This window comes from Haliotis rubra, unplaced genomic scaffold, assembly GCF_003918875.1.
Source record: "Haliotis rubra isolate DU_JTF1 unplaced genomic scaffold, ASM391887v1 Scf56, whole genome shotgun sequence".
Lineage (NCBI taxonomy): Eukaryota > Metazoa > Mollusca > Gastropoda > Lepetellida > Haliotidae > Haliotis > Haliotis rubra.
In genome coordinates, this window is record NW_025767257.1 from 1,217,655 (window position 1) to 1,361,833 (window position 144,179).

The window sequence follows — 144,179 nt, forward strand, 5'->3', positions numbered from 1 at the left end:
GATGTTCAAATCTAGGGTCACAGGAAACACTACTAAGACGCCCATAGCTGTGGCGTTTGTACACCATGTTGTACTGCGTTTGATGTTCAAATCTAGGGTCACAGGAAACACTACTAAGACGCCCATAGCTGTGGCGTTTGTACACCATGTTGTACTGCGTTTGATGTTCAAATCTAGGGTCACAGGAAACACTACTAAGACGCCCATAGCTGTGGCGTTTGTACACCATGTTGTACTGCGTTTGATGTTCAAATCTAGGGTCACAGGAAACACTACTAAGACGCCCATAGCTGTGGCGTTTGTACACCATGTTGTACTGCGTTTGATGTTCAAATCTAGGGTCACAGGAAACACTACTAAGACGCCCATAGCTGTGGCGTTTGTACACCATGTTGTACTGCGTTTGATGTTCAAATCTAGGGTCACAGGAAACACTACTAAGACGCCCATAGCTGTGGCGTTTGTACACCATGTTGTACTGCGTTTGATGTTCAAATCTAGGGTCACAGGAAACACTACTAAGACGCCCATAGCTGTGGCGTTTGTACACCATGTTGTACTGCGTTTGATGTTCAAATGCGCCCACATTTAAAGTGCATATTGTAAAGGCGCCAACTTTGCACAAGTTGTAACTGACTACCTCGAGCAAAACCAGAGAGTGTCCTCACCTTTTATAATACATCACCATGATTTGGAGACGTGTACACTGACGTTGACGTCAACCTTCCACGTCACCCAAATAGACCAAGTGCTGCAGGAAAAGTGGAATTTGTTCCTTTGTAGACATCGTATACCATGCTACACCATATAAAAAAAGGTATAATCGAATGTTTGCCCGGTCGTTGAAATATGACCCAATATTGACGAAGTCATCTCAAATGTTCATTTGTACTATACACGCGTGTCGTCTTACTTGGTATTTGTAACCTCCCAATGCAACGCCAGCATGCCCTGTTCGTTGTCAAGTTGGTCCTTCCTTTTTCACCTCAATCCGTAACCATCACTCAATATCACTTAGTATTTCTGCATACACCTGTTATATCCGAACACGACATACATGGTTGAGAGTATTGATTGAGCATACAATTCAGAGCCTCTGTGTTTGTTTTCGTGACCCTCACGACATTAAATACCTGTTCTAGTCCGTAAAAGGAGTAAGTTCAGTAATTTGGTACTTCCCATCCACCGAGTTCAAAATTTGTACGTTTTCAACAACGGAGCCTTTGAGATTCGTTTGATGCAAATACTGTAATCACAGAAACCTCGTTAGCTTTAAAAAGGACCTTTGCACAAATGAGAATATGTCCCGGAGACAATTTCAACACAATTTCAACAACCGTTACTATGGTGACGTCTTCTTGAACAACAAGCTTTACGGTACCGTTTGTCGATATTTTAACACGGTAAACCAAGGTGTCCCGACTGAGTTTTATTTTAGTATTTATCTAACATTACAAATATTAATCACAGCTTTAATCTTGAGCCGTACATCTGATATGAAAGTGACAAAATATGTTTTAAATTTTAAGAATCTATTTTCGGAAAATACACAGCATACAAGCTTTGCACTAATACCAGATATAGTTGTACAGATCAGATACAGACACAAAATAGTTGTACAGATTCTAATTAGATTTCAGCACTATGTTTTGCTGAATCCGCACAAAATATCTTTGGCATGGCCATGGTCTCCGCTCGAGAAGGAAATTAGTATCAGGGATGTTCTTCAAGCTGCTAACATCGTTAACAGGATCAATTCAGGAATTGGGCCTTCGCGGATTCCAGTCGATGAGGATGTTTGATGGAAGGAAGATTAATACTTCTTTAAGTTAAGTGTTTGCCTTTTGTTACATAAATATGAAAGGTCGGGTCATGATCGAGGACATGAATGCATACATTAGTACAACTCCCAACTCTTAAACTCCTGTTCAGGTGACAATGGTTAACGAACCAACAGTCAATTCTTTTCCATCTTATTTGCACAACTGAACAAGAAATTCAAGTCACCCCTCATACCACAGTCTTTTTAGTGTTTTATCACTATTATTTAAATGATAAACTGACGTATAAACGAAAGGTAGTTTGGAGATTATTTTCTGAAAACAATGTTATTATTTAAAATGTGGCTTGCAAATCACAAACATTGTGTACATGATGCCATAACACCACATATATTCTTAAAGGAAATATCATGAATACGATATCGGTGGTGCAATAGCAGCATGGAAACAACTTACGGCCACTTATATGGCGCTGATCACAACGCCACACGGACATGCTCAAAGAGCATACACCATAATGGACATTATTACCCCGTTAATCCAAACTGCTTGTGAGGCACTAGGAGGTTAATAGTCATGTGACCTATCCCACCAGGTACCCATTCGCTGCTGGGTGAGTCAATTTTGAACATTTTAACTCACTTGCCTAAGGTGAGACCACCACAACCACATGGACGCAATGTTTGTGACTTGTAAGTCACGATCAAAGCACTTGTAGAAAAATAACTAGTCCCAAAACACAATTTCCCTTTTTTTTTGGACGTCAGTTTACATTCCTGATGGTATGGTGACTGTAATGTTTCTTTGAAGTATGATCAAGACATGTCGTATTGTGAGGCGCCATAAGACTGTTGGTAAAAAATTGTTAGATCGGTGCTATTACAGGCGTCAGAAAAAGCTCTACCGTAAAGCATTATAAGCTAGACAGATGTGGGATATTGCATGACAAAAGTTTTGAACTAAGCAATTCACTTGTTCTAATTGTCAGGTGTACATTTCATATACCTAGCATAAACTAAGCCGCTGATCATCTTACCCGAACATCACTATGGACTGATGATGCTAAAACAAACTCACAAAGCCATCTCTTGAAGAAGCCATGAACAATGCAGGTTTGCAGCCACACACGTGACAAGGATCAGGAACTGTGACGTCATTCTACATACAACTTTAGTGTCACAATATGGCTGACGTAATGTCAGGAGTACTGTGCACACATGACGTCATACAATACCAGGTAGGGTATATTCCCATTTGTCAGACATCCCAATAGTCAGACAAGTACAAGAAGATTGGTTTGAATCAATAAACCATTGAATCAAAGAGATATAGTTGACATTGTATTGATAAGTTTAACATTCGACTTCTGCGTAAAACAAAGTACATGGCTTTAGTAGCTTGCTGACAGATTTCATATAGATAATTTGAAAGACCGTTTTATATAAAAAGTAACTCCAAGATACACAATGACAGTTTTCCTTAGGATCAACTGTTTGAAGTATCCAGTTGGGACATTCCCATGTCTATATGGGTGTTGCCCTAATTAATCCCTAGTCCAGTGTCTGATAATTGGGATGTCTAACCAATGGGAGTAAATCCCAGATAGTGCCTGAAGTGATAATTGTGTTTACCCGGTAAATCATATTAGATAATTACATCGGGAAGTGTATTTATATACACCTATTCAGGTCCGGTGATCAGTATATGACTTCAAACTAAGAATGCCAGATTAGGCAGCCTTCCTTACGATAAAAGTTTTAAAAATTTGTCACATCCAGATACCAGCTACTTCTTTCAACATTAAGTGCGTTTCTACAAAGACGTGAGTATGAAAGCCATACGCGCGGATCGAAGATCATCGATTATTTCTTACGTCAAGCCAGGCCACCTCTCCAAGTCAACTGTCCTTCATCTACTGCAAAGTGAAAAAGTAATTACTTTCACAATGACGTTACTTCAGTAAGTATGACAGCAAAACCACCTAGCATTAACTGTTGAAGCGGATGGTGTTGACAGTGAGTGACTGAATATGGTTTGACGGCGCTTTCAGCAACATTAGATCAATATCACGCCACGAACACCAGATATTGGCTCCACACATTGTGCCCATGTAGGGAGTCGATCCCATACCTTTGGCGACATAAGCGGACTCTTCATCCAAAGGCTTTACTACAACCCTGATCGTGTCTGACAAAGTATTTTGTGAAACGTGCTTGTGATTTATGTGTACCTAGGTTTGGAAAGTTAATGCGTAATATTAGCAAGTTCTGTTCCTGATCATTAAGACCTCACTGTGGATAGATATGTTAATGTTCAGCATGAGTATCATTACCTGTCAGGAGATAGTTATGTTAATGTTCAGCATGAGTATCATTACCTGTCAGGAGATAGTTATGTTAATGTTGAGCATGAGTATCATTATCTGTCAGGAGATAGTTATGTTAATGTTCAACATGAGTATCATTATCTGTCAGGAGATAGTTATGTTAATGTTCAACATGAGTATCATTATCTGTCAGGAGATAGTTATGTTAATGTTCAGCATGAGTATCATTACCTGTCAGGAGATAGTTATGTTAATGTTCAACATGAGTATCATTACCTGTCAGGAGATAGTTATGTTAATGTTCAGCATGAGTATCATTATCTGTCAGGAGATAGTTATGTTAATGTTCAACATGAGTATCATTATCTGTCAGGAGATAGTTATGTTAATGTTCAGCATGAGTATCATTATCTGTCAGGAGATAGTTATGTTAATGTTCAACATGAATATCATTACCTGTCAGGAGATAGTTATGTTAATGTTCAGCATGAGTATCATTATCTGTCAGGAGATAGTTATGTTAATGTTCAACATGAGTATCATTACCTGTCAGGAGATAGTTATGTTAATGTTCAGCATGAGTATCATTACCTGTCAGAGATAGTTAGATGTTAATGTTCAACATGAGTATCATTACCTGTCAGGAGATAGATATGTTAATGTTAGTTCAGTTATGTTAAGTTCAACATGAGTATTAACATGAGCTAATATCATTATCTGTCAGGAGATAGTTATGTTCAACATGAGTATCATTACCTGTCAGGAGATAGTTATGTTAATGTCAGAGATAGTTATGTTAATGTCACCAACATGAGTATCATCAGGAGATAGAGTATGTTAATGTTCAACATGAGTATCATTATCTGTCAGGGAGAGATATGTTATGTTACATGTTCATTATCTGTCAGGAGATAGAAGATATGTTAATGTTCAGCATGAGTATCATTATCTGTCAGGAGATAGTTATGTTAATGTTCAGCATGAGTATCATTATCTGTCAGGAGATAGTTATGTTAATGTTCAACATGAGTATCATTATCAGTACTGTCAGGAGATAGTTCAACACCATATGTTAATGTTCAACATGAGTATCATTATCTGTCAGGAGATAGTTATGTTACTTGATGTTCAACATGTACGTGTACATCATTACTTGTCAGGAGGACTAGATATGTTCAACACCACTAAATCATGAGACAGTGGGAACCAATTACCAACTGTCAAGAAAAGATGAGCCTCGGGGTGACATTCGCGACACGGGCTGAGTATGGACAACCATGGATGCTGTCTTACGTCCAATGCTGCTATAATCATTTACGCCAAACTACAGCCAGTTATAAAGTAACACGCCATGAGACAGTCCTGTTGTTCCGTACAGGAGACGAGGAGCCGCAGATCCAATGATCTGATAGTGAGTGAGTTTAGTTTTACGCCGAGTTTAGTTTGAAACAATTCGGAAACCATACTTAACTAATACGATTACTTGCAAGAGTTGATGATAATGAGTTTGAGTGTCGATCATCTCAACATTGTAAAAGGGCGGCCTCTAAAGCCCATGATGAGTGAGTGGTTAGTGAGTTTGGTTTTACGCCGCTTTTAGCAGTATTCCAGTAATATCACGGCGGGGGACACCAGAAATGGGCTTCACACATTATACCCATATGGGGAATTGAACCCTGGTCTTCGGCGTGACGAGCGAACGCTTTAATCACTAGACTACCCCACCGCCCCCAATGATCGGATAATGTCTTGTGACTCTTACTAAATCTTTTGGCTCAAGATTACTTATGCCTAGTGTGTTTGCTAATATATAATACGAAGATATTACAGATGTCGGTCTTGAATAGTAATTTTTTGATAATTTGACAGGTTGTTTTCACATAGTAACTGCTGGTTTGTGAATGGTCTGTCCGGCAGCCATACTTCTTTTTAATCTGTTTTCTAAAGTCGATCTTTCTCGTTACAGGTAGGCACTCCTTATATATTCACTCTACATCTATCTCTAATTGCTAGTATAATAATTATATCTAACATGTTAATTAATTACCAATCAGATAATAGAATCGCCGAGTTAGTTAATCCTCGGTTATTGATCATGTATTATGTAAATATCCCGCTTATCGCTATTACCAACTTAAACATTGCACTGGCATAGCGCAGTGTGTGAATGCATTAAAGATCGCATATAGGGGTACAAATACATAAATCATTTATTGGCATCGTTAAAAATGAAACCCTGTCATTAATACTACTCATTTCGACATTTAATTAACTTAAATCGACCTTTTTGACAACAGTGCACAGTTCTCTCCCGCGAACGAAATTTCAACCAATCAGAGGGGCGCGTCTCCGTGACGTAACGTGAGGTGTGCCCATGAGGGGCGCTGTAGAATTCATGTACATTTCCGGGGGGAAATCATCTTGTTTACAGGTTTGTCTAAACCCGAAATCGTGACAATTGTTTTCACAATCTACTGTCATTTAATTTTGCCACCTGCTTTGCCTAGCTTCCGAGTTACAACTTGTTTTCATAGACGATTCTGTCAAAGTCGCTTGTTGTCATAAGGGTAGCCTGATGGCTAGGTCTGGCTTTTGTTCCCCAATTTACTCAGGTGTTAAACCATTTATGTCAAGTGATTTAAATATGGTTATGTATATATTTCCTATAATAAAGTCACACTACACCAAGATGACTATTTCACAGATCATTTACCTCGTGCCATATGTGGGACGTCAGTAACTTACTATTTCATAATAATATTTCTGTAACTTAAAACGCATCTACATTATCTCAAACTAAATACACCCATATTATCTGACCTATACAAAATTTCTTTTGTTGAAAATAAACAAGAAAGTTTTGAAGACTGTATGTATACAGTGTAAATCACATGCACGTGGAGTGTGTTGTTATGAACACGCACCAGGCTCCATCGGAATATTCGTTACTACGTATTGTTTTCGAGACTTGACATTTATCCCCGAGAGGATAAGTCCAGAAAAGGTTCCCACCACCAAACAGTGCTTGCCGTGGGAGCGGACTGAAATAAAGAACGAGAGGTTAAATTGTGTCTCCTGTCCAATAAACCTGTTTTTGTTTTGTTTCCATCCCGAAGGCCTTGGTCGTTGCTCGCGCTATCATCCCCTGGTTTGTCGTGCCTAGACTGTAGAGGAAGATAGGGAAAGGGATTTACATTAAAACGATGATGCATAAAAAGGTAAAACTGCAGGGGAGCTGGAAACAAATTACACACATAAGAACAATCCTAGATGGCCCGCTCCCAACCACTACCTTATTCCAGGAGGCAGCTTGTAGGAACATTTGACATAGCACCCTAACCTGTGTAAAACCTTATTAACACCAGAGCCGTCAGGTATACTATATGCGTGGGCATATGTGTAGAAATAGTTATTAAGCCTACTCTGTACAACGACACAGCCGGGGGATACCACTCCTTAATCTAAGATGCTTTGCTGAAAGATCAAAGTACCGAGAGTACTCCATTTAGCGACAGAAGACACTGAAGTTCATGACGTCATGACACTGTCAACACTTGATCTCACGTGTCCTTGGAACAACATTCCTCTCATCAAGATGGCACATCCACATAGGTTATCCATCGGTGAAATTGTTTTTTCGCCGAATATTTTAAGGTTACTTGAAACATTGAACACGTTTGGGAGATGATGTCCACCAGAGTTATCATACTGACGTAAAAAACTAACTGTGCTTCAGATTAAGTGGTGCAAATGTTACAATAACCATGTGATATTTGCTTCTTCCTCGGGTCAATATCAGTGACAAAACCCACATCCCAAGTCCAGTGAGTGAGTGAGTTTAATTTTACACCGTACTCATCAATATTCCAGCTATATGGCGGCGGTCTGTAAACAATCGAGTCTAGACCAGACAATCCGGTGACCAACAGCATGAGCATCGATCTGCGCAAATGGGAACCGATGACATGTGTCATCCAAGCCAGCAAAGAGTCGCCTCTAACGACAAGCATGGGTTACTGAAGATCAATTCTAACCCGGATAAAACACACTTAGTAAATGTAAGATTTGTAAATGTAAAATTGTAAACGAAACCAAGAGTATCAATATTACCAGCATGTACCTTAACTCCTGTAAACCCTTGTCAACCGAAAACGAACATTACGCCACTCCCAACATCAGAATACTGATTCGTCATAATAGGATGGTCGGAGCTTCTATACACAATGCCTTTAGAAAGAGGTGAAATGTAACATATGTTAATGATGTTTGGGATTACAATTTCTCAGTAAAGTACAGGTTCTAGTACACTTGTTAGGTTGAGTCCCATCCGGGATTTGAACCCCCACTCCCAGAATCAGGCTCCTAACCGCCAGCACACAAAGTGATCTTGTTTTGCACTATTCTGCTGAACGATGTTTCTGATTTTGGACTGTTTGTATATCTGAAACGATATGGAAGTCGGTTCTAAAATAAAGTACATGTTTGCCCTGATTTGTTAGTATATAGATGAAAACAGAGTCAATATTGTGTGTCGCATTGTATTCTGACTTGGTGCCTTCTGGCGTTTCTATCTCTGTAGTTGGCTGTAGCAACTTCTGGTATTGAATAGTAATGAACGCTAACCGAGCTGGCTCGATACCGTAACGGGTAACTGCAGCTGACGTGAATCGGCCGTATGGAGCGTAACATCATCATCATCATCATAACACATTGTAATGCGCTGGTATCCATGCAGTCCATGCTCAAAGCGCAGATAGAATGTAACAAATTACACAATGATATTTGAAAAGGCTGTCCTGAAAAAATGTGTTTTGAACTGGGATTTGAATGTGACAAAGTCAGTACAGTCCCTGAGATTCTGTGGAAGTTTGTTCCAGGCCACTGGTGCTGCATAGGCAAAGGATCTGTTTCCATACTGCACTGTTCTTGTTTTAGGGACAAGCAGATTTTTATCTTGCGAACGGAGCGAACGAGAAGGCTTGTACAGAGAAAGAAGACTGGATACATATGTAGGGGCAGTTCCAGACAGACAGCGGAAGACAAGGCAGAGAAGTTTAAACTGAATTCTGAAATCAACAGGCAACCATTGTAGAAAGTATAGAATAGGTGTGATATGATCATTCTTCCTGGATCTTGTGACAATGTGGGCTGCTACATTCTGTACTCTTTGTAGCTTTTGTATCTGAGACTTGGTTGCACTCATACACATGGGTACTGTTTTGCTGCTCACAAAGGTTTGAACGTGAAAAACACCGTGTGCAGTGTCACGATTACTGCAAATCTAGGTCTATGGGTCGTGGGTACGCTGAAAACAGGAGCAGCATGAATGTTTAATGTTCAATGAAACAAATTATGATATCAACTTGTGACACCACAACAAAATACATGGTTGTGACATCTACATGCAGAAGAATTCGGCGTTCACGTAGTAGCTCTGATGTTCGTAGTTAGGGCGCCTACAGGGCGTTTCAGCGACGCTTGCGTTACTCATCGTGGTCAGTTTAGGGGTGGGTGTGTAATGGTATGGGTGGCATTGAAACTCATTGGGCTTATAGCTTATCTTTGTTAGTGGCAGTTTGACGGTATTCTCTACGGGGACGACGTCGTTCGGGGTCATGTTCTTAAATTTGTGCAAATGCAGGGACATAACGTTACATTACAGCAGGATAATTGCCCACGGACGCGTTGCATGTGATGCGACACACTTTCAGGTGCAGTCTAACATGTCTTTACTGTCATGGCGGCCATATCTCTTCAACTCTACAGCAGAACGGGTCTAGGATGTGATGGAAGGACGCCTACTAATGGATGAGAATCGGAAACGTTAGTTCACCTTGTCCAAATATCCCAAAGTCTGTTTTCCGTCATCAGGTTTCTTACTTCCTCAGGTCTTCGGGTTTCTTCAATCCAGGTCTCGTTGTGGCCAGAGCCTGTACGGAGCTTCCTAAAGAGCAAGGGTAGGCGATGGCAATATACCATTGCCTCAGTCGTTACATGTGCCGAGGACTTTGCAAGCTATTTACCGACAGAAACAGATCTGTGTAGTTGCCAATGTGCCACCGCTGCCTCACCTATATCAAATGGTGGTCTAATTGACGTTCGCAGCCACAGATGCTTTGTCGCCATTCTACCGTGACACAATGACAATGAGTTAGGTGGTTACAGAGTAAATGATTACTGACGTGGCGTAGGTTTAAACTAATATTTTCAGTAGAGTGAAAGTGGAATTTCTGAGATCATTGTATACTGATTTTAATTATGTATGCTTTTCAGTGATTGTAGTTATAATAATGAACCACTTCACTAAGATATTAAAATCACGCATTCAGATATCCTGTACGTATTAATAAAACTTGGTATCCCCCAGATTAAACCTTTGTCATGTCTTTTTATAAAGTACAAGTAATCACTGACGTAACGACGTCATAAAGTTTACGGAAGTGCAATTTCTGTGACGCTTCAGGGTTACCTCAAAGCCGAAATTCAGGCCGTTTCTTACTTTTACAATACACTTGTGTTTGATCGCGTGTTTCAATCGAAATATATTGGTGTAAATTTAGTACGATTAGTCTAACATGAAGGTGGCAAATTCCGATGTGGATTCTTGCCTGAGTCGTTCATGACATGCGAGCTTCCGACCACTATATCCACGCCTTTAGGCAGACACGTAAATAATCGGATCACGCCTGAGGCAAGTAAGTATATATAAACCATTGACAACAACCTAATTACGATCGCAAAGTGATTCTAAACCTGTAACTGACATTTAAGGTGAAATGAGATCAATTACTTGCTTCAGATCGGCGTATTGTCATTGTCAGTTAGCTATGTCCAGTCTGAATAGTCTGTGCTTGTTGAGATCTCGATAAATGGCATCAATCAGCAGATCAGCTAGATTCCCATCTCGAGTGGTCTGGGCCTTTTCAACAAAGCTACCCTTGTGGTACATCACTTCATCACAGTAGCGTGAAACTCGATAATGGACCTGGATCAAACACAAATAAGGGTTTTGAAATGAAGGGAAGTATCTGGGCCTTATGTATTCAAGCGTCAAGGGTACAAAGTTGGCAGGCTGTTTCTAAATCAACATTGAGCGAAAAAACTGTAAATGATATTTCCCTCATATACAACATATACCCATAGGAACGAATAAGTGAACACATGAAAGTCCAAGTGTTCCTTTCTTTATGTCCAGAATTTCACCTCGGTGCAATGCATACCTTGTGAAGAAATCTGAAAAAGAATAAAGGAACACTTGTACTTTCACGTGTTCCCTTATTCGTTTCCATGAGTATAAATGTCAAAACGACAATTGTGTCTGCAGCATAGTTTTAGTAGTCATACTTCTTTTAATGAAGCAGTAGTTTGATAATGTTCCAAGTGAATGGATGAGATGAAAGCATGTGATGTGTCTTGTATCTTCTATGTATTAGTCATTGAAATGTAAGTGCTGATTTATTCACATGAGCTTCTTTTAACCAGTGTACAAGAGATACAGAAGCTTAACGTAAGTCAGAGATGTCAAAATTGTGAGGTATGAGCTGAGGGTGCTGCTTTGTCGTAAAATAATACACATGGATTGGTTTCAAGAGTTCTTTGATATTTGCCAAGTTCTCTCAGAACTCTCTTGGATACCTTCAAATCAGAGATGACTTACGGATTTCAACTTTTGTATAATTCAAATATATATACATGTAGTAGTATCATGAGGCAAGTGATCTACAAGTGAGGGAGGTAGTGCTCTCTAGCGAACAGTCTATACACAGTTTAACACATAAAGACAATAGACAGGGATGGCAGAGTGATTGTGTAATCATTTAGAAACAATAGGTGAGGTGAGGTGAAATTGGGTTTTACGTCGTGCTTGAGAATATTTGGCTCATATGACGACGTGCATGCGTGTGTATGTGTATGTGTGGCTGCATTTAGAAACAATAGACAGGTATGATACAGTGATAGTGTAATCATTTAGAAACAATAAGCAACAAAGGCATGTGCTTTGTGAAACTGTCCCTCGAAAATGCATGACACTGACTCCTTCCAACTCGATGTCGACCATGGTGGTTATTTCACCGTGCAATATTGAGCCTGACAAGAAACCCGGAAAAAGAGTATGGGAACACTTGCACTTTCGTGTGTTCATTTATTCGTTTCCATGAGTATATGTGTGTATACTTTTCCTGTAATTAGTGACCTTCAGTTCATGTGCTATAAATACCATTTACATACTATACAGGGATGATTAATGAGGCATCAAAACAGGTATCCAAAGGAGTCACACACAGGTTCAGACAACTGACAGTCATTCGTGTAAACATGAGCATTAATCAAGCACCACCTACTTCTTTATAAACGATAAGTAGGAAAACACTACATGTTGTATATGTTTTAAAAACAAATTTCTGTGTGATGTCTTTCAGTGGCATTTAGAAGTTGTACATTGATGTCCAAGATGTCCATGTGTTATCATAGTAACTGCAACATATTTTACTCAAAGCTGAAATTGAAACTTGGTAACACAAAAAACATCAACATCAACAATGCCGGAAAGTATGGTCATCGTGGCTGATTGTCACACAGTTCTCAAATGATTATTGTCGTCATTGAACCACCACTGACAACCACATCAGTGATCCTCGCGTTCATCGAAATCCTCTGTTATTCCACGTGGAGTGCCTGCGTCAATTCCTGCAAATTCTGAACAGTGGGATTTCTAGGAAGAATGTGGCGTCCAAAATAATCCCGAAAATGGGCTCACATCGGGATTCCCTATTACTGGTCAAGGTAATATTTCGATGGCGTTGTTTTGCAATGGACGGTGACGGCCCCAGAACAGTGAGTGTCTAATGTTTTCATCCATGACTAATATATTGACTATCGCACAAGTGGCAAAGGGATGGCTATGGAATGTGGTACGACGACGGTGTCCAGTAATTCCTGTTGATAACTTCCATCATTGATTGTACCAGGAAGTGTAATGAGATCCAAAATGCAGTCAACCAACACCACCACTGAGCCACCAGCAAGAGGTTCAACTGCATGGACCATATTGTCGATATTCCTCGCTACGATGTCTCCGTTCGCGACAACAACCGTCTGAACGCGAAGAAGACAGCAACTTTCATCCGACCAGTGACCTCCACGTATATACGTCATGTCCTCAGGTTGCGGTTTTCTCGGGCCTGCACGTTCCTGTCTGTGCCGATCTGTGAGGAATAGACCACGATCATCACAGTCATTGATCTTCCAGGTTTTAGACGATCCTTCATTTCAAGGTGGTTATGTGGTCCAACGCAAGTGGACTAATCACCGAGTGGTTCATGTTCGAGTTACCACCGATGTTGAGACCGGGAATCCCTGCGTCATGGCAGTAACTCGCTATCGTGTATTTTCTGACATTTTATGTCTTGCCATGACAAGAATAGTCGGTTTAAATCAGTTCTGAAAACTGTAGTGCACATACTTTTGAAAGTATTGTTCCAATGTGCTTGGCGTCTTTGCAACACGAGAATATAGATTTTGAGAAATTGTGTAAAGCACGTGCATCACATGTGCATTACAGTATGCTGATGTATGATCGCCTGTTGGAACAAACACATCAAATATGCCCAAATTAATGCTCATGTGTATGTCTTTGCTTTCTACATACACGTGAACCCAACATGTCATTTGTTGCTTGGGAGAGGGTGAGGATGGAGCGAAGGTGGTCTCCAGTCACTAAAATGCAGATCCTGGATTCCTTTAGTGAAACCCTTTGACAAACCAAGATAAGCTGGTAGAACCTTCGATTTGAAACCCCGATCATCGGATTCTGTTGAACGTTCGAGGTACTCATGGAATTGTTTTCTTTATTCATTATGCAAAGATTTATCAAAAAATAGTATTAAATTAACATATTCTCACTTGAATCAATTTGCAATGATAATATTAAAGATAGGAAATAAGTTAATAACACTGATGAATTAAAAAAAATTCAAGAATGTTTTGCATGATTGCCAGTTGGAACTCATTCCAGTTGACTGAAGCAAGATTTTATGGGTGCTTACAGTGTTTATACTGGTTCCTGTTGACATCAGCAGTAACTTCCTAATGGGTGAGGTGAGGTGAAATTGGGTTCAACGTCGTGCTTGAGAATATTTAGCTCATATGACGACGTGCATGCGTGTGTATGTGTATGTGCGGCTGCTTGTACCAGCCCAGACTTAAGCTGGTTTTATAGTGCTAGCCCACTGAGATACCATGCCGCAGTGAAGCATGAATACCCCACTCAGACACATTATACTGACTCCGAGCCGACCAGTCCTTGTTGTACCCATTAATGCCGAGCGCCAGGCAGGGACCAACAAGTACCATATTATAACGTCTTTTGGTATGAAGCGGTTGGGGATCGAACCCGCAACCTTCCGCTCTCCAGGCGGACACTCTAACCACTACATCACGGAGGCGGTCAACTTCCTAATAACTGACAGTGTCAATGTAAGCATGATTATACAAATTTCATATGGTCGGGAATGGCAACGAATCGAACAACAAAACTTAAAGATAAGTGAATATGCAAAATAAACCAAAATACATAAGACTAATAATCTTAACCAACTTTTTTCCAATTCTAACCAATGAGACACAGAAATATAATTGAGGACTGTTCACTTTAGATCAAAGACAGTTTTAAAATTATGACACATGCAAGACATCATTCAAACAATTTATCATGAGTATAAACAGTTCGGATTAAATAGTAAATTCATGTGCTTACAATCAGGAAATATCAGTACAGGTTGGTATCAGTTCAGCCTCCTGAGTACTCGACCTGGACACCAAAACAGGTGTTGATACTAAATGATAGCATTAGCACATCATCATAATACTCGAACATGTCAAATGTCGTGAAAACTCTGAATACCCTGTACATGGGATGTTTTTCATATAGGAAAACTACAAAGACTCGACTGAAAACAATATAGCAACATTTTCAAGTACCATCTATGTGCACATTTATATTGTTCTTGGTCATGAAAATAGGAAAAGGCTACCCCTAACTACAAATGAATTTAGGACAAAATAGGTACATACCATTAGAAAGATGAGGCTCTTTAAACCCCATCGAAGGTCACTGAAGTTGCCATATTCTACTCTGGGGATCAATTGCATGCCTGAAGCCAGGTTCCAGAATGTTCGAAACAGTTTCCAACAAATTCAAACCTGGACTCAAGGCAAAATTTAATGCTGCGTTAAAGAGTTCTCTTACAGAATATCTGAAACGAATCTAAAAAACCCATGGGATGTGAACTTATCCTAAAGAATTATTTGAGTGATGCTTGTAAACAAAATAGAAAAGCTGGCTATCCAGAGTTGCATCCCTTGTATTCCATAAATATGAACAGCAATATTTTTATCAGATTGCCACTACTGTTTCTTCAAAGTGGTAAATAGTAAGGCCTGCATCACTTTGGACTTCCATCACAATTTCAGCTGACAAACCTGCGATTAATTGAAATATTGTTCAAAAAGTCTTTGAGCTAAACTAACTCATACATCCTTCAAACACAATTCATTGCATGGTTGAGTTAAATCATGGAACGAATAATCTTTTTATGGAGATTTTGTCATGATTTTCTTCTGGAATATGGAAGTGTCTGAAGTAAAAGCATACAGAAAAGAATGTAAGAAAACAAATTTAATCACACAAAGACTTTTCATTTCCACTCTTTACTCTCCAGTGACTCCTGTTTTGATGGAGGTTCAAGACTTTGCCAGAACTCCTCCTCAGGGTCAATTGTGTAAGGGTCCTCTTCCAGGTGAACTTGACCTGGTTTACCCCAGTTGGTCCACAGACTCTCGAGGTCATAATGTTCCCTGGTCTCTGGCATGAATATGTGGACAATGATGTTCCCTAAAACAAGAAGCATATTCAAAACATACATGACATAAGTATGTTGCAGTAACTGGATATGTTGTCAACAGTCTAAAATGTTAACTTACGGAGGTAACAGAGATAGACATGCAAGAAACGTTAACTGACACTCCAAAATGTTCTGTACATACACTGCAGACTAATGTTTTAAGTATTAAGAAAAGAAATCAACACTCATTAATGTTTCAAAATCTTCAAGATGAACATACTATTGTGAGAAATTGTTATAATACAGAACTGAAAACTTTACTTTTTTCAGCCTCAAGAACCCATGCAGACCTATTGGTTTTCACCATAACATCACAAACTGTTTTCCCCATTGTTTCATGAAAACAGAAACTTAATATCATCTCTGACAAAGTTCAGGTTATTCCATACGGATGTCAAATACACAATACCATTTAGAAGGAGGTCAAATGTAACCTCTGTTATATTCGTGATTGTAAATGTAAGATATGGAGTCAAGCCAGTTTACACTTGTCAGAGGGGCACACAAAGTCTGTGATGTGGACTACCAAATGTCAGACTTCACTTTTGTGGAAGCCATGTTGGCTAAGTGGGTTAGATGGCCGACGTTGTGTGCTGGCGATAAAGGCCGACTCTGAGAGTGTGCTGGCAGATAGAAGTGCCGGACTCTGAGAGTGAGAGTTCAAAAGAATCCTGGATGGGACTAAACCTAACAACAGTACTAGAATCTGTACTTTTATGAATCCTTGAGCTGTGCTGAGAAAGTGTAATTCCAAATATAACATGATACTGATGTTACTGAAGCAAAGAACTATGGCATCTGAACAAATGCATTGCTTTATTTCAAATTGGTTTAATTGTTTCAGCAAATGATGCTTATATTTTAGGGAAATCCCTTTGACTGACTGAGTTTAGTTTTACACCGCTTTTAGCAGCATTTCCGGCGTGGGGACACCAGAAATGGGCTTCACACATTGTGCCAAAGAGGCCAACACTTTTAGGCTACCCCACCACCCCAAAATCCCTTTGGAGAGCATACCATATACAATCTTTCATACATCTGAACAAACTCATTGCTTTCAATTCATTCACACTGGGGATTCCCACAACAAAGAGGAATTAGTCTGTCAGCGTTATGTCATTTCAGGAACATAACCTCATGAAAAAAATACAAATATCAAAATGTGTCATTCATACACTTGTGAACATCTGTTGTACGTTTGTGGTCTGAAGGCCATGTATACTGACCTAGGTCCATGGCATGCCAGTCGGATGATGTCTCGTACCCCTCAACTTTCAAGGGCAGATCCTTGTCCCCATCCTCTGTTTGTGCTGGAGAGAAGCACAGGGGACATCTTACAATCTTTGAAGTACATGCATAATGATCTAACGACAAATGAAACATGATTCACTTTCTAACTTAATTGCCTTCAAATTACAGTAGTTATCGTTTAAGCAGTGCATCAAAATATTATCCTAAAAAGTTGTAAACTGATAGTCCAAATAAGCTTTGAAAATCTTTATAACTCATCCTATCTCATTGCAACGGTCTTGCGATGCGGCACTGTAGATTTTCAACGCTCTAACATTGCAGAGTGACAAATCTTCCTCATAATGGGGCGCGGAAATGGTGGCCAAGGTGGAATAGTGAAGAGTCTATCCCACTGTCCGGAACTGGTTCTTTGATATAACGTGTAGATGAAGAGCCTGGGACAACCAGTGCAGATGATTGGAGTGAAGTGGATCCACACATCATCTCATATACATGATATAGGTAGAGTGAGAAGGTTCGAATCAGCAGGACTTGACTCTTCGACAATACCAACTCCAAGCCAGCCAGAAGGGCTTGACCAAAAGGAGTAGAATTTAATTTTTTTATCATTCTTAAGTCATTTTACAAAAATTACACAGTTCAGACAAGGGAGGTAATTTGGTAAGCTTTATCAAATTAACACAGATAATGGCATATTTTGAAAAACATTGGGTGATATTAAATAATCAGTTGAAAATTTTGATAAATATGTAATTAATTTTTATCCACCACACATGCATTCTCTTCCCACAGAGGTTACTTGTCATATCTTCCTACGAACCTCTGTTCTAATACGGCCATATTTTCCGGTTCTCGTAAAATCCCCTAGCGGCAAAAGATCGCAACACGAATTATCTCCCTTCTTTCTATCCAATCAGAACACGTGTTACATCGACTTAGATTCAACTTGACTAACACAAGCAAATGTGGGGCCACAAATATCCTCCATCTGCCGGGGATTTGTGTTGATGTTACACACAAGACGTTTAATGGCTAGCTTGTCCGTTGTCAACGAGGGCGATGGAGACGCCACTGATCCGCAATAACATGACTGAGTTCTGTCTAGAAGAAACGTTTGCGCATCGCCCAGGGGAAGAAGTTTAGTTTTCTCGAAGCATACGGAAATTACCAAGGCCTTGCGAATGATCACTTTTGAAACAACGTCGCTGATTGCACAACTAAATCTGATTGCCTCCAATCACGAGTCTTGAACGCTCACACCATGAAAGGGCCGTATTAGAACAGAGGTTATGTAGGAAGATATGACAGGAGTAACCTCTGTGGGAAGAGAATGCCACACATGATGAATGTATATTTTACTTACCACCCACTTGATGCGATTTGACATGCTTCGGAGGTGGCGATACGATGCCGCACTGACAATAACCATATTGTCTCCAAACCGTGCCTCAGGTGGAATATTGATAACAACAATGTCACGAGCATTCTCTTTTTCCAGAAGTGTCACAAGGTCATCAAGTTCAAACACACCACTAACACCTCCTGTAACATGGATGACAATGAGGAATTAAACAATGATAACATTATGAAACTTATACATAAGCACTGATAACATACAGATTTATTACTCCTTTGTGTTCATCATGTCCAAGGCTACCCTACCACCCAGAAACATTGTTTTCATATAGATACAAACATTATTCAAATGTGGTTAAAACATTTAAAATTCTTAACTACAATTAACTTCACTTTTATGCAAAACTATCAAAAAGGCTAACAATTTCACTGAAGGGGTTGTTGTTGGCATGGGTACTACAAATGTGTACTCCAGTAGCCAAATACAGCATGCAGAAACGTATCCTAGGACGAGTCCATTCTACATTGTGCCGTTTTCTTGATTGGAACTGCCATAAAGTATTAGATGCATTTGACTGCATTATACAAGAAATGAGCTTGTACAGTAACGAATATTTCGTGATACACAGTACCACTCACAATCATTTTAATGTGAACAACTACATACAATTTCGATTTTGGGTTGAAGAATAGGGACTTGTTCCCTGTTTAGGGTACCAGGTAAGTTTCTGTATTTGAACTTTGTTTTGGGTACATTTCTGTATACAGAAACGTACCTTGGGTACATATATCTGTAGTACCTGTGCCGACGACCTTTTCAGCAACAATTTCCGTGTGTGACAAAATAGTAAAGTGTGAAATCAGTGCAGTAACTTACAAAAGTGTCTGACAAAATAAAATCTGTAATATTTGATAACAAATGATTTAAGAATGGAAAATATATAATATGAACTGACGTTTTAACCCAATCGGTGAGACCCATGCTGGTTCTATTTCTTGTCGCTCAAATTGCTCTACATCTTCGATTTCTGGATCCATAGCTACAACTTTCAAGTCACCAGCAACTGAAGGTGTGTCTTTCTTATGAGCTTCATTTTGTGAAATAGTTTCGGTGTTCTTGTCTGGTTTGTCGATGTCAGTGCAAGACTTCTCACTTTTAAAGTCATGTTGTATTTCATCTAAAAGTGATTTCATTTCTGGATCATTTTTAAAATCGAAGTCTTTGCTACAGTATGACTTTGTCTGACAACTGATTGGTTGAGACAGCACAGACCGATAGCAACTGTGGACGCTCTGGTAACAGGGAATCCGTGATACTAAGGACAGTGAAGCACAGGTCACACCAATATGACATTGAGAACAATTCACTGCTCTCATTGTATTTGTCCTAATCACACCCGAGAGCACCGCGCAGGTTCTGTGCATCATTTTGTGCTACTGCCAATACGGTGTACACATAAAAATATCCAAGTAATTACAAACTAGCCTATCGAATAATTTAGCATCCTCTGCTCTACTCATCACCACAACATGTTTGCCGGATATTACAAGGTTACAGTTGTCGTAAAAGTGTAGATTTTTTTCACATCTGGTATGATAGATACATACCGATGTATTTTCACAATATTTACGGGAAATCATTCAAATGTGGTTAATGTAACCTTATAATCAGTAGTACATTGTTCAAATTGATGTCCGATATGCCACAATCGGGTCTTCAACGGACTATATGTACCTCCCTTTACGCAAGAATCTGAGAAACTGTGATCACGTTTCAGCGCAGTACAGACGACGATCCAATTTCCATTTGTGGGTTTATGTTGAATTGTTCAAGTCTAAGTCTTTTGTTCAGAACGAGTACTAACAACAGTCGCTATGTTAAAACATACGAACAGTGATGACGATGATTGACAGTGATGACACAAGTGCTGTTTCAGTCCCGTGAGCAACACGGCCACGTTGGTCTCGTCAATGACAACAGCTAATCAACACATCTCGTGTTAATCCGTCACAATAGAATTTCAGAAACATATCGCTGCGTTGATCTAATAATTCGTTATTTCAATTCAAGGAAAAAAGAGACTATGGGTGCATCCGTGTTGTTCATACCTGTGTTTTTCGCACTGGGGAGTTTGGGCGTGTATACATTGTCAGTGAATTTTCCAGAACACACCGGCGTACACTCAAACAGGTACCTATTTTAAGAAAGTCTGCATTTTAGCTTAATTTCACTCATTCAGAAGCATTGTACGATCTTACACACGTCTGTCTATTCTTTTGTACTTGGTAATAGAATTGTGAGGTGCATGCTTGAAAATGGGGATGTTAAGCTGAAGACACTGACCAATTTGTTACTGTAATGATGTCATTTTGCAACCATCATATTGATCAGTACCATATGCCCAGAGGACTAACGTTGGCAAGAGCTTGAGCATCAAGGGACTATTGGCATGCTGGAAACTGTTTGAAGGACAGTAACTGTTGCGAAATGTTGATTTTGTAATGATAGGCTGTACCACATGATGAGTTGGGAGTTATCTCCCTTGACTGTACTTTTAAAATGGTTCTATTAAAACATGGAGTCTTTGGAATTCAACATGTCTGTTTTTTGGCCTAAGAACCCAAACCAGAACATGTAACAGTAACCAGTACATTAAATGTTTCACAGTTTAGAACCATGCTGTACAAATCAAACTGCTTCAAACTTTGATCTGGCTCCTGGTGACTGTGAGACATCAACTACAGGCAGCTCATCTCCATGTTCAACAGCCATGTGCTAACCTTTCTAAATTGCCCACAGACATCAGTAGTGTCCACAATGTCTGAAGTGCGAGAGTAGAAATTGACCAGCGTGTTTGGTTAAGATCAGCAGGTGCCATTGTACCAAACAACCTCAGTGCTATGACTGTTGTAAGTGTTTATTAAGGTGTGGGAGTTCTAACCTTAGTGCCTAGATCATTTTGTACAATAGCAGCCAGTATCGACATGATGTTTTTAGGATAACTAATCAAGACTTTAGCATGGTCCTAGTCAAAATGGTCCTAGTCAAAATGGCCACACGTCAAAATGGCCACAACTGGGACCTTTCTTTTTCATAGTTACTATCACAGGCAGTATACACCATGCACATAGTTGTGGAGTCAAGACAATGGCATTATCAATGTTGTATATGAACAAAGCATCATTGATCAGACTGATATGATCTGTGTGAAACAAGATGTTATCTACAGGGAAAATGAGTGAAAGCGTATCAGCCCCTGTGATTTTCTCCTATTTGCAGCTACAGACCATGTAATGTTACAACATCAGCATCAGTGAAATGACCATGTGACACACTTCTATCATCAAATTGTTGGAAGTTACAATCTGACACACAATAGCTTGAGACAGTTACAAACAATAACCCAGGATATCATGGGTTGGGTGTCATCATCAAGCATGTACTTATACATGGACAGTGTGGATGTAACACAAATTCCTGAAATGGCAATAAAGTATTATTCTATTCTATTTATCTTGCTATCAACTATTCTATTCTATTGTATCACTGAATTCTATTCTATTATTTAAAGGCTATTCTATTGTATCCTATTTATCTTGAATCATCTGCTGGTTTGTATGACACTCAGCAGCCCATGGCTATCTTGTACCTATGAAGGGTTCAGCAGCCCATGCTTTCGTAAGAGGATCGGGTGGTCAGGCTCGCTGGTTGACACATCATTGTATACCAATTGCGTAAAGCGATGCTCATACTGTTGATCACTGAATTGTATGGTCCAGACTTGATTATTTATAGACCGACGCCATATAGCTGGAATATTTCCGACTGTGGCATTAATTACAAACACAAACCAAACCAAAACAAACAAGCTATGTTGAAAATGAAATACTTGTTAATGTACTGATCATCCTGACTGTGACATGACAATCATTATCCATGCTCACATAGTCCCATCAAACGTCTATTTAGACGTGATGCTTTCTTCCTGAAATTCTAGTCTGACATTTACTCTGGTAGTATGTGGGATTATCCTGTAAGACACATGTAGGAGTTTGACACTGTTTGTTTCACCTGATCCACTTTTCTTTCCCTGACTTTGCTGACTGGCCAGCCATCCTGAAACAAATACATGTGACTTTGTGTTAACAGCTCAGACCTCAAGTTTCCAACTAACTTGGATGAGTTACAAAGTGTTGCCAACTTCCTCCATGAGTACAAGAACGATCACTCCAGCTATGTCCTCGTCCTCCTCTCCTGTGCATACCTGTACAAGCAAACCTTCGCAATTCCAGGATCAGTGTTCATGGTAAGCCAAGAATTATATACTGGTATTCATGAGTTATATACATGTTAGTTGAGTACGAATCAGTAACGTTTACATAAAGACATCACTGTTAACTAAGGATTTATGTTTGCCGCAGTTACGACATAGATATATGATACAGACAGGATAAAGGCAGCTGATTCCAGTAACCTCGTAAATCAATGAGCAGGTACTTTGTTCTTCTTGTTTTTCAAAATATGTTTATGGTTTATTGCTGTTGGTTGTTTTTCTGAAGAACCTACTTACTGGTGTTATTTACGTAACCAACACGATTTGGGTTCATCCAGTGCAGAACCTACCTGCTGGTGCAACACTTAGAACATTGGTGGGGTTAACTATGAGTTAAACCTGTGTGCTGTTGTGTTCGCAGAACCTACTGGCTGGTGCAACACTTAGAACATTGGTGGGGTTAATTATGAGTGCTGTTGTGTTTGCAGAACCTACTGGCTGGTGCTCTGTATGGACCATGGGTTGGGTTCATCCTATGCTGTTTCCTGTCTTCCTTTGGAACCTCATTCTGCTACCTCCTGTCTGATACTTGTGGCAAAGAATATATCGTTCGATATTTTCCACAAAAAGTGAAATATTTTCAGACTTTGGTAGGTACAAGATTTATCCACTTTCATCTATAGTAATGTCTGATGTTTCCTGTTTCTTTTATCTGTTGATGTCTCTTAGGGACAATTCATTGATGTGTCAACACGGTACATGAAGCAATATTTAGCCCTGCATGTTTTTAATTTTCTTCATGTCTTACTGTTAATCGTACATGTATGGTCAGTGGGATCTGAAATATTTTTATCTCTTGCTATGATTACCCTTGGATATGTTTCATGTAATCTGGAGCCTAAAAGAGCTGTTGTTTGCCAGTTGAGTTTGGAACTATTTTTGGTACCTACTGGAAACAATGTCTGTAATTCCAGCATAATTTCGACCCATGAAGATCCGGGTTAGAATTAATCTTAGTAACCCATGCTTGTCGTAAGAGGCGACTATAGGGATCAAGTGGTCAGGCTTGCTGACTTGGTTGACACATGTCCTAGTACACCCCATCCTGGTAAGAGATTCTAGGCTTCTACTAGTACACCCCATCCCATGTAAGGCTTCTAGATTCTAGGATTCTAGGCTTCTAGTACACCCCATCCCATGTAAGAGATTCTAGGCTTCTACTAGTACACCCCATCCCGGTAAGAGATTCTAGGTTTCTGCTAGTACACCCCATCCCGGTAAGAGATTCTAGGCTTCTGCTAGTACACCCCATCCCATGTAAGAGATTCTAGGCTTCTACTAGTACACCCCATCCCGGTAAGAGATTCTAGGCTTCTACTAGTACACCCCATCCCGATAAGAGATTCTAGGCTTCTTCTAGTACACCCCATCCCATTAAGAGATTCTAGGCTTCTACTAGTACACCCCATCCCATGAAGAGATTCTAGGCTTCTACTAGTACAGTTGAAATCCAGAATGGGTACAATTTCTAGGCTTCTACTAGTTCAGTGTTTCTTCACCAAACTTGGCACATACATACATTTGGTGGTGTACTGGTGCCTTTTGGTAGTTTTGGAATTCTGAATAAAATATTTTTGGCATTTCCATGGCAACAAGTTTGACTTAGATTGAAATTGGTGGTTGTGCTCCTTTCTGAACTTTTAAAACCTTTCAATACTCTCCTTCCACATTTCTTTATACACATCAAAACATTTGACATAATCATAACTCATAGACATATTCATGAAGAGTATTTTGCCATTGCGGGGGATGTTGATGACTTTGTCTTCTTGTTAGAAAAAATTCTGAATTTTGTTTTACAGTATACAATTTCGTAAGTCACCAGTTTATTGGAGTAAACACTGATAAAGGCATTCAGAAGCTTAGCGTGGGATCCTTTGGATCGTGTATATTGTGTGTTATTGACAATGAAGTTTCACAAAGTTTTTCTGAATGCATGTCATAGTCTGTGTAAAAGTGAAACAAAATGGAAGAGCCGACCTCGTGCTCACCCCCAACTTGGACTTAGGTGCTCAGGCCAGGCTTTCCAGCTTTCCTTACATTCAGGGTTGGCATCTCTGTTTATATCCATATCTGTATCGCACCCAGTTCTGACTGTAATACTGAATCCCTGCCTAACATGAAGGATGACCCTCCCTATCTATATGTACCCTGTATTGAAAATATTCCATGGATGGCACAATTGTGCCATGAAGTGGTTCAGTTTGTCTCATGCTAAAAAATGGATCAGTGTTCTAATTAAAGGTTAGCTCCTTCAGCTATTTAATCTGAGATCGCTCTAGATTTTCAGATATTCATGGGTCATGAATACATAATTTCAAACTTTGCTGATGTTTCAGGTCAGATGCCATACATATTCATCTGTGTGCAGACTGGCTGTATTCTGTCAGAGATCAAATCTCTAGATGATATCTTCACATTATGGACGATGGCCAAGCTGTGTGGAATAGCCGTTGTGTCCCTCTTGCCAGGATTTCTCATAAAGAAGCATCGTGCCAAGCAAAAAGGAGTAGCAAATCTTGTGATAATTATGATATTATGAGCTGGCAGGTGTATCGCAAAATTAACACATTTCTACAGTGCATTCAACTCTCTGTAGTAATATATGTCAACATTTGATTGGGAACTTCTAAATGTCCAGGAGATGGGTAAGTTTGACTGGATGTTTAGAGATGTTGGTATATGAATAGGATGTGATTTGGGCTTCGTTTTATAATAATAAACAAAAGTAACTCATCTTCCTGCATGATACTCACAATCTTAAGTCACACTGCCTCAGTATTTCAAGATGTGTAAGAATATGTTGGACACAGTTTCCACCTAAAATCCATTGTATTGAAACATATGCAAAGATTTAAATTGAAATGAGCTTGATCTGTCTGTGATAAACATTAAGTCATTGTTAATAATTTCACAGAGGTGTGTATGTGTTTCCATTTATTTATTCATGATCATCAGTAGGTCTCCTGCAAAGTTGTTAGAATGTAAGTTACTGTGAAATTCTGAACACTTCACACAAAAGAATGACACGTACAAACACATCTTTATGCAAGGTATCATTTGACATTTGAAGAATACATTCAGTGTTTGATGTTACTCTTTACAATACAGGATATTGTTCCCTCCAAACATTCACTGGCTCTTTGGAAACATCCTTTGACATGTGTGAATGCTACCACTGATTTAAAAACATTTGCAATCGTATCAAAGGGAGATAATCTGATGAAATTGTCTGCCCTTTGACTGTTGCTAACTGCCCAGGGTGCCGATGCACAAAGCAACCTATACCAGGTGTAAGTCTATGTTGTGATATGGGAGTTACGATCACCTTAGCGCTAAGATCACTTTGTACAACGGCACCCAGATTTGTTCTGACTGTGGCTACAGATTTCAGTAAACACGTTTGTATAACCAATATTTTGTTGCCTTTACTCAGTAAGAAATATCTTGCCCATGATATTTTCATGATTTCATCAAATTCATGGTGGTTGCTGTTTTATAACCACAAAGTATGTCTGATTGAATGCTATATGCATATATGTACTTACACCTTCATTCATTGATGAGTGCCAATAGTTGACGTATTGTCCGCTCTCCTTGTGATAGGAGTATTAACTACATGATCTACTGGGAGACAGTTTGTACAATGATGGGATGTAATTTCAATGTTTATGTGAAATGGTAAATATTGTTACTTTTGACATATAGAAATGATGTACAAATTTGTACAAATAAATCCTTTTTATATACATAGCATATTTATGTTATTTACGTCTCTAGGACTCCTGATACTGTAGTGCCGCTGGTTTAAGCCCATTGGCCAATGTGATTATCAACCATTTCCAAGATAGTTGTACAGCTAGCTGAAGGTATTGGACATACCAGAATGAAGGTAATCCTCTGGACCGGTATCCCGTTGGCGACGAGTTTTGGGTGTCCTTGGGTTTTGTGCCATCTAGTGGATGAAGGGCCCAGAAATAGAGGTGAGTCTGTTTTGAGGTGGTAAGGCAGTCCTTATGGGTTGTGGAGGTGGGAAGGGATGGACAAAGGGAGTTTGATGAGAGTGTCCACGTCAGATGACAAAGACAAGGGTGGTGACTCTTCATGTGTTACATACCTTATGTCAAACAAAAAAAATGTTGTGGTTCCGATTACACCTCTTTAAAATTTAGGATAGGTAGGTAGGATTTATTTTTTTTTAGAAGTAAAGTACAAACTAATAACACATTTATCAATGTGTAATTGTTTATTCAAACAAGCTTGCAGCCATCATGTCGACTTTCTTTATCAGAATGACCAATGTCCGTTGGTGCCAGGATAAAACAATGGTATCTGAAAGCTTATTTTCTTCATACCCCTAAAAAAAACTAGGGTCGGCACCAGAATTCAAGGGTCGGTTGGGTAATCGGAACCACAACAAATTTATTTTTTTAGGCCTTATGTCAAATATACAACAGAAACAACACAGATCCAGTTTGACCTCTTGTTATTTATTTACTTCACAACAGATTGCATATTAATATCATATTTACATATGCACAAATAATCTCTACATGACTCTGGAATGTACAATAGTCTATGCAACAGAGAGCAGAAAAATCTTCAAAATTAACAAGACAAGCACAATCGTGAACCAATTTGAATGGGGTAATACAGATCTAGATTACTATTTTATTACTCAAAAGGTAATACAAAATATCACCCAGGAAAACAACCCTGTGAATAAAATTATTTCAGGAATGGACCATTTGAGGTAATATTTGGTAAAATTAACAAATTCAGTAACATTTCTGTTGTTAATTTCACTGTACAACAAATTCTTAGTACAAGCGCTTGTTTGGATTTAATAATATTTTACTCTTGTGTCAAAAATGGTAAGTGTACAATGACTTGTGTAGCATTTTGCAGATCAAAAGGCATCACACCAACCAAAAAAATAGTAGTTTGGCATTTTACATATGTTTATTTCATTCAGTTTCAACATGTTCATTTCATTCACAAATAAATAACTGATGATGATGGTGAAAAATTGTGATCCTAAAACAATAACGGCATTACTAAATCCACTGATGAAACAATATATTTTCATTTCCTGATTGAGTTCTGTCAAAAAACGTACACAATGATTTTGAAACTCACATTTTTTAAGGAAACATAAATTGAGCTAGACAATGTATTTTCATGGCTTATAGATATGTTTGAGTATTTGAATTTGTATTTCTTGTTTGTGTTTGTTGATATATAAGGACAGATATTTTAGCCTATTTTTGTGCCTAAAATACCACAAACCAACCCCAACATTTTTTCATTTTCCTTGATGTCATGTTCACCAAATCCATCAATCATGAAAAGAATCTGTCCGGCTGTGCCTAAACAGTTACTTCCTAACAAAATATTCTTTTGAAAGTGGGCTTTGAAAACTGAAACAAACATAGGAAATTACTCCAAACAAATTATAACTGAATAATTCTAAATCTATTCTAAACAATTTTGTTTTCCTGAACAACGAAACTTCTGTTAAGCAACCGTCATGTTCAGGCATCATAGTCCTTCAATGGTTCATTTTGTAATGAATATTTTAATCCTGATTGCAGTTGGTATTTATTGTGGTTTAGTGATTTTCATTGGGAATTATCAAATGTGGATTCCAAGTGTCCACAGATCACAGCTCACGAGTAGCCATGACCCTAAACCATTCTACAGGAGATAAACGAGGATGTTTATATAAATACTGTAAATAATCCTGGAGTTGTGATATGCTATGGAAACTACAAAATACCATGGGACCAGCCCTGATCATGTATATTAAACAAGTACAAAATGATAACTTTGATTATAACCGACTGATAATCCTGTATGTGACGATGGAGTATGGCTAATCCTTTGAAACTGGATTATGATTGGACCTTTGTTACGTGAAATGTATGTGAATAAGATAATCATTTGAAAATAAATAGGATATGTTAAAAAATAAGGAACAAAAACAAATTAAATATGGATATGGTCTGAATAAGAAACTCATACAAAAATATCTGAAATTGGAGACAAAACAAGTGTAACAGTGGTTGGGTTACAGATGATCTAAATGACTAATATGGTTCCTTTTAAATTAAATCTGTGAATTAAATATTAATTCTGATGAAACAATGCTTTGCAAACTCAACTCAAATTTTCAACACTTGTCAGTGCCTTTAACTGAGTCAAAAACCCTGCTCCTAAGAATGGCCATGTTATGCACATTCCTGCATTTCCTTCAACAATCTTCATAAGATGTCAACAATGAGATCATGGGAAAAGTAAAATCATAGTCAACGATACCGTCATGGTAAAACAAAACATAATGAAGAGATTTAATACTTCAAACCAAAATAAATCTTTGGTGTTAGTAAGACTATATTCAGAAAGATTTACCAGTAATGTTCACTCACATTACTGCAATCTATTCTTGAAATTATTCCTAAAAATCTAACTTCTTTTTAGTAATGTCCTAATATCCTAATGCGAGTATTTTTCCAGTAAACTTCCTTCTAATCTACTGGTGTAGTTTCTGTATACAACTTAATGCCATCTGTTCAAGAAGGCTACAAAATGCCCAACTTGGATATGGATGGAAAGGGAGAAAACAATTGAGAAATGAACACGCAGCGTATGATGAAATACTGATATGTGACTGAATTAGAAACACATATTGTAATACATACTTGAAAAGTAAAAATATATCTGATGCACTCTGAAAACAGAGTAGTGAATAGCATCAAAAGCACTTTTCCATAAGAAAAATAAAGGTATGATATTCGATGGATGATGAACCAAACAAAACTTAAACAAATCTTAAAAACCAAAACACTCTGTACATCCCTCACAAATCCTGCTTCACTTTGAAAGGTCCACTATGAAATGTATCGGTATATATTTCACTATGTAGGAACACTAATTAATGACTTTAATTAACAACAGGCTGAGGCAAGGGGAAGGAATGTATCAACATATTATTGCACAAAGTGTGTTATTGAAATCACAGACTGAAACTATTGCATTGTACACAACAGCCAATTTACCATGCCTACCTTGACAGTTATGTCCCTTAGTAAGTCCTTAAAAGAGTTATTTCCCTTGTACTTTCAAACAAAAAAATTTAATCAGAATCTAGCTTTTCTTGAACTACGTTATGTATAGATAACCTGGACCTCTCAAAGCAAACAAATCAGGTCCTTCTCAAACCATCTCCAAAGAAATATTGCTGTGTCTAGTTTAGCAAAAAACATTTCTCAAAGATGCAAGGATGGGAGACCGTGATATTCTAACCTAATGAATATGCCCTTTTTTCAATGTGAACGAAACCTCACTCTTGTTTCAAACACATGCTGGCCCTTTTCTTCCATATGAAAGACAGTGTATATGCCTTTTCATATGTTTTGAGACTCAAAAATCTGGGGACATCCAATTACAGGTCAGGTCAAAATAACCTTTCGCAAACTTGTCCTATGAAATGACAAGCAGGAAGTTAACAGAGACTTTAAGATTACAGTTTTCACTAGCTTTAAAATGCTTGTCTCAAATAGGAATTTTCATTCCAGACTTTACTTTGAAAATTATTTAGACAAAGTTCTCTATGTTGAATTTGAAAACTCTACGATCAGGAATAGATCTCTAAGACTGTATGGCAGCAATTTCCACATGCCATGAAAGTCTCCTCATTCAAACGATTATTAACTGAGGTGAGACAGATGATTTTGATTGAATCAGGCATACATCCCGTTATTATCGTTCAATGTTGTATGTTCCAGCTGTCACTGTTATTAGTTTGATGAAAGGCTGTTCTGATATTTCACTGTCATGGGAAAGTAGCAGGCAGTACGGCCTGATTTATTTATAAGAGTTAGTGAGCGAGTGAGTTTGGTGTTACACCGCTTTTAGCAATATTCCAGCAATATCACGGCGGGGGACACCAGAAATGGGCTTCACACATTGTACCCATGTGGGGAATCGAACCCAGGGCTTTGGCGTGACGAGCAGACGCCTTAACCACAAGGCTACCCCACCGCCCCTATTTATAAGAGACTGGTTGAGACATACTAACCCAAATACCCAGTTTGTTGATAAGATGGGCAGGTAGTTGCACATTTGAGATTACAATGAGGAGCTAAAAGACCATTTGGAGTTGGTTTGAGACAGCCTGTCCTACTACTACCGCAGCTATCCATTAATAAACAACACGCACACTCTGGAAGCGGAGTACAGTCAACATGGTCAGCTGCCTTCACTTGTGGCACATGATGGAGTCTGTGTACACTACATGGCAGACACCTGGGACCACCAGCATCCGGACCCACTGTAGAAACCTTTCCAACCGGGGAAAGAATGACTTCAAATCACTTCTAGAACACTGACTTTTTTCCTCACATATCTGTTTGTCTGATGTGGAACTGCTTGTCAACTAACATGTTTCCAGCTGTAGTTAATCAAGGCTGGATTCTTCCAGCCTGAGTTCTGCTTCTCCCATCTGTTTAGAACATACTTTTCTTCTCATCTTATTTAGAATATACTTTAAACATATCTGCTGTCTTAAGCTAGGCTTTACAGACAAAAGTGTTTTTTTCTAGATTCTTGCTTCTGACTAGCCAGAAAGTCTCCCACAACAAATGCTGTTTCTGTTGGAAAAGAAGATATTCTTTGATAAACTTGGTGTAAGTGTCTACTTCTACAAAACACTCCACCATTTAAAACCCACCTGTAGTGTACACAAACCCACAAAACTGATGTTGAGTAAAACGGGAGGATATTGATAAAGCTTTGACACACAAAAAACATCAACAAAACAAGAAAATGCACCAAATGCATGGACTCTCATCCAATCAGAAATGCTGACACAGCAAAAAAAAATGACAACACTATCTGATTGGATGAGAGTTTGGTGGCAATAACAATGTCAATCATCACTGAAAATGACATGGTAACTTGCTTTGATATGAACATGATATGCAGAATGTTATGAAAAACAACTGCAGCTTTAGCCTGGCAGAAAAATACAAAGGGGTTCTTATATTCAAATGGTCACTGGTTGCTTTTGGTCATTTTTGTGTTTTTTTAAACGTTTTACCCCTTTGAACTTTGCTGCAAAATCTACAAATGATGGCGTATTGTAGCGATCATATCTGCAACCAATTCACAGTAACACCGACAGCCATTTGTTACCTATATCATTGGATCAACAACAAGGTGGATATTTGTGTGAAGAATTCTTTGTCTTTCTACTCCCATTGTCTTTGTGTTAATCTAACACTGCACTTACTCAATTAGGTCACGATAATTCAGCCAAGATCTTATATACTTGCCGTGGAATTTACCTTTTGAAAGTTTCACAGCTACCTTCAGTAAAATTTCACAGCTAACTTCAGAAAATTTGATGCTTAACACAGATGAATAATTGAAAATTGACGATCGCAAAACATCTGCAACGGCAAACCCTGGGAATCCTTGTGTGAACACTCATAACATCTCACTCAACCACATCTGTCACGTCCGACTGTAAAATATATCATCAATTAATCCTTCAGTAATCCACAATTATCACCTACTCGTGTCAATGTGTTAAAATCCCTGTGAAAGCATGATCACTCCATGTGATATATGTTCCATAATCAATAAAACAATCCAACAATAGTTCCAGCAAAGTCCTTGGAGCCAGAAACTTCAGTAGGTCCCTCATCACACATGTCTGTGCATCCTGAAACGATGCCCACAAGCCCGCAAATTGACAAGCAGGACCAAGCATGCACTTGTATAGCGTCAGTACGTTGGCACTGTTTCAACAAGCTCACAGGCAAAAGTTAAGCAGTAAAATGAAAATATCACTGAGTTCAAATGATCCTGAGGCAGAAAACACTGGTCCCATACCTTGACACTCCTCTACACAGAGGTTCCTTTGTCACTCTCTTACAAACACTGGTCCCATACCTTGACACTCCTCTACACAGAGGTTCCTTTGTCACTCTCTTACAAACACTGGTCCCATACCTTGACACTCCTCTACACAGAGGTTCCTTTGTCACTCTCTTACAAACATTATGACAAGGAAATCAAAACAATATGGGACTGGAACATCCACAATTTGATTCCACCGACAAAAAACTTTAACATGCCAGACAGCAAAACTAGATTCAAGTCTACAAGATAAGAAATTGCTTCCTCTCTTTCTTGTTTTTCAACAAGATGATGCAAGCAGATATCAAAACGTGTGACACAACTTGAAGGTCCTATTCTTCTAACTGGCGAAAGTCTTGTGACTATCGTCAATGCTGCCTCTCTCAAAACAAAGTCTTTTCCAAAGTGAAGACCCTTGGCTACCACTGTTTCTTTTCAAAGGATCGTTTTCTCTGAACTGTTGATACAGTTGAATTGGAGCACTCGTCGGAGTCCGAACTGGAATCTGAGCGAGGGTTCTAGAAAGAAACAACAGAAATATCTCATTTTCATGGAATTAACCAGTGTACCATTTGCATTTTCATGGAATTAACTTCAGTACCGGATTCGATTTCATTTTCAAGGAGTTAACTTGTGTACCGATTCATTTTCAAGGCATTAACTTGTGTACTGGATTCATTTTCAAGGAATTAAAGAGTATATCTCAAGTAATTAACCTGTGTACCACATGCATTTTCTTGACAACAAAATCTTGTTATTAGGTATAATAACTGACTTAATTTGTGGTTTTTAAAAGGACTTGCCAAAGCATGCAAAATGGAGCTATGTTACAGAACAATGAAGAAAGGTTCATACAAGGCTTAGGTCACCACTATCAAATAGAAGTTGGGTCACTGCTTTTTTTAAAATGATGAAACATTTACTTTACTTCTGTTGCCCAAATACCTTGCTTGTGGATTCAACTACCAGGTGGAACTAATGATAGGTAAACATCTACAATCGAAGTCACCAGAAGTTCAGTATTGTAAACCTGAATCATAGCAACAAAAGAGCCGTTAAGTACAGCACGGAGGCAAGAACCATGCACTCATATGTTTTGTAGGATTTGTTGTGTATGACATACCTCGTATATCCTCTCTGGAGGAGATGAAACTTGGCTCTTCATCTTCCTGACGGTCATCTCGCGCGGTCCGACAGTCCATCAGAGGCATATGTACACTTGGCTAGTTCCATCTGGAGGTTTTCGGCGCTGTTGGTGGACATAAGCCCCATGTTATGTGACACCTCACTTGTGTTCTCCTCCTCTTCGGAGAACACACCTCCCTCGGAGCTGAGCGTGGATATAGACTGACGACACAGGTTCCGTCGCCGGGCTTCATCCTCGCTTACCTCCCCTTCCTCTTCTGACGTAGTGTCTGCTGAATGCTGCACACAAAAGAAAACAATTTATGCATGGCATTTTGGAAAGTTATCATGAAATTACAAGAAAACTGTTTCCATATTAATGTTTGTTGATAATAGACACAAACAGACCTAGAGATTGTTTAAGTGTGTATGAAAACAATTTGACCCAACATAAATGTATATGCACGGTATCTTCAGTATCTTCAGTGTCCCCCCATAAGTCAAAGTTGCAGGATGATGAAAACAGAGGTATTATATCAACAACAAAACAAGACTGTTATCTTGAATAACCCTCTCATACGCACAGCACGATTCCCCAAACATTATATATATATATATATATTTATCTACAGATGAGAGTCTTATAATGCTTGAAACATACCTTGACGTTTCTGAATTTAACCGCAACTTTCTTATCAGACTTGTCTCGCAGCCTCGGCAGATTTGGTGACAAACATTTTGGCAAAATTTCCGGATCACTTCTTGTCCTCTTCATTGATACAGACACAGTTTGGGCATTTTCTAACACTGAGTTGTCTGCCCTTAGTCCTACTGTATTATCTGCTGTGATGATAATAGTATCCTCACTTGTAATTTCCTTAATGTCTTTGATATCTATATCTGCTGTGTCGATGGGACAATTCAGATTTTCATTCGAGTCTTTTTCTAGAATTGTTGTTTTTGATTGAAAGTCAGGTTGATTGGTGTTTTCAACCTCAACAATATTATACACTTGGTGAACTTGATGCCGCGGGCTATTACATGGCGAGTCACACGTATTGCTTTCAACATCCGAGCTGACCTGACTTGACCTCTTGCTGCTGCATGTGATATCACTACATCCTCCATCACACCCGAAACAGACATCGTTCAAATTACGCTCGTCTAAGTTCTGATTCTTGTTCTTATCTGGACAGTCAGATTCGTTTTTCTTTTCTCTTCTCACAGCCAAACCTGGGCCTGGATGCAAGGTCACCCGTTTAGTTTTTGATTCATCTTGACTGGAGTCCTTCGATGGGCTTCGTATAGGCGAGGTAATATCCTTCAGTGATCCACGGCTGTTGCTGCGACGATGACGGTTCTTGCGGTAGCGCATTTTGGTGGGTGATGGAAGAACTTGTTCAGAACTGGTGGTCATGCTACCTTCTGTCTTCTGGGAGTCCGGACTAAAGAATATGGGATAAAAACTAATTGAAAACCCATTCAACTAAAGGTACACAGCATCACATAGCATAACCTCATGATGCAGAGTCACTGCATACCAAAACACGAACAGTGAGACGACACATGTCTTGCACTTGATCTGTGGTCTGTCATTCCAATTACCAGTAATATATTTAATTATTACCCACGTGGTCAACGTATGGGTAGTTGCATACTAATCTCGAATGTCACATGAGTGTCGTATCACATTTACCTGTGCCGTAATGACTTGACCTGAATTTCTAATAATTTGATTGGAGAACCGATGACCTCTCTTACAATGCGATTGGATGACAAAATTCTTGCACAACCTCTTTATGAAACTGGCTTTGGTTTCAAAGCATAAAAATAACAAATTAATACACTATTTTGTCAATTTTATGCAGGTAAGACGTGGGTAATAAATAAAATACCACACTTAATTAATTAATATGTAATGAGACCTCGTGTAGTATTCTCTATATATTGAATTACTATAAATGCCCTCAATACTAATCACAACACTCCTCAAGGAAAGCATGAGTAATGATGCAGCGATCTGGTGCATCGAGACACTTCATGGACTGTTTAGTGCTCCGAATGAAGCTTTCAGCAAGTTCTTACTGAACCAGTGAGTGAGTGAGTGAGTTTAGTTTTACGCCTCGGTCAGCAATTTTCCAGCTATATGGCGGTGGTCTGTATATAATCGAGTCTGGACCAAACAATCCAGTGATCAACATCATGAGCAACTGGGATACGAGGACATGTGTCAACCAAGTCAGCGAGCCTGACCACCCAATCCCATTAGTCGCCTCTTACGACAAGCAAGGGTTACTGAAGATCAATTCTAACCCGGATCTTCAAAGATCTCTGACCGAACCAAATTCAGAAAAAAAAATTCATAGCCCATAAACATGGTATGATGTAAGATTACTCTGATCCCATATGACAGTACACATTGGCAGATGTACCTTGCAGGATCAGACGATCTGTAGCATCTCTTCTTCCCAATTCTATCCAGCTTCTCCTGGGCCTTGATGATTGGACGGACAATACTTTTCCGTCGCTTTGAGTACAATGCCAGCATCTGTTCTCTCCTACAAGAAACAATTATGCACATTTGATAAACCAATCAAACACACTGCGCTATCATGTGCTGACATAAACCTACTGATAAGTATCTGGTTACATTCTCAAAAGCAACACCGAGAAATACAGAAGTGACAATGTATTATTGCAGGTTGTTGTGATGAGATAACATTGTTATGGAAATCATTTTAAAACCAAAACAATTTGTTCATGTTGTTGATAATAAAAACTTCACCCTCCAACTATCTCTGTCTAGAATTTGCATGAGATGAGTCATACCAAAGGATGAAGTACTTACTTGATCAGCTCTCGTTCCCTCTTCTCCAGCTGCAACATGCACGCCGTCAGCTCCATGTAGAGGTTGTTTGCTCGTTCCAACTTCCGCTCATAGTGCTCCCTTACATCCTGGGCATGCCTGCAACAGCACATTCATTCCTTCACATACTGACTGAAGATAAGGTTAATTAACAAGCTTCAGCCTGAATGAGATTGTGGATGAGCCATATTACATTTCTAGATGGGGACATGGCTATTCAATAGCATCTGACATTTTACTGATACATGTGTACTTGACACCAGCTGTTACAAGCCCCTGAAGTTCAAGCATATTGACAACACTGTTGGTTAAAGAACTTGTGATGTACATTCATCCTGTTACCTGAGTTCTTCCTTCCTGCGTCGGATCAGTTCCTCCTCCAGCTGCGGAAAGTGAGATCCCTCGGACCGCATCTTCATGAACAGCTCACGGATCTCCTCCTGCCACTTCACCTGGGGACAGAAGTCACACATGTTGTATAGACAGTCAGACACACACTTTACTGACAGACACACACTTCACAGACAGTCACATACTTCAGAGATACACACTTCACAGTCAGAGACACTTCACAGACAGTCAGACACTTCACACTAATACACAGACTTCACAGACAGTCATTCAGTCTTTCTGCTGCTGTTTTGCTGTGTGTTCCATTTCCATCAGAAATTCAACAGTGAAGAAATCATAAGAAACTGAACATCAACAAAAAGTCACTGTAACCTCCGTCCCAACTGAGTACAACAGACATATCCTAAACCTGAGCCCTTGATTAACAGAACATGCTAAGACACTCATGGTGAGACACATGGTCAGACAAGAGTTACCTGCTCTTCCATGAAGTCCTCTCGGCTGTAGTTGAGCAGCTCTGGGGAGGCTATCTCCAGATGCATCAACACCTGCCGGAATGATGGCCGATTGCGGGGCTTGGCACTCCTGGAAATACAGGCGGAATATGATGATTGATATCATGACATACCTCTGAAGTAGTTTGTGACTATATGGCCGCCCCTTCATACAAGTATCAATATATTACTATCAATGTTCCGGACTGTGCCAGACTGTAATTGTTTAGACCAGTGAGATGAAGACATGTGAAGACAGCTGTGAGATCAGTCTTACCAACAGAGTCTCATGAGCAACTGAAAACCGTCTGGGCAGGTTGACGGCACCGGGAGGTGAAGGCTGTTGCTGCCCACGCCCCAGATAATGGCTGATGAGTCCACATCCCGATATGGAATCTCTCCTGTCAGCAGCTCCCAAACCACCACACCAAACGACCTGGAAACAGACACACAAGTTATTGTACCACAGATGTTTCAAAAACATTTCCTTCATTCAAATCATTAAATTCAACTGCAATCAGCAATCTTCACAGGAGCATCAGTAAATATAATCTGTATCTTGACCTACCAGATGTCCACTTTCTCAGAGCAGGGTTCATTCCTGATGACCTCGGGCGCCATCCAGGCCACTGTCCCGGCAAACGACATTTTGGTGCTCTTCTCATTCCACTCTCGACTCGTGCCAAAGTCGGAGATCTTCACCACATTATTACTGGCCACTAACACACTGAAAAACACAATGCCACACTCTATACCACAGCAATATTGGGTTTGACATAAATGTCCTGAGTAGATAGTACATAATCCAAACAGAGTGAGCACATCAACTGATGCCTAGACCATCAGTCTAAGTAAACTTAGACTCAGTATTATTCGTTACACTGATATACTGGGTCTAACAGAACCTTGTGGAAGGTCACGTCAGGTAACCTCTGAGCGACCTATGACGGTCCAATCAAACGCGAGACGGCTGAACGGATTAACCAATCAGACAACAGCTACTATTAAGGGTTCGGCGGGACTTACAAAATGGATTTTCTCTTCCCCGTTCGCCAACACTGATCTCCCAACAAATGAAAATTGCATAAAACACAGCTATTTGCCCTGCAGTATATACTCTTTGGGGTTTCTGGTGACATGGCTATCATAGCTAATATTTCAGCAAGCTGACATGCTTGAATACTGACAAAACGCTATTTTCAGCGACTGTTTACTCACTGTTGTGGTGTGCCTCACTAGGAACCGATCGTACGGAAAATAGCATTCGGAATCGTTCGGTACAAACTTTTGGAGGTAAAAGTTCAAAAGGTATGTGCGAATGTCAACTTTCGCGATTTGGTAAGCTGTGTTCTGATTGGTCAATTGAAAAGGTTATCTGACACGGCCTTCCACAAGGTTTTAGACTGCCTAGACCATATTGTTGAATTCAAGTGAGAGAAGTACCTGATAGACCTCAAAGTGAAACAATTCTCAATTAATGAAGTTGGAGCACCATTGATGAAGAATGTTTTCACCACTGCAAAATGAGGGAGTGAGTCAACATCTGTCTACACATCGGCAATATTCCAGCCATATCATGATACAATTAACAATGATAATCAAAAGGATAAACAAATGTACAAAATTCTTATGCAATGTTTAAAAACACATTCAGAAAATAAATTACATTGTACAACTGCTCAATAACCAATATTATATATATGTTACTGTCACAACTTACTTGGGTGACTTAAGATCGCGGTGTATGATCTTGTGCGAATGGAGGTAGTTCATTCCACTGGCTATCTGTTTGGTCCAGTCTAGTATGAGTGTGGGTGGTATTTCCTTGCCGTCTCGAAGCAGCTCGTACAGCTGACCGTAGGGGCAGTACTCCATGATGATACAGTAGCAGGGTGCCTGTGTACACACTCCCCTGTAACAGACATACTGCCATCAGCTCGGGGCACAACCAGGCATACAGGCATTAATTAGCTTGGGGCCACAACGGGTAGGGCTGGCACAATACACTATGTCACGATACGATACATATCTCGATAGTTTACCTGCGATACAATACACATCACGATACATACACCTTGAAAGAATGACACCGTTTTAAGGTTTAAATTGATTTGTTTCAAGGTATTTGTGTATAACAATAACACTATTGTAATAAACAAACTAGTAACTCTATCATACTAGCGTATTTTTCTCTAAATAAGTACTTTAACATGTTTAAGATAATACTGTTTTGAAAAAAAGTCGAGTATCGTTTTGTATCGATACACCAGTCGACGATACAATAGTTGTATCAAACTTAAATGTATCGTGATGTATCGGTGAATTGTCCCAGCCCTAACAAGAAGCAAGTGTAGTATCAGGGGATATCAGGAATAATGACTGGAGTCCCCTGCGCTATACTGTACCACAACTAGTCTCTCAAGTTGGATTTCAAATGCCAAAGAGGATCCTTCTTATTTTTATTAATTATAACTGACTTCACTTTGGACAGTTGGAACATTATAATTTATATAGAATAGTAACCTGGTGGAATGTTATACAAAATAGAATGAATGGAATGTTACAGTATTTTTAGATGCATTGATTGACATCACATAAAATGAATTCCTTATCCCTGGACATGTCCCAGGTTTCCTCCATGTTGAAATACTCACTTGAAAGCAATAATGTTAGGGTGGTTGAGTTTGCGGAGATTGCGGATATCTGTCTCCTTGACATCACGGACCTTCTTGACTGCTACCTCCTCTCCTGTCAACTTCCCAAGGAACACTGAGCCCTGCGCCCCACTCCCCAGCCACTGCAGGTCAGTGATGTTCTCAAAAGGAATCTCCCAGTCATCTACAGAGAATCATCTTAACATGAATACCTCACATTACAGAAGGGCTGAATACGGTCATAGTGAGTGAGGATTGTGTAACACCAGGGGTATTCTAGCAATATATGGCAGGAGGGCTGAATACGGTCATAGTGAGTGAGGATTGTGTAACACCAGGGGTATTCTAGCAATATATGGCAGGAGGGCTGAATACGGTCATAGTGAGTGAGGATTGTGTAACACCAGGGGTATACTAGCAATATATGGCAGGAGGGCTGAATACAGTCATAGTGAGTGAGGATTGTGTAACACCAGGGGTATTCTAGCAATATATGGCAGGAGGGCTGAATACGGTCATAGTGAGTGAGGATTGTGTAACACCAAGGGTATTCTAGCAATATATGGCAGGAGGGCTGAATACAGTCATAGTGAGTGAGGATTGTGTAACACCAGGGTATTCTAGCAATATATGGCAGGAGGGCTGACGGTCATAGGGCTGGGTCATAGTGAGTGAGGATTGTGTAACACCAGGGTATTCTAACAATATATGGCAGGAGGGCTGAATACGGTCATAGTGAGTGAGGATTGTGTAACACCAAGGGTATTCTAGCAATATATGGCAGGAGGGCTGAATACAGTCATATTGAGTGAGGATTGTGTAACACCAGGGGTATTCTAGCAATATATGGCAGGAGGGCTGAATACGGTCATAGTGAGTGAGGATTGTGTAACACCAGGGGTATTCTAGCAATATATGGCAGGAGGGCTGAATACGGTAATAGTGTGTGAGGATTGTGTAACACCAGGGGTATTCTAGCAATATATGGCAGGGACACAAAAAAACGGGCCACACATAATTTACCCATGTAGAAATTAGAACCAAGTTCTTCAGCTAGAACAAGTGAGTGATTTAACCGAATAATGTCACTCATTTGTGACACAATACTCTGTTACTCTTTGTGGAACAAATGACATACATCACTGGGAACAGTTTTCCGATTAAATGAACTAAGTACTGGCACAATACAATGTCCCAGTGCACACATTACATCTGTTGATCAGTACCTCGCTGCCCTACATCTGCAGGTTAGTGGCCTACCTTGTTGTTTCAGCTCTGCAGCTGCTGCCTTGCCGATGATGGTCCAGACCGGACGGAGGCAGCCCAGCAGCCCCTCGAAGAACCCTCTCTGTGTCCCATCCCGGTAGCCCACGTCCACACTGCCTGATGGGTTGTGTATGGGAGTTACAGGTGCTGACCGGGCAAATGTGGGGGATGGTGTGGAGTCGGACGACGACTTCTCTGTGAGGCTCAGCTGGTCGACTTCATGCTCCAAACGGAGCATACTGCAGAGAAAGGGAGAGCAAGGTCACATTACACCAAAAGCAAGCATTCAAAACAGGCAGTAATATTGCTCTATCACAGAGAACTGTTCAGGCAACCAGGGCTTGATAGAATAAGCAATATATCCCTTGATTGGATGACACACAAAGTATACCTATGTACATTGCTCATTTTGACTGGTCGTTTACACCATTCATTAGTGTACTGTCGCTCATTACTGAGTTGACAGATTGATACAGATATTTGGTTAAGATGATTGAATTATAACAGGAGTATGGATATTGAATGCACTACATGACACACTATCCAGTGAAGACACAATATGATGTACAGTGATGTTCACTGTTAAAGAACAACCAATAAACCTATTATTAATCTACAATCTACTCCATGACATAAATGTTCCAAGATATGTGTATGATAATGTATTAACTATAACCATTGTAAGCTATATGTTTGGGCTGGCAAAGGTTTGATCACTCAATGGAACTAGCCAACTCCCAAACCTTCACTATATCAATCAGGCAGAATCTATACCCTTTACCTACAACACCTTACTCACTTCATCATCTGGCAGAACCATGCCCTTTATCTACAACACCTTGCTCACTTCATCATCTGGCAGAACCATGCCCTTTATCTACAACACCTTGCTCACTTCATCATCTGGCAGAACCATGCCCTTTATCTACAACACCTTGCTCACTTCATCATCTGGCAGAACCATGCCCTTTATCTACAACACCTTGCTCACTTCATCATCTGGCAGAACCATGCCCTTTATCTACAACACCTTGCTCACTTCATCATCTGGCAGAACCATGCCCTTTATCTACAACACCTTGCTCACTTCATCATCTGGCAGAACCATGCCCTTTATCTACAACACCTTGCTCACTTCATCATCTGGCAGAACCATGCCCTTTATCTACAACACCTTGCTCACTTCATCATCTGGCAGAACCATGCCCTTTATCTACAACACCTTGCTCACTTCATCATCTGGCAGCACCATGACCTTTACCTACAACACTTTGCTCACTTCATCATCTGGCAGATTTGTTTGTCGATTTGAAATAAAGGACATGTACATGTGATTGGCATTTAGATAACGACTGGATATTAATACATCACAGATACCTTGCAATAATTACTCCACGTAAATCATCGATTCATGATCAATCAGCCTATGAGATGTGACAACTCTGGCTGTTAAACTCATCGTTGATGAGCTCAATTTGTATTCTGCTTCCAATCAAAGGGTGAAAGGAGAAAGCTTTGACTTGAATTTTGTGTTGGTTAATGAACAGTGTGATGGGAATCCTCTCGATTCCTGAATAGTGCTTTGTCTGGTAACCTTTTAACTGGATTGGCAATTTATTAGACGTGCCAATCCATCCGTCTGGTTGAAATACATCTGAATTTGTAACACTGTTCAAAAGTGGACAGTAAAATATTGAAACTTAAAATCAGCTATTCCAATACAAAATAACACACATAGCAGTTATTTATACTTTTATTAATACCTGTACTTTTAATCCTGGCATTTCCCTTAAGATTCACAGTGAAATGTCAAGTTCTACACAGTAGTTCAAACTGTTTGACATTTACAGAGATAAATAAAAATATAATGAAAGCATGCAACTTTCAAGACATATCAAAATTTCAAAAGCTACAATGGCCATATGACAAAAAGACAACTTACATCAAATTATATCAGCTGTGTATAAAGCTGACATTTACAAACTCAATTTCCCATGTATTATCATTATCAGAAGTGTAATTCTAGAATCCCCGTAGGACAGAACGCCTCTCACTGCCCAACTCATCTCAGCAATCAGGAACACAATTCCCATCATAAATCTTGCGTGGGGCAAATAGTTATCACCATAAAGATGGCCACAAGATGAGGACCTGACTGCAGCCAATGCTTCTACAGCTTCATAAACAGCAGACGGCAAGTGAAACAGCTCCTCTCTTGGCAGATCAATTTGGATACGTGAATGGGAGAATACCCATTCCAAAAAGCAAAGACGTCATAGGGTGAACAACTAACGTCAGTTTTCTCACTTATTGACAGGCAAAGCCAACTGCAAGCCAAGCATGAATAAATCTGATGGACTGACGAGAACTCCTGAACAGGTAGTCATGGCTGTGGGTTGAAGTGGGTGGAGGTCTGATCAAGTGGCCATCAGTCAGGCTACTTCAGAGATGTGTTAGATTCAAACCTGCTCTTCATTATCCATATGATCAGCGACTACTTTCAGTGATAGTTCTGTTTCACCAATCTGGTCACTATTCATAAGTCACAATAGCTTGGTGCTATATTGACTAGACGGATGGCTGCTGAAATCACACTCATGTTATTCACTACATTGTTGGACGTCAGTTCAAGTGATTCAAACAATATAAAACTGTTTGTGATAAACTGGAAAATGAAATTCCACATACTGCATAAAACTTCGAGACTCAATTTCATGTCCAAAACTCCTGTGCTATTCACACTTCCAGGAATACAACACAAATCAAGTCACTACTGTTTGATTCGGGCACTTAATTCTACGCCCTGGACAAGACCAGCCAATGGTTGACAGTATTAGCACTTGTCAAGGTCATTTGCTTCATACAAATGTACAAGGTACAGAAGACCTGCTTGTCCCAGGATATGCATGAAGCAATCATCCCACATCTGCCATGTTTACATCACACACAAGGTTATTCGACCCGTGAAGGTCCGGGTTAGAATATTGATCTTCAGTAGCCCATGCTTGTTGTAAGAGGCGACTAATGGGATCAGGTGGTCTGGCTCACTGGCTTGGTTGACACATGTCATCAGTTCCCAACTGCACAGATTGATGCTCTTGCTAATGATCACTGGATTGTCTGGTACAGACTCGATTATTTACAGACCACCGCCATATAGCTGGAATATTGCTGAGTGCGGCGTAATACTAAGCTCACTCACTCACAAGGTTATTGATCTCCGTTGTCACACATCCCTCATTACAGTGAAGACTGTTGCTGTCACACAACTTCACTGAGGATCCTCATCGAAACAGACTATTAAAAAAGGTTAAAATACATCACATTAGCTTCCTACAAATCTGAAGAGTGACTGTTCTGCTTGTCAACACAAATATTGATAAGTCTACTTACTTCTAGAGTGTTTTTTCAGTTTCCCCTAATTAAAAAGATGAAAACCTGACAATAAGAGGTAATCCTGTTCTACACAAGGACATACAATGTCCTGACTGGGACTTGTGGCCAGAAGGGAGTGATGTCTGTTCTACACAAGGACATACAATGTTCTGACTGGGACTTCTGGCCAGAAGGGAGTGATGTCTGTTCTACACAAGGACATACAATGTCCTGACTGGGACTTCTGGCCAGAAGAGAGTGATGCCATGACTAACTTCTCTCTGTAGAAGTCTATGATCAATAGTGGAAACACATGGATTCCTCCCCAGGAGCGACACTGGAGATTGACTTATTCCGAGACAATTTACCCAGAACATCTTGGCAGATTGATGAACACCAAAATGATGGCTAAATCTTACCAGGGTTTGGCTGTTGGGGCAACATTTACCTAATGAAATTGGTGGTAATTTTGATAGCGTGTAGCGTTTGTACGCTAAATCGTCAGCTCCCAACAACAGGCCACTGTGAATAGAATGTATTCACGTTCCAGCAGAACAGTGTTGGTATTGAAGAAATTAATGAAACGATCATGGAATCGAGGAGAGCTCCAAAATGTGATTCTTACAATTGACAGAAGGTTCAGGATCAAGGGTCCACTTAAACGGGTCAATTTGATGATTTAGTTTCCCGAAAGATTGGATTTCAAGTTGTGGTTTCATTCAACTAAGTTGAATAATGATTGTGCTTTGATGTGGAAAGTTGGCCATTCCTTTCACAAGAAAGTTGTCATCCACTGAGTTCATTCATCTTCTCATTCAAAATGAGACTGTCATTTCAAAGGCATGAAATGAATGAGATTAAGATCGAAAACTTGATTTAATTTGAAATTCATTTTCTCATGCCTCTTTTACAGTCTAAAGGAGATTAAATTTCATTTAAAAGGCATGATATAGTTTCAACGAATCTTAATCTAAATCTCCTTAATCATCTGATCTTTGATTAACAACTGTATCATTCTAGCTGCCACAAGTTGTCGCCCTCGCCAGACAGACAGCCTCATCACGGACACACATCACAGGCACCAAGTTTTAACACTGATGAGACAGTTCATTCACTGAAAGGTTCCCTAATAAAACCAACTTCCAACAATGAAAGGTGACAAGACGCATGTTTTCTGATGTCTATTAAAATAACTCTTCGCATGAAAACAGACACAATAAATTGTTTGATGTTTTGACTCATGTCATCACGGTGTTACACCTCTACATAAGAGAGACAAAAATCTATTGACACATAATCTTTGCTTGAAGATTGTAAGTTTAAAATACTGGCCATGTTGGATTCTCTTACTATCACCCTGATGCATGCAGGTCAACCTAGAAATCCCCATACATACCACCTTATGACCAAAGCTTGCCCTAAATCTAATCACTAGGCCTGAAGTATCAGAAGCACCTTCCAGATTAACACATTATGAAGCTCACCTATTTGAGAACTCGAAGTCCGAGCTGGCTGTGAGGACATTGAGCATGTTGGGGCTGTTTCTACTGAACATCGGCTCATCTTTCTTGGGTATGTCGATGGCTTTGGAGGTACAGGTTGTCGCGGTCGACATGCTCTGCTGTGTGTACTCGGGTTGGGCATTACGCTCGAGTGTCATCCTGCTCACGCTCACTTAATATAGCACCTTCTGAAACAAGAGACAAGATGTTCAATGTTCAGTCAACTTTCATATCACTTCAAACAAAGTTGGATGCACATAGCTGAATCCGTAATCATCTAACACCCTTACAGGAGAGCAGACAGATGATCTGATGTCTCCATCACCATACTATATCATGCAACTGTCGAAGCAAGGCTGCATGCAAGTCTACAATTAATCAGCCATGCTGCAACAACAGACAATGACAAACTGCATGAAGGAGTACATTTGTACCACAAAAAATCATTTCTCCTTGAGATTGCCACAGAATTAGCTGTATAAAAGAATTTCTTTTCTTAGCAACATGATTCTGAAATACAATGCTGATTGTTTTCTGTCCAACTCAATTACTTTCCCAAACAAGTACAACATTACTCGTTTATCAGCTAATATAAACCCCTTCCATAGCCACCAACATATAACTGCTGAAAGTGAAGTTAATTGTACAATACTACATCATATGCATGTGTTTCTTAATCATTCTACCATGACTTCAGTAAATCCGGGATTGTGATTGTTAATCAAAGTCATTCAGAGGTATATAATCACGTTATATACCTCTAATTTTCCAACACAGTATGTATTTTGTTTTAATCTTAATAACGCAGTTATGGTAGAATAACAGTGTTTGGTTTTAAATCAAATTTACAGCTATTATAATTTCGTTATATACCTCCTACTTTCCAACACAGTATGTATATCTCCTAATTATCACACAGTGATGATACCGGGTGTTTGTAGAAGGTGAGCATATACTGCCCTACCAGTGACACCCATCACAAACACATGCAGATGCAAGATAATTGTTAGAGTGGAAACAAATCCAAATAAGGGAACTGCCTCAAGCATCATGTTTGTCATCGATGCATCGGTTTTGGAAATAGCCTCCACACATGCATCATGGAAACTTTTCTAAAAGCTTAACTTTAGCCTTAATGTCGTAACTTTGATCAAACATTTGAGGAAAAGTCATATGACACTCATTGAAATCTTCTTAGACTGAGCATGCTAGATTGTATCTCAAAAGTTGTGAAATGAGAAAGCAATCCCAGGAGCTGCTCAAATGTTGCTTGACATAAAGGGAAAGGTGACTGTTGGAAAGATAACCTCATTACTTTTGTCTTGGATAGAGTTTTGTCACTCTGAATCTTATGCATAGGTCTAAATATGAAACAGTTAAGTCTGTCTCGCTGGTCAGCTTTCCTTGTAGTTCAGGTGGGTAAATCAGTAGAAGGGAATTGACTTTTTGGTGGTTATTGAACAGTATCAGACGTTCAATATACCTGAAGCTTCTTGGCCAAATGACATTGCTCTGACTGAGCGGAACTTCTGATTCATTCGTGTGGGGACACAGACCAGCAAGAGAAGAGGATCACAATTGGTACCCATGGGGAGGCCAACTTCTTGCCTGAATGCCCCATTCCCCAATTCTTACACAGAACATCACTTACAGTATCAATGAGATAGTCCAGCATATCAAATATTGCTTTCTCAACAAGGCTACACTATGGATTAGTGTTCAGTCCTGAACAAATGCATCTACTTTCAGTTAGCACATCCATTATAAAAATGTTGTCAAGTGGATCAGTGGAATTACCTGGTCTAATTGAGAATAACCATCCTGGAGTTTCCCTTAAAGATCATTTTGGGCATTGGAAAACATTAAATGAATGTTCCAATCATTTACTTCCATTTGCTAGTCAGAAAATCTCCCAACCTAACGCTTCTTGTTGCTACTGGAGCAGATGACGCCCTCAATTCCAGGATGATGTCACTACATTTCCAAAGGACATGTTGCCAGTTCACAGCTGATTACAAGAATTATGAAACATTGCCAAAATACTTTAGTACTCTCACATATACAAGTATATATATATATTTAGAGTTATTGAATGAGTAAAGAGACTTAAGTAGTTGTGTTTTACAAAACATTGGAAGTCCTTACAGATTTTCTCTAACTAAAGAAGGGAACTAATGTCCAACATCAATTCTCAAGTTTTCTCAAACATCGTCAGCCAACATACATTCCTTTACTTCAATAATTCAGTCAAATTTGCAAACATGATATATGTACAGAGTTGATGTCAGGTAAACGATACCAAGAAGAAAGCAGGCCATTTAGTGTTTCAAACAGAAAACCCTTCCTTCTCCCAACACCAAGTTTTCACTTAAAACTTTTTTTCATAATTCACAGATGTGAAAATATTAATTGTGAATCATCAAGTTCTTTGAACAATAGTTACCCTATTATAGACATCTTATGTACATTTCAAGGATATTTCACAGCCATTTATCAGTATGGAGAAATCCAGTGGCGAGGCAGTGACAGGTGAAGGATTACAACTGAGGAGAGTTTGAAGCCATCAGCTAAAGGACAATACACCAGTGACATCCAGGACATATGTCCTCCTATTAGCTTGGCCTAACTGGAGCTGATGTTATTCCAAGTATGCTTTTAACTCTTGATGCATCTGATTAAGAGTGGGCGTTCTTCAGAAGTTGACATAAATACAACATGATCTTGAAGGACAAACATGAAACCATTTCCATTAGCTGCTAGCGTGAAAACCAGGGCTCAAGTTTCCACATTAAAACATCAGCTCTTTAAAGCCTTGATAAGGTAGATATGTGCTGTCAAATTCATCCTAGGACATCTATTTTCAGACAGCTACAAGTGATATGATTGTTGTATCAGTGAATGTATGGATGGGATGAAGACAAGCTGACAACGGTGCAGCACAGTACTGGTACAATGTACATGGTCCTCTATCAATGGGTGTTTCACTGACAGGTGTCTCTCCCTTCAATCCTGCCAGTATCCCTGATCACAGGCATGAAGGACAAAATATAAGAAATCTTGACGTTTCTCCAACTGTAATGTGAGATATGAATTGCGAAGTCTGTTCTCATTAAATGGAAGCAAACATTAAACAGTCAAGGTGTCCATTTCAATGGCCAATCAAACTTGCTGAGAATGGGCATTTTCCTATCTCCCTTCATTAGCTCTACCCGCTTTTAGGTCCAGAAACATATTTCACTGAAAAGTCTGGAAAGATACCATATTTGGAGAAGGTGTCAAAGTATATATTTACCGATAACAAATGTTTTAACTGAGCTCTGAGAATGGTTTTGAGTCACCTTCAGTAATAACACTAAGCAGTATGTCAGTGCTGGGAATAGAACCAGTTTCTGAGTCATTATGAGCTAACACTGTAACTACTTGGCTGAAACTGAGGACACACAAACACAGTTCTTACAAGGATCAACATTACATACTCCCCCAGCCCATGATTCTTGGACTGAAATGGTTCTTCATTCATGACCAAATGTAGCGGTGCCATGTTTGTGTCTGAACAGACCGTAAGACTTTGTAGAAGCCCCACAGGGAACAGTCCATGGTAGAGAGTCTTCCAACATACATCATTACAAGATTAATGGCTGATCAGTGAAGCACTGCTTGTAACCAGCAGCCCACAGACCGTTACTGTCAATATCCGCACAGTCTACATTCGTTTAGGGGCTCTAAGTCCTCATTAACCTGATTCCGACTGGCCCATAATGACTCACATCCCACCAGGACCAGCTACGACTCATATCTACAGGTAACTGAGCCTGTGTCATTAGCAAAGCTGATTACTGGTTACTTAAATCCACATGACAAATAGCCTGACAACATCAACACCAAGATGGAAAGAATTGAAAACTCAGTCTTTGTAGCAGATAGAAGCGGAGGCTGAGTAAATGGGGAAACAGCAATGTTTTTAATTAGTCAAAAATAATGACATTCTATCGGTTCTACACATATCAGGATGCCTGCACTCCACTTCTCAGTGCCAGACCTCCGCTACAAATTAGAAATCTTATATCGTACTGAAGTGCTAAACACCAATCAGACCTAGATATACCCTTCTCAGGTAAATCACTGCAGGGCAATACTGGATGGCCTCAGTTCTTTGCAACAGTTTATCATTGTTCAAATGAAAACAATATATGCATAATTATTACATACATGGCCTAACTACTACTAAAACTATATACATTTGTATTGAGCTAATAGCCACTAAACTGCTCGATTATCAGTAATATATTTAACGGAACATTATTCATGTATAATACAATGTGATTTTGTTTTGCAAATGAATAAATACCTGACTCTACATAGGCATATAATTTCCAGCAAAATACAGAATATTTTCTATACTGATAATTATTTACTAACCCAAATTTACTACATATATAACCCACTTTCAACATCTTTTTTCTCCACATATCAGTTAAGCACTTGGAAGTTTAAGATGTTCTTAAACTATATGTGTGCTATAGAAACTACACGTTTCTTCAGTAGCAACAGGCAATGTTTATTGATTTCCTCAGGGAAATCTAATGATGATGTTTATGACGTTTCATGAGAGAAGACGTGCTGCCCTTTTCGGCGCGCTGCAGTCAATACAGACCTACTTTAATGTCGATGTTACTTTACTCTTTTAGTTGGTGACATTTAGAGTTGCATATATCTTATTTCAATTCTTGGAAGTAAGAAAATTAATGACCTAAAACTGCAAGTCCAACCTGTTTTAATATCACTGTGTTAGAAGGTCAATGCAGCATAAATTTCATACTCAGGCTTAATGCAAAGAAACTGACTTGAATTGCAAATCAACCAGACAACACAGAAATTCTGCAAAATTTCTTGTCATGTCAGCAGCATAATTGCTGATGGCAGCTATTCAGTCCCTCTCTTCCTCACCCACGTAATGTTTCTAAACATGAAACTTTTTCTACAGTATCTTTTTCTCTAAAACATTGGACATGGGGATTTATAGTACAGCAATATCACATAGCAATGTGTCCAAATCTAGCCAGTAAAAAATAATATCACATTAGTCGGTCACTGATATCTAAGAATCCTTTCTAAAGTGTCAACCTGTGAAGCAACATGAACATTGTCTTAACAGAGACAATATGAACTTCTTTGAGTGGCACTTACAAGTTGGGAAGTACATTGTACAATAATGACAAACTTTATGGATAACAACTCTTCTATTTTGTAAGTACAGATTCCATGGTACAAGAATCTGTATTGAAACCTAGCACTTATGAAATATAAGTTATCCATGAAAGTTGTCATCATTGATATTATGACCTCATTACAACAGTGACATGACCTCCTTAACAAAGTGACATGACCTCATAACCACAGGGAGCGGTGGGGTAGCCTAGTGGTTAAAGTGTTCGCTTATCATGCCGAAGATCTGAGTTCAATTCCCCACATGGGTACAATGTGTGAAGCCCATTTCCGGTGTCCACCGCTGTATATTGCTGGAATACTGCTAAAAGCAGCGTAAAACCATACTCGCTCACTCACTCACTCATAACAACAGTGACATGACCACAGTGACATCTTCCCGCCACTGTCAAATGACTCCAGCGATGTCAGCACCATACAACAGGTCTACTCCTCACCACAGCCCTGCCGCACCATGCAACCAGTAATTCCCACAGACGCCCATATTCTTGTCCTTGCCATAACTTCATTATCACACACCACACATCTATCTTACACAACCGAATGTCACCCTGCCCTCCAACAACCTTCACTATTTCTGTGAAATTAAGTTAATCCCTACAAGCAATGTAACGAAGGAGATATATTGACATTTCCATGTGCTAGATCACAAGGATGAGCCTGATATGACATGCATAATGAGCAACTCTCTCCACATCACTGCTATATTAAACACAAAGATATTTGTCTACAGAAATCTGGCTTATTAAATATTCAAACTAAAAAAATATATTTATTTCTGCCCAGTTATTGGGTGTGCCATTTTCACGTGTACATGAAGACATGGCGTGATCAGCTAAAGGGTGTATATTCCAATCAGCAAGCCCTAAACTTTCACATTCATTTAAAAACTGATAAATTTGAACATTTCAGATCACATACATATACAAATAATATACATAAACCACATGATAAACACAGGTATTGCCCAGTGATATTTAAGTCTTGCTTGTTGCTTACTGTGACGCATTATTCCTGCTAAATGAGAGTGGGATGGATATATAGGCAATGGTAGATAGAGTATAGTCAGAGTATTGTCAGATAATATATATAGGCAATGGTAGACAGAGTATAGTCAGATAATATATATAGGCAATGGTAGATAGAGTATAGTCTGATAATATATATAGGCAATGGTAGATAGAATATAGTCAGATAATATATATAGGCAATGGTAGATAGAGTATAGTCAGATAATATATATAGGCAATGGTAGATAGAGTATAGTCTGATAATATATATAGGCAATGGTAGATAGAATATAGTCAGATAATATATATAGGCAATGGTAAATAGTGAGTGAGTGAGTGAGTGAGTTTAGTTTTATGCCGCACTCAGCAATATTCCAGCTATATGGTGGCGGTCTGTAAATAATCGACAATCCAGTGATCAACAGCATGAGCATCGATCTGCGCAATTGGGAACTGTTGACATGTGGCAACCAAGTCAGCGAGCCTGACCACCCGATCCCGTTAGTCGCCTCTTACGACAAGCATAGTCGCCTTTTGTGGCAAGCATGGGTTGCTGAAGACCTATTCTACCCCGGATCTTCACGGGTCCAATGGTAGATATAGAGTATAGTCAGATAATATATATTGGCAATGTCATATAGTCATCACATGATCTACAACATCAAATCAGATTGAAATATGGCATGAGTGCAGGGGTGGAACTTTAAAATTGCTAGTGTACTCCGGTACAGTGGCACATGTAAAATCACTTGCCCTGATAATTTTTCCACTATACTGGCTGTCTTCTGGTTGATTTTTAAAAAAACAAACATAATTAACATTGGAAAGTCAAGTGGACACCGGTACAGTGTGATGTACAAATTTGCTTGCCCGACAGAAAGAAACACTGGACTGGGATGTCGGGCAATGGGTTATTTCCATCCCTGGAGTGTGAGTTTAGTTTTATGCCACATTCAGCAATATTCCAGCTATATGGCAGAGGTCTGTAAATAATCGAGTCTGGACCAGACAATCCAGTGATCAACAGCATGAGCATCGATCTACGCAATTGGGATACAATGACATGTGTCAACCAAGTCAGCGAGCCAGACCACCCGATCCCGTTAGTCACCTCTTACGACAAGCATGGGTTACTGAAGATCAATTCTAACCCGGATCTTCATGGATAATACCTGCATGAAACATCATGAATGTCCTGTCTTCATGTTGATGAACCTAATTACCTACTTTGAAAATGCAATTCCTGACACATATCCCTTCATGTCTGAACAAGTTCAGTGCACAGGGTGTAGTTTCCTGACACAGCCAGTGAAAACTAAAGACTCAGGGCCTACCTTCTGTACTTGATGAACACCCTCTATATATAATCCAGCCAACACACGCTTCCCTTGAATCAGAGACACACCATATGCAATGATGAGTTTGCTTCTAAAAACTATCTCATTTAACATAATATTTTTAGAAGCTTGGAAATATAATAACTAATTTATTATGCTGTTATCTGAACCATGAAACTCCATGGTGAATTATTCAAATGAAAATACGTGCCCGTTCAACACGTGACACACATATGCCAATCCTTAGCTTCTGCAATAATCAGAAACTTCTGTCATATAAAGACACTGACATCTTCTTTAACAACAAAACTTACATTTAGACGAGAAAGTCACAGTTATGACCTGCTCTGACGTCTCGTCAATACCAGGTGAATATTCACTAAACATCCCACAATATGAAATCGTGAATAATCAATACTCCCCACCTAGTACGGCATGGGAGATAGTCAGATGTTGTCAGTGACATGCTGCTATCTTTAGCACTGTCGGCTGGGTCAGCTATCTATCCCACAACAGAACAAAAGTTTTATTGTCCACTCTCAGTTAGATGATTCCTAGATCTTAGCAAAAATGTAACCAAAGGTTTAGTAATTCTGGACAGATAGTGCCACAATATTTGAAATTTTGTTACCAGATATGACCTTCACATGGAAACATATATGTACAACACATTCCTCATTTACAAGACTTATCATCAGATTTCTAGATTTACCTCTGAAGGTCTGAGTGCATGAAGAGATAGCCCACTGTGTATATTGTATGTCTGTGGTAGCTGTGAGAGAAGGCCAGCTGTATCGGCCATATCAACAAGGTTCAGGAAGAGTTCTTTATGGTGCTATTTGATGCCAGTTACGAGCCCTCTTAGACACAGGAATATTTCAAGTGATCTGTCATGCAAATAGCTTCCATAATCAAACCCTCTGTCATATCATCTGACACACACAGATTGTGCTCGAGAATAACATGAATAAAGTATGGGTTCGTTTATCTTCTTTACTATTTACCAGCAACTTATAAATAGATGCTCTGTTAAAGACGTTATCGGAAGATCATAAATATTCATTGAACGATATTTGACAGGGAGTATTGTTGCTATTACACTGAGATTCAAAAGGCTTTTGGAAATACATTCTCACATCATCTTTGACACATTATTCAGCTTCTGTCCTTGACTCACTAACATTTCAGTATCACAGTAACCCATGTTTCCCACAATACTCACATTTATTTAATATTTGACTGAAAAGACAAATTACAGTGAAATACTCAAAAATACATAACAGTAAAAAACATTTTTGCATTACAATTTGATAATTATTGAGAAGCAATCTGCATTCTGCATACTGATCTTGTCAGAACACAACAGGCCGTGGGCACATCCAAATCAGAATTATTCAAAAACAACAATCATGAGTGTCATTTCCATACGATCCAACTGTTAAAGATTATTATGAATGGGCAAACTGTATACTGTACAATGTCTACAATATCATGAACATCTATTCTGTTCATCTGATCACCTGACAACATAACAATGAATAATTTCTTCCAATCATGTGGTCCACAGTATGCCTATCTTCACAACCACAAAGGACACCAACAATGTCAAACATTGAAACCCACTTGTGAAGTAAATACTTTAGCTACATGGCTACCCTACCCTTCAGCCCAAACACCACATTGATGCAGAAATTTCATGTGCCTACAGTCACCAAGCTAGATAAAGTCACTTGAAATGTTCACAAACTGTCCACACATGAACTAACGGAGGCAAATCTACACACCAGGATAAAGCAGGCCTGTCCTGTGTACAGAATGTGCATACCAAATAGCTAGATGACAATAGCATATAACTGATACGCTTGATACTGACACAAAAGCTTTTCCTGCGATCGATTGAACACCGAGTACTCAATGACCTAAGTGGACTTGCAGTTTTTAAAATGCTTAGTGTTATCGTATATACACCTTGATAATCCAAAACAATTTACAGTGAAAAGGACACATGAATAATATTATCACGTTTGTGTTTTAGATTTCAGTGAAATGAACAATATACAGTGAAACAGACACATGGATTTATAGTATCACTGTTGTATACTTCAGTGAAATGAACAATAAACAGTGAAACAGACACATGGATTTATATTATCACTGTTGTAGATATCAGTGAAATGAACACTTTACAGTGAAACAGACACATTGATACATATCGTTTGGTCCTAGATTTCAACATCAATCACATGCCTAAATATCTATACCACAAAGATGTGATAAGTTCAACATATCTGTCATCATAAAAATGCCCTTTAATACATAGCTTAGATTTTTCTCTTCAGGTTTCAATTCTGACTATTCAATGTATTATCATAAAACCTATGAAGTAATTATTCATGGAACTAGATGTCCACAGCATACCAAACACTACAATCGTCATCAGATCATGTTAACACTACACACTCCAGTCAATACCGAAGCACTATCAGTTCAACACGTGACATATCGAGGCAACACATTAGTTGACCTTCAGCCTTTTCTGTAGTCGGGAGACAGTCATTATGTACAACCCCCAAGGTATTCTTGGTGATTATCACCCTAATGATTCTCAGACTGTGGGCAAACAATAGTTTAGTGGACAGTCCACCTATCAAAGGGCATGGTACTCACATCAAGAGATGTATTACAGTATTACCACAATACAGCCCAGTATTTCTATACTAGGGGAATAACCCCACTAGCGAGAAGATTTGTGAAATTTTCATTTGTGTAAGTTTTCCTATCAAAACTGAAGTGAATTTTGTTTAAGAAAAATGTTAAGATTGTCAATCCTCTCCATTAGTGAAAACCTACCGGACTACACACATCTCTTGCTGTACAATGAAAAAGTTAGTTGGTGTAAATGATAGCTCTGTTGAGCTGACTCTATAGGTACCCAGCAAATATAATAAAACAAAACCCTTTCCACATCCGTAAGAAATCTATTCTAACAGCAGAGTTGACTGTACAATTCATACTATATAATGAGCCTGTGTCTGAGGGTAGGGAGAGTGCTAAAACAGTGTTGTGAAATGGAGGCCACACCAAAACTCTATGATGTTATCAATGAGATGAAACTGTACTATTTATAAAGAAGACAAGATTTATAAATGATATATCCTACATATTCGTGATTAAAAGAGAAATAACATTTAACATTAAAACTGATGAAGTCAAATCATTTTCAGTACCTAAATACAACCACCAAAACCCATTGCAACATTAAACCGAAATATTTGTCATAAAATGCAAATTTCCTTGTTAACATCTTCTTAAAAGAATCTTTTTAAGCCAATCATAGAGATCTACCAGAGTCAACTCAAGCCTTATGGCAATTTTCTACAAGACTTGGTATTTATCTCATGGCATTAAGAATATTCAACAACCATTATTAATAACAATTATTTCCCTTTCAAGAAATAATCACTAAAAATTGATGCCTCCAGTCACCTAGTCCTTAATCCATTTTTTGGTGATCTGAATTTTTCTTTCAGGATGGGCCAAAAGTTGCCCTGGAATCTAGTTCTTTGTATCAACATGGCTGACATGTTGAAACCGCCTGCCCGCTTAGCTATTGATTTTCTACAGCCCTTTGGGGTTTGTGCTTGCAAATAACATCGGCCTATAAACTGCCCGATCTATAACCAAAGGATGATGTCTCGGTGAAATTAGCAATATCCTGAGTCCGCAGCCAGTTTTGAATGGCATGGCAGGGCTCATACATCAGACAATTGTGGACGTTTTTATTGTGCAATGCAATATTTAAATTTCTTGAGTCCAAGACTAGGTTACTGGGCAAAGATTTGATGATCTCTGATGTTTTCTTTGTGACAAAAACAAGTTTCTTTTGATGATAAATCTGATAACAATGAAGTAACTTATGCTCTGAGTCTTTATGAGTAGCATCAAGGATTAGACAGTGCCTCGCATGATTAAGTAACAGGAGAATTAAACCAACAGGCATAACTATGATCGAGGTCATGAGGTAATAAAGTAAATAGTCTGGATAAACTAGTACTCAGAAGGTCTTGTACTACTGTCATTAATCATACTGTGAATGTGTACCATGTGATCCCACATTGATCTTTAGGTAATGTGGTTTACATATTCAACAGCAGATGATAATAAATTCATGTTCTTTGTAACACTGGTCATTTTCAGTTTGAATAAGCTGCCATGCTAAAAATGCAATATCATTTCCAGAAATATCACTGTACACAACAAATGATATTTTGATTGTTGAACATAATTTTTTTATTTTTTTTGAACATTCAAAACGACATCTTTAAAAAACATTGAAATTTCCCATCCAAAATTTGAGCACATGAAAATGTACACCATAACATTTATAAGAGGCAGCATCCCAGCTGATCCCAACCTTCAATGGCTGCCAGCTACACAGCTGTACAATATAACAGTACATTGACACATGTCAATATCACTTGACCTAGCAATGCCAGTGTTGTGTACACCCAAGATATATACAATCTACACTACGACATCTGCACATACACAAACTGAAAACAAAGGCAGAACCAGACTCGGGAATCCTAACAGTATACATCCAAATCAATCCAAACTGCCACATCATCAAATTACAAAACATTATCAAATGACATATTTAATGAACTTACAGTTATCCACATCTGATCTAGGCAAATGTCCATTTGTGGAGGTACTCTGTCCAGAATGGTATAAGCCAGCATCCATATTGTCCGTGGCCCCACTACCTACTACTACGTCTGAACCAGCCTGCGTCCTATGTTCTTTGTGGAGAACAGCCATTGTGCTATTGATCAACATAGCCTATTGTGATTCTCACTCAACACGCAGCACAGGTATATTGATTCACCCAATTTTCTATCAATGGATGGAAAAAACATCATAAGCATAGCTGTGACCCACTGGTAATATATTCTGATTAATTGGAGGACACAGCAAGTGATGTTATCATGCGGCGTAAATTAAAATTGATTAATGCTAACGAAAGTTGTTGAATTTATTGTTGAGGTTCGTGTATGATGGCATAAAAGTACAATGGAAGTAGGCTGAATAACAGATTTGAGCCTTATTACTTTCAGAAGCTGCTGAACATAATTATTTCTACACAATGGCAATGAAAAAAGCTAGTGCGAATCTTGTAAAAGCTTATCAGGATTGCTCTTAACCATTCAATCGATGTCATGCATTGAAAATTTACAATACTAAAATGAAAATATCTCGGAATATTTGTGAACTTAAGAACTCTGGCGGCATACATTTATTACCAAACTATTAAACATAACATAAGGTTATTGTCAATAAGTCATGAATAGTTGCCTCATTACACATTGTGCTCAGTCTTGTTCGGAGAGCATGCACTGTGATAAATCTTTCAACAGAGCCAGCTAAACACAAAGGACTCATATATATTAAGCTCTAAACATCATTGAATGTAGTCCTAAGTATTTTAACTCAACTTGCAGGACAGGGATCTTTTAAAATGAAATAAAATATTAATAACAGTGTAAACAAATATTCCAAGATTTGACGAGATGATTCTCATCCGAGACTGTTTTGAACAGCCATGGGTGAATGACCTATTACAATACAGACATTGATGTAACTGAATCATGAAATGTAATTCATCACATTACAATAGTAAATGAACACAGTTCACATAGTAATGTAGTTTAGATTGAACAAATGAAGTGTGTTGTATGAGGGTACAGACAAAGGACAGATACCCAAGGATGGTACTAGTTACTTTGGAAATACTGCTCTGTCTTTGTTCATTTGGACACACTTTTGAAGAATAGGTACCATCATAACAGTATCATGAAATCACATTCTCTTTGTTGCACTGTATTTTCATCATTACAGAATTTCTGCTGCCTAATAAATATTTCACTACCCAAAGAACTGTGATCCCATTTGACATTCAACCAACTCCTTTAGTGATAGCAAATGACCAAATTACAATACAGTTCACAAAATCATGGACCAATCCCCATATTAACATGCTATCCCAAGTCCCTGTAATAATGGCTAAATCTAATCCAAGCTTTTAGCTTGATTAGAAAATGGCTTGTTGCAGCATGCAACGTATCTGATTTCCTGATGAACACAGCCCGTGTGATCATCGCTGGAACTTGGAAGTGAACACACCTCAAAGTCTTAATCCTAAGTACTGGAAGCAGCATTTGTCTGTGATTAGGAACTTACACCTGTTTCCTGATCAGAGACATATTGTCTTTTCATCCAGAGTAATAGACATGTAACTCAGCCTGGGGCTTACACGAGCAGGTTCTGAACATTTCACAAAAACACATGAAAGAACCCTATAATTGATATGATGATCCCACGACCAGCGCTGTGCAATCAGGAAATAAGAGACTTGGACATTACCACAGCATGTAAGCTCCATCAGTTTTCCTATTGAAAATCATTTTACTGTCACAAAATTCCTTTTTTCCCAAAATGTATGGTTTTATAAAGAAAAGTAAAATCATTTGTCACAGTCTCATACATTATGACTTCTAAAACAAATGGAAAGTTCAAATTACATTTTCAAGATAGTTTCAATGGAGTTGTAGTTGTTTGAATCCATATTTAACCAGGAAGCGAGATGGGTTCCACAATGAACAGCTGCCAAACTGTGTCAGTTTAGCGAACAACTTTAAGAATGAAACATTTCAAGGATGTTTACTATTTGGGGGAAACCCAAGGGCACATGTTTCATTAAAAAAAACTATTTCCTTTAAAGGTTCCAGCATTCAGTATTTATTGAGAACTGATACTAAAACCATTAAAAACAACTCCACAACTTCATTCATCAAAAAATCAATTTTCACAACCTCCTCATTTAAATTCAAATTATTTCAAACATTTGATTTTCTTCAAGTAACCACGGAAACAATACACAAGGAAAGAACTACCCGGCGTCTGTGCCACTTGTGGAATGGCCATAAATGATTAAAGTCTGTTTACCTCGGCTGCAGATGATTCACCCCCTTGGTTACATCATTGAGCTAGCTCCCCAGTCAATCTGGGTTAATGGAACAGTAGGCTCTCCTCCCCATCTCCAAAAACCAACATGCTGGCTGGCCGCCTGCTGATTCATGGATTGAAATAACAAGAAAAGTCACACCAGGATTTCATGTGTTTAGCTATCTAGACATGGAACCTGGTTACTGGATTATATGGATGAAGGTATAGTTCCTGCTGTGAATATCAATCGTGGATTTTACACGTTGGTGTTTCAAGAACTGAGGGAACTGGAGGAAACCAAGACAAAAAGTAGTGGCCACACTCAGGTACATCTTGAAGACACTGAGATGGGTGAATTATCAAACAAACATCTATCAGTAGATATAACCAAAATATCAACAAAATGGGTGAGTGAGTGAGTTTAGCTTTATGCCGCACTCAGCGATATTCCAGCTATATGGCGTCAGTCTGTAAATAATCAAGTCTGGATTCTGGTTGATCAAGGGATCAACAGCATGAGCATCAGTCTACTCAGTTGGGATACGATGACATGTGTCAACCAAGCCAGTGGGCTTGACCACCCGATCCCGTTAGTCGCCCCTTATGACAACCATGAGTTACTGAAGATCAATTCTAACCCGGATCTTCACCGGTCACAACAAAATGGAATGGTAAAACAAGTTATATTTGGGATTGCACTTTCTCAGTGAAATATAGATTCTAGTACTTTTAGTGGGTTAGATGGCTGACTTTGTGTGCTGTCCTGGTGAATGACTCCAAGAGTCTGGGTTTGAATCTTGGATGGGATTCAATCAAAAACAGTACCAGAATCTGTTTTTCACTGAGGAAGTGAAATCGTAAACATACAATATGTTACATCTGACCACTTTCTAAACAGCTTTATCTACCCAAAATACGGACTGCTTATAATTTTACTCCATTTGTTTGTAGTTACATACTGATCAATTCAGATGCCTAATACTGTGCAAAATCTAAATGTAAGATAATTACAATCAATAATTACATTATTAATCATACACACTCAAAAGTATTACCAAAGGATAATATACTGAACTTCATCAGCCTGGAAAGGTTTGGATATCCCCCCACCCAAACAATCAAGTATGGGATTATCAACACCAAAACAGCAACTTCAATAGCTTGGGTAAAAGCATTCTTTTCAAAAAATACCACTTACCAGTATGGTAACAATCTTTTCATTAAAAATCAACTAATAAGAACACCTACAAATCCTACCTTAACAAAACATCGGTGTTTGTAAGAAAGTGTACACACTAACTAGAGCATGAAGTGACCCTTCTCGTCTTCCCCCTGCACACCTGTAAATGACAGGGACATATGTCATCCTCTTCTGTTTACAAACACAAATGAATCATCAATGTTTATGTCCAGCTTGTATTGATTCCGTCCCAGATCAAACACCCGCAAATGATCAAGTGACGAATTCATCGGATGCACTTCCTAAACATAGTCTTCATCAATACAAAATCATCTATTCTTAATGTCCAATCACTGATCACCAACAACTATATGTAGGGGAATGTTCCTGGAATCAACAAGATGATGAAATATATGTGAATCACCTGATCAGTCATATAAAACTGCTACGTTCGTCAGCAATATTTGTCAACTTCTCCGACCTCGAACCAACAGTACGAGTCTATTGATTTTTCTCCTCCCAACCATCAGAGGCCCAACTAGCGGAATCTACATTGCTGTCGGAGCATCAAGGATTGCGAAATAGTTGTCACTCTCAACTCATGAGTAATCCGCAACATGTTGTTATCACTTTGAATGTGTTAATTTCTAAAAGAAACAATCATGAGACATATGACAACAAAATAGACATATTGCCACAGAACCAGGGCCTACATGTCAGGGTTTCTGGTTAGAAATCTAGAGCTGAATATACAGAGGTATAGTCATTAGCTGGTGGGCTGATGGCCGACATCTCCAGTCGGCTGGGAGATGAGTATCAAAGCTGTGTTAACTGCCCTCTATTACAAATTATCAGTAGCATCATAGGGTTTGTTTACTGAAGCCTCGCAACTTGGCTGGACAATGACGTGATTTGGTGATGTGAAAACATCCCTTTACCTACTCTATACTGTTCAGAAAGGTAGCTGATGTGTTCTGACCAGATCAACGGATATTGAGAGTTGATATCCATTGGTATCAGGATGTCCAAAACTAATATCCCATAAGAAAAAACTCATGAAGGCAACATTCATTTCATTCTTTCTGTTGAAACATTGAAATACCTGAAACATCAATATAGAATACCAAGGTTGCAGAGTCGGAATTAGACAGCTGACATACACACATGTGCCTCACCCTCCTTAACACATGGACAAAACAAAAGTTGTAAATGTGTCACAAGCTAAACACCTTGTTTTTCTATATTTACTGTGGCATCAGTTGTATCATTATCATCAGTGACACATCTTTCCAGTATCATTTACCTACATCTTCAAGCAGTAGCTGTCCATTGTCCAGACACATCACTCATACTGGCTGGCTGCTGAAGATGATAGGGTGGGCGAGCTGGCTAAGGCTCCAGGCAAGTGATCCAGTGAGGTTGAGGTGTCGGGATCGAGCCCATCTGTGACCGGGTGTAAAAACCTTGGAGTCAACTTTGTGTGCAGACTCTTGCAGTGTTGTCACAACCCCTAGTGTACAGTACACAACCCTGTGCACTTAAAAGAACCCACGAATCTGTTGGTATATGACCAGATGGTGGCCACATGAATACGTGCAAACACCTAGTTGCGGGTACAGCAACGTGCAGTGAACTTGGACAAAGTACTGTGACTATGTGTCCCAGTCCACCCAGCTTTGAATGGGTACCTCGTTGGGATGAGAAAGCCACAATAACTCGGTGCGCCTAGTGGCTGCAAGAGTTGTATACTCCCCAGGGAGTTGAGATTGATAATATGATGTGCTGTTGAGATTGGCATCCAATGATCGAGGGAAGAAATACCTGGTGAGCCTCTTGATCATGCACTAGTTGCCTGGATATGTGCACTATATAAATATCCTATAATAACAATAATAAATATGGATGACAAGCTGAAGTAAGTTATCAGTAATGAAGGTTGGTGTTACCTTACCAGACTGGAGGTCACATTCAGTGTTATACCACAACACTTGACCCCCACAGTGTTTTACAACAACAAACATCACCTACATTGTAATAACACTCACCCATCACCCACAGAGTTTTACCACTACAAACATCACCTACATTGTAATAACACTCACCCATCACCTTCAGTGTTTTACCACTACAAACATCACCTACATTGTAATAACACTCTCCCATCACCCACAGAGTTACCACTACAAACATCACCCACATTGTAATAACACTCACCCATCACCCACAGTGTTTTACCACTACAAACATCACCTACATTGTAATAACACTCACCCATCACCCACAGTGTTTTACCACTACAAACATCACCTACACCCACAGTGTGTCACCTACATTTAACACTACACCCATCACCATCACATTGTAATAACACTCACCATCACATCACCCACATCACCCACACACCACTACAAACATCACCTACATTGTAATAACACACCCATCACCCCCACCATTACAGTGTTTTACCACTACAAACATCACCTACATTGTAATAACACTCACCATCACCCACAGAGTTTTACCACTACAAACATCACCCACAGTGTTTTACCACTACAAACATCACCTACATTGTAATAACACTCACCCATCACCCACAGTGTTTTACCACTACAAACATCACCTACATTGTAATAACACTCGCCCATCACCCACAGAGTTACCACTACAAACATCACCTACATTGTAATAACACTCACCCATCACCCACAGAGTTACCACTACAAACATCACCTACATTGTAATAACACTCACCCATCACCCACAGAGTTACCACTACAAACATCACCTACATTGTAATAACACTCACCCATCACCCACAGTGAGTTACCACTACATTGTAATAACAACATCACCTACATTGTTTTACCACTACAAACATCACCTACATTGTAACTCACCCATCACCCACAGAGTTACCACTACAAACATCACCCACAGTGTTTTACCACTACAAACATCACCTACATTGTAATAACACTCACCCATCACCCACAGTGTTTTACCACTACAAACATCACCTACATTGTAATAACACTCACCCATCACCCACAGAGTTACCACTACAAACATCACCCACAGTGTTTTACCACTACAAACATCACCTACATTGTAATAACACTCACCCATCACTTACAGTGTTTTACCACTACAAACATCACCTACATTGTAATAACACTCACCCATCACCCACAGAGTTACCACTACAAACATCACCCACAGTGTTTTACCACTACAAACATCACCTACATTGTAATAACACTCACCCATCACTTACAGTGTTTTACCACTACAAACATCACCTACATTGTAATAACTACAAACATCACCCACAGAGTTTTACCACTACAAACATCACCTACATTGTAATAACACTCACCCATCACCCACAGTGTTTTACCACTACAAACATCACCTACATTGTAATAACACTCACCCATCACCCACAGTGTTTTACCACTACAAACATCACCTACATTGTAATAACACTCACCCATCACCCACAGTGTTTTACCACTACAAACATCACCCACAGTGTTTTACCACTACAAACATCACCTACATTGTAATAACACTCACCCATCACCTAGTAGTTTTACCACTACAAACATCACCTACCTTGTAATAACACTCACCCGTTATCTACACATCTCACCAATAGTGTTATACCACCACACATATCTCATCGGTAGTGTTTATATCACTACATATCTCACTGATGATGTTATACCACTACATATCTCACCTTGTCATACAACACCTTGTCATTACAGCCTCACTCGTGGACAGTGTTATACCACTACATATCTCATGGACAATGTTACACCACTACATACATATCGATATTGTTATACTACTACATATCTCACTGACAGTGTTATACTACTACATATCTCACCAATAGTGTTATACCACTATATATCTCACCGACAGTGTTACACTACTACATATCTCACCAACAGTGTTATAACATTTCATGTCTCACTGACAGTGTTATACCACTACATATCTCACTGACAATGTTATACCTCTACATATCTCATGGACAATGTTGCACTACTACATATCTCACTGACAGTGTTATACCACTACATATCTCACCGACAATGTTGCACTACTACATATCTCACTGACAGTGTTATACCACTACATATCTCACCGACAATGTTGAACTACTACATATCTCACTGACAGTGTTATACCACTACATATCTCACCGACAATGTTGCACTACTACATATCTCACTGACAGTGTTATACCACTACATGTCTCACTGATAGTGTTATACCACTACATATCTCACGGACAATGTTATACCACTACATATCTCACCGACAATGTTGCACTACTACATATCTCACTGACAGTGTTATACCACTACATATCTCACTGACAATGTTGCACTACTACATATCTCACTGACAGTGTTATACCACTACATATCTCACCAACAATGTTGCACTACTACATATCTCACTGACAGTGTTATACCACTACATATCTCACTGACAATGTTGCACTACTACATATCTCACTGACAGTGTTATACCACTACATATCTCACTGACAGTGTTCATAACACCACTACATGACACCTACAGTTCTAAACCACTAGATGCAGAGATGCCAACCCTAATTTAACCCAATTAGTACTTTGGCCAAAAAATGATACAAATATTAGTATTTTGGGCCAAAATTACTTTTAACTTTTCCAAAGAACATATATAAGCTATTCTAACAACTTGTTATTAATGTTGTCAGTAGTAAGTATCAACATATAGCTGGATACTGAATATAATGTTGTTGAAATTTATTGTGTATGGTACATATGCTATTTAATAATTTAATTTAATGTATTTTTGTAAAAAATCGTATATTTTTACTGCTTTTGTAGCGGCGGATTTTGTGTTGTTTTTTCGTATTGAAAACGAAAAAATCATATGGGTTGGCACCTCTGTAGATGTTTTCCACCGATGATATATATGATCCGCCATCAATACACATGATTCATGAACAACGTACACAATCCACCAACAATGACATACATGATCCACCAACAATGACATACATGATCCACCAACAATGACATACATGATCCATAAACAATGACATACATGATCCACCAACAATGACATACATGATCCACCAACAATGACATACATGATCCACCAACAATGACATACATGATCCACCAACAATGACATACATGATCCATAAACAATGACATACATGATCCACCAACAATGACATACATGATCCACCAACAATGACATACATGATCCACGAAACATACACAATCCACCAACAATGACACACATGATCCACCAACAATGAACATGATCCATAAACAATATACCTGATCATCGTCCAGCAATGATATACATGATCCATCAACAATGACATGCCTAGTATCCCTGCCACAATGTTTACCAACAATGGTGAGTCAGGCCTGTTCCAGTATTTATGCACATTTGCATCCTTCAGATCAATCAGCATCCTGAACATCAGGTGCCTGGTTCCAGTAATGCTCTGGCTCCAATAATGCTCTTATACACAGATATGCCTCATAAACATGACATTATCTGTAAAAGTCGTGTTTCTCCTCTTCAGGATGATAATAATCTGATTATTGTGCCCATATAGCAGAAGCCTACACCCTGAGAACAATGACGGAGAACACAACCCATTCTGATTCTGAAGTAACATCAACTCTCTGGATAATGGACCAAACAAATTTCGGTCTTTAATAAACTCACCAACATCAATGAGAACCTAGGAATAATAAGAACTGATGGCATTTTAACCAATTCATGAATAGTGCATATATTTCGAGAACCTCCAATTATTGCTCCCTAAAACCCTCCAGTCTTCGTTTTGAAAATAATCAAAATAATAACTACAACTAAATACTGCTCACAAAATCCTGAAATGCACTCCGAACAATTCTGCATGCACGCAAGACTGGTGTTTAACATGTGAACACAAATTGCAGTGCAGCACACACAGATTCCTTCAATATGACAGCGAGTGTAAAAAACAGCCCACCTCAGGAAGTGACGAGGAGAAATTCAGTTCCCATTCTCTCCCTGTCCCCCCCTCCACCTTGAGTCAATCAAATTACACCAGAATGTTAATGGGTGTGTAAAATCAATGGTAGCCAGTTACTCTCACAATCAATGGAGGACGTGTCTCAGTGATTGTGGCAAGGAGCCTACTGCTATCTCTCATGTTGAAGGTGGGCAGAACAGAAAGACCGCACGCATCTCACTATCACTATTTGGTTGCTGTAGAAAGTACAGTTGCAATCAATAAGTAAAACCTGTTTCAGAATTGCACTGGAGTAATATTTCATATTTTTCGATCATATTTTGTAGCTTTGTACTTTGACTTAATCTGGGCCATGCACTCAACAGTAGTAATTGTCTGAATATTTCAGCTTCCTATCCTTCTCCAAGTAAACATTTTATCAAAGTCATGAAATTGTTTCACATTTTATGGACACTTTCCTTTCATTTTCTGTGTAGTACATCTGAGAAATATATTTATGACCTCGACTGAAACACATTTTGTCTTGTATCAGATGTTAAACAATTCTTTTTCCTTACCCTCCAACTTCAAACCTCATACATTTGGTTGAACATTTGAACACTATGATATTTTGACTTCTTTGGTAAACATATAAGCATCATATTGTAGAGGCAATGAATAACTGTAACTCCTACTTTTGTCTTCAGCATCTTCAGACAATATGTTTAAAAATGCATGAATGTCTGGCATACGCTTTATTCTTGACCTTCAAACTAATCCATCTACAGTTTCTATAAACCATACTTCAAGCACTGAAGTCCTAATAACAGTGTTTCTCAGAAAAGGTCTTTCGTCAACATCTGCGATCATCTCAACCAAAATGGTATCACTGAACTACAAATACATGATGCTGCGAGTTAGAGCGCCATTTCACACAAGTTGGATCTGGACATAAATACTTCATGCTCCCACAACAAACGTCAATTGTATCTTCCTACCTTGCTACCGTAGCATTTCAACACTGCAATCTAAACCTAAGAAGGAAGATTCTACAAATGTTAATACATTTCCGGAAATGTCAGGAGAAAATAATTGTCATATTCACATCCTTTATGATCATCGACATAGTTTGTTTTGCTCCATACAAGACAGCCATCGACGTATTGAATATCAATCATCCCGACAACAGAGATCGCCACATTAAGGGTAATGACGGGTCCGCCTGCGTCACTATCAAGTTTTGTACCGCCTACTCTTCAGGTAAATCAACAACTGGTAGGAGCACTGTAAATGTCAATCCTTAAAAATCAAAGACTGTCAAACTGTGCGTGTAATGGGAATTATTTTATTCCTAATCTGAGAATCTTGTCTGGCTCCATTACTTTTTGGAGAGAGTGAATGAATTTAGTTTTACGCTGCTTTTGCAATATTCCAGCAATATCACAGCGGGGAACACCAGAAATGGGCTTCACTTTACATTTTGGAAGGTGTATATAAAGATATTCTTTGTGTATGTATCTCAACAGTAAGGTTGCGATGTGATATGTATCTCGATAGTATAGGGTCACAACATAATACCTATCAAAACAGGCTACGATGTGATATGTATCTCGATAGCATAGGGTCACAATATAATACCTATCGAAACAGGCTACGATGTGATATGTATCTAAACAGCAAAGTCACATAGCGTTTATCAAGACAACAAGGTATATATATCCAGATAGCAAGGTCACTATATGATACATATCTACATTACCTTATGATGTGTATAGTAAGATCCTGAAATCATATGTACCAAGGTTCCAAGGTCACAATATGTTAGGTAAGGTTGTACTGTATGTAACAGATGTGTGTTTTATCTAAAGATATAAAGAATATTTGTTTTGTCAATTTCTTTTCCATCCTTCATTTTCTGGAGGGATGGGATTTGTAAACAAATAAAGAGTCCCCAAAAAGAGGGCCGTATTTATTTCTGAAAGTGAATCGCCAGAGACCCAACAAAACATCTGACAGCAACTGAATCAAGAGCTACTATATTTTCCTAACCTAAAAATGTCTCTCTAACAATACATGTGTAATTTTTGTATTGACGTGACTTCAGGGTCACTCATATCATGGCACAAACAAGGATATTTACAGCCTTAGTTTCAACATATACTTTATTGCACATCATTAAAGTTCATCAGAATTTCATACGTCCAATTCAGTGTCAACCCTCACATCGGGACAATTATAGATTTATATGGCTACATTTTCACCCTATATATCTTTGTTTACTGTGAACACACATTCTTGAACATAAAATGGTAAGTAAATACATACTTTAAAACCACATCTGCGAGCCATGGTTATGTACCACATATCAATACGGTCAACTCTGACCACGGAATGAAGCATTCATCAGTACAGTTGTCCCTGAACGTACGTCCAGCCGATCACTGACCCTGCCCACATTGATGACCACTAGTAGACTAATGCCACACACTTTCTGAGAATATCCATCCACAACGTGTAGCTCTTGGATTGATTTCAGACTGAACACATCCTGATACAAAACAACTGAACAGAAGCTCAGTACAACATTCCAATTGAAATCGAAATACAAGAAAGTGTAATCCCAAACATAACATATGTAACATCCCAAGTGCCCATTTGACATAGAGAACATGCTTAATTACATGTTTTAACGTCCTGCTGAAGTCAACATTATCAGTTGGCCTTGTGTTTTTCCTCCTCTAAACACAGAATTCAATTTGATGGCAACAAGTAGCGGAAATGATTGACAGATAATCAAATGCCAGACAATATTTAGTCAAAAGTATGTAACTGCATTCTACAAGTTTGCGAGTACGTTACACAGTTGGATTAAAAAAGTGTAAATGATAGCCTCTAGTAAATGATCAGCTACACAACATTATATCAGAGAGTAGTGTTCTAAAAGAGGCAACAGATTATCACATGCCTTTATTCTGTGCAACATCTTCATAATCTGTTGGCTAAAACATGGCATAGTTTCTAAGCAGCAACAAGAAAGATTGTATCAGCTATTGAGAATCTGTCATATTCAGTTTAAGAATAGTGTTTAAGAACACTGACTATCATAAACAGATCTGACAAACATGTTGAAACTGGAGAACCCTTCCTGGAAGATGAGTGGGTGATGTGGAAGAAATCAAATGGTGTATTTCATTTTCCAACTATCCATGTTTCGTCTAGAACACATGGCCCTGGACATAGGTTGTCTTTTACCTGTACTTGTCGCAGTGAGTGAGTGAGTGAGTGAGTTTAGTTTTACGCCACTTTTAGCAATATTTCATCAATATCACGGTGGAGGACACCAGAAATGGGCTTCACACATTGTACCCACGTGGGGAATCGAACCCGGGTCTTCGGAGTGATGAGTGAATGCTTTAACCACAAGGCTACCCCACCGACCATCACAACAGACCAATGTTACAACAGGATATTGACAAAAAATGATCTTATCTGAAATCAGGCTCATTATGTACCTTGATGCTGTATATGGATGTTGATACTAATGATCATTGGTCTGCCTGATGGTCTAATCACAGAGATGTGAGTATCATAACATGGCTGCACTACTCACTCACTCACTCTGACACACCATCTCACTGTCCCACCCACAGATCCAGTGGTGCATTAGGTGACAGGACTAAATACCCCAAGCTCAGTCTCAGTATCTGATGACACAATAATTCAGGTCATATGCCACCACTCTGCATTAACATGTTCCATGATTATTACTGACAAGCAGGAAAGCAACACAAACAGGCTTATAATCTGTTGCTACCAACATGTTGCAAGACTGTAAACACATTTCCTTACCATACCACTTCAAATCACATATTCATGACATAAAAGTATGCATTACATGCAGTCACTGACCAATAATTTAAAATCACATACAAGGACGGTGTTGTGAGTTATTTCATCCATCAATACAAAATTACCAAAGCTGTCAAAATCTTAAAGAATGGTTACATCTTGTTGACATTTAAAATCTGCTGAATAGCCAAAAATCCTTATTGGCAGAGACCTGTTTTCAAAAAGAAGATTGCTGTTTTACAAAAGGTGGTGGTGTGACTACTTGGAAGTACAAGGCCGAACACTTACCAATAGAATCAGCTAAAGAGAGGTATTGATAGTAGAGCAGCTCCATGCTGAAACTTATCAACTCCAATCAATGGTGGATATCAGAAATATATTCTAAAATCGGCACCACAATCCAGATCGTATGAAACAGCACTGTGGATATTCAGCAATTGTAGAATCCAAAAATTCAGAAAATTTCAAGGCTGGAACCAGTGTCCTCAGGTCACCGATTGTACAGATGAGCCAGCGTTTGTATCAGTAGAGGAATTCTGCACCAAACACGATGGCCGACAGCACCATGCAATTTTCATCTATTTGCATGCCATCCACGCTAAGCCATCAATGAAGAACTACAGGATGCTTTACGTCTATATAAGGCAAAACTGCGCAGACTTCACCATGGTAGCAAGATAGAAAATCAATACAGTTACTTTCCCTCAGAGTTCAGCCAATCCACATTGTTGGCGGCCATCTTGGATTATTGATTTTGGACACACTGGAACACTGGAAGCAAACGAGTGGGACTCTACTAGGGCATATAGGAATAGTAGGCTGGTTACACTGGCAGGATGGGAAGAAAGGCCATTCACTACCTGCCATGACCCCTTCAAAGGAGCGTATTATGCAGTATGTCTGTGCATGGGGATGGTGCCCTGTCAAAGCAGATCTACTATACACCAAATTGCCTTCATCGATTCACCACACAATAACTGAATATACATTAGGACAAGCATAATAATTGTTTTGCTCTATCAATCAATGACAATTAAAACTAATGAATATGAATTGTTATTAGTCTCAATAATCAACTATAAAAATGGTACTTTTTACTGTTTAATTTTACATCATGAGTTAATAGTCATATTTTATATCTTTGACAAGTCATTTCATTAAAAACTTTCGTATTACCTGTTATGGTGCACACAAAGTGGCATTGTTTTCAACATTCGAACAAATTTCACTTCTAATTCATTACAACTTCAATCACTTTACTGCCATATAGCTGAAATATTGCTGAGTGCGGCATTAAACAAAACCAAATCAATCACTTTGCATGAAGGTTAAACACGATAGTATACAGTTTCATGACAGCACAGTACCAGTGTATGAAATAAGCCAAACATCCAGCCAGACATCAGGCCTGGTAACTTCAAAATGTTACCAGCCCGAAATAGATTTAACCAGACCAAATATGGTGAATTTACTCAGATGTATGGAACATCTAAAATTTGTGCCAGACCATTGGGCTGGCTAGCTGTAAATTTAGACCGTCCGTCAGAAATCTAGCCTTATTTCATACACTGACAATACCATTAACCTTTATTATTTATATGCATTTTATATATGACAGTAGCTTAAATATGCATGGCCGTTTGAAAAATAGACCACAAGCCATCAACACTTTATAGAATGGACATGTGTTGCATTATGCCAAACTAGATACAAAAAAAAATAAAAGGGTGTATGAAGATGGACCTGTTTCACTCCATGTCTGTGCATTTACATCATAAATATTAATGTACTACTACTATCAAGTATACTCTATTTAAAGATTACAAACACAATTTGAGACAGATATGTTTCTATGTTAATAAACAAACTCGTTGAAAGTTTCTGTGGAAGTATTCCCTTGCAACATAATGCTAGCTGTGGAAGTATTCCCTTGCAACATAATGCTAGCTGTGGAATTATTCCCTTGCAACATAATGCTAGCTGTGGAAGTATTCCCTTGCAACATAATGCTAGCTGTGGATTATGAAACGTACACAATAACTTTGTGTTAGTTTATCATGGTAACTGCCATTTAAAACCCCCACTGTGACATATGACTTTAGGTCAGAGAGATAATAGGAAAATATTGTGTTTACCCTTGTATGTCCCCATTGCATCTGGATGTTCAGTCTTGTGTTTCCCCATTGCATCTGGATGTTCAGTCTTGTGTTTCCCCATTGCATCTGGATGTTCAGTCTTGTGTTTCCCCATTGCATCTGGATGTTCAGTCTTGTGTTTCCCCATTGCATCTGGATGTTCAGTCTTGTGTTTCCCCAGTCTTGTGTTTCCCCATTGCATCTGGATGTTCAGTCTTGTGTTTCCCCATTGCATCTGGATGTTCAGTCTTGTGTTTCCCCATTGCATCTGGATGTTCAGTCTTGTGTTTCCCCATTGCATCTGGATGTTCAGTCTTGTGTTTCCCCATTGCATCTGGATGTTCAGTCTTGTGTTTCCCCATTGCATCTGGATGTTCAGTCTTGTGTTTCCCCATTGAATCATTAAAAAGTACTGCTATAAATATGCATGACATGATCCAAAGAAACGATGTCATAACTTGCATTTGAATTTAAAAAGGTCAAATAGCATGCCCATAATAAGGAAACATGGAATACCCAGTAGTCTTAGGCACTTCAATGTACTGTGCAGAGTAGTGTCCCTTTGGCATGCCAGGAACCTATGATCCTGTTTCTGATTTTATGTTTCTACACCATCAGTGGAGCGGTCAGCGTCACACTTTGCAAGCTGTGACAAGACCACCACACTCACCTACAACTACCACTATATTATATACTACAAGCACTGAAAACAGGTTGAGGCCCACTCAATTCTTTATATCACTATAGTTAAACTTCCATGGCATAAAAGAAAGCTATTAGTATAGTAACATGAAAGAATTGGTAGACCCTTAGCTTGTTTTGAATAAAACATATCTTGAAAGGCAATACTCCTGTAATATGTATGTCACATTTATACAATATACCGTAGATTTGGTTCCAGGCCCCGATTTCTCAAAACAAACTTAAGTTTTCACTCAAATTTCAAACTGAGTTTGACAATTTGAAACAACTGAATTTTTACCTCAAATGCATTTTTAAAATTAAGCCCAAACATCTTAAGTAATCTATCAACCAAACTCAAATTGTCTACTATCGATTTCAGTTTATTCTGGAAAATGCATTTTTCTGCGTTTTTTTCAAATTTGAGTAAAAGACTTGTTTTGAGAAATTGGGGCCAGGTTTGTCAGCATCGTTTCTGTACTAGTGGTTTCCCAAGAACAGCAGACATCTGAGTCCAGCAGGGCTTCAGGCTTTCCTCCTGTGACACACGGCAGTGACCTAGCTCACTCACTCCTCATGTCAAAGTCACAAACCTTCCTTCATATTTCTTGTCATATCAGTCATGTGTACCTTGTTTTATTGTCTAGACAAATCAATGTACTTGACATAGAAATGGACTGGTAACTGTTTCACAATAACCAACAGAAATATAACAAAAGTATGTCAACAGACAAAATCCTCTAAAAAAAGTGTTCTTTCAACATCAACACTTCAGACAACTCTGATAATTATTTGAATACAACATTACACATCAGCCAGAGGTTTTTGCAAACAAATGCAAAACTAAGAGTTGCCCCTTTATGTCTTCAAAGCCTCTAATGTGTTAAACTACCATCGAAAGTTGTTCAAAAACATTTCTTCTGGTCGTTTACAAGCTCTTAAACTTCAACAGGCCTTCCTCTGAATGACACTGAATCACATAATCATGTGTCAGAATAATCTCCAAGATGACCTTGACATTTGCTAGTCATGTTGCCAACATATCCTTTGGTAGGATGCGAACATTTGTAAAGTTTCATTCATAGCAGGTGACCATGTCTCAGAAAGTGACAATGACATGATGTCATACAAAAACCTGGACAATGATCTTAGACTTTGATTACTTTTTACCAAAACATTTTCAAAGGAAGGCCCATCCTAAAAAGGGCATGTACAGTGGTAAGAGGATAAATGTTTTCGTAGAAAGTGTAACCATACACAAAGATTTTTCTATCTTGTGCTAATGACATCTTCCCTCTTCATAACAAGTACCAAAAGAATTCACCTGTCCATTGAAATATAAATCATAACATCAATAGCCACTGTGAAGCAGACGTCATAAGTACCAGTGGTGAAGCAGACGTCATAAGTACCAGTGGTGAAGCAGACGTCATAAGTACCAGTGGTGAAGCAGACGTCATAAGTACCAGTGGTGAAGCAGACGTCACAAGTACCAGTGGTGCAACTGGCGAAACTTTAAAGCAGTCATGTTTCATGAGGTTTCTAATCAGAAATGTTTCAACATTCTATCAACTCTCAATGTCATCACCATCCAAAGAATTGTCAGATCTCAATGGACAACATCAAAAGACAACATTCAGAAATCTACACGTCTGAACCTTCAAAGGTTAAAAAACAAACGCTTTTTAATGTAAATGGCAACTTTCAAATTGACCAATTTCTTCCTGATGCTATATCATTTGAATATCTTCTTGCCCTTTGACAAAGGTTGATGCAGAGTAGGCATCTTGAAGATCACAGCCCAAAATCCATCAGTAATAGGTCAGGATGATTTTAGTTGTCCTCATCTTCCTGCAGTGATGGTGATCCAGTAATGTGACCAGGTGCCTGCAGTGGGAGGCATGCTGTGGGCAACAACATTCCCACCGATACATCCCACAAGCACCCAAACCGAAACTATGGCAAACATATATGGTGGTAGCACCTGGAGCAGGCTGTAAATAGCATTCCAGTCCGTAGCTCTGATGGCAATCCTAATTCCTGCCCTGAAGAAGCAGACCAATATGAGAATCTATTATATCAGTCATCAATTACACAAACTTGTTTCAGGAACGAGATATACATGTGACCCTGGCCTGCAGCATGTGGACAAGGCACTCTGTTGTTTCAAGAAAAGAGGTGAAGACTCCACAAATATAGAAGACCTTGCCATGGGAACACAATGGCAGAACGGTAAAACCACTGCTCATTATCAAACTATCAGGATATAGTCACCAAAGCTCCATCAAACAGACGTGATTTGAGCACATAGAAGGGCCAGCTTTTGACCTGCCAATTATTTTCCAGTTTACAGATTGGACAAAGATAAGAATTTATTTTTTTTATTTGCCTGATATCTTTATTTGATGGGAGTGTAACAAAATAATGCAACTACAAAAATCCACAAAATCATGTAATTATAATTTTTTTAATAAATCAAATACATTGTTAGTAATGTGTTACTAAAAGAAAAATCTTTTTAGAAAAATGTCTCTGTGAAATTTGACATTATTGAATGTGATTGAAACTAGAAAATCAGTATTGGCACCCATGACAACCATTCTGTTTCAAGGTGAGGTACCGGTAGTTAGGTGGCTAGAACTGAGGATTGATTAAAAGTTCAGCATTCCAAGAGATAAATCCTGTTGGAATGGTAAATTCTTCGCTTTCTGAAGGCTGGAAACTTGCTTATTTCTTTTGTTGTTTATCATGTCATATCAGTTTAGATGTCAAATTAACAAGAACTGAAACAAGTGTGCAATGATGTGCAAAGGAATAGTGACAACATCACCAAATCTTTTCCACATTTTAAAGACTAGTAGTGTGCAAATGGATGACAGCCACTAACATCCCTCCAATAATCAGTAAAGTACATATCACTACAACTGTGTTAACATCAAATAATCAGCTGACCCAGCCGTCTCGAGCCAATACAATTAACACATACCATTCATTTGTGTAGAAAACACGTATCACTTCAGCCCTTGGGCTAATTGTTTGGAATAAAAATGAACACGATGAACAATGTTTTGACAGTGGTTAGCATTAATCTATACCTGGCACATTTTACATAACAAATTTCCTTTTTATAAGAAACAAATATATTTAGCAGTGACAGGATAGTGTCTTATACTAGCATGTTAAATCAACAGATCTACAATGCTTTTCTCTCTGCTGGCAAAACTAACCACAGGCTCATATTGCTAAGGACAACACACGGAAGGAAACTTAATTGTCTGGTGATCCATAGTGAACACTTGTGGTAATCTACAATATAAAGTCAACTTTGACGTTACCTCTCAATATGAGATTTTAAACCTTTCTTTCTACTAATATAACTTATCAAATATTGCCTTCTTCAACATACCTGTTTCAAACATGTTTATAGTATTTATTCATCATTTTCTGGAGCACATCACCTTTAAGACCATATGAAATAAATGGATGTCAATTGCCTGTATAAATGATACAAGTGCTGGCAATGGTACGCTAGGCAAGCTTCATCTTCACCAGTCCATCAGTGTGACAGGAGATGTCTTTTATACACTGTAAATAAGCATCCACATAGACAATCACATAAACTGACTAAAGAAACTTTGCTCAAGTAACTAAAAAGTCAACATTTTGTCTTAGATTCACAATATTTACCAACATCTTCAACATGAGCGTTGTATTTGATATTTTCAAACCAAGCCTGTTTTGACAAACATTCATGCATAATATACAATAGATAAATTTCATTAGAACTGTTCTCTGTAGGCAAATCATGAAATGGCCTATAAACCATTGTCGCAATTCCTTCCCAAAGAGGGATTTTCTAAGTCTGGCTTCACTAAGGGGATTGTAACGTCGTGGCCATCCCTCACAGATACACGTTGATTATTGCAAGGTTCAACCAATAAGTTTCAAGCAATCCTAATGACAAAGGCAAAATAGAGTGGACCTACAACCATTTCCCTGCCACCACCAATTGTATTATTAGATTATCTTGTTGGAATGGATCAGCAAGTGCCAACAATAGCGACCAGCGATATTCCAAATGTTATTGACCAGGGATAAGTCCATGGTATGGCGTGATGTGATCATGGAGCTGAGAGGCAGCACTGGATGTCAGGTTCACAAATGTTGTGGTGCATCTCCAAGATCCTACTTCGGGGCAAGAGAGAACTAACAATGATCAGTGGGATAGGTCCACTATTCTGGTCACCCGCTTCATTCAACAAGTCCCGATAATCAACTTCAACACCATGGTAACATGTGATGGACAAGGAGTAGTTGTTTTGTCATCTAAATGTTACACATACTGAATAAAAGATTTTGTCATTAATATCAAACTTATTGGGAACTTGTGTGTTATCTTTCACTTGATTATAATTTGAACATTTCTAACGAACGTAACTGCTTTTAACAGTGTTTAAAACAAATTATATGTCTCAGCCTCCTTGGTGTCTTAGTCAAGAGGAACATAAAGACATGTCTTTTTTACTTTCAACATATATAATATAGATTTTAATAATTTTCTGTCATCATTATGAATTTACACTAATACTTTTTAGCAACAAAGAAAAAGAAAAAAAAGGAAAAATTTAATAAAAATCAGTTAAATATTATTTAACACAAGTATGATCTTGCTATTTCATTTACTCAGAAACCTGGCACAACAGCACATGAGCACCACATCAGCAGTTTCAACCCCAGATCTGACCACCATTATATGTGAACTGCTCTAAACGCATATACCATAATCACCACCCCAGATGCTTACACCATGCATATGGAAGTCATCCTTTTTCTGATAAAGAGATATTCAAGATAATATGAAATGTGACCAAAACTTCAGTTTTAGGAGGCAGAACTCATAAAGATTACAAACAGATGGTCAAGAAGATGTCAGAATACTGAAGAAGGGCACTCAGTGCATACAGTTCCATATATCAAAGAGGAGTTCAACAGTCTGCTGCCCACTTCCTCCTGGTCCAGGCTATGTCTATGTGATCAAGGAAATCAGTAACTGTGAGATTGATCTTGTCATCAAATATTTGTGATCAGACTTACAAAGTAGACATTTTTTAATTCAACTTGCATTGGATGCCTGTATATTCAGGCTCAATTTAGGTCAACAGACCATTAACTCTACTCCTGGATGTACAAGTAACAAGTACTGGTAGTCCATATGGCCTTCAGACAAGTGTGTAGGAGGCCATACATGCCAATTCACAACCTACCTCCAACCTACATTCACAACAATACTTCTCATTCTACAACAGTCACTGGCAGACTGTGACCTTCAGACAAGTGTGTAGGAGGCAAACTCACAACCTACCTGTAACACGTTCAATAGACAGATGATCTCTGTTCAGAGATGTTGGTTCAAAAAGGCGATCATACCCAAACATACTTGAGTGCAAATGCAAACCACATGTTTCACACAATATTTCGTAAACTATGAGTCACACGTTCATAAGCATCAAAGGCACAAACACACTGATGTACATGCACTTCAGTTTCCTAAACAGGTTTAAAAGACAACGGTACTAAAGTTGAACCTTCTTGACATGGCAAGACCAAGGCTTTCAGAAAATGCATGTGTGCAAGTTTTTGTCCTCTTGCAACATCCACTTGTGAGGAGGTATGTGGCTACTGGTGAAGCAAAGGATTGTCCAAGAACTGGAACACTGAGGATGGGATAGCGATGAGTCCTAATTTGTCTGATCAAAGCACTCCCATGATCCATGCCGAAGAACTGGGCAAGCAATGGAAAGTGAGAGGCTGACTCTCCATCAGTATCATCATCAGGGGGCTTGGGACTTCCGGTCTGAGGGCATCTCATCTGATCTGATATCCCTTCCTCACAGACCAGCACAAGCAGGAACAGCTGACTCTCTGCCAGTATCATCATCAGGGGGCTTGGGACTTCCGTTCTGAGGGCATCTGATCTGATCTGATGTCCCTTCCCTCACAGACCAGCACGAGCAGGAACAGCTGACTCTCTGCCAGTATCATCATCAGGAGGCTTAGGGCTGCCGGTCTGAGGGAGCATCATCTGATAAGATTTCCCTTCCTCACAGACCGGCACGAGCAGGAACAGCTGACTCTCTGCCAGTATCATCATCAGGGGGCTTGGGACTTCCGGTCTGAGGGCATCTCATCTGATCTGATTTCCCTTCCTCACAGACCAGCACAAGCAGGAACAGCTGACTCTCTGCCAGTATCTTCATCAGGAGGCTTAGGGCTGCCGGTCTGAGGGAGCATCATCTGATAAGATTTCCCTTCCTCACAGACCGGCACAGGAACAGCTGGCGGGGTCAAGTTGGAGCTAGAGGTCAAAATCTGCAGGAATTGATGCAGGTAATCTATGAGAAATGGCAGAGGATTCCGAAGTTGAGAATTCAATGCTTGGTTGCCAGTATGAAAAGCCTGGGAGATGTTATCCGTACAAGGGGTGCCTACACCAGGTACTGAAGTGGTCGCCAGAGGTGGTTCATACAATCACAACACTCATTCTATGATAACTGTGAAACAATTGGTGTGGTAGTCATGGTGACCATTCTTTCCAGGATGGTTGATGTTTATGTTCTTGTGCATTGAACTCAAATTCCAAGTGAATTATAACCAACTGTCAATTTTCTTTTTATCAGAGTAAAATATGCTACAGTTACCATTTAAAAACACAAAATGTCATTGTCAAAGCAGAAACACAACATGCAGTATTTCATACTTATCAGATCAATATATGCGGGTGATGCAGGATTAATCCCAACATGTATACTTCTGACTCTACTGGAATCAAGCACTGGCACAACATGTCCTTCAGAAAAGTGTGTAGGAAGGTCACTCTCTACCTACCTGTAATACTCTCAATAGACAGATGATCTATGTTCGGAGATGTTCTGCAACTTGATATTTCTCCACTCAGCCAGACATTCAAGCAGGTTTCCATCCCATGACATCCGATCCATGTGCTTCCTGACAGGCAAGTGAAGAAACAGTTTACACAGAAAGATACGTGTAGGTTTTCTCTGCCCACATAGAATTTAGTATCGAGATTAAAAAAAATATTTCAACAATAAAGTTTTTGTTATGTCACACTTTGTTTAAAAGTGGCATAATCACCTTGAAACAAGAACTAATTTTCATTAAAAAAAACTAAAGAAGGCAGCAATGAAGACACTGAAACAACTGTGCCAACCAGATTATACTGATATATCATGTAGGATTACACAACTGGATTATACTGATACCTCATGTAGGATTATACAACTGGATTATATCGATACATCATGTAGGAACATTATAAAGTGGACAGATCTCATAACTTTTTTTCACAATATATTATGGTTATGATTTTACACCTAACTAACAGCATGTGAAACTGAAAACTGAAAGGTGAGGAAAAGAATTTGGTAAAACATTCCTTAACACACGGATTTACCTCCTATATACATATATCTGAACCCTAATTTTCCCAGATAATTGAAAAGCAGTTGTGACTGCATGACATGAAAGACTCGCACAATATTATAACATCAACCTGTACTAAAGTTACAACAAGGGCGTCATTAGTTACATCATCACAGACCTTTATGTTATTCCCACATCTGAACATGTAATTGCTGTTATTACAAATACAGTCCCTTTGTTGGAGGTGTTTAGCTGACCCCTTCCGGTCCTATGTCACTCTTACCCGCCAATAAACATTGCTATTCAATACCTCATCATTAGCTGAGTGAATGAGTTTAGTTTAATGCTGCTTTTAGCAATATTCCAGAAAAAAATGAGCTTCACACATTGTACGTGTGGGAATCGAACCCAGGTCTTTGGCATGACAAGCGAACGGTTTAACCACTAGGCTACCCCATCGCTCCATATCAAATATAACTCACATTATATCTACCTGAAACATTGCCAAGTTCAACAAAAAAATTCAATATGTGAAGTCGATAGTGTTGTTTACAGTATACATTGAACATTATCAAATTATTCACTTTCAAATCAATCTTTCTCCCTTATTCCACCATTCCTGGATCAATACAAGCTTTGAAAGCTTAGTGAAAGAACCTTTGCAGATGCAACACCAAGAAGAAAGTTTCTTTTCCTTTCAGGACACCAAAGATTTTGCAGCCATTTTCCCTTTGAGACAGATATTTTAGTCAGTTACATGTACACTCTAATTGCTTGGTGGCACCAGCTTTCAGCAAGTAGAGCCTGAGTGAAGCTTTCATATCATGAAGCAACTGGACTGAACTACTGAAGACAAGTACCATACAAGGTTTGCTGGTGGACTTCCGTTAACCTTGTAACAACTGTGCAGTTTACACTGATCTGAAAATCTATTGATGCAGTATGATGCATGCTGTATTTGTTGGTGTGTTGTTTGTTTACTGTCACACTCAGCAAGTTAGTGCAACTGCGCTACAATGACATGCATAATCTAAATCAGCGAGCCTGACAACAGTCTTCCAGAACAAGCATGGGTTGCTGGAGACCACTTACATCCCAGATCTTCTCAAGTTCAGGATACGTCATCGGACACCAAAAGTCAAACACAAAACACAAGTGACTATGCGTAAATCATATTTTAAGAAAACATGTTTCCACCCTGGTTAAGTCCCACTTACAATATCAATCCAGTATTTAGTTGAACCCAACTGGAGCACTACAACTGATTCCAAACAGCAATGAATGCCACTTTACAAAACCTTTCATGAACAATTAGATCCCAGAGCTACAACAACATGCTCTTTCACACGTAATATCATAAACATGATGGTACCTGATATTGACCAAACAGCCAGATAACTCATCACATAATTAGGGTTAATTTCTGTGACAAAGATAAGAGGCGAGCATCTCACTTCACATCAAATTCATCCTAAAAATACCAAGAAACATTTTTCAATCAATCTCATTTCAACTGGTGTGGAACTTTTTTCAATAAGAGGTTATATACTCTTAATGACAAACAAAACAACAATCTTTCATGTTCAGCAATTTAAGCCTTGCAGCCGACATGTTGTCGCCAAGTTTATTGACTGTCGATTACAATGTGATAATAACTAATTTAGACATGATCAATATCCTCTCTGAGGGAAGTCGCACAGAAAATGGCCAGGTCAACAATGATATTATCTTAGCAAGATTGCTGCAATGTTTCGTAATGCAAAGCATATGGGAAAACCATTTCCATGTTGATATAAAAGACTGAGGGAAATCTGAATAATTTGATGGCCTGAATATTGCCATGAGGAGACAGTCTACGCCAACTATGCCTTAAAGGTCGTGGGTTCAGATTCATCAATGTTCGGTGCAAATTGGAAATTTTTGCTTTTCCTTTGAACTTGTGAGAGTGTCATGTTTTTATTTTTGGTAGAAATGGACACTGAGATTAATGATAATCTTTCTGAAATCCAAGACTAAAATTTAAAAATAAATGTTCATTTCCATCAATATCTGTGCCACCATCAAGACCAATTCTTTTCCAGACTTTAAGTCTCATCCTGCATGAATATGATTTTTGCAGAACCATCACACTGACTTACCCACAATTACGGGTATAATATTGGTGAAAACACACGGCAAATTTGGGATTCATTCCATGACCAGCCAAGCAAAGCAAGACCTTAATCCACAGAGCCAACCATTCTTGAAATAGATGACTCAGATGGGTCAGCAGATAAAACTATTGAATTTATGAACAAAAATGTCTTAATGCTGGAAATTTAGGCATAAAAATATTCACAATATCAATTTTCATCAAATAACTTAATGATATTATATGAACATTAAGTTAAAGCCTGTAATGGTACACTGACCACATACCAGAACCTTTGACAAAGAATCCTTTTAAGCAGCAGAAGACTAGAACAAGTCTTCAACAGAAGTTCTAATGTAGATTGTGGAAGCTAATATGGAATGGTGTAGTACCAGGGATGGAAATGTTGCTGCTATAGAGATATAAGTTGTGGGCATATCATGGCAGGTATACTGTCTGTTGTACCTTCTGTGTTACCATGTACCATTAGTCATCAGGCGAGGTCTGAAATCAAACAGGACCATTTCAGCCAATCCACATGGTGTCTGAGTGTTCATGTGCATAGAATAATAAAGTTTCAGACTCAGAGATCATTTCTTTGGGTTTTGTCTCTCCCTTACCAGCAGCCTCAATTGGCTCAAACTGAACTTCTGCAATTTAGAAAGATTTCTTACCATCACTGAATCTTGCATTCTTGATTAATATGAGAAAATCTCTACAATAAGGCTGAGATTTCAAATATCTGTTGAGCCTAATGTTCTCCAAAGTTAATGTCTTGTATTGTTCACCTGTGTGGGTTATCCATGACATCCATGTAGAAGCCAATATCAGTCAAAGCCAATCCTTTGAAATTTTTCTTGCACCTTTTCTGCCAGAATTTTTAAATAGTTTTGCTGACACATTAATAATCCTTTTAGTGTTATCTGGGATCAGTTTAGATTGTCTTGACTGTAATTTCTTCCTCAGAATGCAAAACAAAGTGTTTGGTGGCAAATTTTGTTTCTAGGTCAGCTCCAGCAGACGTTTATTTGTTTACTTCTGATCTCAAAATGTTTTTCTTAAGAGATGCGAACCCTATAACTCAGTAAGAAGTAAAATACCAGAGTTAGGCAAATATGTCATTGTCAAGGCAGCTGGGTACAATGTTTCCAGTTATATCCATTGATAGCATGGTACACAGATTCTTGTCAAAACGGCTTTGTCCAATAAGAATACACACTGTACAGTGTTTTACATGTAAGGTAAGATAAACCCAGAAAATAGATGTACCATGACACATATATACTTAAAATACAGATGAAGACCTACGAGACAGATCTACCCAGACCACAAATGTACCCAGAACATGGATACCCCCAGAACACAGATGTACCCACAACACAGATACCCCAGAACACAGATGTACCCACAACACGGATACCCCCAGAACACAGATGTACCCACAACACAGATGTACCCACAACACAGATATACCCACAACACAGATGTACCCACAACACGGATACCCCCACAACACAGATGTACCCACAACACGGATACCCCCAGAACACAGATGTACCCACAACACAGATGTACCCACAACACAGATGTACACACAACACAGATGTACACACAACACGGAAACCCCCAGAACACAGATGTTCCCACAACACAGATGTACCCACAACACGGATACCCCCAGAACACAGATGTACCCAAAACACGGATACCCCCAGAACACAGATGTACCCACAACACGGATATCCCCAGAACACAGATGTACCCACAACACAGATACCCCCAGAACACAGATGTACCCACAACACAGATGTACCCACAACACGGATACCCCCAGAACACAGATGTTCCCACAACACAGATGTACCCACAACACGGATACCCCCACAACACAGATGTACCCACAACACGTATACCCCCACAACACAGATGTACCCACAACACAGATGTACCCACAACACGGATACCCCCAGAACACAGATGTTCCCACAACACGGATGTACCCACAACACGGATACCCCCAGAATACAGATGTTTCCACAACACAGATTACCCACAACACTGATACCCCCAGAACACAGATGTACCCACAACACGGATACCCCCAGAACACAGATGTACCCACAACACGGATATCCCCAGAACACAGATGTACCCACAACACGGATGTACCCACAACACAGATATACCCACAACACAGAAGTACCCACAACACGGATACCCCCAGAACACAGATGTACCCACAACACAGATACCCCCAGAACACAGATGTACCCAGAACACAGATGTACCCACAACGCAGATACTCCCAGAACACAGATGTACCCACAACACAGATGTACCCACAACACGGATACCCCCACAACACAGATGTTCCCTCCCAGAACACATGGATACCCCCAGAACACCCACAACACGGATGTACCCACAACACGGATACCCCCAAAATACAGATGTACCCCAACACGGATACACAGATGTACCCACAACACAGATGTTCCCACAACACGGATGTACCCACAACATGGATACCCCCAGAACACAGATGTACCCACAACACAGATGTACCCACAACACGGATACCCCCAAAATACAGATGTACCCCCAACACGGATACCCCCAGAACACAGATGTACCCACAAACCCCCAGAACACAGATACCCCAACATGGAACAGAATACAGATGTACACCAAAATACAGATGTACACACGGATACCCCCCAGAACACAGAGATGTACCACAACATGGAACAGAATACAGATATCCCACAGAACACAGAGGTACAACACCACAACATGGATACCCCCAGAATACAGATGTACCCACAACACAGATACCCCCCAGTACAGATGTACCCACAACACGGATATACCCCACAGTAACACAGATGTACCCACAACAGATACCCCCAGAACACAGAAGTACCCACAACACGGATAACACAGATGTACCCACAACACGGATACCCCCAGAACACAGATGTACCCCACGGATACCCCCAGAACACAGATGTACCCACAACACGGACAGATGTACCCCCCCAGATACAGAACACAGATGTACCCACAACATGGATACCCCCAGAACACAGATGTACCCACAACACAGAAGTACCCACAACACGGATACCCCCAGAACACAGATGTACCCACAACATGGATACCCCCAGAATACAGATGTACCCACAACACAGAAGACGGATACCCCAGAACACAGATGATACCCAGAACACAGATGTACCCACAACATGGATACTCCCAGAACACAGATGTACCCACAACACAGATGTACCCACAACACGGATACCCCCAGAACACAGATGTACCCACAACACAGATACCCCCAGAACTCAGATGTACCCACAACACGGATACCCCCAGAACACAGATGTACCCACAACACAGATGTACCCAGAATGTGGATGTACCCACAACACAGAACACATGTGACCAAAACACAGCTTTACCAGAACTCATTTTCAGCCATTGTGTGTAATCAAACATGTCAATGTAAGAAAGAATAAGACTTGTTCTTCACAGAGACTTAAACTTGTCGGATAATCTACATATCTATCTTCTCTACCAGAGGTACCAAAACTGCCCCATCTATTCTTGTCCTTCTGATATATCTTACGTTGCGTTCCAAGACTCATATCAAGCAGAAATGACAATTAAGACTTCACATCCATTTTCAAACTGTCAATGATTGTCTAGACATCTGATTGCTTTGTCCCATCACTAATCAACAATTTTTATGAGAAAAAAAAACACTGAAAAAAATCTCTTTACAGCTGAATAATGAATGAAAAAACAGTTGTGCACTTGTAATATTATATAAAACTGTCCAGCATACACTAATCTAAAACTAACCTGACACACTGTGTAAGTGAACAATGGTAAATGTCTTTAATTGAACACTGACATCAGCATGTATCTCAGACACACCTCAATAAAATCGTCATAGCGTAATACGTTGTGGTAAGATCAACAAAGGGAGCCACTTCAATTCATCAGTCCTCTCAGCCCCACAAGGCTCGCAACCCTGGTCAGTCAAGCGTAGCACATCTGGCTTCTGGGGGATAGGGGGATGGAAGGGGGAGGTATCCTACATGAGGAATTATTGATCAGCCAGGTCCCCTTGCTGAGTTCCGACTCTCTCCACTTGCAACTGATACATCCCACGCATTCTCGATAAAAATAAAACTATGTTTCCAGAATTAGATATACGGCTGTCATTTTCTAATTAATACAAATCTCCAGCGTAATTTAGATCAATAATCTAAGAGCACATTTAACAACCAGACAATACATGTCCAGTGTTCTTGTGTCCAATTATTTTTTCATATGTTGTTCTCCTGTTAATGAAATTCAAATTGCATAAGTGTTTTAACATCATCAGTATCCCTTGCAGACAAACAAAGAAAGTATGACATTATCCACTCACAGTTGGAAGACATTAAGCAAAGAAAGAACAAACTGTATATTACTTCCTCTGAATTGAAAATATCTTTAAAGATATGAAAACAGTTTTTTTCAAGTGTTCAAAATGACACCATATTACTTAAAGATGATAAAGACAATGAACAGACTTCATTTATTCATTGTTTCAATACAGTCTTCGCACCAAGATTCAGCAGATTACAAACTTTCTGACAATGCCCACAGACAAGCCTTTTACAGATGATGAAACAGGGCTTTAAACAAACTATACCGTAAAAACAATGTGGACACAATAAATACAAAACAGTCATGCCTTATGCGAATAACATCACAACAGCTAATTTATAAAAAGCAAATGCCTCGAAAAGTAAATCCTGATCTAGAATTATATTGCGGTCTATCTACCTTTTCCAGAAATCATACTATTTTAAGGGCATAAGAAAAGTACTGGATGTTTCTTCCAGATATAAACACTTGGCTTTTCCCTTCCGTATCCTGGAAATGGTTCCTGTCCTTTCCAGACAATTTTCCTGGCACTGGTCTCCGGTGTGTGGAACATGTCCTCAGTCTTATTGTAATCCAAAAAACAAATCTTGGACCATTTTAGGCTATGTACTGCAGTGGTTCATTCAGGACCCATTGTAGACAAAGTCGATGCATTGATCTACAGTTTGTTCATTTCATACCTTCTCATTAATCACACTGACAAGAGCTTTTAGCCAAATGTTTGAGAATGTTCATTTTGTAGGCCCTGAGGCCAAGTCCCTTGTCCTTGTAGGCAAGGAAGAAATACAGTATTGATAAACTACTTTCGAAAAAATTGATTATTTCCTGCTGTGCGCTTCCTCACCTGCCTAGACAAATTCACCTGTGATGGCATTATCGTGTTCCGAACCCTCTCACTGGCGTCAGAATCAGACACTAGCATCAATGTCGTCACGACGATGGGATCAATTGCCTGCCCTGACAAGCACCGACACACCGTATGAACAACACAGAGATTTAGGAACCAATCAAAGATTCCGTTACAATTGGACAGGTGAAAATGAATCGTGGCGACCAAGGTACTAGAGCAAGTGAACGAAGTCATTAAAGATTAAGCATCTTCTTTTATCGAACTGATAAATAATAGATTGTCATGTGACCTGATGTCATAAATTTCACCCAAGCAGAACCGCTAGGCATGCTTAAAGGGAAAATTTGAGATACCATTATTAGACACAAAGTAATTATTTGATCCTGCTATGAAATATTCACGACCTGTCTGGCGGCAGATAACAGTACTCGAGTGCATTTTTTCGCCATTAAAAGTAAACAGTGGTAGGAAAAACACGCTGTTCCAGTTGTGACAGAAAAACATGGGAGGGTTCCTTGTTACCATACAGTTAGTATTTGAATATTTCATCACAATTATTATCAATTTATGACTGTATTATGAATTTATTATTTCCTGCACAAACCTTTCATAAAATATGCAGGGAGGCTGTGCAAATGGCTTCCTTCCTGAATCTTACAAATTAAACGTGCTTTCATTGAATTTGTAAATTTGGTGCCATGAATATGTTTGTTTAGTCTTGATGAACATTTGAACAAAATATCATCTGACTTAACATAACTTGGATGATACACTTAGTAGGTTTGCAGTAAGCTGATGGAACAGGTAGTGAATTACCTTAGCTGTTATCCTTTCCATTGTGAATAACTGACCCTTATAACTGTTGCTCATCACTTTAAAGGAACTGTTGACTTACTTCTGATCTATTTATGATTTTGCCAATGTATGACGTTAGCCATTAATTCTTTGCTTACAAAAATATTTCAAACAAACAGAAATTTACTGAAGTGTCATTGTTTTCAGCTACAGTATTTCCGAAGAATTTCAACCGTCTAAGAGTAATCTGTTGAACTCAATGAAGTGATTTACATCATCATCGTCATCATCATCATCATCATCATCATCATCATCATCATCATCATCATCATCTCACATTACTAGCTTAGTGACAGAAAGAGATACACAGGTGAAGAATCACAGATTATATTCAACCATTCTCACTAGATCAAGCAACAATACATCATTTTGAAAAGTGAATACTTATTCTGCTGAATCTGTTGAGGAAAGGTCTATACATTTTCTAAAATACTATTTTATCTGACAGTCTATTAGTCCATCGTAAACCAGACCGATTAGTTGTCACAAAGTAACCAGGACTTCAGTCAAAGTGGCATTAGATTATACCCCGCGGGAAGGGCCTGATACATTGTTCTGAAATATATCTATCAAACAACAACTGAAATAGTTGGCAGGTCTGATAAAGTCAACAATAAACAATCAGACTGCTAGACAAACATCACACAGAACAATACAGAAATACTGTCAAAGTATAGCATAAACATTGGCAGATAGCATGACATTTATACCAGTAAAACTTCATGGAGATTTACGTATGATAATTTTGGGAATGGTAACACCTGCTAACAACAAACTGAAGAAGCTGAAGAAGCTGATGATTACGTACCTATATCTAACAGATAACAGGCACTTTGCCAATAGACACCATTCAGCAAACCAGGTCAGACTGCGAGCTGGTAACGTCCCACTGTCAAACTAAACTCGAATACTTCAAACAACTCCTTCAGGTAAATCGTAACACTCAGCCAATCAGATGGCATTGTTTGGCCACCGGGAACCTTGAATTTGTCATAGCTATTTATAGCACATCAGGCAACATGTGTATCTCCTAAATCTGTGTAACGGAATGCTGATTTCGTGACATGCACTATAAATGTGGATCGTATATCATGTAGATAATACTGCTGTATACTGCTATCAGTTACTGTTGTTTAACTGTTCCCGGCTATTTCTGTTTTCTTCTGGTTATTGAAAGGTTTCTATTAATTCACTTGAATGTAGCAAGTACAAGACTAATTACTGATATTTTCAGTACTCACAGGAAATACTTCATAAAGTTTCAATAATTAATAAAACAAAATGAATTAATTTTTTCAATATTGCTTGGTTATGACAGAATGTTATGTACTTAAAACCTAAACAAAAATATTGTTTATCTTTCTAATATTGTGTACAGCATGCTGACATCAGCAGTATTTCAACATTTCCTCCCATTGGTCATTATCTTCAAAACATTATCTTCAAAACTTTATCTTCAAAACTTCATTGTACTGTATGTTAGACTATTACATGTTTAGTAGAATTTCTATTAAAATTGAAACATTTCAAATTTAATTTTGCTCTTAAAATACCCACTTAAAAACAATGTCTAAATCTCTGGACAGCCTTTCAAATTGCAGAACTTGAACAAATCAAGTTTCATTAAAACTTCATTCTAAAGGATGGGTGTGTAGCTATGGTAACTGTCCAACCAGACTTAACTTGAAAGACTGGATCATGTAATATATTTGCCTAGTACCATCCTGCAATTATGCATGTGAAAGGTGGCTTCCTCTCTAATGCTCCTTTTCACCTGTGACTCGTTACAGGTAGCCATGACTCACAAGTGACGAAAGCTACAGGTATTCCTCCCCCTACTCTTCAACCTCCCCACTTCCTGTAGCGTCCCCCTGTCATCCCATTGAGGGTCCACGGGCCGACTGGATGCTGTCACTTCACTGCTTGTCTCAGGAACACTTCAACAGAATGTGGGCTCACTACACAGTTGAATCAATCATGATGTCATGATAAAGTTATGCTCAGGTTGCCACATGTCCTGGTAAATGTACTGTATGCATTGTGTGACCATTACCCTCATTCTGTGCACGGAACAAACTAATTCTATGGATATTATGTGACAGTATGCAACTCAGACTGCTACTGACTTCCTTCACTCTATTATCAAATACAATTTCAAATTGTCTCTATTACACAAAACTGAAATATTTGTCAAATCAGCATATTTGTAATCATGACAGAAAAAGAAAGATCATTTGTTTTTCCAGCTCATAGCTCAATAGATCTGCACATTTTAGTATATATTTAGAAAGTCTGAAAATATTTTTTAAATATGTATGACAGCTGCAGTAATCTCTACTGACATTAAACATTTTCTAAATATTCAGTTTTAACGCTTTATGTTCTCTTAACTTAGATCCCGCCATGATATTGCTGATTATTGCTGGAATATTGCTAGAAGCGGCGGAAAACCATACTCACCCACCCAGTCACCTAAACTAGAAGTATATTTCTCCCCACAAGGTGTGGTATGAGCCATGATAAATAGCTGTAATGGATACAAGACACGAGTAACTGCCTGCAGCAGATCTTTCCAGTAATAAGTGGGTTTTTTCATATCAAAATTAACATTGTTTTAGAGTGAGCAAACATGACTAAATAGTTTAGATACTGACAAAAGTATTCCTTATCCCACATGAATTGACCATGAAACTGTCACCCAACTCATCTCACTATACATGACTCAGGCAGAGATATACATTAAGTATTACCAACAGAGAGGTCATAGAAATCTTCCAAAGTTAATCTATTACATCAAAATTACAGGGAAATATTTCAGGATGGACAAAATAACAGATATATGTCTGCAGGTCATTGTTGACAAGTTCCAATCAGGTTGTGGCTGTGTGGTTTCCCTTTAGATAATAATGCTCTATAAGAATGTTTACCTTAAAGGGGCACTGATCCAGAGCGATTAATGTTTCTCGCCAACAGTCTAATTATGAAACCAAGCTGCAAGCTGGTCATAACATGCTCTCTCGACCGTGATGGACACGGGGACTGGGCTACTGTCCATCGTGGCAGAATTTATAAAGTATCCCAGCAATATAGGCTTTTCAGATTTTGTAATGCCTGGATGGTATAGTGACTGATCCAATGTGTTCCTATTTCTGTGCTTTTTACCTCGATATTTAATGTCATGTACAAATATTATGTGTATTATCAATGATATTAAAAACACACATTCAAATTAATTGGATCCGTAAATTGAACAACCCCACTTTGCCATTGCTAGAAAAATCTGAAAATTTACTTTAAGTAAATAGGTGCATACAGTTTTTAGAATTTATGACAGGTATAATTAGTGATAACACCACTCAGATTACCCGGCAAAGGTCCCCATTTGGCATTTCTGGTGTCTGGAGTAAATACTCAACATTATAAATAAAGGTCTGATGTGGCAAATGTATTACATGTTATGTTATATGCGCATGAAAATGCAGCAAGAGGAATTATCAGCTGAGTTACAAAACAAACACTGATCAAAGGATTAACCGATAACACGCTGATCGATTAATTGCTTTTATCTTGCACAGCGGATTTGTCAAAAGGTAGTGTTTATGTATGTACATTTACTAGTCTATACTGAATACACCCTGTCGTAAAGTTCCTGTGTAAAAACAATGTCCTTCCTTCAAATGATTAACCGCCAATACATTGATTGATTGCTGATTATTGGCTAACTAAATTACTTTTTTAAAGCATGGTGGACATCATGCAATTAGTTGCCAGGTGTGCTATCTTGGGTGACCAATGAGACTATACACCAATGTGAAAAATCTGATCAGTTGAGACACTACCACTCATAAGCAGCATAACGATATATCACTTTTTCACATATTGGCCTGTTAAAAGACACATGACATGGAACGGGATTCTTTGTCAGCTGCAGATGAATGGCATATCTTTTCTTTATGTGGATATTGATGGATACATTCCCGAACAAGGTAATAGCATGATATTGTTGCTATAACTTTAGTGTGTTTTAATTTTAACATTTGCACTTTGTTTTTATTCATTTGTTGTAGCATTCAACAGAATCACTTTTTCGCCGTGAAGTATAATGAGACAGACAACATACACTAGGTCGCACTTGGGGCGTGTGTGAATATGATTCGCGTTGGCAATCTATAAAATGTCTAGATATTACAGTCATGTTATAAATTCACTATAAGTATAAGCAGATCGTGTGCCTTTTATCAAGTTTCAAAATGCATACAAATATGGTAATATACTAATTAGGATTTTAAGACAAAATATAAAGACGTACATTGACTTCGTTATTTTTAAGTCCTAACATGTTTTACCACTGGCAGATGGTTAAACTTCAAAATGTTTTCATTTGTTATCATAATAATGAAGATGGAAATAACATCGAGTAAAAAAGATTTCATCTTTGTTGATCATTCTATACTTCTTGAATTCTGGGATATCATCCGGGTACTCACAGGAGAAAAACAATAACAAAAGCAACAACGAGTCCATGGAAATTGCTCTGGATCAGTGCTCCTTAAAGATGATAATGCTCTATAAGAATGTTTAACTTTAGATAATAATGCTCTGGATCAGTGCTTACCTTAAAGATGATAATGCTCTATAAGAATGTTTAACTTTAGATAATAATGCTCTATAAGAATGTTTACCTTAAGATGATAATGCTCTATAAGAATGTTTACCTTAAGATAATAATGCTCTATAAGAATGTTTACCTTAAGATAATAATGCTCTATAAGAATGTTTACCTTAAGATAATAATGCTCTATAAGAATGTTTACCTTAAGATAATAATGCTCTATAAGAATGTTTACCTCAAGATAATAATGCTATATAAGAATGCTTACCTTAAGAGAATAATGCTCTATAAGAATGTTTACCTTAAGATGATAATGCTCTTTCAGAATGTTTACCTTAAGATAATAATGCTCTATAAGAATGTTTACCTTAAGATGATAATGCTCTATAAGAATGTTTACCTTAAGATGATAATGCTCTATAAGAATGTTTACCTTAAGATGATAATGCTCTATAAGAATGTTTACCTTAAGATAATAATGCTCTATAAGAATGTTTACCTTAAGATGATAATGCTCTATAAGAATGTTTATTTTAAGATAATAATGCTCTATAAGAATGTTTACCTTAAGATGATAATGCTGTATAATTGTTTTTACCTGAGATGATAATGCTCTATAAGAATGTTTACCTTAAGATGATAATGCTCTATAAGAATGTTCACCTTAGATGATAATGCTCTATAAGAATGTTTACCTTAAGATGATAATGCTCTATAAGAATGTTTACCGTAAGATGATAATGCTCTATAAGAATGTAACATTTTTACAATCTACTGGTGTAAATATGATAATGTGTGAAATGAGATACTGATCATAGGAATGATTTTGTTACAAAAAGTACCTTTGTCTGGTAAATATGTCCAGATACATCATGCCAATCAATATCTAGGTAAATATGTCCAGATACATCATGCCAATCAATATCTAGTTAAATATGTCCAGATACATCATGCCAATCAATATCTAGGTAAATATGTCCAGATACATCATGCCAATCAATATCTAGTTAAATATGCAGAAACTGCTCACTGAGTCTCACAAGGATGGGAATCAATTCATCTAAATCTAATCATTTTTTCAATTACAAAATCTGTTACTTTTCAATGAATATCTTAAATTTGATGTTAATGGCCAACTAAGTGAGGCCCTTTCTGCACCAAGATTTCGAATTGTCAAGATGCCCTTCAAGTTCAGAAATAGTACCCCACAAACATTGAACATCTTGAAGTAAACAAACACTGACATGATTAGATTTGACATCTCACTGACCAGCCTTCGCCCTTCACTTTGATTACATGAGGCATTCCGTTTAATGTGAAATATAGTCCCTTGCATTAATTTAACATAGTTGTCCACTTCAAACTCTGTAAAACAGAAGAAAATATTCTTCAAGCGTTTTTCTGACAATGAATTTGTTGGGCATGTGCTGAAAAGGTAAAAAATTATCAACATTTTTCTTGAAGCCAGAGAAACAAGAATGAGAGGAAAGAGAACCGATTTCCAATATCCGCAAAAAAAAAACTCACTGGTGAAACCAATCTCGCAAAGACATATCTGAGAATAGCAATAAGGATGTTTTCTAACTTAGAAAAAACGCAACTGCAAAATCACCATAAAATTGGTACAAAAATTCTCTTCGACTCTACAAAACAAGTCAAATTCTGGTAAAAGCCAAAATGAAAATAACCCAGACTTGTAGAAGCTTGAGAATTCTAACCGCAGGCATTAGAGAGGCGATCCTCCTCATTTATTGAACAGTTGGCAGCTTGCCCGACTGCCAATTCAGTCAGCCAATCTGGAAAGAACGGTGCTCGGCCCACGCACTATCCTCCCAATCGGGCTAACAGAATCAATGAAGGGACAAGCAATATCCTGTGCTCCAATCTACCTTATTTACTGAAATACTGGTCAAGCTTCTCACTTCAGCATAAGCAAGGGCAGAAATGGCAACAGCTTTCTCACTGCCATTCCTGTAAATATTGGGATGGCTGCAGAAGGATCTGGAGGAAAGAATGGAAAGAGAGCAGAAAAAATGAATCTGTGGTGGGTATATGTGGGTACCAGGTGGTTTCATCAATAAGAACAAATCAGAAATAACAGCGATAAAGCCCACATGGTCATCTCAGACTATACCATATGCTACTGTCTGTCTGTCTGTCTGTCTGTGAGAGAGTGTGTGTAACCCCTACAAATATACACAAATTTTACAGACAATGCCCGATATAACAAGTCTTCATTGGCTGAAGCTCAATATTCGTCTGTACAGACTATCGTAACAGTGCTGTCAAATTACATTATCAATCCTACCAAGTGATGCTCTTCTGGGTAACAACCACAAACCTCAAGCTGTATAGTAAGATGGACAGACACACCATCACTGCACCAATCAGTCATCATGAGGCCTCTGGCTGGTCAGTAGACTAATAATTAAGACCAATCGAAAAGATCGTCAGATTACATACATTAAGTCATGTTTTCTACCCGTCCATAGAATTGTTACTATGTAAATGAAGTTATCCTTCCGCTTCTTGTAAATCTGGAATGTTCACATGTGTCAGTCCTTTATCAGTGTTCGTTCCCCCACTGGGTATTGATAGCTCCATGATCTGCACAGACCTATACTCAAGTCTCCTTATATACATGCCAGAGTATCTCAGTACTTACTCACCTCTAGAACACTTGACTTAAACATCAATCAAAAGGGGGCACACTGTGGCCAAACCGGAGTAACAGTAGTTTGGAAAGGGAGGTAACCATGCTTGCCTGGTCCAAGTGCAAGGTGGGTCCATATTTGAAACATTGTTGGGAATAAGTACAAGTAAAAAGAGCCCTGTTGCTGTAGTCCTTTTATAACAAATGCTTTGTCAATATAAACAAAGTTTCTTAACTTATAATTGCACACAAATTTATCAGTCTGTTGAAACAAAAAAAATCATGTCATGGGCTCATTAATATTCATGAGGGAAGTTCCTGGAAATATTTCTGGTCATAGGCTTGAATATGGCCCATTATCTAAGTGATTACCTGAATCAATTCAAGTGGTATATTGAAAAACTTCGTGGGATTTCAATGTCATTGGCAAGAACCATATTACAGATGTAAAGATGTAAATATAACATAACATTTGATTGAGAATACTGTTCATCTTTGTGATTAGATAGGGGGAAAGTGTCTGGACCAATGACATGGCTGGACATTCATTCTTCACAAATACCCCAAACAAGGACAGCTACATGCTGTCATTAGATTAACCTCTGTTACCAAATGTGGACCATATTTACTGCCGTTCACAGTAGTTATGTAAGTAGTACAGGCCTTTTCACATATACAAAAAACTTGCAACAATTGAAAATGTTGATTAATTTGGCATCAGGTCACCGTGTTCTGTCAAGTTAATGTAAAAACATGGGACAGTATTCCCCCATAATATTAAATCAGTGGTACATGCACAGTGGGAGTCTGTATAACAACTACTTATGGTTTGATACAAAAGTTTCAGCATATATTTCACTCTCATCAGAAATAATTCAAAGTGGAATGATATACAAAAACTCACACACATACTGATACCATATATGTCTGTCACTAACCTACTCCGTCATAACCAGTAAGGTTACCTCCCTTTATTTACTTACGATCATAATGATTTAATGAATTTTGAAATCATGATATCCAGTCCATGCCCACAAAGTAGGAATTATCTTTTAACAAAATAACAAAATCTTTTATCTACTTTTTGTCTCAGTAGTATCGATGGTATTTCTGTTTCCAATCATTACCAAGCATGTTGTATAGACTGTTGATGACTGGAAACTATGATAACTGTCATAAGTAGATATTTCAGTAAATTAAACTCTGCCTGTGTAAGTAGTGTGTCACGGAGGCCTGTGTAAGTAGAGTGTCACAGAGGCCAGTGTAAGTAGTGTGTCATGGAGGCCTGTGTAAGTAGTGAGTTACAGAGGCCTGTGTACGTAGTGTAAGTCACAGAGGCCTGTGTAAGTAGTGTGTCACAGAGGCTTGTGTAAGTAGTGTGTAACAGAGTAGTGTGTAACAGAGACCTGTGTAAGTAAGTGTAACAGAGACCTGTGTAAGTAGTGTGTCAGAGGCTTGTGTAAGCAGTGTGTCACAGAGGCCTGTGTAAGTAATGTGTCACAGAGGCCTGTGTAAGTAGTGTGTAACACAGACCTATGTAAGTAGTGTGTCACGGAGGCCTGTGTAAGTAGTGTGTCACAGAGGCTTGTGTAAGTAGAGTGTCACAGAAGCCTGTGTAAGTACAGTGTCACAGAAGCCTGTGTACGTAGTGTGTCACACAGACCTGTGTAAGTAGTGTGTCACGGAGGCCTGTGTAAGTTGTGTGTCACAGAGGCCTGTGTAAGTAGTGTGTAACTAGTGTCACAGAGGCCTGTGTAAGTAGTGTCACGGAGGCCTGTGTAAGTAGTGTGTTACAGAGGCCTGTGTAAGTAGTGTGTCACAGAGGCCTGTGTAAGTAGTGTGTCACGGAGGCCTGTGTAAGTAATGTGTCATGGGGCCTGTGTAAGTAGTGTGTCACAGAGGCCTGTGTAAGTAGAGTGTCACAGAGGCTTGTGTAAGTAGTGTGTCACGGAGGCCTGTGTAAGTTGTGTGTCACAGAGGCTTGTGTAAGTAGTGTGTAACTAGTGTCACAGAGGCCTGTGTAAGTAGTGTCACGGAGGCCTGTGTAAGTAGTGTGTCACAGAGGCCTGTGTAAGTAGTGTGTCACAGAGGCCTGTGTAAGTAGTGTGTCACAGAGGCCTGTGTAAGTAGTGTGTCACGGAGGCCTGTGTAAGTAGTGTGTCACAGAGGCCTGTGTAAGTAGTGTGTCACAGAGGCCTGTGTAAGAAGTGTGTCACAGAGGCCTGTGTAAGTAGTGTGTCATGGAGGCCTGTGTAAGTAGTGTGTCACAGAGGCCTGTGTAAGTAGTGTGTCACAGAGGCCTGTGTAAGTAGTGTGTCACAGAGACCTGTGAAAGTAGTGTGTCACAGAAGCCTGTGTAAGTAGTGTGTCACAGAAGCCTGTGTAAGTAGTGTGTCACAGAGGCCTGTGTAAGTAGTGTGTCACAGAGGCCTGTGTAAGTAGAGTGTAAGTTGTGTGTCACAGAGGCCTGTGTAAGTAGTGTGTAAGTAGTGTGTCACGGAGACCAGTGTAAGTAGTGTGTCACAGAGGCCTGTGTAAGTAGTGTGCCACAGAGACCTGTGTAAGTAGTGTGTCACCGAGGCCTGTGTTAGTAGTGTGTAAGTAGTGTGTCACAGAGACCTGTGTAAGTAGTGTGTCACAGAGGCCTGTGTAAGTAGTGTGTCACGGAGACCTGTGTAAGTAGTGTGTCACAGAAGCCTGTGTAAGTTGTGTGTCACAGAGGCCTGTGTAAGAAGTGTGTAAGTAGTGTGTCACAGAGACCTGTGTAAGTAGTGTGTAACAGAGACCTGTGAAAGTAGTGAGTCACAGAGGCTTGTGTAAGCAGTGTGTCACGGAGGCCTGTGTAAGTTGTGTCACAGAGGCCTGTGTAAGTAGTGTGTCACAGAGGCCTGTGTAAGTAGTGTTCACGGAGGCCTGTGTAAGTAGTGTGTAACAGAGACCTGTGTAAGTAGTGTGTCACAGAGGCTTGTGTAAGCAGTGTGTCATGGAGGCCTGTGTAAGTAGTGTGTAACAGAGTTCTGTGTGTAGTGTGTCACAGAGGCCCGTGTAAGTAGTGTGTAAGTAGTGTGTCACGGAGAACTGTGTAAGTAGTGTGTCACAGAAGCCTGTGTAAGTAGTGTGTCACAGAGGCCTGTGTAAGAAGTGTGTAAGTAGTGTGTCACAGAGGCCTGTGTAAGTAGTGTGTAACAGAGACCTGTGTAAGTAGTGTGTCACAGAGGCTTGTGTAAGCAGTGTGTCACGGAGGCCTGTGTAAGTAGTGTGTCACAGAGGCCTGTGTAAGTAGTGTGTCACAGAGGCCTGTGTAAGTAGTGTGTAAGTAGTGTGTCACGGAGGCCTGTGTAAGTAGTGTGTAACAGAGACCTGTGTAAGTAGTGTGTCACAGAGGCTTGTGTAAGCAGTGTGTCACGGAGGCCTGTGTAAGTAGTGTGTCACAGAGGCCTGTGTAAGTAGTGTGTCACGGAGGCCTGTAAAGCATCTAGGACAGATAGTCCAGTGGTGGATACCGTGAGCAACAATAACACAACGCCACCACTTACTAAACTGACACTGCAGCAGTATTTAATCCATCCTGAGTCCACCACAAACACCACAACTGGAAGAAACACTGTGGGCACCTGGAGTCCCAGCTTATTCCAGATAAGCACAGCAGTTGGGCAGGCAAGTGTTCCCACACAGACCAAGCCGCCTACTCTAAACACACACGTAATCTCCACTTGTATCCTCCTACAGATGACTTCTAGATGTGACTGGCAACATCATGGACACAAAGCAATAGATTTGTCTGGTTCTCATTGACCTCCAGCTTAACAATAGAAGATGAAAGATTGTAACAATCATTGGTCTGATGGTTTGGCAGTCTTGCTTAACTGTGTGTCTGATGCAGTGTGCATATTCCATACAATAACTTCTGCAGTGACAAGTACATTCATATACCCATCAATCAAATATAGCACTGTCGCTCAATACCAGTCTTCAGGGATCATACAAACTGCAGTTTTAAACCTTTGACTGCAGGCATTAATTCTTCTGTTATATTAGTTTTTTTAGAAAAGATTAATATAGTTCGACTTTTCAGCTTAAGGCAGTGAAGGTCATTCCACAGAATTGTTTACAATATTACTCATGACAGTTGTATTAACCCACATCACTCTCCCATCAATTTTGCCATCTAGGTATCACACATTGAGCCAGGTCACATAATGTTACCACCCATCTCACTCGACTCTCAAAACAACTTCGTGGGATCCCATGGGGAAAGGATTATTGGACATCAGCATATCTACAAATCAGTAGCATCTTACAATAACCAAAACATTTCCTCAGTGCCCATTCATTTTGAACAGTGCTCATTTTTCAAGGGCAAGTTGGTACTTGGATAACCCTGTTAGTGCATGTTTCCCTCCTACACACGCTGACCTTCATTTTAGGTCTGAATTATTTATTCCAATTATAAATTCAAATTCAAATTTGGCAGTTTTACAGAAAACAGAAAAGATGATTGGTGTCAAATCTGAATCTGAGGATTCCTGAAAGAGACGACAGAACAAACTAATGACTCCATCACGGTTGTTTTCCAAACCTCAACTATGGCATTCTGATAAATGAGTTTGTCAAAGAGGCCCACGCAAATTATCTCCCTTTAACAAAGACGTCCAATCAATACTTTCTGCATTCTGTCAGGATGCAAAGGTCAGCGAACATCCAGTCACTCGGACCACAACCAACACATTTATTATCCTGGTCCAGAGGCCTATGGCAGATAATCCTACTAGATATTGTGTTAGGATGAATTAATTATAAATATTTCCATTAATACCATGATACACGTCTTAATCTGCACAGGATCCTCCATCAACACTGTGCAATTCTAACCAAAGGGAATTTCAATATTTCTACTTTGCTACGTGACCATTCTAAACACCATAGGGATTCCTGGGTCACCAGTAGCCAATGTTTGTCAACAGTTAGGTACTAGGTGATCAGCCTGTATGACATGGCTGCTTGTATGAATTGTGTCCCAATAATTATATATTGATATATGTAAAGCATAGATTTATATGAACTCTATCAGTCTCAGTGTTCCCTTCCATTTCATATTGTTTTTCCCTTGCTGTTCCATCCATGTAGCATGTGTATGGTACCCATTGTAAGTCAGTTGTGTACATATCTGGGAGAAGGTGTCCACAGTTAGAGAATTTGTACTCAGTCCCATTCACTTTTTGCGAATAAAATGTGTTTAAAAACACTAAGTCACTTGATTACATCCTGTAGAACATGTCATACCAAACTTCTTAACTGCCAATATCAGAACCAACCTTCATGTTTTAGCTTGACGCTCTTAAAGATCAACAAGCACTGGCCAGACATAGTATATAAAGCTCATGCAAGTTCAGCCATCACTTCCCAGACATAACACAATGCTGTGGAAGATCAGCCATCACCAGCCAGATATAACACAATGCTGTGCAAGATCAGCCATCACCAGCCAGATATAACACAATGCTGTGCAAGATCATCACTGGCCAGATATCACCAATGCTGTGCCAGATATAACACAATGCTGTGGAAGATCAGCCATCACTGTGCAAGATCAGCCATCACCAGCCAGATATAACACAATGATGTGGAAGATCAGCCATCACCAGCCAGATATAACACAATGCTGTGCAAGATCAGCCATCACCAGCCAGATATAACACAATGCTGTGGAAGATCAGTGGCCAAGATAACACAATGCTGTGCAAGATCAGCCATCACCAGCCAGATATAACAGCCATCACTGCCAATGCTGTGCAAGATCAGCCATCACTGGCCAATAACACAATGCTGTGCAAGATCAGCCATCACTGGCCAGATATAACACAATGCTGTGGAAGATCAGCCATCACTGGCCAGATATAGACACAATGCTGTGCAAGATCACAATGCAGATATAACACAATGTGTGAAGATCAGCCATCACCAGCCAGATATAACACAATGCTGTGGAAGATCAGCCATCACTGGCCAGATATAACACAATGATGTGCAAGATCAGCCATCACCAGCCAGATATAACACAATGCTGTGGAAGATCAGCCATCACCAGCCAGATATAACACAATGCTGTGCAAGATCAGCCATCACCAGCCAGATATAACACAATGCTGTGGAAGATCAGCCATCACCAGCCAGATATAACACAATGCTGTGGAAGATCAGCCATCACTGGCCAGATATAACACAATGCTGTGCAAGATCAGCCATCACCAGCCAGATATAACACAATGCTGCAATGATGCCAGATATAACACAATGGAAGATCAGCCATCACATGCCAGATATAACACAATGCTGTGGAAGATCAGCCATCACTGGCCAGATATAACACAATGCTGTGCAAGATCAGCCATCACCAGCCAGATATAACACAATGCTGTGGAAGATCAGCCATCACCAGCCAGATATAACACAATGCTGTGCAAGAGAAGATCAGCCATCACCAGCCAGATATAACACAATGCTGTGGAAGATCAGCCATCACTGGCCAGCTGTGCAAGATCAGCCATCACATGGCCAGATATAACACAATGCACAATGTGTGCAAGATCAGCCATCACTGTGCCAGATCATAACATAACACAATGCTGTGGAAGATCAGCCATCACCAGCCAGATATAACACAATGCTGTGCAAGATCAGCCATCAGCCAGATATAACACAATGCTGTGCAAGATCAGCCAGATACCAGCCAGATATAACACAATGCTGTGGAAGATCAGCCATCACCAGCCAGATATAACACAATCAGCCATCACCAGCCAGATAACACAATGCTGTGCAAGACACAATGTTGTGGAAGATCAGCCATCACCAGCCAGATATAACACAATGCTGTGGAAGATCAGCCATCACCAGCCAGATATAACACAATGCTGTGGAAGATCAGCCATCACCAGCCAGATATAACACAATGTTGTGCAAGATCAGCCATCACCAGCCAGACATAACACAATGCTGTGGAAGATCAGCCATCACCAGCCAGATATAACACAATGCTGTGGAAGATCAGCCATCACCAGCCAGACATAACACAATGCTGTGCAAGATCAGCCATCACCAGCCAGACATAACACAATGCTGTGGAAGATCAGCCATAACTGGCCAGATATAACACAATACTGTGGACGATCAACCTTCTCTGGCTAGATAATAACACAATGTTTTGGAAGATCAGCCATAACTGGCCAGATATAACACAATGCTGTGGAAGATCTGCCATCACAGACCAGACATTGTAAAATCCTATGGAAGGTCAGCCATTACTGGCCAGACATTGTACCACTGGCTGGATCTCAATCCCAGCCACACATGATCCTTACATGGATGGATCAATGAAATGAAATTTGAATACTTTTCACTTGAATTAAAACATCAACATCTCGTGATCAAGAAGAAAGCATTGTCTCCTACAGTATTCAATTTTCATCTTCAAACCACAAAGTAAGTAGCTTCTACTTCAGTATTTCACAGATGAGAAACCCCAAGCAAGTTCAACAGACAGAAGAGTGGGAAATTCTCCCTTTCCAACCTTACGCTATTTATTATTTATTGTTCCTGACACAAACATCCAAGAATCAATATAGAATCTGCTTTACGTTTTCAGACTAACTTTTGCTGACCATGTCTATGCACTTGATAAAGATATATGACACCTCAGTCTCTGACATAAAACCAGGACACACAATGTCACATTGGTATTCAACGTGCTAACATAACTAGCCAGAGCTGTTGCTTTGCTGGTGTCTAGGGATACTGTCTGACCTACAGCTACTGACGGGCAGTGTCTACAGGAATAATTCATCTTTATTTTACACATAATCCATTCTACTAAGACTGTAACTGCCACATCATGTTGGCTTGATTGAATAAGTCTTAACTAAAGTACCGAAACTGGGGCACAAACCACTACAGTCATCAGACTACAGAAGGGAGATAACTATGGATGGAACAGAGTTCCGCTAATACTGCAGCTACATGAAAGAGTCCTGTAATTAAAATCAACCAATGGTTGATATTAGAACAACAATGGTTGATATCAAGACATTAGATCACCAGTCATCCTACAACTGAACAATTATATAACACATTCAACATCCATCCACACTACTTACAAACACCACATTTCAAAGCACTACTGAAAATGAAAGCTTCTATCAAAACCATACACTAATCAACATCTTGTCAAGAACAGTACAGGTAAAGACTATGCTTGTTAGCTTATATCTTATCTATTGATTAATCCTGTTATCAAACACAACAGGTGGGGGCATGTATATGTCTTAACTAACTTGGGGGGAACCAACACGAGGATCAGGCATCAAATTCCTGAAAAGCATGTGCAATTATCGTGCATGTGGACGGCTGCATTTTGGTGTAAAGGTTTGTTAAGAATTCGCCAATATTCACTGATTTTTATCATTGACTGAACTCATGACAATAATCTTTTCAATGTTACGAATTTGTTTTACAATACATCACTTCATGTGTAAACAGTACCTTTAAACAGTATAGAATATTTTGCAAAATTTAGTTTAGAACAGTTGCCTGAAGAAAGTGGCTATGTTTACACTAGTGAGTCTAAACTTTTGATGAGAAGTATATTAGGGGTGAAACGGTATAACGCAGTATTAGTAGAACCGCGCAGTATTTTGCCTTCGGTTCGGTATACCATAATGCAATACAAAACTTCGTCTTTTTCGGTTTTCGTACCGTCATTTTATTAATCATTTTAAACCTTTTCTAAAATGTTTAGAAATTGAATCATTTGGTCAAAATCTATGCATTTCTTTGCTTGACGGCCACTACTGGTATTTTCCTGGAAGTTAGGTCGAGATCGCCTCAAGTGTTCTACTTACAAAGTCAGCAAGACATCAACAGCAGATACCAAATCAATAGCTGAGTTATGTTTCTTTTTCAGTTATTTCAAATCAGACAAACAGCAAAACATTGTATTAAGTTATTGAAGTCAACTTTATAATAAATACACGCCATCAGCTGAGTACTTACGATGTTTGCTGTGATGCAACACACCGCGTTATAGCGTGGGTAAACACTGCCATCCGAAAATGTATGATGATCATTTGCTTGATAACGGTGTTAGGATCTACACTGAAACGTCGCAACTACTGCAACAAAGAAGTTGTCTATCCATAAAAAGTGTTCCACTTCATCATACCAGCTTCTAAATGCCACTTAAGGAAGCTATACGCCTCAATAGTCCTTGCAGCGTTCTGATTCCACAATAATATCGGTATTTTCATTGAATGTGAACCACTATTGAAATCTTGGACATATTGCATGAGTAAAATCATTACAAGGTAAAGTTGTATGTCAACATATGCGGTTAAGGTCTGGGCATATAATTACAGCCAAGGCCAACTAGGCTGGATATGGAAATAATCACATTTCTTGGTCAATTACAAGAAATATCATTGATCACAACACAGAGACACGACAATAGATAATCTGTATTACAATTAGACGTGATTCTCTACTCCATTATCCTGGCTGCTGTGTGAGATTACTTGAAGGACACATGATGGATACGAATGAGGATAGGTGTATTCAGTCAATGTCCATATTTCAATGGTGTTTTGGATGCTGCTATTCCTTTTGAATACTACATCTATATTTGCATGTTTCTTGAAGAGTCTCTGGATTGGATTCCATATAGTCTGTTTGACTTCATTTTGGACCAATGAAGTGCTCAAAAACACAAAATCTAATAATTGTGTCCAAAATTATGAGACAAGTCATCAGAGTTGGTCTGTCGATTTCATGTGACTGTGCAAAATTTGGTTTTGTTGCAATTATTAGATTTTGTGTTAGTGAGCACTTCATCAGTCCAAAATGAAGTCAAACGGACTATAGTTGGGGAGGCTAATGAAAAAGGGTGCAGTTTGTTGACGGGTGGATTTCTGGGTTTTGTTGTTGATGCTCCGTATTGTTTGTTGCACAAGCTGTTTTGGGGTAGATGGTCTTCTGTGTGAAGACTTCTTTCAGGATGTAGGCTGTTACTTGGTGGAGAGGGTGTTGCTTGGTGGAGAGGGTGCTGCTTGGTACAGCAGATGTTGTAAGCTCGTCATACAAAGTTAAAGATGATTCCATAAAATATTTCATCAATATTATTCTATATCATTCCCCTTGGAGAACCAATCATCAAAGAAGTTGTACTAATCTGGTCATGACAAGTGGTTATTGTGATTTGTCACCTTCAATAAGAGTGCCAAATATATACTACAATCCCACTTGTAATCATGTATTTCACGTACATCATTGATAAGTGCATCTACAATTTGCAACAGATATTGCCTCAACCCTTTCTTAATTATACATTAAATTACACTTGTATGTTCATCAGTAGTTGATCTGTAACCAGATATTGGCAGCACATCCACTGACATTCATACTTGTTTTAGCTACAGTCTTTATAACTTGCCGCTGGAACATGCTCTGTGTGAGGGCTGTTGTAAAATATGCATACATACTTCCTGATTGATATGAAGCATGTCCATTGGTAGATTTGTGAAACTGTATATATAGTACAACTCACTTAATCATGTGTTACAACACAACATGACTAGTTACATTCAACAGATGAATATCATGTTATAATTAACTAATGTTCCGTAAATTTATTAGAAAATGATATTGTGGTCGTTATGAAGGTACCAACTTTGTCACATCACTCGATGAACTTTGTCACATCACTCGATGAACTGTAATATGACATTTAGAAAATAAACATATCCTCTATTTAATATTCAGATAACATTTCATAATCATAGGAAAGTTAGTTTTCATTTTAATTTAAACCTTTTATTGTTTCCTGTATTACCATAAATTACAACGATTCAATCAATAAAAATGTAATCAAATAGTTTATTCATAAAGCTGTTCCATGTGACTTGAATTATCATCTCTTGAAAACTTACCAGTATTTACAAAAAAGCCCTCTTGTTAATTAGAATATATTTGATAAATATATATATATATAATATGAACCATGGTTAGCTAATTTGGGGTCAGACCGACCCTTGGTATTGTTGGTAAATGTTATCATGAAATATATATTATCAGTGTATGAAATAAGCCAAAAACCCAGCCAGACATCAGGGCTGGTAACTTTAAAATGTTACCAGCCCCAAATGGATTTAACCAGACAAGACACCAAGATATGGTGGATTCACTCAGATGTAAGGAATTTTTTTTTTACCAGACCATTGGGCTGGCAAGCTGTAAATTTAGACCGTCCTTCAGAAATCTAGCCCATCTCGGACGGGCCTTATTCCATACACTGATATTATCACTATCAGTAGTGGGGAGACCTGTATATACACTCCTGGTACAGATTCCACAAGTGTAAAGAGTATTTTTGGTGGGTGGAGTGCTAAACAAGCCTTTTAACATTATTTAACACTTTCGTATTCAATTTAAGGAACATCCCCATGACTGTGACCACATATAGACATGTAAATAAATAGGCTCAGTTTCCGCTGAAATTTGGGTACAGCCGTTAACATTGACAGACAGGAAGAAAGTGCAAATAACCTTTACTTTGATGTTGTTTTCGGTATTGGTGACAATGATGCAATATTCTATCCAAAACTGCAAAGTTGTATACACCAAGGAGACATGGACGTTAAAGGTGACCATAGTAAATATTGGTTTTGTCAAAGAGGAAGTCAACTTTAACAAATATCTTGGATTACAATCTCACATCACCCTTGTGTTTTGGTTGCTTTGTTGCTGTGCCAAGGAAAGATAAAAATGTCTGTTACTTCCCTTTGCAAAATGTTTATAGAGAACATTTTTCAGTTCCTCAATAATTAACATCAAAAGGTCATCTAGTTATTAAATGGTCTCTACTTAGTCAGGAACATAAAGTGTTGGCTCGTAACGTAAGGCCTGGGTTCGATTCCCCACATGGGCACAATGTGTGAAGCCCATTTCCGTTGTCCCCCGCCATGATATTGCTGGAATATTGCTAAAAGCAGCGTAAAACCATTCTCACTCACTCACTCAAACAAAATTAGTGAAAATCAGGTAGTCTATGGGCAGGAAATATAAATATTTGTAACAACATTGTCTGTAATGACTACAAATTGCTCGTTTAATACACCAGGATAGACATTTGACCACTATCATTAATAGGAAAGACAATTTTAGCTTTCTGAAACTTGGGGTTTCAAACAAAACAAAAAATACCATTCCTAAATATTCCTGCATTCTAATCACTTGCATTTGTATTTGAACAATGTTTCCATGGATACCAACCTATGCAAGATGTCTTTCCCACAAAACAACCAAAATAGGATAAACTTTCTGTGATGAATTAACATGTTTATGCAAATAACGTTATTGATCCATGATTTAATAATATAATGGGGGTAACATAAGTGACATTTGTATCGTACAGTTGGAAACAGTATCCATGGTAACAGACTAAAGTTAATACAATGATGACAAATTAGGAAGTATTACCATAATTATTTTCAAGCATAGATCATGTATTTATATTTAATACACTTCTAGCTTGGGTGGATATGTCAGATAGCGCTGTTTTGGAATATACGGAGACTGATGTTCAGCTGTAATGATGATTATATAATGATGAAACATAAACATATTAAAGCTATTAGACATGACCCGGTTTAACATGTTTCGAGGACAATTTCAATTATATCAGAAGTAGACCAGAAGATATGGGTCAGAATTTGTCTTCAGCAACCCTTGTATGTTGTAATAGACAACTAATGTGATCAGATGGTCAGACTTGCTGACTTGGATGATTCATGTCATTGCATCCCCAATAGGTAGATCGATGCTCATGTTCTTAATCACTGGATGACAGCAGGATTATTTATTTAAAGTAATTTTAATTTAAAAAGAACATTGTTGACATGTTACATAATACAATCATTGCCATACAGACAGAAGTTGATACATGATACAGATTCTCATAAATAATTCACAGGCTGGTTTGTTGTATACACACAGCACATGCAGTATACAATATCACCATATATTCAGATGGCCCAAATACAGATATCCACAGATAATTCAACTGTTAAGTTGTAATCTATATAGTACATGTACTACTACAATTATCATGACTATCATCACACAGTGGAAGCTGATATGTGATACAAATGTATGTGATACAATTTCAAAGTTGAGTTGTGATACACAGAACATCATGGATCAATAGAGTTGACAAAGAGTGTATGGAAGGAAGACCGAAAGGCAGAGAACTTTGCTGGCATTGCCTTGGAGAATGCTATATATTTTGAAATATTGCTGAATGAAATGTTACAGAAGAAACAAACACATAAACAACAGACATGTCAGCTTGAATACAGAAGCAAAGATCCAACTTATGCATTTCTTATATGTTGACTACTTTGGTGAAAGATAAGAGGATATCTTCAAAACCCACGATTATACCTTTCTGTCATTCGTACGGGTCCCAACCTTCCACATCAAATTCCGAAACCATATTGGCTAGCGAACAGTTATCGCCGCGTAACAGTTATCGCCAATACATCAGTATCACACGCGCGCTGTTCCGGTCAATTACAATTCTGGTATTTTTTCCCCACGGTATTTGACAACAATAAAGGACAGCAAAAGAAACTTCTTCACAAAGATAAAGTTATGAACCTTATAAAAAAATATTTTTTAAAATTCAAAAGAGTTCAAGGTCACAAGTCATGAATTGTTTCATTCCCTATCAATCTACTGCAAAAGATACACACAATCAATAATTCGAGGTTAATGTATGATATAGATATATGTTATTTCACGAATGGCATGAGAAATTCTGAAATAGTGATAACTGTTACAGTTAGTTGTGAGAAAACATCTATTTGTACTGCCATGATTCCCTTCCTCCGCGTTATATAAAAACACGATCCGGCACCGGCAGTGAACAGGCTGGACATATCGGGCGAATAGCTAATTAAGTATCATAATTAATTCTGTTTCATTAATTTAACGGACAGCGGAGTAATTTTGTAAACACCACTAAAATACGGCGATAACTGTTTGGCAGCCAGTACACGACAAGTCAAATGAATCCCCCAAGCTATAGGGTCAGATTCATTGTTGTTTGAGGGTATCATACCTTGATGACACGATCAAGCTCCAGTATACCAAAGTATTATTGCGATTAATATGACACTTTCAGACTATGTCAACATGTTCAAATCTGATACAAGTGACAATGATAACAAAGCAAGCAAATGCTGATGTCAGCAGCCATGACCTATGCAATCACACATCACTTGTTACAAACCAAGAGGTAAGATTAATGAATGTTTGTTATTGTACATTTCCCAATCCCCATGATCATGGCATAGCAACTGGGGTGCCATATTGTCACTTTTGTCATTTTTTTATATGGACAAATATATGTGTGTGTCAACATAATACACTGTTTGGTGTGATTATACCAAATCTTTATTCATGAGATATCAGCGGGAAGTAAACCTGATTTATAGTAAGAATGGATGGGGTTTTTTTTATAGAAAGCCTATCGTAACCGTAACCCTAAGCCTAACATAATGCTAAATCTAAACCTAAACACTCCTTGAAATAATCATAATCATAATGATAATAAACAGAATACATTTCAAGCGGGGGTTACGGGCGGAACTCTTACCTGAATACTAAATTTGGTTCAACGTACATAATCATGCATTTTTTCCTTATCCGTTTGATATGAGCTGGGATAAGATCTTAATATTAAATAAATGGATTAAATTATTTGTGTATTTTTAAAACAGATGACTCAAGTGCTGTGATGATAACACTGCCACTTGTTGAGTTCCCGGTGTGAATCATCGGACAGTGCTATATTGGTGTTTATGATCCCCAGGTGAAATACCGCTGTCTGACGGGCAGTGTGACCAGTTTGTATCCAATGTTGAACAGTGTTTCAGGTGGCATAGGACAACGTGACCATGGACAACTGTTACTACTTACCCTATATATGATTCACTGAAGCCATCGGAGATGTGGTTGACTCATGACAGTTTCGGCGGTCGATGAATCCGGTGCCACTAATCTTAACCGTTGTGTTGATGTCAGGAATTTGGAAGTGACGTGGTTTTCTAAATGTAGATACAAACACCTCGGGCAGAGTATTGGGGCTACTTGCAACACAACTAGTGTTATTGAGCTGATTCCCAGGAAGCCTTCTCCCGTACTTGTATTAAAGTCATGGATTTCCTACTGAGCCTCATTGCACGTGCTTGCTACTCAGCAGAAGCAGAACCAGCTGACTTCGAGCTTTGGTGGGTGAGGAAATATAAACATTTGGAGTCAAAGAAATAAATATTCAAACATAATATTTTCATCTAACCAGGAAGTAAGTTTTAGCATCTGTCTGAACAGAGATATATGGTCTCTGGTCTGAACGAGGAAACGAATCTTTACTTGTTAACCTTTCAACTTGCAGTATTTACTTTTATTATAGAAACCAAAATGTAATTCATGTTTACATGTAACTGAAAGCGTATATTGAATAGTATGTCGTATTACATTTCAGAGAGCTTGACACAATATATGTTATGGGGGAGCTTGATCTTATTCAATGCATCTACAACTGACAATGCCAGCACCAGCTCAGACTATGTGTGCAATGTATCTGATCCGATGTCGGACACCTTGTCCACACGACCGACGAGGCACACACCGCCCCCTCGCCGATAACTGAGGCTTTCATATGCGGGTTGACTCCACGGCCCTTCTACATTTATGTTACACGTGTGTGCGCGCGCTTGCATACGGGTGTGCTCGTGAGTGTGTCCATAAATATGCATATTCTTAATCGAATTCCTCTATAACCCTTAAATGTAATTGGTACATGTTATATTTAACTCGGAACCTAAGTTGCAATCTAGACTGAAACGTGCGATAATTCATCCTTCCTGTCTGAGTACCTCACGTATAATTGCCAGCTGGACTATTTAATGGTGTTTATATCTTTGGAACTTTCTTCTTGCAACTATGTCATTATTTCACCTTTGGATTACGGCAAAGCCTTTTGAAAGCCTTTTTTTTTGAGGGGATCTAAACAGGAGCAACATGTCAAATTAGTAAAATATTGTTGCCTATGTATCTATATATTAACCGTTATGCTGGCGCTAATGATGAAGAAGAAAAGAGATTTTCTCTGAATGTCATCCATGTTCCTGTTAATCATTCTTTGTTGCAGCCCAAATAAGCCGTGAGTCAGAGGTTTTACAGCTATACGTTATGGGATAGAGGATATATACATAAAAAAACAATACTAACAATACGCTTTTACTTTAAGTTCGTTATATTCCCTTTCATGGAACATTAGTTGTCAGGTAAATATAATGTTAATTTTGCAATGGTTGCGAAATGAGCATGATTTCAAACATGTGTCATATGAACGCGCATCATTATATATGAAAGTAATTATGAAGATATGTAAGAACGAAACTGCATTATAATCAATAATTGGCCAACACACGATGATCCGGCAACATGTTAACAAAAGTCAACAGGGAAGAAATATTCGCCCAGATATGAAGAGGGGGCAGGGCCTAAGGTGTTGTTTAGGATATTCCGTTAGTTTGACTTCCTCCCCAATATTGTCACGTACGGAATGACTGTATATTATCACGCCACTCATATGTTTCTGTAAGTATAACTGTAAATGGTATAGGGATAACATATTTAGGTCATAGGTTTCTTCAAATCTTTACAAATACATCCCAAATATTAATGTTCTCAAACAACATCAATTTTACCGACACGTGCACAAGTAAGGTTGAACCACAGTCGTATGATGGGGCGTAACTACACAGGTGTTCGCAGCTGTTTAATTAATCAATATCAAAGCTACTCTGTGGTCACGATGTTGGTATTTTCAGTAACATTGTGTTTTTCATATACACATCGTTTCATGCTTTTCTAAGGCCTCAATTATTATTATGCTTAATTAACCACACTCACGTGTCATATTAGATCTAACAGAATGCATGTATACAACGATGTTTAGTTTTGGATGAAAAGAAATATTCCTGATTAAATGCAACGTTGTAGGCATCGGGGTTTATTCGTCCTATATTATTCGGTAAGTTAGCGAAATATTTTAATGCGTGGATTTCTAAAGAATTATATGAATTATGACTTCGAGGCGAGATGAATGCTTGGTACGTTAGTGCGTCTTGTCAGCTCAATAGGGACTGTCAGATCGGTTAGGGTTTTCAACAGGCGAGTACCCTATATATACGTCACTGCGTGTGTTAATATTCTGTGTGTCTGTTTGTTCGTTTGTTTGATGTTTAACGCCACACTCAGCAATATTCCGGCTATGAGACATCGGTCTGTAAATAATAGAGTCTGGACTAGACATCATCAGCATCGACTACGACGATATGCATCGGTCAAGTCACCACCCAAAATTAGTCGACTCTTACGTTGGTTGGTTGGTTTGCCGTTTAACGCCGCACTCAGCAATATTCCAGCTATATGACGGCGGTCTGTAAATAATCGAATCTGGGCCTTACAATCCAGTGATCAACAGCATCAGCATCGATGTACGAAATTGGGAACTGATGACCTGAGTCAACCAAGTCAGCGAGCCTGACCACCCGATCCCGTTAGTCGCCTCGTACGACAAGCATGGGATACTGAACATCAATTCAACCCCTGTCTTCATGGGTGCATGTGCATATGTTTAACAGGTGGTGAAGGAAAATCCTGACCTGTACGCGGCCATTGTCACCACGAGATCATCACAACTGGAGAACCTGTCCTTATTACTGATGTACAGTATCCATGAGTCTCTGTGAACGTTGTTTAATAATAATAATAATAATAGCATGCTTGTAATGCGCTGTTTTCCATGTACAACATGCTCAAAGCGCAAGACATAGAAGTATATACAAAACAGACACGAGGAGAGAATAAAAGATGCATGTAAACAATTAATGAATTATTGTTTGCACTCATAGGCTAATCTGAAGAAGTGAGTCTTTAGTAAAGATTTAAAATGAGAAAGTTCTGTACAGTCACGTAGATATTGAGGTAGTTGATTCCAGGTTGTATACGTAGAGGCTGCATACGAAAAGGACGTTTCACCATAAGTAGAAGTTCTCACAGTGGGCATAACGAATATACGTTTATCCTGTGAACATGGGCGGTGCTGTGTGAGGGACTGGGCCCGATGCGAAGGGTGAGTGAGTGAGTTTAGTTTTACGCCGCACTCAGCAATATTCCAGCTATATGACGGCGGTCTGTAAATAATCGAGTCTGGACCAGACAATCCAGTGATCAACAGCATGAGCATCGATCTGCGCAATTGGGAACCGATGACATTTGTCAACCAAGTCAGCGAAACTGACCACCCGATCCCGTTACCCGATGCGAAGGGGCTGATCCAGACAGACAGCGGAAAGAGAGGCACAGAAGCTTGAATTGAATCCTGTAGTGATTGGGCAGCCAGTGTAAAGAATGTAGGCAATATTCCAGGCAATAATTGTGTGTGCAAGGACTAGTTGGCCACTGAATCAAAGCTCAAGCAAAGAACCACGCTCATGGGGTTTGCCACACAGTAGAAAACTTTAAGCATCCGATCTCCATTTCGTCGACTTCACAGGTGCATGGGACTTATAGTGAGTGAGCGACATTTTACGCCGCTTTTAGCAATATTCCAGCAATATCACGCCGGGGACACCAGAAATGGGCTTCACACATTGTACTCATGTGGGGAATCGAACCCGGGTCTTCGGATTGACGAGCGAACGCTTTAACCACTAGGCTACCCCACCCCCTCCATGGGACTTAAATTGTGGACCTATGAGCGCCTCTGTTGGGCGAATATGCTGCCTGTATATCTAAAAAACCAGATCCCGTCTGTTGTCCAATGCGGAGCGTAAGTACTGTAGTTCGAACCCGAGCTGTGTCATACAAGTTAACACATGTTACTTGTTGTTACCCCGCCTCACGCTAGGGATAATTGGAATAAGGAAGGACTTTTCGGCGCAGAGATGAATGAAAACCGATCTAGTGACCGTGGTCATAATAACGCAGTTTTTCGAGCGAATGTGCGCCTCCCAATCAACCATTAAGACATTTGAAACTCGAAGCGAAAGCCCATTTCACCTCGCTTCGGAAGAAACCAAGACTCATGGTCTTGTAGCTACTCCATGCCACCATAAAGCTTATTATAATTACATTCCTGGTGTCCCCCGCCGTCATATTGCTGGAATATTGCTAAAAACGGCGTAAAAACCATACTCACTCCCTTATTATAATTAAATATGCTGCCACGCCATTCAGGACTTCTGGACGCTTGGTCATAAGATCATAAAGCATTCGCTTGGTTTAAGTTCTGTATTACAATCGTGAACATCGACACTTATCTTACATTACACATAAATGTCGTTTTCTGATTGGCTGAGCCAATCAATGTACCCCGCTTGCAAGAGAGTAACATTTTCTGTTACCCGCTGGAAATGCCGAACTTTGGTACTTCGTGTTTGTAGTGTTTGACCTGTTGCCTAACTGTGTTACTTCTTACTACGGTATGAACCCCGTGCTTCAAACAGTTCCAAATTCCCTCGTAACCAGTGAACAACATGCAGTGTCCCCCTCGTGACCAGTGAACAACTTACAGTGTCCCCCTCGTGACCAGTGAACAACTTACAGTGTCCCCTTGTGACCAGTGAACAACTTATAGTGTCCCCCTCGTGACCAGTGAACAACTTATAGTGTCCCCCTCGTGACCAGTGAACAACTCATAGTGTCCCCCTCGTGACCAGTGAACAATTTTATATAGTGAACAACTCATAGTGTCCCCCTCGTGACCAGTGAACAACTCATAGTGTCCCCCTCGTGACCAGTGAACAACTTATAGTGTCCCCCCTCGTGACCAGTGAACAACTTATAATACATCGCTACATGTCACATGATATAGTAATGCCAATCGGGCCCATCTATCACATGACGTGAGGTAGTGTTCGTCTATACAGTGTGTCAAAGCAGGGAGAATAGAAGACTGTAGATTATCCCTGGTCAAACGTTTCGGGCGGATCTGACGCAATAAAACCTCATATAACACTTTAAACGATGGCGTTAACGACATTTACAGCTCGAATGCGAAAATCGGGTACATTTAATGCATGTATAGTCCGTTTGATTTCATTTGAGACCGATGAATTGCTCACTAACACAAAATCTAATAAATGCAACAAAATCAAACTTTGCACATTCGCATGAAATCAACAAACCAACTCTGATGATTTGTCTCATAAGTTTGGACACCCGAATAAAAAAGTTGTTTAACAAACGATCCTTATTTTGTTGTCACTTTTCGCTATTTCTTACGAGGGAGGACCACTTGTTGGTAAAACAGCCAGGTGTGCGAGTTGAAATTGTACGTGTGATATTGAAATTTCACTGCACGCGCTTGTTGATTAAATTATTAGATTTTGTGTGCAATTCATCGGTCTAAAATGAAGTCAAACGAACTATAGTCCGGTTTCATTATCAGTTTGTTAAAATTTGTTTTAAAAGTTGTAACAAGTCGTTAGCACAGATAAACGTGAGAAAATACGATGGAAGAAATGCCGTTAATAGTCTCTCTTCACAGGTACTGGAATCGCCGAAATATCGGCCTTCACATACTGTATCCATGTCTAGGGTTTCACCGGAGCATTCCGTGTGTGACTAGCCGTTTCTCGTACCGACTTTAGCCACCCAACAATCACTACAGGCCAAGAGGGTAGTCTGGTACTGTATAGCATCGCTGTATGTTGATGAAAGTACCCATGCTAAAAATTGGCAGTTTCATGAACTTGAACATTCTCAATACTTGGGTGGCACATCCCCCGCTCAAAAGAATACTGCTGGCACACAGAAGATTGCCCCAAGGCATTGTCCCATGCATTGACTGACTGTTCCATATTGTAGTGTGCCCCTTCAAGCATTTTGTCTCCACAGTTATCATAACGCCTTGATGTTGCATCAGTTTCACTTGACAAGTCATGCCACAAAATGAACTTGAACCTGACTGATGTGAGCAATACTGGAATAGTTGGGCAAGTGAGGTTTCAGAGACAAGAAACTGTCTTTCAGTCTGGGGATTTGCTGACAAGTAGAGAACTGGTTCAGTTTCGTCATCAGTATCTGTATCACAGTCTGCATCAGTTTCACTTTCATCCAACTCTGAGTATTCAGAAGGCATGTATTCCTCGTCACTTGTAAGAAGTGTGTCCTCACAAGCATCAATATCCTCCACTGCTTGGATGGGGACACTGCACACCTCATGCTGTTTAGATGAAACTTGTGATATGGGTGCACATTTAGATGAAAATAGCTTTAGTGGTGGCAATGATACAAATTCACATTGAATTTCTGTTGAAATGGTAGTGACTGACTTTCACTGGCAAGGACTTGTAACTTCAATCCTCCGTGCACGTTGTGATGTAACTTGTTGCTGTGAAATAGTCTGGGTTTTCTGGGTGACAAAACGCGAACTAATGTTCAAATTGGTGGAAACACTGACAGACGCTCCAAGTTTTATCTCATTAGTTGATGTGGAATCTGGTCCATGAAACTGTTCATGTTCCTTTACCTTATCTAATTCATAAGGCTCATTCCTGTCTCCATCAAAGGCTTTGGGTGGATTTGTTTCAGTGGTTTGTTCATCATTGAAGATATCCCTCAGCATCTGCGAAAAATAGACAAATAAAACTATACTACTTAATGGTGCAATATAAACGGAATATTCGGGAATGAATATTCCGGTCGGTAACAGTATGCATATCGAAATCTACTTACCTCGTCCGTTTGTCGTTTCCTAAATGCTCCTCGTGTAACACTAGGTAAACCATCCGCGAAACTTTTTGTCCTGAATCTCGTGGGCATTGCGTCCTTCTTCAGCCGAGCTTTTGGATTTTCATATCCCATTTGTGCAAGGCGAAATGGGTCTCTTTCGAATGCATCCGACTCGAAATAATCGGCACACAGTACTGCATTCTTGCTTGGCTTCCAGTTTTTCTCCCCACGTTGACACCTATGAATCCAAACCTTCCTCCTGTCTATATCTGTCTTTTCACTTGGAAAACGGAAGAAACGGTGGTTCTTTCCCATGTCGATGATGCCGCGCATCCCCAGGCAACGCAATACACCATCGTACCATTTAAAAAAACGCCAGCAACAACACGACTTGTACTACTGCAGCACTTGATCTTTGGCAATATGGCGGACTCCCGGCACATCTGACGTCACGAACGGAAAGGTCACGTGGGTTCCAGCGAAATATGCATAATGGCCGAAGCCGAGATTTACAGAAACTGTTTTCGCGATTAAAACATAAGTATTCATAATTTTTAATTCAAAATTTGGGAATATATTTCTGATGACTTTATCTTTCACCCAGCAAATTATTGCAATTCACTCGTATTCTCCTTTAAAGCGTCCGCTCGTCTCGCCGGAGACCTGGGCGCGGTTGCCCACATGGGAGAATGCATGAAACCCATTTCTGGTGTCCCCGACGTGATGTTGCTGGAATATTGCTAAAAGTGGCGTAAAACTTCACTCACTCACTTACTCACTCACTATAGGGAAAGACCTTCAAGCCATGTTACACAAAAGAGCGACAGTGTTCCTCTGGTTGAGCGAAACGATATATTTTACGACCGCTTTATAAGTTGGCGAAAACAGTGACATCTTGGTTGGTCTTTATCATTCTGCGATTCGGGTAACCTGGAATTCCTTAGTTTACTCGCAGGAACCAGTTTTCCATGTTCACCCACCCCTTCAAGAGTTAAAGTCTGCTTACTAACAGCACTCACATGTGTATTCAATAAAAAGCAGAAGAATCATAGCAAGAATTCCATGAATGAGTTGGTTCGACAACACGTGTCAGTCTAAAGTGGGAGAAAAGCCCGAGGTGATACGATTCTCTGACACATGTCACTATGGTGACAAACTTAAAACATGATCGGGAAAAAAACGGAATTCGAGCGCATCATTCTATAAAAGAATGTCTGTTTTGGGTCAAAATGATACCGATGAATAACAATCTAACTCAAACTCGGTTCATGATCGAACATTCATTTCAACGCAGAATGTAATGAACACATCAGGCCAAATCTGATAAAAGGTTTCATAACGTTTGTCTCCAAGATAAAAAACTAAACTCAAAAAAGTAAAGTAACAGTAGTACGTACTGTTGCAGGAACAGCCTCAAAGGCGGGTAGCACGTGCAGCATTTAGGGGTTGTATCAAAACTCTTCCGGACTGGAATCTGAGGATATTCCTGATTCACATGCAATCTCAAATTGTTCACTTATATGATGAATGGTGGCATAATCTAAATCACTTTTTATCCAGTACTGATTCTCTGTTTCATTTTCAACTTTTTGTATACATGTACAGTTTTGCCAGATTGCTGATGTTATTTTACATAATTCATGGCTAGGGTGTGTGCGCGCGTGTGCGCGTGTGTGTGTGTGTGTGTGTGTGTTTGGTGTGTGGTGTGATATTCACACACAAACACACCATAAATTATGAACGGTCCCTTACTTCGTTTTAAGCGACCGAAAGTTCCAATGTGGTATTGTTGCGACCCACATTAGATTGATGACACCCCAGATAAGTTCTATTGGATTGAGATCTCAATGGTAAGGCGGTAAACGTTAAGTTTCATGGCCATGAGCTTTGACACATTGATCTACCTTATAGAGTGGTGTTTTTTGTTGCGCTTTACTATGCCATTCAAAAGAGGTTTAGTTACTTTTGATGGAAATGCTTTTGAATAGCTAGCTTTTCTGGCCATGTTACCATATTACTTATCCTGCCGTTGGATGTTGGTGTTTTTGCATCTGGATCCTGCACGCTATGATTTCGTGCGTTGCCCATAACAATTAAACATTTCTGAAGATGTGCTGGTATCAGCTGTTTTTCACCCAATTTAAGAAAAATTCCCCCTTTCAGTGTGGTAAATTCAGTTGTCTTTGGATTTCGCCTTGAACACGAGTGAACAATGAGACAGAAACCCACACTTTTACAACCTGCGTGTAACACAATGAGTCGCTCACCCTTGCCCAGTGGCAGTTTCCTGTTATATGGTTTTGTAGATGAGCTATCTACACATTGCGTGCTTGCAGTTTCCTGTTATATGGTTTTGTAGATGAGCTATATACACATTGTGTGCTTGCAGTTTCCTGTTATATGGTTTTGTAGATGAGCTATCTACACATTGTGTGCTTGCAGTGTGGCTGGCGTTCACCCATGTTTCATCCAAAAGCACTGGTCCGAATCCATCTTGACGTTTTTGTCTGATAGTGCGTAAGTATGTGTTGCGTAATCGCACGATATCACATTGTAAAGAAGCCCAAATTTATGCAAAACTTTCCATAACTGATAATTGGCATTTACTAATATCATTTACCATAGGCGGATCCAGAGGGGGTCCTGAAAGTTTATTAAATGACCATTGAAACTCGCGAGTAAATGACGTGTGGAAAACAGCTCAATCCGCCCCTGATTTACTGACTCTTTCAGAAAACACTCAAGTTTGTTAACTTTCAAAAGTGGAGATTTTGATATAATCCCCTCAGTTGTGCCTAACTCGGTTGCACTTTTTCTCAATGTTTCTTTCAGTTGTCTTTCAGACAACCCAACTGCACATGCAATGCGTTTAACAAATTACCCATGGCATATTTAAGGCGACCCCTTCCATTTTCGCCTTTGAAAAAGTCATTAACATAAAATAATGGACTTGATGTCAAAGGTGAATTTCATTGTCTCATGTTCCGTGTCAATAAATCAATTGGCTATACTTGATGTGACGTCACAATTACACGTGCTTCCCGCCCTTGAGGCTGTTTCCTGCAACACTACTACTGGTACTTTACCCTCGTAAAACTTCCCACGGAAAATCAAAACAAAATGATGATGAGTAACGTTATGAAACTATTTCCCAGAGTTGGTCTGATGTTTTCATTACATTCTGCGTTGAAATGAATGTTTGATCATGAACCGATTTAGATTTAGGTTGTCATTCATCTGTATCATTTTGACCCAAACAGACTGTAGTGTTCTGGGGTGCAAGGGGCGCAACTCTGCACGACGCATTGCAACGTCGTAGGCAACTGGGCCACTCGTAGTCCCGCTAAGTACTTCAGCTTTCTGGTTTTATGTGTGAGGTATTTTATTTAATAATTCAAGGGCTTGAATACAAATCATTACAGCATATTGAAACGATTCTAACAAGATTACAAGTACAGTTTCCAAGAAACACAGAAATGGGTATTATACCGAGAAGGAGACAAATGAGCCATTTTGTCGTCTATATACAATTTGTAGTTCTTGCTAAATACAGCTACGTCGTATCCAATTTGAGTACTGAAAACCAAAGTAATTATGACATCCATTACATCCAAATAATATATCAATAACACAGTAATCAAAGACTCTCAGTGGGTGGGCAAGGATATATATACACGGATACTTTTATAGTTCCACATGAATAGAGATATGTGTTTAAAACATACAAACTGTACGGAGAGAGAGAGAAAGAAGGCTTGAGAGAGATGAACGGACTTTGGAGAGATATATACTGAAGGCTTGTCATTTAACATTTTAACATGAACGGACTTTGGACAGATACTATCCATTATGAAACAACATATATCAAATACTGTTTGGATCATAAAAAATTCTTTCACTCGTGCAAAAAGGATTTAAAAAAGAAATTCACACATCGGATCCAAGATTTTGATTACCAACCCTCACAGTGAACAGCATCCTAGTCCCTCCCGTCATCCTAGTCTGTCTCACAGTCCCTCAACAGCATTATTTCCTCGTCTGTCTCACAGTCCCTCAACAGCATTATTTCCTCGTCTGTCTCACAGTCCCTCAACAGCATTATTTCCTCGTCTGTCTCACAGTCCCTCAACAGCATTATTTCCTCGTCTGTCTCACAGTCCCTCAACAGCATTATTTCCTCGTCTGTCTCACAGTCCCTCAACAGCATTATTTCCTCGTCTGTCTCACAGTCCTCAGCATTATTTCCTCGTCTGTCTCACAGTCCCTCAACAGCATTAGTCTGTCTCACAGTCCCTCAACAGCATTATTTCCCTCAGCATTATTTCTGTCTGTCTCACAGTCCCTCAACAGCATTATTTGTCTCACAGTCCCTCAACAGTTTCCTCGTCTGTCACAGTCCCTCAACAGCATTATTTCCTCGTCTGTCTCTCACAGTCCCTCAACAGCATTATTTCTGTCCACAGTCCCTCAACAGTCGTCTGTCTCACAGTCCCTCAACAGCATTATTTTCGTCTGTCTCACAGTCCCTCAACAGCATTATTTCCTCGTCTGTCTCACAGTCCCTCAACAATTATTTCCTCGTCTGTCTCACAGTCCCTCAACAGTATTATTTCCTCGTCTGTCTCACAGTCCCTCAACAGCATTATTTCCTCGTCTGTCTCACAGTCCCTCAACAGCATTATTTCCTCGTCTGTCTCACAGTCCCTCAACAGCATTATTTCCTCGTCTGTCTCACAGTCCCTCAACAGCATTATTTCCTCGTCTGTCTGTCTCACAGTCCCCTGTCTCACAGTCCCTCAACAGCATTATTTCCTCGTCTGTCTCTACAGTCCCTCAACAGCATTATTTCCTCGTCTGTCTCACAGTCCTCAACAGCATTATTTCCTCGTCTGTCTCACAGTCCCTCAACAGCATTATTTCCTCGTCTGTCTCACAGTCCCTCAACAGCATTATTTCCTCGTTTCTCGTCTGTCTGTCTCACAGTCCCTCAACAGCATTATTTCCCTCGTCTGTCTCACAGTCCCTCCCTCAACAGCATTATTTCCTCGTCTGTCTCACAGTCCCTCAACAGCATTATTTCTCACAGTCAGTCTGTCTCACAGTCCCTCAACAGCATTATTTCCTCGTCTGTCTCACAGTCAACAGTATTATTTCCTCGTCTGTCTCACAGTCCCTCAACACATTTCCTCGTCCCACAGTCCCTCAACAGCAGCATTATTTCCTCGTCTGTCTCACAGTCTCAACAGCATTCACAGTCTGTCTCACAGTCCCTCAACAGCATTATTTCCTCGTCTGTCTCACAGTCCCTCAACAGCATTATTTCCTCGTCTGTCAGTCTGAACAGCATTATTTCCTCGTCTGTCCTCAACAGCATTATTTCCTCGTCTGTCTCACAGTCCCTCAACAGCATTATTATTTCTCGTCTGTCTCACAGTCCCTCAACAGCAATTTCCTCGTCTGTCTCACAGTCCCTCAACAGCATTATTTCCTCGTCTGTCTCACAGTCCCTCAACAGCATTATTTCCTCGTCTGTCTCACAGTCCCTCAACAGCATTATTTCCTCGTCTGTCTCACAGTCCCTCAACAGCATTATTTCCTCGTCTGTCTCACAGTCCCTCAACAGCATTATTTCCTCGTCTGTCTCACAGTCCCTCAACAGCATTATTTCCTCGTCTGTCTCACAGTCCCATAACAGCATTATTTCCTCGTCTGTCTCACAGTCCCTCAACAGCATTATTTCCTCGTCTGTCTCACAGTCCCTCAACAGCATTATTTCCTCGTCTGTCTCACAGTCCCTCAACAGCATTAATTCCTCATCTGTCTCACAGTCCCTTATTTCCTCGTCTGTCTCACAGTCCCTACACAGCATTATTTCCTCGTCTGTCTCACAGTCCCTCAACAGCATTATTTCCTCGTCTGTCTCATTTTTTTCCCTTTCGAAGAGCCCTTTTTCCTATGCTCGAGCTCGAAGCAAGTCTACATTTCCTCAGGTTCTTCGAATCACCCATCTCACTGGGGCTCCTTTTCAATTTTTAATGGAATTATTTGTTGCTATCAAAATTATATATATTCAGAGACTGGGCGTTAGTCTACTGGCATCCTTGTGAAGTCGCTAGGGAGCATTGGTGCAGATTCCGAGTGATGACGACCGGCAACAATCGTGTGTGCCGTTTTTAATTTAACTATAGTACACATGAAAACCACCGTATTCTCTCTAAAAGTCATCCCGGCATGGCTGCTTCGGACTGTTGAATAACCCGGGGTTTTATTGGAAAGTCTTGAAAGTTAGCCCTCCGTTGCTTGTTAGAAACTCGGAGATTGTGATCGATGAAATAGTGCTTTAAAAGAGAGTGTCAGCCCCATGTATTCCTCTATGGGGTGAGGAGCCTCGGGACCTGGCAGCATATTCAACTTCCGGCGGCCACTCATCACCAGGTGCTGGCGGCGGAGTCTGTAACGTCATTTCCGTGTCCGGCTCCATTGATCGCTGTCGGGTTTGTCGACTCTGCCGAATAATTTGACGGAGAGATGATTGGCCGTCAGATGCTGGATGCGATTCATCCTTCTTTGTAGCTGCAAGTGCCCGCATGGCAAATGATTTAAGTTTTGGCTTTGGGCTGCTTGCCACAGGACCTTGGTTGGTCTGAGTTTTTGCTTCCCCAAATGCAGATCTTGTGGCCTGTGAGCTGGATGGTTGAGGTGCTAGTCCTTGCTCTTCTCTCCTCTTCTGCTGAGCAGCTTTCACAATATCAGCAAGAGTCATTGGTTTCTTGCTTTTAATTTGTTTGTTAATATTAAGTTTTTGTACAACGCCTTGCCACCTGTCATTCTTCTTGATAACTTTTTGTTTAAAGGCTTCATTTGACTGGGCCATTTTGACGATAGTGAATAGAGATTTGCGTTCAAAACCTTTAAATTTTTTACCGATCTCCTCCTCAGCTTTCTCTTTGGACTCATGTTGTTTGTCCTCCGTCATGTTTTTAGCCAGTTTCTGAAAGTTCTTCATGAAATTTCTGCTCAGTGTGTGGTGAGCTTTAGGTTCCTTTGTGCGTGCTCTCATCTTGTTCCACAGATCCTTACCTTTGTTTGGATTCCCAGAACCCTCTTCCTCATCATCGGGGTAATCAGGGGCTAGTTCGGTGGCACTCACAGTGGACATTGTGTCATCATCTTCCCTCATCTGCTGCATTTCCCGGACAAGGGCAATAGTCTCCTCGACAGTGGGCCTCCTGTCTTCTTGCTTCTTGCTTCTCAGTTTGCCTCTGAATAAATCAATCCTAGTTATAGCAGCGATGTGTAAGAACGTAGAATATCTGTGGAACAGCATTGCTATATATTGTATAGAAAGCATAATCCCGAACACGAGAGTAAATGCAACTGATATTGGCTGAATATCCTCGGGAATCACATCATCATTCCCACACGGTAGTTTTACCTTCAGCTGTGGAGTGTACTCAGATACTGACTCCAAAGCAAATAGAAGGATAACGAAGAGGGCATTGATGAGGAGAAAGGCAAGGCACACGGTGTTCCTCAATTCTAAAAGGTCTTGTTGCATTTTCTTCTCATGCTTTTCATCTCTGTCCAGTGGGAAGAGGTACTTCCCGATAAGTCCATTCCAGAAATCTACCTCTTGACTGCTCACCAGCTCCTTTTGGCCTCCTGCAATATCTTCATCCTCAATCCAGTAGGGCTCTGTCAGCTCATCTCTGACCATCGTCTTTTCCTCTTTGAATACTGGATTGGCTGAAAAATATAACGCAGATAGTCATACTATTCAAAAGCAGTGTTCAGACTTTATCGTTGAGCCGTCTTGTAGCCTGTCATCACATATAATCACCATTTGACTGTTTGTCTTGACAATTGTATACAAACTGGTTCTACCTGATCAAACTGTTTCATAGTTATTACAGATAAAAATGCTCCATTACCTCTGTCCACAGCTCCTTCAAACTGACCAGCAATATCAGAGAAGGGTGTAGCTTCAGGAGTACGGGTATTGTTGAAAGAATCGAGAGAATCAACACCACTTCGGGTCATTTCAGTCATGCGTTCGTCGAGTTCCTCCAAACGTTGCAGGATGGCCTTGAACTTGAGGTCTTCATTTTTCACCCCTTGGTTAGATGGGCAACAGACACATCTGAACAAGTTACCAAAGGAGAAGTTGTAATCTGAATCACCAGATACCCCTTCACTTATCTTCCCAAGCCACTGCTGCACCATATTCCTTTTATCCTGACTGGCTTGATTTTGCTTTTGTTGCTGCTGTTGTTGCTGAGTTGGGAGCGGAGGAGCTGCAGTTTTCACTTCACGAGTTCCCCAGGATACGTTCTGAAGATTCCCGAGAGAGAATATCATCATTAACACTGACATCGCTGGTATGGAGAGGAAGTATAGCCCCCCATGTATAATACACCAGAACTCCTGGGGGTGAAGGAAAGCCGACGACACATAGATTCCCGCGACCCCGGTCAAGAAGACTGTGGACACAGAACAGAATCCACTTCTTGCAACCTGCTGCAGGATTCCTACCAACACCACCATCATCAGAAGACTGTAGACAATCGACACCAGAGAAGCGAATGACAGCTGGAACCAATAATAGTCCATTTCAAACATTCAAACAGACGATAAATATCAAGTCAACTTCAAATCAGGTTATCTACGTTTATTTTATAAATACATGTACTACTGTTAGTAACAATAACTCGTGAAAATACAGGAATATTATTTTAATATAACATGTATGTTATATTAGTGACAATGATGGTGAGTGTTTCACCGCTTTGCAGATTTAATGTCATGGAGTACAATGTGGTAAGATGTCTCAGTCGGTACAAGAGTGGAGATAAACTGAAGTTCTAAACAAAATGTACCGAGTTTGTATTTTTCCATGTAATTGAAACTTGAAAATGCCGTTCGTACAAATTGATCATGTCTATTTAACCAAAACTCGTTCCTGCAACAGTTTGTAAACAGTATTCAGTGGCTGGGCAATTTTGTGGGGTAAAAATATATACTGAGTCAAAAAAGAAACTTCACAAAATGTAATTTGAAAAATAATGAATAATTTTTCTCTGATGATACATCTATGTATCCGAATTGGGATCCCTATCTTTCGACTCTAGAAAAACGTTAGCAAAACCCACTCAAACACATCCATTCGTCGTGCAAATGACGTTAGTGCCAAATCAGGTTTTGCAAGTGCAGTCGATCACGTGATCTTCGCATCGAAGTTTTCTTCATATGCACGTGTTTGCATTGGCCTCAAGAATTGAAAAAACACTTTTAAACCACAGTTCTAACGGTACTTGAAATGCCACGATTGTCAAATGTGCAACTTGAACGTGCCGTTGGCATGTTGCAAGCGGGAAGATCAGTTATTGACGTCGCAAGAGCAATGGGATGCAGCCGTCGTACTGTGTATGACTTGCGAGGTCGTCTACAACAAACTGGCACCACTTCTGATCGCCCAAGGTCGGGTCGTCCACGTGTGACGTCACGAGCAGAAGACCGTCAAATCGTCCTACGTCACCTACGTGACAGATTTCTGCCGGCTACAAGAACCAGGACTGAGATGTTTAGAGGTCGACTGTCCTCACAGACCATTCGAAATCGGTTGCGGGCTGCCAATCTCCATTCTCGACGTCCATATCGTGGGCCAATATTGACGCCGTTTCATCAACGTCAACGTCTGCTGTGGGCCCAACGTCACCTCCAATGGACCCAGAGAGACTGGAATCGAGTCGTCTTTACCCTCAGACTCGCGGACGGCAGGCATAGAGTCTGGAGACGACGTCGTGAACGGTATGCCCAATGTTGTGTACAGGAAGTCGACAGATTCGGGGGCGGAAGATGCATGGTGTGGGGTGCTTTCTGTGGGAACAACCGTTCCCGACTTCTTGTCATCCGTGGAAACCTCACAGCTGCTGCTTACCGCGACCAGGTGCTCACCCCTGAACTCGTTCCTTTCATGGCGGCTTATGGCCCAGGTCTACAGTTCCAGCATGATAATGCTCGGCCGCATACCGTGATGTTGACACGAAATTTCCTTCAAAACGCTGGAATCAACGTCATGGACTGGCCATCAAGGTCCCCTGACCGTAATCCAATAGAGCACGTTTGGGATGCACTTGGGAGAAGGCTTCGTGGTCTTAGGAACCAGCCTCAGAATTTGCAGGAACTTGGCGCTGCCTTGCAAGAGCAATGGCGCAGAATCCCCAACCACGTGTTCACAAGCATCAGGCAGTCGATGAGGAGACGGTGTTTGGCAGTGGTGAATGCGCGGGGCGGCCATACACGATATTGAACTGAGAAATTTCGCATTTTTATTCTTGTGACTTGACATTCTGTATACCCATGTTTTGGAACGGCGGTGTAGCAAAATGGAAATGATTATGGCACTGTCAGTGTATCGTGTACATCACACAGATCTCAGCGATGAAATAATAACAATTTAACCATCTTACCATCTCTTGTTCTATTATAGTTCCCTGAAGAAAGAATGTGAAGTTTCTTTTTTGACTCAGTATATATTGGTCTAATGAAACCTTGGGTAAGTATAATTTACAAACACATGACTCCTACCATGTGATTTTGTGCCATTGAAAGCACATCTGTTGACTGATTATTAAGATAGGGTACCAAAGATACCCATCAGCAGCTGTGTGCAATACTATTTATTTAAAAAGAAGAAGTTGAATTACACCTGAAGTAGCTTTCTAAAATTGCTCACTTAGCACTGGTATAGTTTTTTTCCTTTTCACATCCATAACGTTTTAATTGCAATTGAAAATAAACATTATGATAGAATAAATTTAAGAGGAATACATATGCTTCTTAGTGCGTGTTGATGCGTGGATGGATATAGTATTACCTGTACGTCGGTGCTTGTTTTGAAACACAGGAGCACAAAAATGATGATTGGTATCAAGTTGATGACGAACGAACCATACAAGGGTATGGCGCTGCAATACAAGTTTAATATACTTGAAGATGACAGAGGTAACAAGACTTTACAAGGAGATACAAAGCTTACACTGAGTGATGAAAATAGTTTAGCAGTCATTGATAGAATACATTTTATTGTTTAGTCATTATAGTTCTTATCACAGCTGCTAAATGACCGACCGTATAGTTCTTATCACAGCTGCTAAATGGCCGGCCGTTGACCACGCAGACTAAATGCTTTGTTTCATAGCGTGGTGGGTTACATGTTCACTTGTCACAAGGTTTGACTTGGGTTCACTGTATCATTTTATCGCTGGTTCCTTGTTAGCCCAACATCTAAACAAATAACTCCCTTACTGGTCAATACAAGAGTATACATACGGGTAGGCAGTTGTCAATGCCCCGACTATGAGCATGAAGATGGTGCCTGGAGTGATGACTGAGAACGTGAAGAGGAACATCTGATACAGCATAAACATGATGGAGATGTCCTGGTTGTTCTTGGATGTTTTCTTCCAGTCCATCACCAGGTCCAGAATGTTGGCCATAGTGGAAGGCGTCCAGCGCCGCCGCTGGTTGAAGAACTCGAAGAAGCCTTCCGGAGCAAACGTGAATGAGTCTGAGGCAGCACAGTATTCTACTCTGTAGCCTCTTTGCAAGAGGAGGGTGCACAGCCAGCGGTCCTCTCCTGGAAGGGAAATTGATACCGAATGATGGACAATGTTGCCTAAGGAAGAAGCCACTCCCATATATAAGATATATGCGTGTAACAGGCAATCTATTGTTGAGTTGGAGAGTTTCTTATGGTTGTCATCTGGGAGAAAACATCAAAGCTGATGCAGGTGTCAGCCATTTCCCCCATCGATATGAGACTCGTGAGCAAGGATGTGACGGACAAGCTACAAACATAGATAGTTCGAACGGGTGGGATAAGGGAGCCTATCATGGGTTCCAGTCGTTCGCTCGTTCCTCAGAATTTTCAGATGAAGTATCGTGCCACAACGGTAATCATATCATGGTAGTGTATATGTATAGGAACCATATACACCAGTGTGTTGTTATCTCACTCTCATATACCCTGTGTATATTATTTACAACATTACATCAACCGTAAATTTGATTAGTAAACGTTCTTGTAAATTCTGACTGAAAAATATCACTGATTTAAAACAGTACCTTCATAATACTGAAGAAAGTACCGGTACCTTGATAATACTGAACATAGTACTACTACCATGATAATACTGAACAAAGTACCAGTACCTTGATAATACTGAAAATAGTACCGCTACCTTGATAAGACTGAACATGGTGCCACTAACTTGATAATACTGAACATAGTACCAGTACCTTGATAATACTGAACATACTTACCACTGCCTTGAAAATACTGAACATAGTACCACTACCACGATAATACTGAACATAGTACCACTGCCTTGATAATACTGAACATAGTACCACTACCTTGATCATGCTGAACATAGTACCACTACCTTGATAATACTGAACATAGTACCACTACCTTGATAATGCTGAACATAATACCACTACCTTGATAATACCGAACATAGCACCACTACCATGATAATACTGAAAATGGTACCACTACCTTGATGATACTGAACATAGTACCAGTACATTGATAATATTGAACATAGTACCACTACCTTGATAATACTGAACATAGAACTACTACCATGATAATACTGAACATAGTACCACTGCCTTGATAATGCTGAACATAGTACCACTACCTTGATAATACTGAACATAGTACCACTACCATGATAATACTGAACATAGTACCACTGCCTTGATAATACTGAACATAGTACCACTACCTTGATAACACTGAACATAGTACCACTACCTTGATAATACTGAACATAGTACCACTACCTTGATAATACTGAACATAGTACCACTACCTTGATAATACTGAACATAGTACCACTACCTTGATAATACTGAACATAGTACCACTACCTTGATCATACTGAACATAGTACCTTGATAATACTGAACATAGTAATACTGATAATATGAACATAGTACCACTACCTTGATCATACTGAACATAGTACCACTACCTTGATAATACTGAACATAGTACCACTATCTTGATAATACTGAACATAGTACCACTACCTTGATAATACTGAACATAGTACCACTACCTTGAAAATACTGAACATAGTACCACTACCTTGATAATACTGAACATAGTACCACTGCCTTGATAATACTGAACATAGTACCACTACCTTGATCATATTGAACATAGTACCACTACCTTGATCATGCTGAACATAGAACCACTACCTTGATAAACTGAACATAGTAACACTACCACAATAATACTGAACATAGTACCACTACCTTGATGATGCTGAACATAGTACCACTACCTTGATAATACTGAACATAGCACCACTACCATGATAATACTGAAAATGGTACCACTACCTTGATGATTCTGAACATAGTACCAGTACCTTGATAATACTGAACATAGTACCACTACCTTGATAATACTGAACATAGTACCACTACCTTGAAAATACTGAACATAGTACCACTACCATGATAATACTGAACATAGAACTACTACCTTGATAATACTGAACATAGTACCACTACCTTGAAAATACTGAACATAGTACCACTACCTTGAAAATACTGAACATAGTACCACTGCCTTGATAATACTGAACATAGTACCACTACCTTGATAATACTAAACATAGTACCACTACCTTGATAATACTGAACATAGTACCACTACCTTGATAATCCTGAAAATAGTACCACTACCTTGATAATACTGAACATAGTACCAGTACCTTCATAATACTGAACATAGTACCACTACCTTGACCATACTGAACATAGTACCACTACCTTGATAATATTGAACATAGTACCAGTACCTTCATAATACTGACCATAGTACCACTACCTTGAAAATACTGAACATAGTACCACTATCATGATAATACTGAACATAGTACCACTACCTTGATAATACTGAACATAGTACCACTTCCTTGAAAATACTAAACATAGTACCACTACCTTGATAATACTGAACATAGTACCATTACCTTGATAATACTGAACATAGTACCACTACCTTGATCATATTGAACATAGTACTACTACCTTGATCATACTGAACATAGTACCACTACCTTGATAATACTGTCCATAGTACCATTACCTTGATAATACTGAACATAGTACCAGTACCTTGATCATACTGAACATAGTACCAGTACCTTGATCATACTGAACATAGTACCACTACCATGATAATACTGAACATAGTACCACTACCTTGATAATACTGAACATAGTACCACTACCTTGATAATACTGAACATAGTACCACTACCTTGATAATACTGAACATAGTACCAGTACCTTGATAATACTGAACATAGTACCACTGCCTTGAAAATACTGAACATAGTACCACTACCTTGATAATACTGAACATAGTACCACTACCTTGATAATACTGAACATAGTACCACTACCTTGATCATATTGAACATAGTACCACTACCATGATAATACTGAACATAGTACCACTACCTTGATAATACTGAACATAGTACCATTACCTTGATAATACTGAACATAGTACCACTACCTTGATCATACTGAACATAGTACCAGTACCTTGATCATACTGAACATAGTACCACTCCCATGATAATACTGAACATAGTACCACTACCTTGATAATACTGAACATAGTACCATTACCTTGATAATACTGAACATAGTACCACTACCTTGATCATACTGAACATAGTACCAGTACCTTGATCATACTGAACATAGTACCACTCCCATGATAATACTGAACATAGTACCAGTACCTTGATCATACTGAACATAGTACCAGTACCTTGATCATATTGAACATAGTGCCGGGGTTCCGTGGGCGGGGTTGTATATCTCCTCATGATGTTGTCATCCATGAGAGCAGATCCCCGGAATAAACTGAAGCATCCGGGACTGCACAAAACGCACCCCAACATGTGCTCGGTGGACTTCTGTAGCCAGTGACTGATGGCGTACTCAAACTTCTGGTACCACACCATGGGACCTGGTGGAAATGAACAGTTGGTATTAGACAAGCCATTGTCATGTATCGGACCATGTTTCAGGGCAAGTATGCTACTTCACAGAGATCATGCATGCATGTCATATCAGGAAGGAATGTATATATGCCATGCCGGCCACACAAAAGTATCATTGTACGAGGGAACCATTCTAAACTGGAATACCACGTGGTCATACCACCTCATATTACGCTTGATACTGTTATGGTGCATGTCTTACGAATGAGTGAGTTTAGTTTTACGCCACTCTGCATTATTCCAGCTATATGGTAGCGGTCTGTAAATAATCGAGTCTGGAACAGACAATCCAGTGTTCAACAGCATGAGCATAGATCTACACAATTAGGGTACGATGGCGTGTGTCAACCAAGTCATCGAGTCTGACCACCCGATCCCGTTAAACGCCTTTTACGACAACCATAGGTTACTGAAGATCAATTCTAACCCGGATCTTCACGGGTACATGTCTAACAAACGATTTTAAGTAGTGTTTTCTCTCTATCTACAGTATACGTTGTATATAGACGTCCGGACGTCAAACACTTGTCAGGGATCCAAGGTTTCCAGACCAACGAGAGTTCACTTTAGATAGCTTTGAAAGGACAACATTTCGAAAATTGTTGTACCGTTGCCGATGGGGTGGATCCTGCCACAGGCGGCCCCAAGGCTGGTGCTCTTCCTCATCCTGTCCACCAGGATCTGCAGCGCATCAGGCTGGAAGTCCACATCTCCATCCAAGGCCAGGAGAAACGTGTTCTCTGCGCGGACTTTCTTACGTTTCAGTGACATCTTCTCCTTCAGAAGCTGGTAGCCCAGAAAGTAGTACATGTACATCACCTTCAAAGAAACAAGTACAAATAGGTCATGCACCCTCAAAGAAACAAGTCAGTCATGCACCCATAGAGAAACAAGTACAAGTAGGTCATGCACCCTCAAAGAAACAAGTACAAGTAGGTCATGCACCATCAAAGAAACAGGTGAAAGTAGGTCATGCACCCTCAAAGAAACAAGTCCAAGTAGGTCATGCACCGTCAAAGTATATATACACCACCTTAACAACAGCAACAAGTACATAACATTGAATAAACAAGCGTAGACACACCACCTTCACAATAACATGTACACCATGAGGCATGAGATTCATTTCATAGGGAAACACATTACTAGTACTTTCATTGTCTGACGATTGACTCGATAAATGTTAAACGTTTCGACGACGCCCACAGTTACAACAGATAATCTGCTACGTGGCATGCTATAGGTTGTGCCAACACAGTCAGAGATGGGCTTTTCCTTTCGGCACAAACCTGAAACCTGTTTGCTTTGGACTTTAACATGTACGTTTAAACACCATGTAAATTGTAAAAATATTGTATTCTGTCGGAAGGGGGTGGGATGGGTAATGCAATTTTCATACCTGTTTGCCGAATCAATACTGAGAAGCAAGTCATTAGCAAGCCATTGCCGAGGAGTCCAAGTAAACCTATTTCAACAATCTAAACCTAACTAAAGAGGCACCTTTCAAAGTTTAATGAAGTAAAGATGGTCTTGCTCTAAAAACTGCAACACATACTGCCGGCCTAAATGCCATCCTAATTTGAACTGATTTCACATTTTCTACTATCGGACACCTTAACACTCCATACCTGACTCCATCTCTTTCTGTGCCGAATTTTCACTTTATCCTTGAGGTGAGCGGTGATGGTGTTTCCTCCGGGTAGTGACCACACCAGACGACCTCCGTATGGGGTGGGGATACGTCTGGGGGCAGGTATCCTCATCACGGTGTCGTGTACAGCACTACCCAGAGATCACAAGTAATTATTCAGATACCTAACCTGGTCTTTCCACATACATTGTTATGTGACACTGTTTTTCATTATACAGCAATGTTCCAAGTGTACATTGTACAGTAGGGGCGTGGTGTGCTATATTTAGACTTGGGCTATACTTATACAGAGTTCTGGAATTGAGTGAGTGAGTGAGTTTAGTTTTACTCCGTTCTCGGCAATATTCCAGCTATATGGCGGCGGTGTGTAAGTAATCGAGTCTGGACCAGACAATCCAGTGATCAACAGCATGAGCATCAATCTGCACAATTGGGAACCGATGACATGTGTCAACCAAGTCAGCGAGCCTGACCACCCGATCCCGTTAGTCGCCTTTTACGACAAGCATGGGTTACTGAAGGCCAATTCTAACCCGGATCTTCACGAGTTCTGGAAGGTACTACAGGGTACTAAAAGCCTATGGGCCTTTCCACTCTATTCTGACCCATGTTGTAAATCAACACGTAACGGCATTGATTACTTGATCATTTAATTCGCACAGTTCAATATGATACTGAGCGTTGAATTACGCAAATTACAGTTGAACACCTTTGTGTAGAAGTTGAAGGGGATCACGTAAATATTTCTAAGTTCGACAGATCAAAGTTCGACACATCAACGTTCGACACATCACATGTTCGACAAAGTGGTGTTTGACTATATATTTATGAAGAAAATCGATAATTGACGCCATGATCGATTGCTTAACAATTAGGCTTCTTCACCACTGTTTTTATTGTATAACATTAAGAAGAATGCATAAACTCCATACAGGGAGTCTAGTTAAAATGAAATTATTAACAGATTATTGTTGCCAACAAAGATATAGTGTAAAGACTAAAACATGGACAACAAATTATACATCCGAAACGAAAGTACAGTGAAATCAGGAACCTCGATACATTGCTTTGGAGGATATTATGTTAATGGATCTGGTGGGCATTGCCTTTAGAAGCTTTCTTAACTGTAACACATATTGGATAGCGTTCCAGCGTGTCGACTCATACCTTGCGGCAACGTTGATGACTCTCACAAGCTGCTTAACGAAGTCGTTAGCCTTATACTCGTACTCGTCCTGTAAGTGCGGGCCAAACGCGTCGTCGAAGAAGATATGAGCTGAAAATGACATTTAGAAGGACGCTTTAATCCATTTCACTTGGATACTCAAATGCATTATGTTAATAATGTGTTACAAGCAAAAGCAATCATGTCCCCCAAAACATTGATATATTTTACCTTCAAATTCATAGTAATCAGGATCTTCAATTTCAAAGAACATTTGGGCAGTACGGCGCGCAGATTGGTCCATGTCCAATCTGAGGGAAGATGCAAAAATATTAACAGCAATGATAACAGTAGTGGGGATGATGATGATGGTTATCATCATCATCAACAACAACAACAATAACAACAACATCATAACATTATTCACGTTACTCTCATGCATTGTAATTCACTATAAATACAAATGAAGATTCTTGCAGACAAGGCCTCTTTTAACAGATAACAGATATACTATACTGACCAGCAATAAAAATGCAACTCAGAATTCATGAAAATGATACTTTTTCAGCCATGATTTTGGATTTGATACTTTAACACAATTGTTTAGACTGCTTGAATTGCGTCTCTTTTGCTGGTCAGTATACATATTCAGTTAGCATTAATGGGTCTTCCTCTACCTGAATATTGATTTGAGAACTTGAATCATTTCGTTCTCAGTCTCATGCCACATCGTTGCACAGATGTATATCATGGGTGTGGTGTCTTTTCGCATTCTTTTCTTTGTCTCATTTGGATCAACCATTGCGTTGACCTCTTTCTCTTCCTCTTCTATTCCCCCAGCGGGCTCTCTCGACTCTCCCAAAGCTATAAACGCGCCATTCATCTGGCGCAATAACAAAAGAGCAAATGTTTCTGTCAGCAACAGACCATTCAGGACACAAAAAGGTAATTTAATGTTGACGCTGTTGCTAATGTAGAATTATGATAAGCAAGACCTTAAACGTTTCATATCTCGTATTCATCGATCGCCATGTTGCCTGGTTTGCATGGCGCCGTCGCATGGCTTTAGTGTGCTTTGCCCTTTGTGTTATGTGGAATCTGTCTGAGGAAGGATTCTCTCTTGCATTTTCGTTCTACAATTACACATTAGGATATTTGGATAACATACCATATATTCCTGAAGGTTTTCATCATCCTTACGTCTGTTGAGCATAATGGACTCCTCCAACAGAACTCCACAGAACAGAGGCTTCAGGAACAGTCTGAAAAATAGATATCGTGAACATCAGAACTGTTTCAACGGTGGGCGAGTACCCGGAAGTGTGAGTAACAGTTCACCTGGCGAATTCCAAATAAAGTGATTGTTGTGTGTGTGCTAGTTGTCCTTAGGGTGTCATATTGATAAACTATGATGTCTCTGATTACAAAACCGTCTGAGTGACTTGTTCTTGTACTCCGCTATAAGCATAATTTCAGTTATACCACAGCGTTTCACGAGCATGATTATTGTTTAGACGAATCAAGAGCAATAATAACAACTAATTTGGATTTTATACAGACTTCATGGGATCTTGGCTAATGTACAGCACTCAGCACTGCAAGGAAATGATGCAAAAGATGAATGGCCGATTCGTGTTCTATATGAAGTGTGTCAAATATATCTCAAGGTCGAATGGTAGGAAATATATGTACTTCTCTGTGCTTGCCATCCTGGTGCAGCGAGGTGTGAAGATGTGTCCTGCAATATAGATGAGGGAGACGAACGAAGCCATCCCAACAGGAAGCCAATAGGTTTCAATGTACTGTACCATGAAGTCAAAGAGGTCGAGATTCTTCACATCCGGTATCCAAGGTGCTTTGCATCCTAAAAAGTCACTGATCCCATCATTGAATGTGTAGGTGCTGATGATGATAGCACATGTAACTGGTATTGAGAGAAGAAGGGGTATCGCGAAGCACCATACTTGAGCGAGAATCTTGCAGGCCGACTTGCCGATCTTGTAACACACGATGCTAGATACGATATTGATTGTAGCAACAAAGAAAGGTAGGTATGGGTGGCAGCTTGTCGCCGTAGACGGTGCCCCTGCCTGGGCAGTGTCGGTGATGGTGATTTTCTGAAACACCGAGCAATTCCTTGCTGCTGGTTCCAGGATAAAGAATGCTCTGAGACATTGCTTACTGTTCCAGGAGAAAATCACAGCAGGAAGGGCGATTGTCAAAACTATTTTCCAGATTGAAGTGAGGAAATAAATTTTGGAGCCCCTCTTTTTGATAGATCTCTTTATCCGCGCCAAGCAGTTGCCTTTTGAATCATCGCTACTACTCGTCTTCTTTGAGTGGACATAGTTGTCCCACCACGAGATGGACACAAGGACAAGCGAAACCGGAATAAGTATTGACAGCAAAAGGGATTCTTTGACCGTGTAGGCCAGGTACGACCACACGGCTACTGCAGCAACCTGCAACGTAACCATGAAGATGTCGAACATTTTCCGAACACATATCCGAGCATTCCCATCCTCCTTGTATGCTTTGACTTCGCTGTTTGCGTCGTTGTTGAGGTCGGTGACCTCAAAGATCTTCAGCAGTCCTGGGATGACAGCCACGTTGAGCATCAGCAAGCACCCGATCAGAGGTTCGAAGCTTGGTATGATGTAGAAGACCAACATGACGAGTCCGATAGTGTGTAGCGTCTCAATCAGGAAGGCCTGGAACACAATTTCCATCAATGAGTCAGGTGTTTGGGACGGATCAAATCTAAACTTCCATTCTACAAGCATCTGTAGTGTTACTCAAGTCAGCTAACTACACTCTGACAGCTGCGATCGCTTTGAAGAAGTCTTAATTATGATCGGTCAAAAGCGGATAGCACTTGTCTCCATATTTAAAGGGCCGATGACATGAGTTCGATTCTCCACAATGGTTTAATGTGAGAAGCCTATTTCTGGATCCCCGGGACGATTTCAGTAATGCTGGTGATAGCGGATCACTCACTCATTCCAGATCTAAAGAAGAGGTACTGGTGGCAGACATACCTTGGGAGATATAGTTTATTGAAAAGAATTTCATATTCAGACCCTTTCGGTGGGGATTTTGAAATGGTTATATGTACTAATGTGCACTGGCCTACGCCGTACGCTGGTAAATCTGGATTTGCGCCTTGTACCACTCCACATGCAGTACCCCACCCTCCTGTGTACCAGTCAACATCCAGTACCCCACCCTCCTGTGTACCAGTCAACATCCAGTACCCCACCCTCCTGTGTACCAGTCAACATCCAGTACCCCACCCTCCTGTGTACCACTCCACTTCCAGTACCCCACCCTCCTGTGTACCAGTCAACATCCAGTACCCCACCCTCCTGTGTACCAGTCAACATCCAGTACCCCACCCTCCTGTGTACCAGTCAACATCCAGTACCCCACCCTCCTGTGTACCAGTCAACATCCAGTACCCCACCCTCCTGTGTACCAGTCAACATCCAGTACCCCACCCTCCTGTGTACCAGTCAACATCCAGTACCCCACCCTCCTGTGTACCACTCCACTTCCAGTACCCCACCCTCCTGTGTACCACTCCACTTCCAGTACCCCACCCTCCTGTGTACCAGTCAACATCCAGTACCCCACCCTCCTGTGTACCAGTCAACATCCAGTACCCCACCCTCCTGTGTACCAGTCAACATCCAGTACCCCACCCTCCTGTGTACCAGTCAACATCCAGTACCCCACCCTCCTGTGTGCCACCCAGCTTCCAGTGTCACACAATACTTAACTTCCAAGCTTGACAATTTCTGCTGGCGATTAGATGTCTCACTCGGAGACTGTATACTTTCGAAATGACTCTACCCAAAACCCGTCTTAGAACCGGCTGTTTATGAGAAAGTGAGAAAGCATATGTTAAATATATACTGCTATATCTGGCAATTCCAATCTCCAAACACTTAACTTTAGGAAGAGATTCCATGGTATTACTTACCACCACCAGAGGTAGCACTTTCATTTTTCCTGTTTTTTTAAAGAATATTTTCCAGACACTTGATAACGCTGTGAAGAAGTATGGAGCACAGATGATGATGATGAGAGACCATATCCATTTTGCATCCATGTGGTAGGCGTCTGTCTTCATGTTGACACGTTTACTTGTGCCATTGACCACGTAATTCAAATAGAACTTCTCTGTAGGGTTGATGTAAAACGTTAAGAACAGGAAAGTTAATTTGGACATTGTTGCTGAGCCCAAGCAAAACAGGAAGAAGGCACAGCATAAAAGGACTCGTAGAAATTTATAGGACAAGTTCCATTTCTGTGTCTCCGAAAAACTGACACTGTCGCCGGATGATTCCTTGAAAATGTCCCATTTTGGTTTCCGTGGTGGCCTGTTTGTAAATGAAAACATATTAGATACTGTCCTCAAATGGCAAATCCCGGAATGTAGTGGTAGAAAAGTTCACCTACAGAGTATGTCGAGATCTGAGGTAGTGGTAGAAAAGTTCACCTACAGAGTATGTCGAGATCTGAGGTAGTGGTAGAAAAGTTCACCTACAGAGTATGTCGAGATCTGAGGTAGTGGTAGAAAAGTTCACCTACAGAGTATGTCGAGATCTGAGGTAGTGGTAGAAAAGTTCACCTACAGAGTATGTCGAGATCTGAGGTAGTGGTAGAAAAGTTCACCTACAGTGTATGTCGAGATCTGAGGTTTGACAACATACACATTCAGTTAGCTCACATTGAAATGATTCACTCACTTACCCTACAACACTCTTTCACTGACTCGTTCAGTCTTTCACTGACTGACTGACTGACTCACTCACTCACTCACTCACTCACTCACTCACTCAAAGTTAACAAGCAGAGTTCCATACTTCTCTAATGGTTCACCGGTGGTCTCAGGTGGTTCACCGGTGGTCTCAGGTTCGGAAATGACCACCTTGGGGTTAGTCCCGTGTTGTTCGGGGTCCTCCACCTCACTCTCGTCAGATGAATCATAGTCAGGGTCTTCATGAAAAGGGTCGTCTAATCCGAAACCAGCGTTGGCGTAGCTCCCGTCCCATGTTGCCCCAGGTGCCGTGGGTGTCAGATAACCGTAGTCTGTCCCGGGGGGCTGGGTGATCGGAGTATGCAAGAAGTTCATGCGAGCTGGTCGGTCCTGCGGAGAAAAGACGGGATCAACGACAATCATTAGGGTGAGTGAGTGAGTGAATTTTACGTCGCACTCAGCAATATTCCAGCTATATGGCGGCACTCTGTAAATAATCAAGTGTGGACCAGACAATCCAGTAATCAACACCATGAGCATCGATCTGCACAATTGGGAACCGATGACATGTGTCAACCAAGTCAGCGAGGCTGACCACCCGATCCCGTTAGTCGCCTCTTTACGACAAGCATGGGTTACTGAAGGTTCATTCTAACCCGGTCCTTCAGGGGTTCACAATCATTAGAAAACTAGATATTTCCAACCCTCATCTCCATTCTCCACAAGACCGACTTTGCCTCACAATCATGTCATGGCATTATACAGACTAGGCCAATGTCTTCAAGCTGTGAAAGGTAGAATAGATATTTATCGTCTAGTTAAATAACTTTCGATTAAAAGAAACAGATTTCCGTTCTTTATTGCTGGTGTATAGTGTTTCATACTCGTTTACAGTTTTTCATACTTGTTTATGGAGTTTCAAATTGGTTTACAGTATTTAATACTGGTTCATATTGTTTAATACTGGTACATACTGTTTAATACTGGTTTGTAGTGTTTCAAAGTATTTTATAGTGTTTGATACTAGTTCACAGAGGAATACATGTACGATTCACCAAACTGACGATATAAGCATAGACATATGCAAAGACATTCGCCTTGGGGTGACTATAAGAAGAATATCGCGACAATCAAAGTTACCATGTTCATGTTATGCATATGAATTGTGCAGGTCTGGACTGGCGATTTGCCGTACAAGTTATGTTTGCTGTCGTGCAGAGTTTATTATTCTCAGTCTTCATAATTTATAATCTACAGTAAGAGACCTAAGACACCATAAGAGGTGTGTAACATTCAAGGCGAAACACTAGGAACATTGTTTATTGTAAAGAAATTTACATTTCACTTCTGCCTTTGCTTTAACAACAGCTGAGGCTAATTTGATTTTATACTAAATTGTAGCGTGCTTATATCTTCTCATTAAAAAATCATCATAAATGTACAATGTTAATATTTTTCAAGTTACTTCACACGATATCTGCATTGTAGATTGTGTTGCTATTTCATTGATATCTTAGAATATTAAGGTTACATGGTCGTTGTAGGATGTATATGTAGATTAGGGGCATATCTCCTAGACGTTCCTGTGTACAGACTAGGGGCACATCTCCTGTAAAGTCCTGTGTACACAATAGGGGCATATCTCCTGTGAAGTCCTGTGTACAGAATAGGGGCATATCTCCTGTGAAGTCCTGTG

The 144,179-nt window shown here is 39.5% G+C and overlaps 6 protein-coding genes across 19 annotated transcripts in view; 1 reads left to right on the top strand and 5 right to left on the bottom strand.

Annotated features, from left to right (window-relative positions):
- Positions 1 to 15,773: 15,773 nt before the first annotated feature.
- LOC124254017 lies at positions 15,774 to 20,186 on the bottom strand. The gene is made up of 4 exons (XM_046687881.1): positions 19,574 to 20,186; positions 18,601 to 18,803; positions 17,237 to 17,297; positions 15,774 to 16,000 (listed from the first exon to the last, which is right to left on the bottom strand). The coding sequence occupies exons 1-4, from the start codon at positions 20,043 to 20,045 to the stop codon at positions 15,804 to 15,806; spliced, it is 933 nt and encodes a 310-aa protein (XP_046543837.1). The 5' UTR covers positions 20,046 to 20,186; the 3' UTR covers positions 15,774 to 15,803.
- A 147-nt stretch (positions 20,187 to 20,333) lies between these two features.
- On the top strand, positions 20,334 to 25,493 carry LOC124253984 (transmembrane protein 41A-B-like). Its single transcript, XM_046687838.1, has 4 exons — positions 20,334 to 20,808; positions 22,768 to 22,924; positions 23,313 to 23,412; positions 25,291 to 25,493. The coding sequence occupies exons 1-4, from the start codon at positions 20,702 to 20,704 to the stop codon at positions 25,491 to 25,493; spliced, it is 567 nt and encodes a 188-aa protein (XP_046543794.1). The 5' UTR covers positions 20,334 to 20,701.
- Positions 25,494 to 27,420: 1,927 nt separating this feature from the next.
- On the bottom strand, positions 27,421 to 113,145 carry LOC124254016 (mitogen-activated protein kinase kinase kinase 13-B-like). Its single transcript, XM_046687879.1, is given in 16 exon segments — positions 27,421 to 33,393; positions 33,999 to 34,061; positions 34,064 to 34,300; positions 34,662 to 35,445; positions 36,433 to 36,558; positions 36,849 to 36,965; positions 37,209 to 37,318; positions 37,694 to 37,802; positions 37,989 to 38,147; positions 38,280 to 38,438; positions 39,432 to 39,623; positions 40,366 to 40,549; positions 41,626 to 41,870; positions 46,491 to 46,696; positions 81,845 to 81,964; positions 112,971 to 113,145. Coding segments are annotated over 14 exon segments (2,760 nt in total). The 5' UTR covers positions 46,667 to 46,696; positions 81,845 to 81,964; positions 112,971 to 113,145; the 3' UTR covers positions 27,421 to 33,294.
- A 5,340-nt stretch (positions 113,146 to 118,485) lies between these two features.
- Positions 118,486 to 120,134, bottom strand: LOC124253985. Its single transcript, XM_046687839.1, has 3 exons — positions 119,805 to 120,134; positions 119,599 to 119,694; positions 118,486 to 119,292 (listed from the first exon to the last, which is right to left on the bottom strand). Exons 1-3 carry the CDS (start codon positions 120,132 to 120,134, stop codon positions 118,732 to 118,734), a joined length of 987 nt encoding a protein of 328 aa, XP_046543795.1. The 3' UTR covers positions 118,486 to 118,731.
- Positions 120,135 to 124,275: 4,141 nt separating this feature from the next.
- Positions 124,276 to 125,753, bottom strand: LOC124254003. 13 transcript variants are annotated; one of them, XM_046687860.1, is made up of 4 exons: positions 125,673 to 125,753; positions 125,434 to 125,609; positions 125,058 to 125,124; positions 124,640 to 124,762 (listed from the first exon to the last, which is right to left on the bottom strand). In XM_046687860.1, the coding sequence occupies exons 1-4, from the start codon at positions 125,704 to 125,706 to the stop codon at positions 124,644 to 124,646; spliced, it is 396 nt and encodes a 131-aa protein (XP_046543816.1). In that variant the 5' UTR covers positions 125,707 to 125,753; the 3' UTR covers positions 124,640 to 124,643. The 13 variants fall into 13 exon arrangements, with proteins under 13 accessions (XP_046543823.1, XP_046543822.1, XP_046543816.1 ...); XM_046687864.1 differs by lacking the exon at positions 124,640 to 124,762 and adding exons at positions 124,842 to 124,981; positions 125,013 to 125,040 and having other exon boundaries at positions 125,071 to 125,134; positions 125,516 to 125,706; XM_046687863.1 differs by lacking the exon at positions 124,640 to 124,762 and adding exons at positions 124,842 to 124,981; positions 125,013 to 125,040 and having other exon boundaries at positions 125,071 to 125,134; positions 125,480 to 125,706.
- The window catches only part of LOC124254002 (chitin synthase chs-2-like), a 63,158-nt gene continuing 43,664 nt past the window's right edge, over positions 124,686 to 144,179 (bottom strand). Inside the window, exons 2-16 of one of the 2 annotated variants that reach the window (XR_006892361.1) lie at positions 142,590 to 142,873; positions 141,704 to 142,103; positions 139,414 to 140,432; positions 138,890 to 138,983; positions 138,399 to 138,604; positions 137,953 to 138,032; positions 137,724 to 137,832; positions 136,534 to 136,687; positions 135,514 to 135,724; positions 134,671 to 134,871; positions 131,133 to 131,439; positions 130,678 to 130,768; positions 127,733 to 128,390; positions 125,664 to 127,547; positions 124,686 to 124,828 (exon numbers count right to left, since the gene is read on the bottom strand). Coding sequence is in view for 1 of the 2 variants with exons in the window: in XM_046687854.1 (XP_046543810.1) it covers positions 126,142 to 127,547; positions 127,733 to 128,390; positions 130,678 to 130,768; positions 131,133 to 131,439; positions 134,671 to 134,871; positions 135,514 to 135,724; positions 136,534 to 136,687; positions 137,724 to 137,832; positions 137,953 to 138,032; positions 138,399 to 138,604; positions 138,890 to 138,983; positions 139,414 to 140,432; positions 141,704 to 142,103; positions 142,590 to 142,873 (5,220 nt within the window). In the remaining variant the exon portion in view is untranslated. Of the gene's footprint in view, positions 124,829 to 125,663; positions 127,548 to 127,732; positions 128,391 to 130,677; positions 130,769 to 131,132; positions 131,440 to 134,670; positions 134,872 to 135,513; positions 135,725 to 136,533; positions 136,688 to 137,723; positions 137,833 to 137,952; positions 138,033 to 138,398; positions 138,605 to 138,889; positions 138,984 to 139,413; positions 140,433 to 141,703; positions 142,104 to 142,589; positions 142,874 to 144,179 lie in introns of those variants that run through there. The other variant, XM_046687854.1, reaches the window with a different exon arrangement.

Bases quoted from the DNA above. Each gene is read 5' to 3' on its own strand.
- LOC124254003 (XM_046687856.1), bottom strand. From the start codon at position 125,706: ATGCTGTTGAGGGACTGTGAGACAGACGAGGAAATAATGCTGTGTAGG. The intron at 125,125-125,433 runs GAAATAATGCTG...CTGACAGACGAG, and splicing joins GGGACTGTGAGACAGACGAG to GAAATAATGCTGTTGAGGGA. The intron at 124,763-125,057 runs ACTGTGAATGCT...GACAGACGAGAA, and splicing joins GTTGAGGGACTGTGAGACAG to ACGAGGAAATAATGCTGTTG.
- LOC124253984 (XM_046687838.1), top strand. From the start codon at position 20,702: ATGGGTGCATCCGTGTTGTTCATACCTGTGTTTTTCGCACTGGGGAGT. The intron at 22,925-23,312 runs GTAAGCCAAGAA...TTGTGTTCGCAG, and splicing joins TTCCAGGATCAGTGTTCATG to AACCTACTGGCTGGTGCAAC. The intron at 23,413-25,290 runs GTTGGGTTCATC...CTGATGTTTCAG, and splicing joins GTGCTCTGTATGGACCATGG to GTCAGATGCCATACATATTC.
- LOC124254017 (XM_046687881.1), bottom strand. From the start codon at position 20,045: ATGATGCACAGAACCTGCGCGGTGCTCTCGGGTGTGATTAGGACAAAT. The intron at 18,804-19,573 runs GTCAGTTCATAT...TCCATGTTACAG, and splicing joins CTCACCGATTGGGTTAAAAC to GAGGTGTTAGTGGTGTGTTT. The intron at 16,001-17,236 runs GTCAGTATACAT...TTCTTGTTTTAG, and splicing joins CTGGCATGCCATGGACCTAG to GGAACATCATTGTCCACATA.
- LOC124253985 (XM_046687839.1), bottom strand. From the start codon at position 120,134: ATGCGCGGCATCATCGACATGGGAAAGAACCACCGTTTCTTCCGTTTT. The intron at 119,695-119,804 runs GTAAGTAGATTT...TATTTTTCGCAG, and splicing joins GGAAACGACAAACGGACGAG to ATGCTGAGGGATATCTTCAA. The intron at 119,293-119,598 runs GTAAAGGAACAT...TCATCTAAACAG, and splicing joins AGCCTTATGAATTAGATAAG to CATGAGGTGTGCAGTGTCCC.